The sequence below is a fragment of the Myxine glutinosa genome, chromosome 5 (genome assembly GCF_964187855.1).
Source record: "Myxine glutinosa chromosome 5, kmMyxGlut1.1, whole genome shotgun sequence".
NCBI classification, from domain to species: domain Eukaryota; kingdom Metazoa; phylum Chordata; class Myxini; order Myxiniformes; family Myxinidae; genus Myxine; species Myxine glutinosa.
In genome coordinates this window covers 95,210,743-95,345,721 of record NC_136265.1, presented here as the reverse complement: position 1 = coordinate 95,345,721, position 134,979 = coordinate 95,210,743, and the positions used below count along the sequence as shown (strand labels likewise).

At 41.6% G+C, this 134,979-nt stretch overlaps 1 protein-coding gene across 2 annotated transcripts; it reads right to left on the bottom strand.

The window, feature by feature from the left end:
• Positions 1-13,295: 13,295 nt before the first annotated feature.
• Positions 13,296-60,576, bottom strand: LOC137428453 (uncharacterized). 2 transcript variants are annotated; one of them, XM_078777130.1, is made up of 4 exons: positions 60,476-60,567; positions 48,329-48,523; positions 41,448-41,558; positions 13,296-15,348 (listed from the first exon to the last, which is right to left on the bottom strand). In XM_078777130.1, the coding sequence occupies exons 2-4, from the start codon at positions 48,510-48,512 to the stop codon at positions 13,799-13,801; spliced, it is 1,845 nt and encodes a 614-aa protein (XP_078633256.1). In that variant the 5' UTR covers positions 48,513-48,523; positions 60,476-60,567; the 3' UTR covers positions 13,296-13,798. The 2 variants fall into 2 exon arrangements, with proteins under 2 accessions (XP_078633256.1, XP_078633255.1); XM_078777129.1 differs by having other exon boundaries at positions 13,302-15,348; positions 60,463-60,576.
• Positions 60,577-134,979: the final 74,403 nt, after the last annotated feature.

The following is a 134,979-nucleotide window of genomic DNA, read 5'->3' as shown; positions in this document are numbered from 1 at the left end:
TTTGTTGGGAGGGGCCAAGGGCCTTGCTCACGGACCACGGTAACGTGGCACCTATGCCCAACAGGTGGACCACATTAGTCGGCCCCTGTTGGCCATAAATAACAAAACGGTCAGACAATTTTCAATTTACAAAACAACTGACAAAAGTTTTACATTTTGAACATGCGTAACGGTTAGCTGAGGAGCTTCTTGATGCTGGTCACAAATACCTTCTTACAGGTAGACTGACTCAAGACTGTTTGGAGAATCTGTTTTCAGTTGTTCGCCTGAGGAAGCCAGTCCCATCCCCCACTTGAATTCAAGATTGCCCTCAAGCTCATCAGCACTGCCCAGTTTCTCACTCTGCCACGTTCAGGGAGTTACAGCAAAGATGATGGGGGAATTCCTCGCCGATTTCCTACAACAGGACGTGCAGGTTCCAGAAGAGGTACAAGTCTCAGGCATCATCCTCTCAGACAATCCAAATGTAAATGGTCTTCCTCTAGCAGAACGTGCTAGCCTCTACAACCTTGCAGGCTACTGTGCCACAAGTGTGAAAAAGAATGAGAAGACTTGTGATACTTGTATGTGCGAGATGACAGCTAAAGACACAGAAGACACACATCCTGATGCACAGCTCACCATGCTGAAAGAGTTCAAAAGTGGATGCCTCCTTCATGTGTCAGACAAGACTTTTAAGATGATCTTGACTGTCGAAGCTATGTTCCGCGAGGCTGAAGAAAGGCTCATGAATGGAAAAAAAAGTCAAGAGTGTGCTTCTACAGCGAGCAGAGCAGCTAACTGAAGGTGTGAAACTTGCAGATTGCCATAACATCAAAAGGAAACTTCTTGCCAAGTTTATCACAACGCGGCTACATTTTTTCTGCAAGAAGCAAACCAGCAATCGTAAGAAAGAATCGGCAAAGAAGTTCAGTGAGCTGGGTAGTAAAAGCATGGCTATGAGGAAGTTAGCATCAAAAGTGAAGTGAAATAAATTAGTGACAGTAACGCCGTGACATCTGAAATTTGCATTAAAAATGGCTTTTTGATCAAGATATTTTCACATTATTTAATCATGCTTTTATATCTTACTATAAAGAAAAAGTTTCATAATTCTGAAAAACAATAACCTTGAAGTACAAGGGCCACAGTGGCCAAACAAGAATTTGGACATAGAGTCAATATCAATTTTACTAATAAATGATCCAGACAGGGCTATGTCAAGTCAAAATTTTCCAATTTTATATGTTGTGTCATTGTCAGTCGTATGCATGAGCAGACTGTGAATGCGTGCATATGTATGGGTGTGTTGATTTTAGATGTTGGGTGTGCATGAGCAAGCCATACATGTTGATTGCCCCCCCTCCCTCCCCCAAGGCCGTATGCACAGCATAACTTCTTGTAGCGGTGGTTTGGGTGGATGCCAGGTTAGCTTGAATATGGATATTTATCCCCCTCCCCCTTTTCCATATACGAAAAAATGAGTGAATGAATAAAATAAAAATATAGAATGAATACATGAATGAGAAAATATTGTCAGAAGACTGATAAAGGTCTGATACAATATTGCACTGTGAGAAGATGACAAACATCACTCTTGCATCAGTTTGGAACAAGAAATGATGCCACATTTTGAACTTTGGAACTTTGTTGATCACCATTCAAACCAAAGATTCATGAATAATGCACAAGTCTTTCCGATACAAAAACACACATACACACAAGCACACATATACACATGCACACAGAGAGAGAGAGAGAGGATAATGAGTTGCATAAGAGAGGGGGGGCGGGGTGGGGGGGGGGGGGGGGAAACGACTTTGCCATACAGCCAAGGTTTGGACCATGTAGATATTAGTTCACTGGCGGTGTGGCAAGCGCTCGCACCGCGCGCTGGCGAGTGAAACAAAATGGCGTCAATGCGGAAGTTGTTGCTACTCTCTTTATGTAGGTACTCTAGTCAAGGCGACCGGATGCCGGTGGGGGTAGAGTTAGAGGCTTTAGAAGCGACCCAGGACCCCAGGGAAATGTATATTGGGGAGAGAGAGGAGGAGAGCAATGAGGATGTGGTTGCGGGGGTATCAGGTGCACAAGATGGCGCCCTCGCGCACGAGGTTTCAGGCGCACAAAATGGCGGCTCGCACGTGGTTGCGGCAGCTTACCCCCCTGTGCAAATGAGTGCTGGAGAAATGCAGATGCTCATGACACAAATCCTAGCACAAGCGAAAAAAAATGAAGCTAACATGGACGCCATAATAGACGAAGCAAGGCGTCGTACAGAAAAAATGAAGAGGGAGGCTGACCGCAGGTGGGGCAAGGAGGGCACACGGGTGCACGACGAGGTAACGCGACTTGAGGAGCGCAGGTTGAGCGAAGTGGAGAAAAGCACAGGTAACTGGACCGGGGTAGACATCGCGACCCGGGGTATGGAAAAGCCGGCGACCGCTGAGGTAGAGGGAATTTTATTAAAGCCAACGGTCGTTGAGGTGAACAAAAAAATAATGGGTATAGTTGAAATTGAAAAGACGACGGAGGTAGCCCTGGAATTGGAGGAAGGAATGGATAATGTGCAAAGTCCCTGCTCACATCCCGATGCTGTGCTTAATAACCCCAATAAAGATTTGCAGGTGTTGGAGTGAGGAGGAAGAAGAATTCCCCAGGTGAGTCGGCCTGTATATTGTGCGGGGAGATTTTGTAGAAGGATGTTTGGCGCGAAGAGAATTGTCGCGCGATTGGGGTCGATATGGCACCCGGGTGTTTGTGGGAGGTCCGAGGGGCGTGGTGTGAGAGAAAATGGCACTCGTGTGAGGAAAAAGTGTGCGTCGGCGAGTGAGTGTGTTATAAAGTGTGGCAGTAAAACCGAGTGCGAGCGAGAATGCATGTCGGAGTGTACGGAGTGTGACACGGAGAGTGAGTTAGTGGTGGCGCGTGTGCGGGAGGGCGCACCGAAACGCGTGATCGGGTGTGCAAAAGAGTGCACACCCATGGTTGTCACAGACGATGTGACCGAGGAGCGGGTGCGAGGATGCACGCTTAGGATGGACGGTAAGAGTGTGCGAGAAAGCACACCTGAGTTGGTTGTGGCGCGGGTGTGGGAGAGCCCATTGAAGTGCGTGAGTGGGTGGATGCGAGAGTGCACGCCCATGGTGAGTGTTACGGAGGACGTAACGGAAGAGAGGTGTGGAACGAAGTGTGCGAACGACGAGTGTGCGCAAGAGGGTGCGTGAGAGGTGTGGTGTGTAACATGGAGTACGGTGGTGGAATTGACGAAGTGCATGGGATGTATGAGAAACAAACGGAACGAGTGGTGTGAGCATGTCTGGGCGGCATCGACGTTGACCGGGGCAGGGTTTATGGCGACGGATAGCCGATGCGAGCGGTGCGCTTGCGCGGTGTGCTTCGTTTGCAGCGAGGACCGGCCGGGACCGTAAGCGCGTCGCTCTTCGGAGCGTCGCGCACGATTCGGGCCGGGTCCCACACTGAATGGTCGGTACCACGTCAGAGCGGCGATCGGTGCGATTCCGGGGGAGGGGGGCCAGGTCGGACCTTCGCCCCCTGGCGGGGACGGGGTTCCGACCGGGCGAGATTGAGCCATCGGGCCGGAGACCGCAAGGATCCGCGCCGAGATGGTGCGTGGAACCTCTGCCCGACCAAACCGCCTCCCCTGAACCGAATGCTGGACGGACCCAACCTGCAGGCGACCAAACCACCCGAATTCATTGCTCGGCTTTGCGAAGCCGAGTTTTAATAATGTAACGACGCACCGAGGCTCAGTTATAGTGGACTGTGATGATGATAGTGTTTTGGATCCGAAATTGAGAGTAGTGAGTAGGATTGGCAGAAATGATTGGCAAATTGATGATTGGTAGAATGATTGGCAAATTTTTGATTGGCTGGAATTCCATGGGCAAAATTGATAGTGGGAGGTGCCCGATGTGCAAGAATGGTAAATCCACCATCCCTCACATATAGGGGCACATGAGCTATAGTTTTATGGGGTTTATCGCAGTGTGAGCTCGCCGAGGGAGGGTTTGGATAAAATGATAGGGACCTAGAGATAACCATAGGTAACGGTAGAGGTAAGTAGCGAAATTTGTACAGGTAGTCGGGGACATAGAGAGGTTAGAATGGTTGTTAATGACGTGGGATGTGCTTAGTTTAAAGGGAAGACGGGGAGCACCAAGTTAGAAGGAAACCAGGTAGATCAGATGATGCCGTGTGTTTGAGAATCGAAAGTGTATGGAGCAGTGTATGAGGAACCATTGTGGTTGTGCATTGTATTAAATGATTGAAGAAGCCTGGGAGGAAGGAGGGTGCAGGTGGCACCAGGTGTGATTGCACTGGTGTGCAAATGAACAGGTGTGTGGAATACATGGAGTATGGAATATATGGAGTATGGAATGGATGGTGTGGAGGGAGTATGCTGGAAACTGTGGAGTGGCGTGGATGGTGCGAAGGTGTGAATGGCGGAAAAGTGGACCCCTATCACGAATACCCGGGGAGGGTAGTTTAAGAGTTAGGTCGAGGGAGTAGGTAAATTGTGGTTGGATATTGGCATCTGTGGTGCGAATGGGAGAATGGTGTTTGGATGGGTGCATTAGTGTCGTGGAAATGGCTGGGCATGTGGCCTGTTAGTGTGTGTAGTTAAATGGGCACTCCGCCACTGTTAGGATGTCGGCCAGGTGAGGCCGCAGGTGGGCTCTGGGAGCCGGTAGAGTTGTGGATGGGGCCCGAGGATCCGGAGGACGGACCCGGGTAGCCCAGTGCCAGAGGGGGCACCGAGTGGGGAGAGCGCCAGAGGGCCTTCCCCAGTCAGATAGGTTAGGTAAGGAGCAGGTAAGCTCGGAGGCAACTGCAGTGGTGGAGGTGTGCAGGTGGGTAGACCTGCTGGGAGAGCCACACGACCCAGTCCTGAAATTGTGCAAAGGCACAGGGAGTTGAATTGGGGGAGTGAGACCCCAAATTGATGAAGCACCACAGTTTGGTCAATGGGAATTTGGTTCTTAAAACCGCATTGTGTAAGATGGCCAATGGATTGGCAGGGAAAGACCCCGGGTAGTGTAAAGTGTGTTAATGTCATTTAGAGGATAGTTAGGATTAAGAATCTCCTCGCACCATCTACATCCACTCACCTGAGGTGACGAAACTCCACACCATGCCATGTTCTGTTTTTGTTATTTTTGTGCAAATGTTTGGAATGTGAGACGCATCATAACGTGGGTGTGACATTGTGTTGTTGTTCCATCTCTCCCTCCTTATGAGGATTGATGATGAATTGGTGATGGAAAATTTAGACAATGGGATTGTGACGAATTTGGTATAGGGGAGATATGGGGAAGACGTGACGGTAGCGACGAATTTGTAAATGTGTACATTTTTTTTTGTGTACATATGGGGTAAGGGCATGGGTAGAGTAGGTAACAGGGGGGGGGGGGGGGGGTGACATACGGTAGGGACAAGCTTTTCTCCGCTCAGTCTCCAGACGCACCTCACTCTCCATTGCCTTCGTTGATGTGTACCCTTGTGACCTTACCCCTCACTCACCTGTCTTCTCTGTCTTCCTTCCCCAACCCGAGGATCGTGCTCCCTGGGCACTGAGGGGAGCGTGCGGGGGGGCCACGTCGGTGTGCCCGAATCCTCGCAACCAGCTGCCTGCATCCACGCGCAACTTATGGACCACATGTCTGTGGCTGAGCACCACTCATGGACCCCACGGGTTGGGGCATGGCCCCTCTGCTGGGACCGGCCACAATGGCCGAAGATCTTGCTTGCGGACCTCGGTGAGGTGGCACCAAGCCCAAAGGTGAACCACCCATAGTTGGCCCCTGTGGGCCATAAATAAAAACAGTGGACACGTTCTGTGCTTTTTATTATTATTGCAAATAGGCCGACAGCAAGAAGAACATGAAGAAAGACAACATCAGGAAGAACAATGGCCAGCAGAGGGAGCCGAAGAACAAGACCACCAACAGGGGTTTTTTTTTTTTTTGAACTGTGGTGACTGTGCACTCCGGTGCGTTTTGGTGAGTGGTGCTTTGGTGATTATTGGTGCTGGTGCGTCGATGCAGCGCAGGCTGTCTCCTCCCCTCCCACAGGATTTATTCTTTTTTTGTTCCCAAAAGGAAAAATCACAGGTCCTGGGTTGCGTTTTGTAAATAGTCCAAGTAACGTCACTTGTAAATAATGCTCCCCACCGTACATGTTTAGTTTGAGAACCATTCCGCAATTCGGTTATCCTGTGGGCGTGAATCTGTTAGGCAGGGTGCAATGCAGCAGAGGGACATACTTATTTGTGTTTTAAAACTGTCACACTCAGGGTCAGGTTAATTGTAGAGGGGACTACACCTACGTGTCACACTAAGTTAAAGTTTTATAAGCCCGGGAGGTGCCTGGAGGCTGAGGGTGCAGTGTAACGGATTTGAGAATCCTGTAATTGTTCGAAATATCACCCTCTGTAAATAGTGTCATGATTCTTGTAAATACCTCCATCAATTTGTGTAAAGATCAAAGGTCGTCCCCTTAGTTAATCCATCGCATGCACGTAGAAAATCATAAGCCCTTCTAAATAGTTATCTCTTTATTCTATGTTAGTTTAAGGCTCTGTTTCCCATTAGTTGACTGCATTGCACCAGATGAAATAAGATAGATCCCCTTTCAATTGCCCAAAACCTCCATTTCCAACTGCATCATTGCCAATCGCATTGCCAACTACATTTGCCGCCATTACGGCGAGGTCATCTCGGAAAAGAAGGTGGGAGGAGTCAGCCAAGCGCCAGGAACAAGGCGTGGCTTTGCCAATGCCTCATCAAGGGGGTGGGATCGGTGAGCCCTCACGACCAATCCAGGCCGAGGCGAGCTCACCGATGGGCGTTTCTAAAAGGCCGGCGGTTTGATCGCCACGCGCCTGATAAAAGGAAGTTGGGAGGGACTGCTTAAGAGATGAGTGAGTAGTCCACCGCAGCTGAGTCCACCGCAGCTGAGTCCACCGCAGCTGAGTTGAGTTGAGAAGGAGTTGAGCTTTAACGGCAGTTCGACCCGTGGCCGCGAAGCAACGCCGCCGTACGAACGAGATTGAGGAGGGTTGGTGGCTGCTCACCTCGAGCCTTGCCGTTGACACGAGCCGGACCCGCACCCTTCCAGCCCTGTGGTCCCACCTCCTCATCCGTCCAGCCATCCACCTCCTGCCATTCCTGTCATCATCCCCGTGTAAGTCTGACTGTCGTCTGTTTGTCCGTGTTGTCCCTGGGAATAAGTAAGACTGTATAGATTAGTAGAATTGCACTGTGTCTTCCTCTTCTGTAAATTATTTTCGTTTCTTTCCTCCTCCTTGGTCTCTTTGGTTTTGTACAATAGTTAGTAATAAATTCCTGTTCTTCCTACCTTTGCCTTCTTTCCTTCACATCCGTTCGTTTTAGAGTTTTCCATCATTGAACACCTATGGCACGATTTGGCCAACGTTCAGAATCGGGTTTAGTACTGCTAATGGTTCCAGCCACGGGCTGCTAATTCGCTCGGCAAAATAACATCTTGTCCGCGGTCTCGAACGAGGTTGCCCACCTGCCTCGTGGAGGGAGCGGGGCGGCTTCAGGAGCGGAGACGGCCAGTGCAAATAGAAGGGTGATTAACCCCCCCCCCCCCCTAAGGGGAGTGCCGTGCTCCGTTTCCGTAACAATATATTAGAGGGACATTTATTAATAAAATATCTTGTGAGGCATTCAACCTGGGGTTTTGGGCAAAACACATTCCTTTGAGTAATCAGCCTTGGGAAAGCCTTTTGATCTGACACCTGCAAGGGGATACCGATGTATGCCTACTCCACTCCCCAGTCATAAAACCTGTTCACCAACCACTCTTATTGGATGAATTGCAAGAACTTTTTACTCCATTTATTTCCCAAGCTCTCTGGATAACTACTCGAAGACATATTATATTGTTGCGGAACCAGGGGTCGGCGCTCCCCTTACCAAGGGGGGGGGGGGGGTAATCCCCTTGTCTTTTACACTGGCCAATCCTCTGTTCCTGGAAATTACACGCTCCTTTGCGGGGTGAGATTGGCCAGGGTGATTGGTCAAGGGGTTCCCAGATACCTTCGCCAATCTCTCCGCAAAGCAGGGATATAATTCCCTGCTTAGACCCGGACAAGATGGAGTTTGCCGAGTGGTTAGCAGTCCGAAATCCGAGCCGTTAACAAAAGACTAAACCCGATTACAACGGTCGGCCAAATCGTGCCACGTATATCAATGGAGAAATCACTAAAGTGACCGGATGAGAGGAAACCCAAAGAATAAGAAGGAAGAACACAGGTTTATTAATTATGTACAAAACCAAAACCAAGGAAGAAACGAAAGGGAATGTACAGTGAAGAAGAAGAAGCAGATACACAGGGCAAATCTTATACACTCTTATATTATCACTCCCAGGACAGAACAAACGGACTTACACGAAAGGATGGAATGGCAGGGCTAGTGGGAAGGAAGAGAAGGGTCCGGGCAGGTGGTAGGTAGGCGTCGATGGTAGGCGGTGAGGTCCGGCTCCGACCTCGCGCTCCGGTCCACGCTCCGGGTGTTCACTCGGACCGCGGCAACGAGCGGCCGGCAGCTTCGCGTGGCGTTTAACGTGAGCGGACAATTATATCACGGGGGAGGGGGGGGGGGGGGAGACTGGGATGCGGCGTATGTAATAAATTGACCCTTAGCCTTCGGCCAGTTGTGTGCCTCCAATGGTCCGTGACAACGGCAAGCAGGGACTCCTTCACCACTCTCGGGTCTTCCGCGTCTGCCGTCCTCTCCCGTATCACTCATCTCTCGAAGTAGTCCCACGCGCCCGCTTATATTGGCCGATCGCGTATTAAGCCACTTGCCTTTTTGGATACGCCCATCGGTGAGCAGCCTCGGCCCTGATTGGTCGTGAGGGCTCACCAGTCCACCCCTTGATGGTGCGTTGAGGGGCCACGCCTTATTCCTGGAGCTCCTCCCTTCTTCTCCAACTCTGCCACGTGGCTTATGGTGGCTTGCGGGATAGAAGACCACTCGCACTGATGTTGAAAGGAACTTTGGGGCCTACTCTTATTTAATTAATACAACGCAGATTCAACTATTGGAAACAGATCCTTAACTAGTACACATACTAATGAAATAACTAAAGAAGATCCTATGGTGTTCTACGTGTTGCAATATGACCTAACTAGGGTGCGACCTTTGATCTTTACACAAAAATGGGAATATTTACAGGGGATTATTTATAAGGGATTATTACAAATATTTACAAAGTGGAGGGTTCCAAAAACCACAACAATATGCTTATCTTTTTAATTTCCTGGATGTCCTCAGCAGTGTATGCCTGTCAAACATAAGCCTTTGAGCTTAGCCAGGCACTGCCTGTTCCTTTGCTCTCCTCTTTTATATAAAAACCATGTTATTTTGCCGAACCTTAGAGAAGTGAACAGCGGTTTTGTGTTGATTGGTACTCTGTGTATTGTGATTTATGATCTACTTCTCTCCGTGCACATATCAATAACTTGTGCACGTATCAATAAATATTTCAAATTCACCACGTGAGGAAAAGAAATTCGTCTTCTTCAGTAGGCAGAAGAGACAATCATCCTCCAGATAAATTGCTCAGGGGTTTAAGTCAGGATGATTGAGACTTTTTGGAAATTGGGCATCAGTGTGGACATTGTATAGTGTGACTTCTCAGGTAAATTTTCACCTGCTTTTTCAAGTGGAGTTTTTCAAACGATGAAAAAAAAAATTCTCCAAATTGTTCTGGGCCCGGTCCTATTCCCGATTCAAAAATTGTCTCCCTTGTGCATCCACCTTGTCCACCCTACGGATGCTCTGTGACTCTCATTCCTCTCCACATCCATTGTTTGTCCTCATCTGCGTCTATCTCTTCCTCAAAGGTAAAATAAAAAGTGTTTCTTGAGCTCACATGATTTAATGGAGGATTTTACACAAATTTCGCATGGACATTCTTTTTGTCGTTCATCTCCTTGTTCTCCATTGTGAATTTCCACATGTTTTTCAGGTGGCTTGACCGACTGAAAAGATTATCTTCAAACTGAGCATTTGAACAGTCATTCTCTGTTGTGAATTATCATGTGTGTTTTACGGTTGCCTGACCGATTAAAACATTTTCCACAACTTATGCATTTGTATGGGCGTTCATCATTGTGAATCATCATGTGTTGTTTAAGGTGGGATACAACAACAACAACATGCATTTTAAAGGCCATTTTCCCTGCGAGAGCGGGGGTTAGCCTTGCGGTCCCCATGACAATCTTCTCCATTTTGCCCTATTTTCTGCATCTCTCCTTGTTAACCCTCTTGCCCGCATTTCTTCTACCACCATCTTTCGCCAAGTCTTTCTCGGTCTTCCCCGTCCTCTATTTCCTTCTACATTCATTTCTATCACTCTTCTCAACCAGTCACTTTCATCCTTCTTCAACACATGACCAAACCATCTCAACCTGTTCCTCTTCACAGCATCCATCACAGGCTCTATTCCCATCATCTTTCGCAATTCATCATTTGTCTTCCTCTCTCTCAACGATACTCCGCACATCCACCGAACCATTCGCATTTCCACCCTTTCCAGCCTTCGTTGCTGCTCTACGTTCATTACCCATGTCTCGCTCCTATAAATCATAACACTTCTCACACATGCAGCATACACCTTTCCCTTCAGCTTCAACGACACTCCCCTCCTCATCAGCACGCGACTCAGTTCCCGAAACTTCTTCCAGGCACATCTCACTCCAGCAACCATTGCAGAGTCTGATCCACCTTCTCCATTCAGCATGTCTCCGAGGTAGCAAAATGTTTTCACATCTTCCAGCTTCATGCCGTCTCCAATATCCAACTCATCATTTCCTCCATCTGCAGCTCCCTCTGTGCACACTTCACATTTGAATGTAGCTGCCACACTGGTTAATGACCCTCTCAGACCACTAGATTTTTGATGAACCCACTCAGCGCACATTGTCCATTGAATGGAGTTCACTCCGACACCCTTCCTGCATACAGCACATGGCCACTTCTCAGTTCTTTCCACCTCACCACATGCTTTACCACTTCCCATCACCTTTGTCTTTCCTATATTCACCTTCAGACCTTTTGTCTCCATACATTCCTTCCACTTGTTCATCTTTTCCTTCAGTCCATCCATACTTTCCGCAATCAACACCAGATCATCTGCATACAACAACTCCCACGGTAAACCCTCCTTTACGTTCTGAGCCAGCACCTCCATCACAGCTACAAATAGTAGTGGACTTAGTACCGACACCCTGATGCACTCCCACCTTCACCTCAAACTCACCACTGTTCCCCTCCTTCGTCCTTACAGCTAAGCGCGCTCTTTTGTACATTGCCATCATGACTCTGATCAACCATTCTTCCCATGTCAATACTTCGTGTGGAACCCTATCGAATGCTTTCTCCAGATCAACAAACCCAAGAAACAACTTCTTCCCAACACCCTTTCCAATACCTTCATTCCACGCTCCAATACCTTTATCGCTCAGTACGAGCCACACTCCAGAGGGTCACCTTTCCCCTTGTTTAGAGGGATGAGGGCACTCAGTTCCCAATCCACTGGAATGCGGCATTCTTTCACCACCAGATTGCAGATCTCTGTCATTCTCTTCACACCCCAACTTCCTGCTGCCTTCAATATATCTCCCACAACTCCCGTCGGCCCTCCCGCTTTTCTACTCTTCATTGCTTTTATCGCTTCCTCAACTTCCTTCTCAGTTATCTTCTCTTCCGGTCCTAAAACTGGGTTACTCTCTATGTTGCCATCCCATTCATTCTCTATATTCAACAGCATTTCCATCTATTTTTTCCATCTTCCTTTAATTCCATCTGGGTCCACAACGATTTGTCCCACTTCATCCTTCAAGCAACTCACCCCCATCACATCACACCTCTCTTTCGCTATCTGCTTTGCAATCCTGAATACCGCTCTCTGACCCTCTTCCGAATCCAAGCGTTCTCCCAACATTTTCCTACATACCTCCTGTGCCTTTGCGACCTCTTTCTTTGCAGCCTTCTTGGCTGCCTTATAACTTTCATGCTCTGCTGTTTCTGCTCCAGTACCCTTCGCCTTCTGCGACTCCTTGAACTTCTTCCTCTTCTCATCAATCCTCTTTCCAACTTCATCATCCCACCACCATGTTTCCGAGTGCCTCTGTGGTCCTTTTGTCCATCCACATACCTCACCAATGGCTCCCAACAGACTATCTTTCATTGACGTCCAACCACGTTCAAGCTCAACCACATCATCCTCAACCCTACTCAGCCTCTCTTTTTTTGCCTCCCTTACCGTCACCTCTTTCAACCTCCACACCTTCATTCTCGGTTGGTACTTCACCCGCCGAGCTCTCCTCGCACCTTTCACCCTTATATCGCAGACAACCAAGTGGTGCTGTGAAACAGCCTCCTCCCCCGGGATAACCTTTGTGTCCCTGAGGTGCCCCCTATCTCGCCGACGCACCATCAGGTAGTCAATGGTTGTCGTCGACCCACCTGACATGTATGTAACAAGCTTATTATCCTTTTTCTGGAACTGAGTATTACAAATCAACAAATCAGCTCCATCAGCAAACTCCACAATCCTTTCACCTTCTCCATTTCTCACACCATATCCGTAACCCCCATGAACTCCCTCAAAACCGTCCATACTCCTTCCCACATGTCCATTTAGGTCTCCTCCTACCACAACAACTTCATCTTTCACGTTTTCCATCAGCTTCTCTGTCGCACACCAGAACTTGTCCTTCTCTTCATCGCTCTGACCAACCTGCGGAGCATATCCCGAGACGACGTTCACCAAGAGCTTTTCAATCATCATTTTCACCATCATCAACCTGTCAGTCACTCCAGTCACACTCACCACACTGTCTACAAACTCCTCAGAAAACAGGACACCAACACCATTCACGCCCTCCGGGAACCTTTGCCACACAAACTTGTATTTCTGTCCCTGCCTACCCTTCACCATTCTCACACCACTTCCCTTCCATCTCGTCTCTTGCACACAACATATGTCCACTCTTCTTCTGACCAATACTTCCACCACTTCTCCTGATCTCCCTGTCATTGTCCCTACATTCCATGTCCCAAACCTCAGAAACCGATCTCCACTTCGGGCTGTACCCTGCCCATATGTAGTTGTAATTGTCATGGTTCTCTTTTTGAGGCAATGTTTTTATGGCCGGATGCCCTTCCTGACGCCAACCCTCTTAGTCGCCTCTTACGACACGCAGGGATACGTTGTACCTATTCTAACCAGTGTACACACAGGGATAAAGCGTTGAATAAAACCAAACGGGTTTAATCCAGATCAAATAAACAGAGAATGAAATCAATAATAACGAAATACAATAAAGTAAAATAAATCCGATAAAAACTCAGGCGTCAAGTCACAAGCACAGATGGGGCGAGGGACACAATATGGCGACATATCTCTGGTGGCAGCGGTTGAGAGGATGTGCACAGAGCAGGCGATGAGAGGATGGGCACGGAGCAGGTGATGAGATGAGCAGGATGACGAAGAGATGATGAGGAGACGAACAGGACCATCAACAGGCAATGGTGGAGGATGATAACACCAAGGCCAAAGCAGGCAGGCAGGCAGGATGACCTCCTCAAAGCTCTCCTTCTCAGGAAGACCAATCTCCTCAGAATACCAGTTCTCACCAAAAACGTGAGCTCCTCTCCTCAGGCTCGCGGTACAGTTAATTCTCCTCAGGCTCGCGGTACAGTTAATTCTCCTCAGGCTCGCGGTACAGTTAATTCTCCTCAGGCTCGCGGTACAGTTAATTCTCCTCAGGCTCGCGGTACAGTTCATTCTCCTCAGGCTTGCGGTGCAGTTTAAAGTGGGATGATTGATTAAAAGATTTTCCACAACTTGTGCATTTGTGTGGGCGTTCACCGTTGTGAATTCTCATGTGTGTTTTAAGGTTGAATGATCGATTAAAAGATTTTCCACAACTGATGCATTTGTATGGGAGTTCACCATTGTGAATTATCATGTGCCTTGCAAGGTGGTATGTTCGATTAAAAGATTTTCCACAACTGATGCATTTGTATGGGAGTTCACCGTTGTGAATTCTCACGTGAATTTTAAGGGTGGATGATTGATTAAAAGATTTTCCACAACTGATGCATTTGTATGGGCGTTCACCATTGTGAATCATCATGTGCCTTTTAAGGGTGGATGAATGATTAAAAGATTTTCCACAACTGATGCATTTGTATGGGAGTTCACCGTTGTGAATTCTCACGTGTATTTTAAGGGTGGATGACAGATTAAAAGATTTTCCACAACTTGTGCATTTGTATGGGCGTTCATCATTGTGAATCATCATGTGCCTTGTAAGGGTGGATGATCGATTGAAAGATTTTCCACAACTTGTGCATTTGTATGGGCGTTCATCATTGTGAATCATCATGTGCATTTTAAGGGTGTATGACAGATTAAAAGATTTTCCACAACTTGTGCATTTGTATGGGCGTTCATCATTGTGAATCATCATGTGCCTTGTAAGGGTGGATGATCGATTGAAAGATTTTCCACAACTTGTGCATTTGTATGGGCGTTCATCATTGTGAATCACCATGTGCATTTTAAGGGTGGATGACAGATTAAAAGATTTTCCACAACTTGTGCATTTGTATGGGCGTTCATCATTGTGAATCATCATGTGCATTTTAAGGGTGGATGACAGATTGAAAGATTTTCCACAACTTGTGCATTTGTATGGGCGTTCATCATTGTGAATCATCATGTGCATTTTAAGGGTGGATGACCAATTAAAAGATTTTCCACAACTTGTGCATTTGTATGGGCGTTCCCCATTGTGAATTCTCATGTGCTTTTTAAGGTTGGATGAATGTTTAAAAGATTTTCCACAACTTGTGCATTTGTGTGAGCGTTCATCATTGTGAATTCTCATGTGCATTTTAAGATTGGATGAATGTTTAAAAGATTTTCCACAACTTGTGCATTTGTATGGGCGTTCATCATTGTGAATTATCATGTGCCTTTTAAGGTTGGATGACAGATTAAAAGATTTTCCACAACTGATGCATTTGTATGGGCGTTCCCCATTGTGAATTCTCATGTGTTGTTTAAGGTTGGATGACAGATTAAAAGATTTTCCACAACTTATGCATTTGTATGGGAGTTCATCTTTCTCTCCTTTGTGAGCCTGATGAAAATTATTACGTGCAAACAATTCATTCTTCCTTTTGTTGCGTTTGTAAAAAGTCCTCTTGTTTGTTTCAGTTGGCGGGTCCTGCGGTCCCACGTCTGCGCTGTTCATAAAAGTAGGTGCAGTCTCCTTTGTAGATTCAATGGATACACCTGTAAATACAACATCACATGTCTGATTCACAAAAATCTGATTTTGTTCAATACTCGCAATATAATTCTGACAAACGTACACAAACATGCACATGTGTATTTGTTCCACTGGAAAAAGGAAAACATTATTGTTGATGTAAATATACAGTGCTGTGTAAAACTTTGGGTTTATCCCAAGATATTCATACTGTTGCGGTTTTAGTAAACCGCTGAGAGAATGGCAACCACCATACAGTTCCATTAGTGTGATTCTTTCCATGATATAGAATAGCTCCTTCCCCTTTGTAGTGGGTTAGAGTGTCATAAAATGCGTTGGTGAAGGTTTCGAGAGGCATTTTCACTCGTTTTCCTTGGGGGTAATTGTTTCATGTGCGCCTCCTCCCATATGTGTGATCCACGTTTTAATCTGGGAAGATTGTTTCATGCACGTGAGCAGCGAGTGTATCCCTCATTGCGCCAAAACTTATTTGAAGTGACAAGCTAAATAAAACCAAACCGTCACCTCCTCAATTTCCCCCAGATCTTTCCTTTATACCCGACGCGAAAGTACATCCCAATCACCATTATTAAGGCAGAATTTTTTTCGATGCACTTTCTTTTCCAACATACACATTAAAAGCCATTGCAAAAGTATGATACACACGGCAGAGAGACTATGATTCCTCGACTAACTGGCTCATTCAGTCCGGACTGCATCAAGCTGTAAAGCTCGGCCGCCCTCATGAAATATCTAATTAAGATAAGATTGGTGCATATCCAGAAGATCATGTGGCATTCAGTTAAACGGCATTACACCATAGACATTGAAGCAAGTGGTTCACTGATTGGCACTCGTGGTTGATTATCAACCTGCTGTGGCATAAAGTTATTCATGTGCGGTAGCCTCAGGCCCTGAAAGTTTGAGGGGAACCGCTGTCGGACAACATGGACGTCGGACATTTACATTTCGCTGTCGGAAAACATGGACCAACTTCGATCAACTCACCCAAACTCTCTCTTCCTCATATGTGGCGACTTCAACTGTCATCATGCCAGTTGGCTGGGTGTGGGTACCTCTCTCACCAGCCATGGCTCCTCAGCAAAGGACTTCTGCGACTCACTGGGACTGACACAATCTGTCAATTTCCTGACACGGATCTCAGTCAAAGGAGTATCTTCTCTTCTCGACTTGGTTCTGACAAACTTCCCTGCAAATGTCTGCTGCTCTTCTTCTGCTCCAATCGGTTCTTCTGATCATGTCCTTGTTAAAGTGGACATCTCTCTGGCCATTCTCAGAGAGCCTCTTCAGCGCCGACGAGTCTGGCATTTCACTCAGGCTGACTGGCACGGTCTGCAAGCAGCCATTAATCATCTGGACTGGTCTCCCATCTCTACTGCCTCTGACATCAATTCTTCCTGGGAATTCTTCCAAAGCAAACTGCTCTCTCTCTCATGCACAGTTTATCCAATCTCGTCTTCAGTTGTCTTACCCTTCCACCCGTCCATGGTACACTGAATCTTTTGGTGAGGCAGTTGCCCTGAAACAACTTGCCTTTGCCTCTTGGAAGGCAAATCCAACTGAAGGCAATCTCAGTTCCTTCCACCAAGCTCGGAACAAGTGTGTGTCTACCCTCAGGAGTGCCAGGAAGCGCTATCTCTCCACACTCAAGATTGAACTCTTAAACCTGTCTCCTTCCTCCAAATCCTGGTGGCGTATGGTCAAATCCGTTTCTGGTGTTTGTTCCCCCTCCATCCCCTCCCTTACCTCAAATGGCTACACAGTTGACACCGCATGTGACAAAGCCGAATGCCTCAACTCTGTGCTTACCTCAAAATCTTGTGTCCCAAACCCATCTCTCTCTGTTCCCACCTTTCCCAGTCGAACCCAACTGCTCCTGGACTCTGTGTCCTTCTCTCCTGACAAGGTGGAGAAGTTTCTGTCAAACCTCGACTGATTCTGCAACTGGACCAGACGGCATCAGCCCATGGGTCCTAAAATCCTGCTCTGCCGCTCTATCTCACCCTCTCTCTGATCTTTTCACCCTCTCTTTTGCTCAAGGTCATCTGCCAGCATCTTGGAAATCAGCAAACATTACCGCTTTACACAAAAAAGGTGCAAAAACAGATCCTTGCAACGACAGACCAATCAGCCTGCTCCCAATTATCAGCAAAGTCATGGAATCCATCATTGCTTCGGATATCAAATCCTTCCTCTTCTCCAATGGCTTGATCTCTGATCATCAATTTGGATTCAGACCAGGTCATTCTACTCTGGACATGTTGCTTCTGCTGTCTCAGCAATGGATGGAGGTCCTCAATGCCAAACAGGAAATCAGAGCCATCTCCCTTGACATATCGCGTGCATTCGATACGGTCTGACATCCAGCTCTGCTCACCAAACTCTCCTCATGTGGTATCCATGGAAATCTCCACTCATGGCTTGCGGACTTCCACTCTGGTCGTAGGCAACATGTGGCCCTGAACGGATTTCTCTCATCTTCCCTTCCTGTTAAGGCTGGAGTTCCCCAAGGTAGTGTTCTGGGCCCTGTGCTATTTCTGGTCTTCATCAATGATCTCTCCGACTCTCTGGAAAATCCTCTCTATCTCTTTGCTGATGACTACACCATCTGCCGCTCCATTCCTCATCCCTCAGATCGGCAGTCTGCAGCCTCCTCACTCTCTGCAGACCTGGACAAAATCACAGACTGGTCAAACAAGTGGAACATGTCTTTCAATCCTGACAAATCTCACACTCTTACTATGTTTCTCCGAAAAGACCGACTGGACAAACCTCCCATCTACTATCTCAACAATCCTCTCCAAGAAGTTCTGTTGCTCAAGATTTTGGGTCTTACTATCTGCCATCTCACTATCACTATCTTTCTTGGGTAAACCACATTTCCAAGCTGGCCTCCAAAGCCAGTCGCCGACTGGGCATCCTCCGTCGTGCGAAGTCCTTCTTTGGCACACCTGAGCTCCTCACCACATACAAGGCTTTCATCCACAGCTCAATGGAATACTGTCCCCCCCTCTGGGCCGGTGCTCCTGCCTCACACCTAGCTCGGCTTCATGCTGTTGAAACCAAAGCTTTCAGAATCATTGGAATCTCCTGCGATGAAGCTAACTCCAAGGGCCTTTCACTCACTCACCGCAGGCAGGTTGGTGGTCTTTCTGTGTTCCCACCCGATTCCTCTCCGGCCTTACTCCCCCAGCTCTCTCTGTGCTGTCCCCCTGATATTCCTACAGGTCACACAAGATCTGTCAGCAACCCTCTTATGGTTAAACTGCCAAAATCTTGGCTCTCTGCTCACCTTCACTCTTTCATTCCTCTTTTCTCCCACCTCTGCAACAAACTCCCCCACTCCCTTCAATCCCACCCCTCCCTCCAGGTCTTAAAAAAAACAGCTGTTCACCACCATCTCTTATCTTCCCCCATCCAAAACCTTGATCTTTTCTACCCCCGCTAATTCACCCCAGATACACTTTTTTTGGAAATTGCAACTTCTTTCCTGGAAGTCCTTGCAGTGTTCATATGTTTTATACCTCTCCCACCTCCCCCCAAGCCCTCTCCCTCACACATTTCTCTCGATGTCCCTGCTCTCAAATGTTGTGTTTGTGTCCTTCCCCCTCTCTCCCCATCTTATCGACCGCGCCCCTTATTTTGTGTTTTTGTGTCGGTTTGACTTTTTGTGTGATTCATGTTAGCTCTTTCACAAGCCTCGATCTTGGATACAAAAAAAACAAAAAAAACCAAAAAAACCGAGGCTGCCCCCCTTTTAGTGGACACGAAACCCACGGCCACAACAATACATTAGGGTAAATTCAACCAATTATCAGTGATGTCATTTGTATCTATAACTGTAAATCGATTGCTTTTACAAATGCACATGTTCAACAATACACTTCATTTTCATAAAATAATGATTTCAAAAATCGTCAAAAAAAAAAATCCCAAGTTTTGCGCGATTGAAGCAGTCGTGTGCACCACCCAAATACATCAACCTATTTAACATGTCCAAGTACTCCAAAACTGGATGTTCTTGGAAGTATTAAGAAGGCAATCTGTGTTCCACATTGTTCAAGTATATCTATCTATAATTCCAGTAATCTCTGTGTCTGTGACCGCTGTTTCTCGACAACCACGGGTCCGATCTAATTGAAACTTGCCAGATATATTGCTGGGGACCTGAGGATGTGCCTTTTCAAGGTTTCATATTAATCGGAGAAGTAGTTACCGAGCTATGTCCAAAAAACGATTCAACCAATCAGAGAGCAGCGAGCTATCACGTGTGCCGAACGTGGCGAACAGACTCTGCCTCGGACGGCACATTTGAGAGCGTATTCATTTATTTCACGTTGGCAAACTATGTTGGCGCTATGTTGGCGTTAAACTATGTTTTAAAACTAATTAAAACTAATTTGCGATTCATCGTAACTGCGATATGCGACCTTCCGGACAGTCAAATGAGGACGTCACTTCCGGACTTACGGATAGTCATAGTGACGACGTACTGATGCTGAACGTGGCGAGCAGACGCTGCCTCGGACGGCACATTTGAGAGCGTATTCATTTATTTGACGTTGCAATCTGTGTTGATTGTTGTTAGGTACGATCGACTGTAGTACACGTTTATAATAACTCTGCCGATACAGGCCCGATTAACTGCAGCGCCATCCGAGCTGCGGCGTCGGGACGATACATTCATTGTACGGTCACATCACGCACTTACGGGCACGCCCTCGTAATTCAAATTACATAAAATAAAGATTGTAAAAGATGAATAAATGAATTCATTCCTGGTTTTTCCATCGTTTTAACCAGCACATCACCATATCTTACACATTACATGAGTTAATCATGCCTGTTGTTTGTATCCTTAATAAGGTCCTTCAAAACAGTAAGCTTCCTGTTCAAAGTGATTTTAAGTTTTGTTTGATTGCCAGACAGGTCGAGTAAAAATATTACTTAACTCCTCTCTGGACGTTGCACATGTACAATCGGATGATTTCAAAGCCGGAGTACGTTAAAACGAAAGACCTGTCTTCCTATTCATGTTCAAAATATAAAACATTAGATTTAAATAAGTTGTTCCTCGATCATAAACCGATGATCATAAATAGCCAAGATGACACAAACCAATTGCTCAACCCCGTTTTTTGCTTCACGTGCGCGGGGTAATAAATTGAAAGAGCAATCACTCTGCAGACCCTTGCCGGGATTTATTTTGTGGCAACTAAATGGAACGATTTTCGAAATGAAAGTTCATTGGTTGCAAAGGAAAGGTCTACATGGTCGAAAGTGCAAAGGTCTGGTTTGATGGTCAAAAGCTGTGAAGGTTGTAAAGTCTGAAAAGGTCAAAAGGGGTTCAAAGTGCATAAAGGGTGGTAAAAGATCTAGGGGGTCGAAAGGGTGTAATTTATGGTCTAAACTAAAGTCTGAATTGTCTGAAGAGGTCTAAAGCGTTTTCAAACGACTAAAAACGGTCTGAAGGTCAAAGGGGTCTCAAGAGTCAAATGGGTTTGAAAGGTCTGAAGGTCTGAGAAAAGTCGAAAGAATCTTAAAGGGTCTGAAATACCAAAGGGGGCGTAAAGGTCTGAAGGGTATTAAGGTGTCTAAAGGTCAAAAAGAAACGGTCCAACAGTAAATAATTAACAGACGTCGTCACGTTCAAATAGTATATTGTTGTGGATATGAGAATTGTGTTTTTTATTGTGTAGTACATTGTAAAATATCACCCTCCTTCCTCCAGTTGTGTATAAAGGTCAAAGTGCGTCCCGTAATTAGGTCATAAACAATCACGTTAGCCAATCATAGATTTCCTCCTTGTTGGTAGTTTATTTCCTTATTCTATGTAGGTTAAGGCTGTGTCTTCCATTAATTGACACTCCATTGCACCGAATTCAAATAGATAGATCCCCTTTTATTCCCAAAGCCTCGATTGCCAACTGCATTCGCCGCAGCTGCTGGGCGGTTTTCACCGCGACTCCATTAGCCACGAGGTGGGCTCGGAGAAGAAGGGGGAGGAGCCGCCGAATCCAGGGCGTGGCCCGTCCATAGTCATCAAAAGGGTGGAGCCAGCGAGCCCTGACCAGCCAACCAGGGCTGGGGAAATACCATCACGGGCGTGGCGCGGGTTGATCTAAAAGCGCGTTATAAAAGCGCGCGCGCAAGCATTTTGAGAGAGAGGCGGCGGATGTGGCAGATGCGTGACAAGAGCAGTCCACCAGCAGTTGGCTCCACCAGCAGTTTGACTCCACCAGTTTTGGCTCCACCAGCAGTTTGGCTCCACCAGTTTTGGCTCCACCAGCAGCTTTGGCTCGACAAGCAGCATTGACTCCACCAGGCAGCTTCGACCCGTTACCCCACGGGAACCAGCTTGCGGTGGCATCGGTGGCCGTCGAGGTCCAGCCCGACGTCCCGTGCGGGATCAAACCCGAACCATCGGCCCCAGCTGAACCTTCCCATTCCTCCCTCCAGCATTCATTCCTGCCATTCCATCCTTCTTGTGTACGTGAGTTTGTTTTGTTTGTCTTGTCCCTGGGTTATAATTAAGACTGTAGGTAAGCTAGCGTTGCACTGTGTCTCCTTGATTCCTTCTGTCTTTATTTTATTATCTTTCCTTCTTCCTTGGTTATTTTGGTCCTGTAAATAGTAATAATAAATAATAGTCGGATTTCAAACCTTTTTGCCTTCGTCATCCTCTACTTCACATCCGTGTCATCTTTGTGATTTCTCCATTGGGCACCTGTGGCACGATTTGCCCAACGTTTCAGGATCGGGTCCAGTCATTGTTAACGGTTCGGGCCGCGGCTGCCATCCGCTCGGCAATCCAGTAACATCTTATCCGCGGTCGTGAACGGGGCTGTGCACCGGCCTTTCTGGAGGCCGCGGTGCAGCTCAGAGACCACGTCGGTCAGCAATAATCGAGGGGACTAATCCCCCCTCAAAGGGGAACCATAGGCCGACGTTGGGTTCCGTAACAATATATTCAATAGACTCACAAGACTTGACACTCACTTGACGTAGTTATCACATTTATTTGGTACGTAATTAATAGATGTGCGTTCCAATTAATTGCAATTTATAGATGTACACACGTTCTAAAAGTACATACTTAATAGACATGCTGTACTGGTGTTCCAATAGTACACAATTAAGATGTTGTACTCATTTACTGAGCACTAGCTGAAGTACCCAGCATTTCCCGGGGTAGAGGAGTGGAGGGGAGAAGGAAGAGGGGAGGAGGAGGAGAGGGAAGGGAAGAGGGATGGGAAGGGTGGAGGGGAAGAGGAAAGGGGAAGTGAGGGGAAGGGGGAGCAGAGGAGAGTGGGGAAGAGGAAAGAGGAGAAAGGGAAGGAGGAAAAAGGAAGGGAAGCAGGAGGTGAAGGGGGTAGGAGAAGGGGAGTAGAGGGGGGAAGGAGGAGGGAAATGGTATGGGGAAGAAGGAGCGGGGTGAGGGGGAAGTGGGCGTGGCAGGGTGAGGGAAGGGAGGTGAACAGGAAGATGGAGGGGAGAGATATACTGTATTTATCTTTTAGAGGGGCTTTGACAGGCCCCTCCATTTTTACAGCCCCCGTTGACAGACCATTATTATATCTTTCTGCAGGGTCTTGATCCATATTTCATTGTCATCATTCATATTATAATTATTATCATAGTTATCATTATCATTATCAACATCACCATTGTTATTATCATTTTCAATACTAGGGCATGCCCGTACTATATATACTAGGGCATTGCCCGTACTATATCTATATCTAAAATTATATCCCCCCCCCTCTATTTACATGAAATGGTTTGGTCCAAAGCGAACGGCTTGCGAGTCCGGTGACAATCCCCCCCCTCTATTTACATGCAATGGTTTGGTCCAAAGCGAACGGCTTCCGGAGTTTGGTAAAGAAATCGCCATCGCGTGCACAAACGCGCAGGAAAGCGAATGAATCGCAAATTCGTTTTTATTAGTTTTAAAACATAGTTTAACGCCAACATAGTTTGCAAACGTGAAATAAATGAATACGCTCTCAAATGTGCCATCCGAGGCAGAGTGTGTCCGCCACGTTCGGCACACGCGATAGTTCGCTACTCTCTGATTGGTTGAATCGTTTTTTGGACATAGCTCGGTAAGTAATTGTCCGATTAATATGAAACCTTGAAAAGGCACATCCTCGGGTCCCCAGCAATATACCTGGCAAGTTAAAAGTATATCGGACCCGTGGTTGTCGAGAAACAGCGGTCACAGACAAACGTACAAACAGAGATTACTGGAATTATAGATAGATATCTAAAATTATATCCCCCCCCTCTATTTACATGAAATGGTTTGGTCCATGAAATGTTTTGGTCCATTCACAACGCCAAAGCGAACGGCGAACGCTTTACATGAAATGGTTTGGTCCATGAAATGTTTTGGTCCATTCGCAACGCCAAAGCGAACGGCGAACGGCTTGCGAGTACAGTGACAATCCCCCCCCCCCCCTCTATTTACATGAAATGGTTTTAATTAGTTTTAAAACATAGTTTAACGCCAACATAGCGGCAACATAGTTTGCCAACGTGAAATAAATGAATACGCTCTCAAATGTGCCGTCCGAGGCAGAGTGTGTTCGCCACGTTCGGCACACGCGATAGCTCGCTGCTCTCTGATTGGTTGAATCGTTTTTTGGACATAGCTCGGTAAGTAATTGTCCGATTAATATGAAACCTTGAAAAGGCACATCCTCGGGTCCCCAGCAATATACCTGGCAAGTTTAAAGTATATCGGACCCGTGGTTGTCGAGAAACAGCGGTCACAGACAAACAAACAAACAAACACACATACAGAGATTACTGGAATTATAGATAGATTGTCATTTTAATCTCTACCACCGAAGGTGGATGGAGCTTAAGTTTTCACCCCTATCTGTTTGTTTGTCTGTTTGTCAACAGGATATCTCAAAAAGTTGTGGACAGATTCGGACGAAATTTGGTGGAGAGGTAGGGAATGCGACAAGGACGAAACGGTTAGATTTTGGTGAAGATCCGGATCTGATAATGTTTAAAGTGATTCTTCACCATTGAGATAGGGCTAAATCCGATACATAGCATGATATCTCAAAAACTTAGGTACAGATTCAGGCGAAACCTGGTGGACAGGTTGGGTGTGTGACGAGGACAATCGATTCAATTTTTGTGATTATCCAAATCAGTGATGATACGATAATTTTTTTATTTGTCAAAGGATTCTTCACAATTGAGTGATATGGCCAAAACGATGTAAAGCATGATGTTTCAAAAAGTTGTGGACTACTCATGACATGGCAGAGGTATGCTCTCAACCGAATGCTGTACTTGTAAACATAGTTATCATTATTAGGTTTCCTCTGCATTTCATGCAGAGGAATACCTCTTGTTTTTCCTCGGGTTTATTATTATTGGTCTTCCGTCAGATGTTCACTTTCGAAAACGTAAAAATTGATGTTCTCAGCAACTGTTGGTCCGATTGACATGAAATTTTCACCTCGTGATTGGCTGGACATGAAGAATTTTTACCAACTTGGTGCCAACTTTTACCAACAACATGTCGGTGCCAACTTGGAAAACACCTTCAATGTTGCCCCTCTATCTCCGAAACGCCTCAATGGAAAAAAATTGAGCCATGGCTCATTCGAAAGAACTCTGCAATTGGACCAAAAACACGTTTATTTAGGTTTTAGGATGTTAAACGTGCTGACGTTACAAAGTTAGATTTCGACAAATCGACCCCTTGATGCCACGAATGATTTTTTTTACATGACCTTGGTGAAAAAAAATTCAGAATACAAAAAAATTTATGCCATATGCCACATGGTTCGGCGGCCCAATTTGTTTTTCGTGAAAAACACTAAAACCCCGTTTTCTCCGCAATGGCTGAACAGATTGAGCCCAAACTTTGCATGCAGAATCGCATGCCCATGACAAACAAAACGTTCCCATATGATGACGTTGTATGTCGCATCGTTTTGGAGTTATGATGTTTTTAAGCATAAACTTTAAATCCTATCTCCTCCCTCATTTTTGAAGATATCGAGTGGAATCTTTACACAAATGTTCCAAATGTGGGGAAGTTAAAACGTTCCTTGGGAAGTTTTGAAAAATCACATGATTTGGCCACAATAAGTAATTGAACGAAAATCTTGAAAATATTCTATCTCTTGAACCGCTGCATTGATCGACTTGAAATTTCAATGTAATGTAGCTCTCGTTGTCTTTAGTTTGGTCTGGGGAATAAGTGTTCATAATTTCGATATGTTTGGTTGTATGGTCTGGAAGCTAGAAGTCGTTATTGTTGAAAGAAGAAGAAACACAACACTTTTTTTTCTCAGGCCATGCAACTGATTGGTTTCCTGCCATAATCGCTTTGCATACCCATAGTGATTTTGAGAGATAAGAACACGAGAAGAATAAGGTAAGTTGGAAGTTTGTGGAATTTGTCGTTTTAAAGTTATCGTCGAATAAAGAAATCGCGTCCTTGCCGAGGGCCGTGCCTCAATTTTAACTTTGCGTGATTCGTGCAGGCTAGCCATACAGGCTTGTTTCAGCTTTGATTTGAATTCAGTTTTCGGATTTGGTAGTGGCTTGGGGGTGTTAACATCTGACCACCACAACACTGTGCAAATCAGATAAATTTTGACTGAGTCCAAACTCAGGTGGCAAGTGGGTCTGTTTTTAATTTTCACTTGGTACGATCATGCAGGCTGGGTGTATGGGCTTGTTTCAACTCGGATTTGAATTCGCTTTTCAGATTTGGTAGTGGCTTGGGGGTGTTACCACCTGACCACCACAAATCCAGTCCAAATCGGATAAATTTTAACCGAGTTACCTCAGGTGGCGAGTGTGTCTGTTTTAATTTTCACTTGGCGCAATTCGTGCAGGCTGACCGAACAGGCTTGTTATCATTATAATTACCATTAATATCACGATCATATTATGTACAATCATCATTGTAATTATTGGTCATGATGATCATCATCATCATCAATATTAGCATTATCATTTTTATTGTCATTGTCATTATGTGCCATTAACATGATGCACCATTATCATGGCATCATTCAGGACAATCGTCATTATCATGATGACTGTGACTGTGTATCATTATTTTTATCTTTATCATGAGGTACCATCATCATCATGCACTATTATCGTTGTCATTATCACCATAATCATCATAATCATGATGTGTGTTACGTTTGTGGGGGAAGACATGGAATACCTCAGGAAAGTTCAGAATGTGTAGGTTTTAGTATGGACTGTGTGACGTGAAAATGAAGCCGCCATCTTGATGTACATAAGCAGAGTAAATGTTCAGGTTAAGAATGTTTGCATGTCGCCATAAGGGGTGTGGCTTTTGTGTTCACTCCTTCTTGGGTGTAAGATTAATAAACCCCAGTGTGTAATTGCCTCTGTGATTTTCCCCTTCGTTTTTATTCCAGAAAAAAGGGCCGCCATTACAACAGCCATTAAAGCCCTACAGAAACCCAACACATTTGCCAATTGGCAAATAAACCCAGACGTCATCTGAACATTCTGGAACAGAGATGAGACTCCCCCCCACCCCCCAACGACTCATGACCTTCATCATTGGGCATGAAGCAAGGCCATGAGGCCCCGTCCCGAAGACAACGATTGGTCGTTGCCATGGACTGTCGTGATGGGACGTTGGTGATTGGACAGAGTGTGACTTCAGCGGTGGAACATTAGAGAGCTCGGGGAGCAAAAAGAAGCCGTCTCGCCATATTGCTCTCTTCTGGTGCTGGCATGAGTCGAAGGCAGTCACATTCTCTTTGTGCTGGCGTTCGTTTGAAGCTGTCGCATTTTTTCTCGTTCTTGCTCTCGGCTCGAGTGGGCGCTGATGTCTCGGGTGCGCTGGTGAGGAGACGTGTCGGAGCTTTGGAAGTTTTGCAACGTTGGAGGAGGGGATGTTATTGACTGTAGTGCTTTCCGGGGGAGGAGAGAGCCGTGTCTCGCTTGGCGGTAGAAGCGAGGAAGGGCCGGTTGGCTGCTCGTTCACGCCTGGGCGTTTTCGGCGCCATTTGTTGGTGGGCTCCAAGCGCGGTGGTTTTGAGGCGACGAATGCCAACCGATGAACTTGTATTGTGGATTTTGCTTGTCCTGCATTTGTGTTTGTGGGTTCGGATTAACCCATAACCCAGTGTCGGCCGTCAGATCATATATGGCTTCGGGGCTTTCTCGCGCACGTCAAAGACAATCCCGCCAAGGTTTGATGAGCGCCTCAGAGTTAAAGCTCATTTCGGTCATCCATCACCCAGGGGTCTTCAGCCCGGGGAGGCGCCATGTGCTATTATCATTAACATTATTTACCATTACCACTGTCATTATGATTATCATTGTCATCATCATTGTTATTATGTACAATTATCATTATTATGATGCGTCATTGTCATTATGTGCCATTATCATTGTCAGTATGTACTTTTCTAATTATCATTGATATTATCATTTTGTGCCATTATCTTATGCACCATTATAAGCCTCGTGTTGGTTTAATGGTTAAGGTGGCTGGTTTAAGATCCTAGGGTCTGGAGTTGAGCTCCTGTCGTGCTATTAAATAACACCAGGTGGGGTCACTCACTGCCAAAGAATACCAGTTTGGCAAACTTAATAACAGACACCATGTTGTACCCAACATTACACTCGAGTGTACTGTTAATAATTACGTACTCTTGTCTATTGTAACATACCTATGAGACCTTTCAGATCCCTTAGCCATTTACAGACCTTGCACTTTAGCCCCTTAAAACACAGAACCCTCAGACACTTTAGAGTTAGACCTTCACAAGCCTTTGATTTTAGACCCTTCAGACCTTTGACTTGACCAGAAGACCAAAGACATTTTTGACACTTTGAGATCGAGAGAAAAGATTGAGATTTCTTACTCGAAAGGCATTTTCGAGAACAATTTGTCAAACGGGCTTTTCTGAAGGATTAGAATGTGCAGAATCCATTTCCGGAATATGACAAGCTGAATTTGGCCTTCGTTCTCCATGGCAACCAGAAAAAAACATTGACTCCATGAAGATGGGAAATCAAAGTTTTCTTCACAAAAGCTTGTATTTTAAGAAAAATCTAACTGTAAGAACTCAGGTGAACAAACTTTTTGACAAAAAAACAACATCAAAGCAATATAATAGTTAATATTTCGTCACTGTAGTTAGATAAAATGCAAAAATGTGATCCAAAGAACAACGAAATGCAACAGCCTGCATGCAATGGATCCTGTTTCAGGTGCTGTGATCTCTCCAAACTTTGTACCCAACAGATTCATACATTTCACATGTGACAACATTGATATCAATGACTCGAGCCTTGATGGAAAAATACAGCTTCCATGCCATGCAGGTGGCTGGCTGGCAAAGAGGTCCACATGGTGACATTGGGATAGGCACCAAAGCATCTTCATAGAACACTCGTCTTGAGGCTCCTGATGTCATGCAGCAGCTCTTACAGGCTGAAGAAATAGCAGGAAAAGCAGAGCCCACACTGACAAGACACACTCAGAAAGACTGGAAAGGCAAGTCAGCAAAATACATTCAGTCATCTGTGCACGCCATTGCACAACACATGGCGTTTCTTGTCAAGCGACACGGAACAAATGAAAGATGGACTTGCTTCAACCAGAAATATAGTAAAGCGACACCATAAAAGATGAGCATTGGCTAGATGCCCATCATACAGGCACCAGCCCATCAACTGGACACTCTGAACACATGCAGCGATGCAGACATGTGGCAAGACAACTAGGGCAATACCATGTAATGCTGCCCATGATACTGTGTTCTGCGAGCTGATGGAACTCAAATGGGCAAAGGCAGAGCACCAAGAATTTCCTATTGTCAGACTTCTGGCTCATTTCTGCAAGAAGTCATGCCCGAACGTCCAAATGAAAGCTGGGACAGCTAAGAACAGAAAATACATCCCAATCTGCACCTTTGACAATGATGACAACACCCAAATTGATGACAATGTCCTGAAGAACGTGCCTGCATTTCACTCCCTGACAGGCACTGACACAATATCTTTCGTGGCTGGCCACAGCAAGAAGACCTGCTGGACAGTCTTCAGGGACAATTACAACTTGCTGAAAAGTCTAGGTGATGGAGAACTCTGTGACCAAGCAACCAATGATGCAGATGCTTTTATCTGCAAAGTTTACCATGTTCAAACAACAACAAACAACAACTATACCAATTGGTCGTGCTTGGTCAAGCTTGCGCCCCAGAAACCCTTCCTCCAACAAGTGACTTTGTCTTTTCCACATAATACGACCACACTACCAGGCAGCAATCTGGGAACAAGCCCATGCATAGCCTCATCCTCCCCGCCCATGGCCTCCCCCCATGCTACCCCCTCCTGAGACCATGGGATGGAAACTGAATGGCAGGGCACTTGGCATTATCCTCTGGCACTGGGACACAAAGGTGATCCCGGGGGAGGAGACTGTTTCACAGCACCACTTGGTTGTCTGCGACATAAGGGTGAAAGGTGCGAGGAGAGTTCGGCGGGTGAAGTACCAATCGAGAATGAAGGTGTGGAGGTTGAAAGAGGTGACAGTAAGGGAGGCATTAAAAGAGAGGCTGAGTTGGGTAGAGGATGATGTGGTTGAGCTTGAACGTGGTTGGATTTCAATGAAAGATAGTCTGTTGGGAGCCGTTGGTGAGGTATGTGGATGGACAAAAGGACCACCGAGGCACTCAGAAACATGGTGGTGGGATGAGGAAGTTGGAAAGATGATTGACGAGAAGAGGAAGAAGTTCAAGGAGTGGCAGAAGGCGAAGGGTAAGGGAGCAGAAAAAGCAGAGCATGAAAGTTATAAGGCAGCCAAGGCTGCAAAGAAAGAGGTAGCAAAGGCGCAGGAGGCATGTAGGAAAATGTTCGGAGAACGCTTGGATTCGGAAGAGTGTCAGAGAGCGGTATTCAGGATTGCCAAGCAGACAGCGAAAGAGAGGTGTGATGTGATGGGGGTGAGTTGCTTGAAGGATGAAGTGGGACAAATCGTTGTGGACCCAGATGGAATTAAAGGAAGATGGAAAAGATATATGGAAATGCTGTTGAATACAGAGAATGAATGCGATGGCAACATAGAGAGTAACCCAGTTTTAGGACCGGCAGAGAAGATAACTGAGAAGGAAGTTGAGGAAGCGATAAAAGCAATGAAGAGTAGAAAAGCGGGAGGGCCGACGGGAGTTGTGGGAGATATGTTGAAGGCAGCAGAAAGTTGGGGTGTGAAGAGAATGACAGAGATCTGTAATTTGGTGGTGAAAGAAGGCCGCATTCCAGTGGATTGGGAACTGAGTACCCTCATCCCTCTATACAAGGGGAAAGGTGACCCTCTGGAGTGTGGCTCGTACCGAGCGATAAAGTTATTGGAGCATGGAATGAAGGTATTGGAAAGGGTGTTGGAGAGGAGGATAAGGAAGAAGGTGAAGATCGACGAAATGCAGTTTGGATTCATGCCAGGAAGAGGAACGACAGACGTGCTCTTTATTGTGAGGCAGTTGCAGGAGAAGTACATGGAGAAGAGGAAGAAGTTGTTTCTTCGGTTTGTTGATCTGGAGAAAGCATTCGATCGGGTTCCACGCGAAGTATTGACATGGGCATTGAGGAAGTTGGGAGTGGAGGAATGGTTGATCAGAGTAGTGATGGCAATGTACAAAAGAGCACGCACAGCTGTAAGGACGAAGGACGGGAACAGTGGTGAGTTTGAGGTGAAGGTGGGAGTGCATCAGGGGTCGGTACGAAGTCCACTACTATTTGGAGCTGTGATGGAGGTGCTGGCTCAGAATGTAAAGGAGGGTTTACCGTGGGAGTTGTTGTATGCAGATGATCTGGTGTTGATTGTGGAAAGTATGGATGGACTGAAGGAAAAGATGAACAAGTGGAAGGAATGTATGGAGACAAAAGGTCTGAAGGTGAATATAGGAAAGACGAAGGTGATGGCAAGTGGTAAAGCATGTGGTGAGGTGGAAAGAACTGGGAAGTGGCCATGTGCTGTGTGCAGGAAGGGTGTCGGAGTGAACTCCATTCAATGTACAATGTGCGCTGAGTGGGTTCATCAAAAATGTAGTGGTCTGAGAGGGTCATTAACCAGTGTGGCAGCTACATTCAAATGTAAGTTGTGCACAGAGGGAGCTGCAGATGGAGGAAATGTTGAGTTGGATCTTGGAGACGGCGTGAAGCTGGAAGGTGTGAAAACATTTTGCTACATCGGAGACATGCTGAATGGAGAAGGTGGATCAGACGCGGAAGCGGGTGCAAGAGCGAGATGTGCATGGAAGAAGTTTCGGGAACTGAGTGGCGTGCTGATGAGGAGGGGAGTGTCGTTGAAGCTGAAGGGAAAGGTGTATGCTGCATGTGTGAGAAGTGTTATGATTTATGGGAGCGAGACATGGGTAATGAACGTAGAGCAGCAACGAAGGCTGGAAAGGGTGGAAATGCGAATGGTTCGATGGATGTGCGGAGTATCGTTGAGAGAGGGGAAGACAAATGATGAATTGCGAAAGATGATGGGAGTAGAGCCTGTGATTGATGCTGTGAAGAGGAACAGGTTGAGATGGTTTGGTCATGTGTTGAGGAAGGATGAAAGTGACTGGTTGAGAAGAGTGATGGAAATGAATGTAGAAGGAAGTCGAGGACAGGGAAGACCGAGAAAGACTTGGCTGAAGATGGTGGAAGAAGAAATGCGGGCAAGGGGGTTAACAAGGAGAGATGCAGAAAATAGGGCAAAATGGCCTTAAAATGCATGTTGTTGTTGTTGTTGTACTGCAGGGCAACGGCATAAGTCCTGCATAGATTTCATCAGCTGCAGTGCATCAAACAATGCACAATGCCCACTGCAAATGCAAGAAAATGCAGCATGCAGATGCCGCGCAGCTGACGAGATCTGCAGAAACATTTGAAGGAGAGTGATATTGAGCGCAGGATATCAGTCATATTTGTTTACTTATTTGGCTTGTTTGTTCCCTTATCTGACATAATTCCTTTTTTTATTTGTTTTTAAAGGTGGCCTGAAGCATCATGTTTTCGGGTTGTCTGTCCATGCGGGCTAAACCTCGTTTTTCTCAGCAACCGCGTTTCTGATTGAGACTAAACTTCCAGGGTAGGAGTGACACCCATGCAGAATGTTTTTATGACAATTGTGAAGTCAAAGGTCACGTGGTATGGCAGGAATCTGGGATTAAACGCAAATAATGAAAAATATATATATTTCTCAGAAACAGCTGAATGGAAAAATTTGAAACTTGGCAAATTGTCAAGTACTCCCAAAGGGGAACAAAAGCATGATAATGATGACATCATTGGTGAAGTGGTATTCCAGGTATAAATGATTTAATCGAATGCCTTCTCCTAAAAATCTGAAATTGCATGCCATTGATCTCTAAACCATTTGTATTGAAACATTAAATTTTTGACATCTTCGGTCACATGGTTTGGCAGCCATATCGGATTTAAGGACAATATTAAATAATTATATCTCTGAAATCGCTTACCCTATCGATGCAAAATTTTGAAAATAGCATCCAACACCATTGTTGCATGTAGTTTGAGAATGATGATGTTGTAGGTCATGTGGTTTGGTAGCCATCTTGGATAGCAAAACGAACATTATCCGATCAACACGAATGTGATCCCATACTCTAAAATACGCAGAGTGTGCATTTTTGATGTCATATTTCACATGGTTTGGCAGCCATATTAGCTTGAAAGCTGATATTTTAAAAAATTCCTTCTCCGAAAACGCTTCACCGATCGATGTGAAACCTGTCCTGAGGTAAAATCCCCTTTTGCTTTTTTGCTTTCATGGTTTCATGGGTTTTTTTGTCCCCCGTCGCACTGCGGAGCGAAAGGGGGACTACGGTTTTTGCCTCCGTCCATGTGTGCGTCCGTGCGTGCGTGCGTTGAACCTTGTGAGCGGAACATCTTGAAAAATAAATGAACTACTAACTTCTAATCTCGTGTGTGGGTGTATCTACGCATACGGACGAACCCTATTTAAAATTAGGTCACCACGTCAAAATCCAAGATGGCCACCGCCATGTATGTCTGAACCTTGTGAGCGGAATGTCTTGAAAAATAAGCGAAGTACCAACTTCTAATCTGGTGTGTGGGTGTATCCACGCATAAGGAAGAACGCTATTGAAAATTGGGTCGCCACGTCAAAATCCAAGATGGCCGCCTTGCGTCTTCCACTTTGTCAACTCACATCACTTCACCGACCGGGGACCTAGGCGTAATGCTTGTTTTCATGGTTTTTCGCTTTTGCTTTTCTACCCCCGTTAATTCACCCCAGATCTACTCTTTTTTTAAAAAATACCAACTTCTTTCCTGGAAGTCCAAGCAGTGTCCATATGTTTTATACCCCTCCCACCCCCCTTCCCATGCTTCCTCCCCCCAAAGCCCTCTCCTTCCCACAGATCTCCTGATGTCCCTGTTCTCTGCTGGTGCACTTGTGTGCTTCCCTCTCTCCCCATCTTGTCTCCCGCTCCCTTGATCATATGTTTTATGTGTCAGTTTGTCTTTTTGTGATCAATGTTCGCTCTTACACGAGCCTTGATCTTGTAAACATATATATATTGTTGTGGATTTGAGAATTGTTGTAAATATCACCCTCCGTAGTGTAAAGGTCAAAGGTCGTCCTACTAGTTAATCCATATACATGCACGTAGCAAATCATATGTCCTTCTAAATAGTTATCTCCTTATTCTATGTAGTTTAAGGCTCTGTTCCCACTAGTTGACACTGCATTGCATCAGATGACATAAGATAGTTCCCTTCCATATCCCAAAGCCTCCATTGCCAACTGCATTGGGCGGTTTTCTGCATTTGCCGCCATTGCCATGTGCTGTACCTCGGAGAAGAAAGGCGTGTCTCCACCTCGTCATCGGAGGGTGGAGCCAGGAGAGCCCTTGCCGACCAACCAAGCACGAGGGGTTTGGCTTGAGAGGGCGGAGAGAGAACGATCGGGGAGGTTCGCGAAGGTTCGAGGGTGTGGCCTATATAACCCGCGGCGGGACGCCCCCATGGGAGATGAGTCCTTGGAGAGCACGCGACGCACCCCACCTGGGACGAGTTGAGGAAGGAGATGATTGAGGGAGAGAGAAGCACGCATGAGCTTTGAAACCATCGCAGCTTTGAACCACCGCAGCTTTAACCATCGCAGCTTTGGGCTTTGACGGCAGTTTCGACCGTGGTTGCGAAGCAACGCCGCCGGGCGAACACGATTGAGGAAGGGCGGCGGCTGCTCACTCCCGGCCTGGCCGCCCTCCCGTGTCCAGCCGAACCTTCCTCCCCTTCCAATCATCCGTGCCTGGCCTCATCCACCCATTCGTGTGAGTCTGATTGTCGTCTGTTTTGTGTGTCTTGTCCTGGGGTGTAAGTAAGTTTGTATAGGTAAGCTAATATTTGCACTGTGTCTCCTTACTCCTTCTGTCTTTATTTTCGGATTTTTCCTCCTTCCTTGGTTTCTTTTGACTTGTAAATAGTAGAAATAAATTATATTTGTATTTCCTACCTTCGTTCTTCTTCTTCATGCTCGTCCGGTCGTCTTTGTGATTTCCCCATTGAAAACCTGTGGCAGGATTTTGGCCAACGTTCAGGATTGGGTTAGTCTCTGCTCATGGTTCGTGCCGCGGTTGCTAAAACCGCTCGGCAATTAACATCTGTCCGCGGTCGCGAACGAGGTTGCGCATCTGCCTCTCCGGAGGGAGCTTGTGCAACTTCAGGACTCACGTCAGGTCAGTCATAGACGAGGGGATTAATCCCCGCTCGAAAAGGGGAAAAGAGGCCGACGTAGAGATCCGCAACAATATATATATATATATATACACAGTCACGTGAAAAAGTAAGTACACCCCATGTAAAGTTTTGACTTTTTCAACATATTTCAACATACAGCTATTTGATCTTCATTTCAACAATATTGATCGATAAAGGTGATATAATATAACAAATATCATGAAACATTTACATTTTGTCGTCCAGTGTATAATTTAAATAAACATAAATGCAAATTTCGCATGTGGAAAAAGTAAGTACACCCTTGGCTCGAATAGGTGGTATTGCCCCCTTTGGCAGAAACAACCTCAAGTAGGCATTTCTTATAACTGTCTACCAGTCTCTGACATCGATTGGGGTAAATTTTTGCCCACTCCTCCATGCAGAATTCTTTCAGCTGTGCGATGTTTGAGGGGTTTCTTGCATGCACAGCTCGTTTCAAATCCCCCCACAACATCTCGATGGGATTTAGATCCGGGCTTTGACTTGGCCATTCCAGAACCTGCCATTTCCTTATTTTCAGCCATTCCTTGGTGGATTTACTGGTATGTTTAGGGTCATTGTCATGTTGCAAGGTCCACCTTCGGTTGAGCTTCAACTTTCCGACAGATGGCCTCACATTATCCTCAAGCACCCTCTGGTACAATGAAGAATTCAGAGTGGATTCTATGATGGTGAGCTGCCCAGGCCCTGATGCAGCAAAGCTGCCCCAAACCATAATATTTCCACCACCATGCTTTACAGTTGGTATCAGGTTCTTGTGGTCAAATGCTGTCTTTGGTTTGGTGCTGTGGCCAAATAGCTCTACCTTTGACTCATCTGTCCAGAGCACATTGTCCCAGAAGTGCTTGTCTTTGCCTCGGTGTTCATTGGCAAACTTTAGTCTTGCCCTGATGTTCTTTCTGGACAGCAAAGGTTTCCTCCTGGCACACCTCCCATGTAGATCAAATTTGTGCAGCCTCTTTCTAATAGTAGACTCGTGCACTTTGACATCAACAGTGGCAAGAGCTACCTGTCGGTCCCGTGATGACATTCTGGGGTTCATAGAGACTTCTTTCGGCATCTTTCGGTCTGCTCTCGGGCTGAACTTGCTGGGCTGGGGCGGCCTGGCCTGAACAAGTTGACAGTTGTTTGGAATCTTCTCCACTTGTAGATGATCTTCCCGACAGTCGAATGATTGATTTCAAATTGTTTGGAGATCTTTTTAAATCCCTTCCCAGACTCGTAGGCATCAATAACCTTCTTTCTGAAGGCCTCAGAGAGCTCTTTTGATCTAGGCATTGTGACGTCGCACACTTCAACAACAAAGAGCAAACCAAACTAAATGTCTGAGGTTTAAATAAGACAGGTTCCTCCAAGATCCTCTCTAACGATGTTCTAATCATTTGCACCTGAGCTGGGGCACCTGATTTTAATTTTAGGTATTTGAAGTAGTGATAAATTTAGGGGTGTACTTACTTTTTCCACATGCGAAATTTGCATTTATGTTTATTTAAATGATACAATGGACAACAAAATGTAAACGTTTCATGATATTTGTTATATTACATCACCTTTATCTATCAATATTGTTGAAATGAAGATCAAATAGCTGTATGTTGAAATATGTTGAAAAAGTCAAAACTTTACATGGGGTGTACTTACTTTTTTCACGTGACTATATATATATATAATCAACGAACATAACAGCGTGACGAGCGCTGTCCCGATCTCCTGTGGACCGAAGTCCTAGACCAAAGCGTCACCTCCGACCCAAAGGGTCTTCTGGAGGCCTCAGCCCGGCCACTCTGTCAACAGACAGAGATTTATTCATTGGTCCCCATTGGCTAAACATCAAGCAGAGCCGCCAATCCAGATTTCGGGCTTATTGACCCTCGTCAGGACGGCATACTGCAAAAAACCGTGCGAGACATAATTTACCGTGTAATTAAACCATAATTTACCATAATTTACCGTGTGAGACATAATTCGTGGCTGGTGCTCACCATTAAAGCTAGGAGGTGCCTTGGTCATCTTAATAGACGATTTTGGTCCTCATTGGTTAGATTTTTCGCAGTGTGCCGCCCTGTGGCTATGCACAAGTACTGCATGGAAATCGGACCTGGCAGGAGTAATTCCCTGCCAGTGGATTAAGGGGTCTCACTCCTATTAAGAGGAGTGGTCCCACCTGTATGACCATGCATTGTGGCCCTTCGGGGGCATGATGCATGCGTTTGAATGACCATGTGCTTCCCCCTCGGGGTTGAGGCGCATGTGTATTGTTTTGGGGACAGCCTTGTTGACGATGTGCCTTGACCATGGGGTCAAGGTGCACGTCCAAGGCTGTTCAAATGTTTGACTTTTTACCTTTTTTCTTTGTAAAAAAGGCAGGCCCTGTCCGGGGCCCTAAAACGGGCGCAAAAAACTGCATGGAAATCGGACCTGGCAGGAGTAACTCCCTGCCGGTGGATTAAGGGGTCTCACTCCTATTAAGAGGAGTGGTCCCACCTGTATGACCATGCATTGTGGCCCTCCGGGGGCATGATGCATGCGTTTGAATGACCATGCGCTTCCCCCTCGGGGTTGAGGCGCATGTGTATTGTTATGGGGACAGCCTTGTTGACGATGTGCCTTGACCATGGGGTCAAGGTGCACGTCCAAGGCTGTTCAAATGTTTGAATTTTTACCTTTTTTTCTTTGTAAAAAAGGCAGGCCCTGTCCGGGGCCCTAAAACGGGGGTTGGTAGACCTGCATGCAAATCGGACCTGGCAGGAGTAATGCCCTGCTGGTGGATTAAGGGGTCTTACTCCTATTAAGAGGAGTGGTCCCGATTGTATGACCATGCATTGTGGCCCTTCGGGGGCATGATGCATGTGTTTGAATGACCATGTGCTTCCCCCTTGGGGTTGAGGCGCATGTGTATTGTTATGGGGACAGCCTTGTTGACGTTGTGCCTTGGCCATGGGGTCAAGGTGCACGTCCGAGGCTGTTCGAATGTTTGACTTTTTACCTTTTTTCACAAGCAAAAAAGGCAGGCCCTGACTGGGGCCCTAAAACAGTCAATAAGCCCGAAATCTGGATTGGCGGCTCTGCTTGATGTTTAGCCAATGGGGACCAATGAATAAATCTCTGTCTGTTGACAGAGTGGCCGGGCTGAGGCCTCCAGAAGACCCTTTAGGTCGGAGGTGACGCTTTGGTCTAGGACTTCGGTCCACAGGAGATCGGGACAGTGCTCGTCACGCTGTTATGTTCGTTGATTATTATCCCCGCCGATCGCACCGCACCCCCTGGTTTTGGTTGGCACTGGTGGGAACGATGGTCTGTGTGGCAGACAGGCTGTTGGTTCCTTGTGGGTTATGCGGTATTTACCGTGTGAGACATAATTCGTGGCTGGTGCTCACCATTAAAGCTAGGAGGTGCCTTGATCATATATATATATATATATATATATATATATATATATATATATATATATATATATACATATATATATATATATATACATATACATATATATATATACATATATACATATATATATATACATATATATATATATATATATACATATATATATATATATATACATATATATATATATATATACATATACATATATATATATATATATACTATATATATATATATATATATATATATATATATATATATATATATATATATATATATGTGTTCAAAACACACATTGTCACAAGTGTGCCACACTGACCGGGTCCTCAATCGAGGTCCTCAGCATCATCCCGTTTCGGCCCTTCAACCTCGATACGGTCAGCTAAGGTGGGCCAGCAGGGGCACAAACACATCCACATGCAGCAACTGCACCTGGATGCATGCATACATACCCCCACCCCCAGCCAGTGCGAACAACAACACCTCTACATCCAGAATCCACAGCACCAAACAAACATGGTGGAACACTCAAACACCCACCTTTATACCCTTCACCACTCACCAACAAAACACACCAGATCATTCATACACACACATACACACCCAGACACACCCAGACACACATATACACACACACATACACACACAACACTAACCAACCAACCACCTACCCTTACATCAAACACCACTCAACACACAAAAATTAATTCATGCAAAAACACACACCCTCACCCACTCACTCATATACACAAAATAAGAAATAATAATGGTAACAAAAAAATTTATATATATATATATATATATATATATATATATATATATATAGATTGTTGTGGTCTTTAGAACCCTCCACGTTGTAAATATTTGTAATATTCCCTTATAAATAATCCCCCTATAAATATTCCCATTTTTGGTGTAAAGGTCAAAGGTCGCACCCTAGTTAGGCCACCAGCAACACGTAGCACACCATAGGCTTCTTCTTTAGTTATTTCATTAGTTTGTGTTTCAGGTAAGGATTTGTTCCCAATAGTTGAATCTGCGTTGTATTAATTAAATAAGAGTAGGCCCCCTTGTCAATTCCTATTGCGGCGTAGCCTTCCTCCAAATTGTGTTCCTTTGCTTGCCAGTAGCGTTCGCTGCCTGGCTCAAGCCGCCATTACGCATGCACGCACGCGGTCAAGCTGGAGAGGAAGGGCGGAGCGCCAAGAACGAAGGCGTGGCCCCTCAACGCCCCATCAAGGGGCGGACCGGTGAGCGCGCGCGACCACTCAGAGCCGAGGCCAGCTCACTGGTAGGCGGATCCAACAGGCAAGTGGCTTGATACGCGAGTGGGCAATAAAAACGGCTGCGTGGGACTACTTCAAGAGATGCGGGGGGTGAGCCAGAGATGCGGGGGGTGAACCAGAGATGCGGGGGATGAGCCAGACGAGTGAGAGAAGAGAGGTGCCCGGGAGAACGATTTGAAAGGATTCCTTGCTTGCCGTTTATGAACTATTGGAGGCGCACAACTGGCAAAAGGCGTAAGGGACAATTTATTACGGACGCCGTAACCCAGTCTTCCCCCCCCCCACCCCTCCCCCCCCCGCGATATAATTAATTGTCCGCTCACGTTAAACGCCAGGTGAAGCTGCCGGCCGCTCGTGCCGCGGTACGAGTGAACACCTGGAACGTGGGCCGGAGCGGGACCTCGACGCCTGTGCCATCTGCCGGCCCTCGACGCCTATCACCTGCCCGGACCCTTCCCTTCCTTCTCACCACCACCACCCTTTTCGTGTAAGTGTGTTTGTACTGTCCTGGGCGTGTGATAAAATAAGAGCGTTTAAGGATTGCCCTGTGTATCTGCTTCTTCCTCTTCCTGTACAGTCTTACCTTTCGTTTCTTCCTTGGTTTTGGTTTTGTACATAATTAATAAACCTGTGTTCTTCCTTCTTATTCTTTGGGTTTCCTCACATCTGGTCGCTTTAGTGATTTCTCCATTGATATACGTGGCACGATTTGGCCAACGCTCAGGATCGGGTTCGTTTTATTGCTAACGGCTCGAGCTTCGGATTGCTAAACCACTCGGCAATCTTCCATCTTGTCCGTGGCTCAAGCAGAAGTATCGCCCTGCTTTGCGGAGAGGGGGGCAAAGGTATCTGGGAACCCGTTGACCAGTCACCCTGGTCAATCTCAACCCCGCAAAGGAGCGCAATATCTTTGAGGACTCGGACGGCCAGCTTAATAGACGAGGGGATTAAACCCCCCCTCGGTAAGGGGAGCACCGTAATCCGAGATCCGCAACAATATATATGCGGTTGGAGACACGTTTAAGCAACACAATGACCACCAATTGGCCATCTTGGGTCAAATCTCAAAAGAAAATGATGTGCATATGTCACACATCATTCATTTTGTGTGTGCCAAGTTTGAAAAAGATCGGTAAATGCATGTCCAATAAATGGTTGAGGACGTGTTTAATATCGGGTTTTTACACCTAAAATGGCCACTTGTCGGCCATCTTTGATCACAACGCAAAAAAAAATGATGTGCTTATGAACACCATGAAGTGTCGTCTTTGGCTAAGTTTGAACAAAATCGGTCCATACATCTGCAATATATGGTTGTGGACGGCCGGACGGGACCCAATCCACAAACCCCCATTTTTGGATGAAGTTCCACAGATGCCAATAAAAGGTATCTCATTAAAATCAGAATTGATGATTGTACAAATTAAGGATAATAGGATACAACAAGGTATATTATTGTTGGTTAAATTATTTTCTATAATAATTAAGGGGATAAATTGATGTTTGAGAAATGGATTTACCAAGTGGTTATTTCTTGAAGCAATTGAATCATAACATCGTGTTTTTTTTTCTTCACAACAGAGTTCATCATCAAACTGTTCGAATCAAAATGTATAGACATTGACAGAAACCTTCATGGGGATGGTTCTTGAGGAAAGACGCTTCGGCATCATTGGGTTTGGGTCGATCCAGGTGAATATCAATGTCGTGCTCAGTTTTCACTTCCACTTTCACAAATAAATCTGGAAAAAGTAACTTTAAATAAATGCAGGCATCTTGTGTTATATGCAGAGCTGTTTAACTCTTAAAATAGATAAATAAATATTACATCAAAATCAGGGAATTTTTTTTTTAATCATTAAAATCTCTATCAGAACATCAAAATCTTCCTTGAAGAGAGAAAATAAAACATTTCCCTCGGGATTGGTGTCATGTGAAAACATTACGATATCAAAGCATTACATTCTGAATAAACTGTCTCGATGTTACAAGATGCTTCCCACCAGACAACAACTTCAGTGGGAATTTCAGCACCACCAAAAATCACAACCAACAAAATAGAGAAGGCAAGAGACATGTGAAGGCAAAACCGAGGTTTTCTCCACCAAACTGCTTTTATTGTCAAATTACAAACAAGGTGATCCCCGACAACAACAACTCTCTGGTTGTTGTTGTTCTGGGTTGTTACCCAAACAACAACTCTCTGGGCTCTGTCTCCCAAATATTCCTACAGGTCACACAAGATCTGCCAGCAACCCTCTTTTGGTTAAACTGCCAAAATCAAAATTCTCTGCTCACCTTCACTCCTTCATTCCCCATTTCTCCCGCCTCTGGAACAAACTCCCTCACTCTCTTCAATCCCACTCCTCCCTCCAGGTCTTTAAAACAGCTGTTCACCACCGTCTCTTATCTTCCCCCATCCAAAACCTTGATCTTTTCTACCCCCGCTAATTTCTCCCGGATCCACTTTTTTGAAATACAGACTTCTTTCCTGGAAGTCCATGCAGTGTCCATGTGTTTTATACCTCTCTCACACCCCCCACCCCCTCCTTCACACGCCACCTCCCCCCAAGCCTCCTCCATCCCACAGATCTCCCGATGTCTCTGCTCTCAAATGTTGTGTTTGTGTGCTTCCCCTTCTCTCCCTATCTTGTCTCCCGCTCCCCTTATTATATACTTTGTGTGTCTGTTTTGATTTTTTTGCGTGATAAATGTTCGCTCTTTCATGAGCTTCGATCCTGTATGCAAAAAAAATAATAATAATAATTGCGATCCAACATGTGACTGGTTTATTTTTTGTCTCGAAAGAATCCTCATGTTTGGCAGAGTGTAAAACTAAATGGTAGAGTGGCAGGTTAACATATTGACAAATGCAGAGAATGGAATAAATCGGCCAAAGCCATGACATGTGAGTATATAAGGGGAGAGGAAAGGTTCAAAACGATTCAAAAGAGTCAGAAAGTGGAGAAACGCTCAGGAGTGGTTTGGAAAAATCATGCGTTGATGGCAAATTGTATCGAAGGACTGGACTGGCAAGGTACCGAGGAGTTATGGGCACACGTCTTGAACTATACCTTTAATCAATGTGTGCACCATGAATTCATCAATGTGTGCACCATTCCATGGATGAATATTATAAAACTAGACTGGAGCAAACGCATATGGTTATGTTTGTTTGCATATTTGTGACTGAAACGTCTTCTTCTTCTTCAAAATGAAATATCACCCAAAAACACAGTCCGTGAACTCTTTATTACGTACTGCTGGAATATACCTTTTGACCCTTTCGACTGCTGAGACCCCTCAGATCTTTGACGAACCTTTAAGTAAGTCCCCCAAGATCCTTAACACCACCAAGACCCTGGAAGACCCAAAATACTCTTAAAAACTCCAAAGACCCAAAAGACCAAAAAAATCCCAAAGACCCCAAAAATCCAAAAGACCCCAAAGACCAAAAATTCATAAAAAGCACCGCAGAGCGAAAGGGGGACGATGGTTTTTCCCTCCGTCTGTGTGTGCGTCCGTTCGTCCATGCATGCGTGCTTGCGGACGTGCGTGCGTAAGCAAAGGAACGAATTCTAATTTGGTGTGTGGGTGCAACAAGGCATATGGAAGAACCCTATTGACAAGCGTTACGCCTCGGTCCCCCGTCGGTGAAGTGATGCGAGTTGACGAAGTGGAAAACGCAAGGTGGCCATCTTGGATTTTGACGTCACGACCCAATTTTCAATAGCGTTCTTCTTTATGCGTCGCTACACCCACACACCAGATTAGAAGTTGGTACTTCGCTTATTTTTCAAGATATTTCGCTCACAAGGTTCAGACATATATATGGTGGCGGCCATCTTGGATTTTGACCTGGCGACCCAATTTTCAATAGCGTTCTTCCTTATGCGTAGATACACCCACACACCAGATTAGAAGTTGATACTTCGCTTATTTTTCAAGACATTCCGCTCAAAAGGTTCAGACATACTTGGCGTCAGACGTACATGGTGGTGGCCATCTTGGATTTTGATATGGTTGCACCCACACACCAAATTAGAATTCGGTCCTTCGCTTTCGCACGCACGCACTCACGTACACACGGACGGAGTGGAAAACCATAGTCCCTCTTTTGCTCCGCGGTGCGACGGGGGACAAAAATGAGCTCGCCACATCAAAATCCAAGATGGCCGCCGCCATGTCTGTCTGAACCTTGTGAGCGAAATATCTTGAAAAATAAATGAACTACTAACTTCTAATCTGGTGTGTGGGTGTATCCACGCATAAGGAAGAACGCTATTGAAAATTGGGTCGCCACGTCAAAATCCAAGACGGATGCCTTGGGTCTTCCACTTTGTCAACTCGCATCACTTCATGAACGGGGGACCGAGGCGTAATGCTTGTTGTCCCCCGTCGCACGGCGGAGCGAAAAGGGGACTATGGTTTTCCCCTCTGTCCGTGTGCGTCCGAGCATGTGTCCGTGTGTGCGGCCGTGCGTGCGTAAGCGAAGGACCGAATTCTAATTTGGTGTGTGGATGCAACCCACGTCAAAATCCAAGATGGCCACCGCCATGTATGTCTGAACCTTGTGAGCAGAATAACTTGAAAAATAAGCGAATGTACCAACTTCTAATCTGGTGTGTGGTTGTATCCAGGCATAAGGAAGAACGCTATGGAAAATTGGGTCGCCACGTCAAAATCCAAGATGGCCACCGCCATGTATGTCTGAACCTTGTGAGCAGAATATCTTGAAAAAACAAGCGAAGTACCAACTTCTAATCTGGTGTGTGGGTGTATCCAAGCATAAGGAAGAACACCATTGAAAATTGGGTCGCCATGTCAAAATCCAAGATGGCCGCCACCATATATATGTCTGAACCTTGTGAGCGAAATATTGTTGCGGATATGGGACTTGGCCTCCATATCCGCTTGTAAATATTCCCCTATTTCCCCAATACCCCCCAACTATCCCCAATCCCCCATTCCCTAGTCCCATTGCCTGTAAATAACACTCTGTAGAACCGACCTTCCCCTTCTTCCCCCATTAAATGTCGTGCCCAGGTCCACCGCATCTCACGTAGACAACTTTCGGACATCTTGCTAGTTATTCTTAGTCTATGTCAGTTAAGGACTCGTTTCCATTAATTCTGACTCTTCGTTGCACCAGAATGTGATTGTATGGCACCAGTAGTGAGTTTAGGACCTCCCCATACCTCCTCCCATCTTCCCCATGAAACAACAACTACAACAACGGCGTGCGGGGAGTGTGCGTCCTCACACCGGCTTGGTTAGCCGCCATTGCCATGTGCGCCCACGGGGTTACCACGAAGGGGCTGGCTGTCAGCTCCTCGTCAAGGGCGGAGCCCGGTAACCCCCGCACCCAATAAGAAGCAACGGGCCGATTCCATCTGGGGCGGAGCTAACGAGCCGAGGGCGTGTCACTCCCCGCCGGATATACGCAGCGACTTACCGGATGTGAGGTGAGATGCGCCTCAGCCACGAAAGAGAACCAGACGCCACCTCCGAGCGCTGTGAGACCTCCCGCATCTCTGGACCGGACCGGGTCGATTCTGTCCCTGAGCCAAGAGTGCACCTTCAGCCATCGACTACCCGCCTTTCCTTGCCATCAATCCCCGTGTGAGTCAGTCTTGTCCCGTTTATCTGTCGTTTGTCGGGGCTAAGATAAGACCGTGTTTAAGTGCCCACCTTTCTATGCTGTCTCTCTTGTCTTTGTAATCTAACCTTCCGCAATATTATAACCTCCTCCGGAGGTCTTGAGAACCGTACCCCTGGTGTCGTGTCATTTAATCCAGCCGTTGTGTCCTTTCCATCATTGATTTAGCATAGCGCGACTTAGTCAACGTTCGAGTATAATCGGGTAACTTGTGCGAACACGGCGGCCATTCCGCTCGGCCAAGCATAACATCTTAATAAGTCGTGTCCGTAACAATATCTTGAAAAATAAACGAACTACTAATTTCTAATCTGGTGTGTGGGTGTATCGACGCATCAGGGAGAATGCCATTGAAAATTGGGTCACCACATCAAAATTCAAGATGGCAGCCTTGCGTTTTCCACTTTCTCTACTCACATCACTTCAACGACTGGGGACCGAGGCGTAACGCTTGTTTTCATGGTTTTTCGCTTTCGCTTTTCTACCCCCGTTAATTCACCCCAAATCCACTTTTTTTTTAAAAATACCAACTTCTTTCCAGGAAGTCCGAGCAGTGTCCATATGTTTTATACCCTTCCCACCCCCCTTCCCATGCCGCCTCCCCCCAAGCCCTCTCCTTCCCACAGATCTACCGATGTCCCTATTCTCTGCTGTTGTGCTTGTGTGCTTCCCTCTCTCTCCCCATCTTGTCTCCCACTCCCTTGATCATATGTTTTATGTGTCCGTTTGTCTTTTTGTGATCAATGTTAGCTCTTACACGAGCCTCGATCTTGCAAACAAATATATATATGTATATATTGTTGCGGATCTCGAGCTCGTCGACGTATTGAGGATGGGTTAAGCCTGCTCCCCCTCGAGCTTCGAGTCCACGAGGCCACCCCCACGCCATACTCATGGAGGACGGATTGCTGGGCAATTCCAGCCACCGAGCCCGCAGCTAACGCGTGGAAGGGTTAACGGTCACGACCCGCGTACCACGACCCGAGCGGATCCCAAGTCAGCAAGGCAAAGCGCATGTGCAGGGAGTCCAGCTAGAGGGCATCAGGGCAGAGAGCGCGTTCAGAGTCCCGGGCCAGAGAGAGAATACGGGGGTCTGGGCCGGGTTTTATAGCCCCCGGAGCCCCACTAGAATGTTCCACGGGCCTCCACTGGCTGCCGGGGATCACATTTCATGACAGCCCCTTATTAGTCACTCCCTTTTAGCTCTCATTGGCCGCCGTTATTGGCCACTCCCTTTTGCTCCCATTGGCTATTTCCTGGCCACTCCCTTAAGCTCCCATTGGATGTTTGCTGCTTACCAGACATGCCCTCCAGCTCCTCCCTCGGGCCTGCTAGACTTGCCCGAGGCCCATGACATGGCATTCCAGGCTTCAATGAGGCCTACCCTTACTTACCTGCCTCAACGCATACTAACACTGGGAAGGAGACTGCACTTCACATTTAATAAAAAATAACTAACTGAGACTACATGTTGTGCTGCAACTAACTATAGGGGGGGTTGCCTTTATTTACAAAACCACAACACGACCCCCCTCTCTGACCGGACTTGTCCCGAGTCGACCTCAGCCGGAACGACCGGTAGAGTCTGGCATGCAATTTAATTTTACCATTAGTGTGACACATAGGTGTAATCTCCCTAACATTTACTCTAACCCATGTGTGCGACATTATTTACTCCAGATATGTCCCTCCTAATGTGTTGAGCAGCTAATCTACTATTCGCGCATTTCCGGAATTTTTGAACGGAACACATAGCCGGTGGGCAACATTCTCATATTTACAAGCACAAAACTTAACCTTTATTTACAATACTACAACCCAGGACCTGCACTTTGAGGAAAGAAATGGAGGAAGGTAATGAAGGCACTTGCTGCTTGTATCTTGCATCTTCTTGTCTTGTGTGTGCGGGCGAACAAAAACCGGCTGGCCCTGACCGGCATGCAGGCCATTTGAACATCAGGGCCATCTAAGTCTTCACAAATGGCACACAATTGCACACACTTTCTTTATTCACAAGCAGGGCCACTCGACACGTGGTCCAAATGCGTGGCGTCAGTGCCACTCAAGAGGTGGTCCGAAGCTTGGCCCGAATGCCACCCAACAGGTGGTCCATAGGTGCAAGATGGATAGGCAGCAAGATGCTGCACAGCAGAGGTGCGGGGCCACAAGGCTTGTGGTCCATAAGTGCAAGAGGAATTGGCAGAAAGATGCTGCACAGGTCGGCCTCCAAATGGTCCTGGGGAGGGTGGGGGGGGGGGGGGGGGGGAGACAAGGCGCAAAAAGCACACGGAAAAGCAGACAGTGGCACACGAAAAACAAGGTGACCAGGCACAACCAGACCAAAAACAAGCGTTACGCCTTGGTCCCCCGTCGGTGAAGTGATGCGAGTTGACAAAGTGGAGGATGCAAGGTGGCCATCTTGGATTTTGACGCTATTTCGCTCACAAGGTTCAGACATATATATATGGTGGTGGCCATCTTTCATTTTGACGTGGCGACCCAATTTTCAACAGCGTTCTTCTTTATGTCTAGATACACCCACACACCAGATTATAAGTTAGTAGTTCATTAATTTTTCCAAGATATGCCGCTCACAAGGTTCAGACATAAATGGCGGCAGCCAACTTGGCTTTTGCCGTGGCGACCTAATTTTCAATAGGGTTCTTCCACATGCCTAGTTGCACCCACACACCAAATTAGAATTCGGTCCTTCGCTTACGCACGCACCCACGCATGTCCGCACGCACGGGAAAGCCATAGTCCCCCCTTTCGCTCCGCGGTGCGATGGGGGACAAAAAAGCGCAGGAAACAAACACAGATGTCATCAGAAGTGATGTCAATCACACAACTCACCATTCGGCTGGTAACTTTGCTCCTCCTTCAGACCAAAGGAATTCACATCCTCTATTTTTATCTGCAGAATCTCGGGAAATCCCTCCGTCTCCTCAACCTTCATTCCACACACGAGCACAGTCTGCTGTTCCGATCCCGGCTGCACATGACAGGAATCCTTCTCACAGTCATCTTGAGTGTACATGGTGGGTGAACCTTCAGAGAGGAGGGAAATGTACCACTCTTCCTCATGTTTAATCCTCTCCGAGTACTTTCATCCCACACAGTACCGACATGTGAAGTACCTCTGTGCTTGAGGCCTTATATTCTGCTTAAATCAGTTGCAGTACTTTAAACTTTCACCACACGAACGCGCACCCTGTGACCCCCCAAAAAAGAAAATTGCATGTCTTAAGGCAATACTGCAATTGTATTACACGTTGATGTGAATGTTGATTTTGCCACGTATGAATCATTCAAAAGTATAGGTATTTATGTAAAATCTGGGCGTGTTCTGCAATTTTATGATGAAGACATTCAATGGTGAGAAGGCCTTACACACAAACACAGGGGATGTGTATGAAAGAGTATTTGTGCTCAGATGTAATCCATGCCACAGGTATGCTGATATGCAGACAGTTTCCCCACATCAAAAACTTTCAGGTAATAAATAAGAAACCACTTTTAAGAAAATCGGATGGAACAACATCATTCCTCTGGAACATGTCCGTGGGAATTCAGTTCATTCCACTGGCAAGTGGTACTGAATCACCTGTATTAGTGAGTTAAAGGAACACCATTTGTATCATTAGTGTTACGGCTTCAGCCCTAATTATTGTTGGTATTATCATTATTGTTGGTTCTCAGTAAGGGTTATTGTGGTTAAAAGGTTTAAAAGCGCTCCTGGTAAAATGTGGCCGGAAATCGGATCGTGACCCGGAAGAAAAGGGAGCGAAGAAGAAGAGGCGTGAGGAGATTGTGAAAAGACGTTTTTGTGGAAGCCCCGGACCGAGCGGTCGAGCGTACAGTGCGAGTGAACTTTGCGTCCTTGAAAGGAAGTTCGTGCGATAGGTGATATCGCTGGAGTACTGTGGAGCCTGGGTCGTCGGGTATCGGCATTGAGGTTCCGGAGTATCCTTGCCTCAAAGCACCGGCTCGAGTGAAAGCCGTCCGCCATTTCGCCACGTGCGCAACCTTCAGTGAAAAGGTTTTTGTCACGTCGGCCAGGCATTATTCCCCGGTGGGTTGCCGGGGACGGCTGTGCCAGAAAGTGGCTTTTGGAGGATTATAAGGAGACTCGCTGATTGAACCGCAAACGTGTACGTCGGAGCGCGTCTTTGGGAGGGTTTCCATTCCACCGCTATTTTGCGCGGTGTTGGACCACGAAAGGTGTTTCGATCGTCCACGCCTCAATTGATTTTGATTGGACATTGATCCAACGATCGCTGGAGAGAATCGACTTCGCCTTGGAGGGGTACAGAGACATGGGGGAAGTGCCGTGAGTGTGGGGAAAGGACTAGATAAGGTGGTACCATCTTCAGATAGGGATTGTAGGGTGAATTGCTATTATTATTTGTGTCGTGATTCCGGTGTGATTTATAATATACTAGCAGAAGTACCCGGCATTGCCGGGCGGGGGAGGGGAGGGGAGGGGGAAGTGGAGGGGAACTGGGAGGGGGGAGGGGTAGGAGGAGGGAGGAGGGGGAGGGGGGAGGGGGGAGGGGGAGAGGGCATGGGGGAGGGGAGGGGGAGAGGGGAGGATGGGAGGGGGGAGGTGGAGGGCGGAGGGGGAGGGGGAGGGGAGGGGGGAGAGGGGGATGGGGGAGAGGGAAGAGGGGAGGGGGGAGGGGGGAGGGGTGTAGGGGGGGAATGGGAGGGGGGAGGGGGAGGGGGTAGGGTGGAGGGGGTAGGGTGGAGGGGGTAGGGTGGAGGGGGAAGGGAGGGGGAGGGGAGGAGGAGGGGAGGACCAGAGGGGGGAGGGGGGAGGGGGAAGGGGGAAGGGGGAGGGAAGGGGAGGGCCAGTCAACAATGACGTTGCAGTTCTCATGGTCGGAGAGCAGCACAACAATCGCGACATCGTCCTGCATCTTCGCAACAGCACGAAGCGGGTTTTGGAGACTCACCGATCCTGTGACGCCCTCCAGTACCGGCGTTGCCGGGCGGGGGAAGGGAGACCCGTACATTCCCAACCCGTACATTCGCCCTCTCGACTCAAGCTCACTCGAACAAAAGCCTCGCACAAATTACACCGTGAAGGCCCAATGGCCATGTCTATGCCACAAATCAAGTACGTGAGCGAGTCGGGCGCACTGAATTGAAAATATATAGAACGCTCATACTCCATGAAAAGTGAAGCCGCCGTGTCGCCATCTTGGTTAGCACAACTCGACCAACTCGCTTCGCGGATCTCGTTTGTTTTGAACGTGTGAATTACGTGCGAACGCGTAACTGTGAGTTTATGGCGGCAAGGAACATCACGTGATCGCTCTGAGCGAATCAGCGCGCTGCTCTGCCACCGCCTCAGATTCCGTGCATAATATTCCTCGCTGAAATGCGCTGAGGTAAAAATATGGTAAAAAAATATAATGAAATAATTTTTTTTAGGTCGGCCATGTTCTTCCCAGGCTCAATGGCCATGTCTATGCCAAATATCAAGCACGTGAGCCTCTCCGTTTAGGAGTCTATCGGTAACATTACACACACACACACACACACAAACTGTGTTTTATATATACTAGGACGTGCCCGTACGTGGGTGCCCGTTCCTTGCCAAAAAAAAAAAAAAAAATGTCTTCGCCCATGCATGCATGGGCGTGCCCATGGGCCCATGGGCGTGCCCGTAAGTGCGTGATGTGACCGTACAATGAATGTATCGTCCCGACGCCGCAGCTCGGATGGCGCTGCAGTTAATCGGGCCTGTATCGGCAGAGTTATTATAAACGTGTACTACAATCGATCGTACCTTACAACAATCAACACAGATTGCAACGTCAAAGAAATGAATACGCTCTCAAATGTGCCGTCCGAGGCAGCGTCTGCTCGCCACGTTCAGCGTCACTATGACTATCCGTAAGTCCGGAAGTGACGTCCTCATTTGACTGTCCGGAAGGTCGCATATCGCAGTTACGATGAATCGCAAATTAGTTATAATTAGTTTTAAAACATAGTTTAACGCCAACATCGCGCCAACATAGTTTGCCAACGTGAAATAAATGAATACGCTCTCAAATGTGCCATCCGAGGCAGAGTCTGTTCGCCACGTTCGGCACACGTGATAGCTCGCTGCTCTCTGATTGGTTGAATCGTTTTTTGGACATAGCTCGGTAACTACTTCTCCGATTAATATGAAACCTTGAAAAGGCACATCCTCGGGTCCCCAGCAATATATCTGGCAGGTTTCAATTAGATCGGACCCGTGGTTGTCGAGAAACAGCGGTCACAGACAAACACACACACACACACACACACACACACACACACACACACACACACACACACACACACACACACACACACACACACACACACACACACACACACACACACACACACACACACACACACACACACACACACACACACACACACACAGAGATTACTGGAATTATAGATAGATATAGATTATTGTTTGTTCATAACCCTTGGTGTGGTTTCATTATTGATTTGATTGTTTCATTTGATGGTTTCATTGAGGGTTTCATTATTGATTAATTTCAACCAAGGATAACACGTCTTTCTGCCGGGAAGCCTCTCGGGGTTCGGAGGTTTACCGAGACCAGGGGATAGGGGAGGACCCCGCAACATTAGATAGTTTGAACACGGCTGGAAAGTGAAGTTTCTTTGGAAATTCAATGAGCGTATTTGCACAAGAAAGAGGAAGAAGAATCGCCAAATCCCAAAATTCAAAACGTTCAGCAACAGATAAATGGGCAGAATTGTGGGATTTTAATATTTGCCTGCATACCCAAATACCACTCAAACCCCAAAACCTCCTTCATACATCTGTATGACCAAGGTTTTGTTGTAGGACAAGCTGTCCGACAACAGGAGAACATACATTCGGAAGGTGACGATGTCACAAAAGTGCAGCTTGAAGGCGGCTCAATAGAAATAGTTTAGGCTTTCACATACTTTGGAAGCAACATCACAAATGGCGGTACGCTAAGAAAGTAAGTGTTGCACAGCATTGCTAAAATTGCAAGAGCCTTTGGAGTTTGAAAAAGCCCATTTTTCAGAAGAGCAATCTGTCCGCAGCAACCAAGCAAGCTGTGTGTCATGATGTGGTCTAAATAGTTCTGGTTTATGGTTACGAGGCATGGACCATCAAAGCAGAACATGTGAGGCGCCTGAAACCTTTCCATAATCGTTGCGTTTGGACCATCCACGGAGTGATCAAGTATCACCAGTTGAAGAAACACATCCACGTTGGCTTGGTCATTTTGGCCACTTGGGCTCAGCGGATGCCAAAACATGTGTTTGGAGAACTCGAGAAGAGGCTTAGCTATGGCACATTGAAGAGATGGCAAGATGGCATTGCATCTTCTGGCATTGGCATTGCATCAAGGCATTGCATCAAGCAGCCATCAATCATCTGGACTTGTCTCCCTTCTCTACCACCTCTCACATCAACTCATCCTGGGGATTCTTCCAAAGTAAATTGCTCTCTCTCATGCACAGATTTATCCCATCTCGTCTTCAGTTGTCATACCCTTCCTCCCGTCCATGGCACACGGAATCTTGTGGTGAGGCTGTTGCCTACAAACAACTTGCCTTTGTCTCATGGAAAGCAAATCCAACGGAAGGAAATCTCATTTCCTTTCACAAAGCCCGAAACAAGTGTGTCCACCCTCAGGAGAGCCAGGAAACAACATCTCTCCGTTCTCAAGACTGAACTCTCTTATCTGTCTCCCTCTTCCAAATCCTGGCGGCATCTGGTCAAATCTGTTTCTGGTGTTTATTCCCCTTCCATCCCCTCCCTCACCTCAAACGGCTAGACAGCTGACTCCGCACGTGAAAAAGCTGAATGCCTCAACTCTGTGTTTGCCTCTAAATCTTGTGTCCCAAACACATCCCTCTCTGTACCCACCGTACCCAGTCGCTCCTGGACTCTGTGTCCTTTACTCCTGACAAGGTGGAAAAGTTTCTGGCAACCCTCGACTCTGATTCTGCAACTGGACCGGACGGCATCAGCCCACGGGTCCTAAAATCCTGTTCTTCCGCTCTTTCACTCCCTCTCTCTGTTCTCTTCACCCTCTCTTTTGCTCAAGGTCATCTGCCATCTGCTTGGAAATCGGCCAACATCACCGCCTTGCACAAAAAAGGTGCAAAAACAGATCCTAGCAACTACAGACCAATCAGCCTTCTCCCAATTATCAGCAAAGTCATGGAATCCATCCATCATTGCTTCAGATATGAAATCTTTCCTCTTCTCCAATGGCTTGATCTCTGATCATCAATTTGGTTTCAGACCAGGTCACTCTACTCTAGACATGCTGTTTCTGCTGTCTCAACAATGGACGGAGGTCCTCAATGCCAAACAGGGAATTAGAGCCGTCTCCCTCGACATATCACGTGCCTTCGATACTGTCTGGCACCCCGCTCTGCTCACAAAACTCTCCTCCTTTGGTATCCATGGAAATCTCCACGCATGGCTGGCGGACTTCCTCTCTAGTCGTAGTCAACGTGTGGCCCTGAATAGGTTTCTCTCATCTCCTCTTCCTGTTCAGGCTGGAGTTCCCCAAGGCAGTGTTCTGAGCCCTGTGCTTTTTCTGGTCTTCATCAATGATCTCTCCGACTCTCTGCCGCTCCATTCCTCATCCCTCAGATCGGCAGTCTGCAGCCTCCTCACTCTCTGCAGACCTGGACAAAATCACAGACTGGGCAAACAAGTGGAACATGTCTTTCAATCCGGACAAATCTCACACTCTTACGATGTCTCTCCGAAAAGAACGACTGGACAACCCTCCCATCCACTTTCTGCATAATCCTCTCCAAGAAGTTCTGTCACTCAAGCTTTTGGGTCTCACTATCTGCCATGATCTTTCCTGGGAAAACCACATTTCCAAGCTGGCCTCCAAAGCCAGTCGCTGACTGGGCCTCCTCTGTCGTGCGAAGTCCTTCCTTGGCACACCTGAGCTCCTCACCACATACAAGGCTTTCATCCACAGCTCAATGGAATACTGCTCTCCCCTCTGGGCTGGTGCTCCTGCCTCCTGCCTCGCTCGTCTTCACGCTGTTGAAACCAAAGCGTTCAGAATCATTGGAATCTCCCGTGATGAAGCTACCTCCGAGAGCCTTTCACTTACTCACCGCAGGCAGGTAGGTGGTCTTTCTGTCTTCTACCGACTCCTCTCCGGCCTTGCTCCTCCAGCTCTCTCTGGGCTCTGTCCCCCAAATATTCCTTCAGGTCACACAAGATCTGCCTGCAACCCTCTTATGGTTAAACTGCCAAAATCAAGACTCTCTGCTCACCTTCACTCCTCTTTTCTCCTGCCTCTGGAACAAACTCCCTCACTCTCTTCAATCCCACTCCTCCCTCCAGGTCTTTAAAAACAGCTGTTCACCACCATCTCTTATCTTCCCCCATCCAAAACCTTGATCTTTTCTACCCCTGCTAATTTCACCCCAAATCCACTTTTTTGAAATACCAACGTCTTTCCTGGAAGTCCTTGGTGTCCTTGTGTTTATACTTCTCCCTCCCCCCGCCCCCCTTCCCACACCGCCTCCCCCCAAGTCCTCTCCCTCCCACACATTCCCAATGTCCCTTCTCTCAAATGTTGTTTTTATGGGGTTCCCCTTCTCTCCCCATCTTGTCTACCGCTCCCTTTTTTATATACTTTGTTTGTTTGTTCGATTTGTTTGTGTGATAAATGTTAGCTCTTTCACGAGCCTCGATTAGGTATACAAAAAAACAAAAAAAACAACAACTCATTTTCAGGTCATTGGGACCAAAGGTAGATTCAGTTACCTTTCACAACAATGTGATGTGGTTCCAGTCACGCACTGATGGAATTCGAACTGTGCAACAGCATCATCACAAAAATGAGTGCATAGCTAACCAAGCGACTGGAAACGTGAACTATCCCCAATCCTGTGGCATGTCTTTTCACTGCAAAGTCGACCTCTCAAGGCAAAGCTGAGGATGCCCAGTTGACCGCTTGCTTTGGAGGCCCACTTAGAAGTGTCATTTGCCCAAGAAAGATCATGGCTGAAGTTATACAAGAAACTGACACAGTTAGCAGTTTGCTGGAGTATCCTCTGTTTAAGGGAGCATCAGGCTGCAGATAATCTTCACTTTGTCACGTTTATTGAGCATCTTAAAGGTCTCCATGTCGATGCACTCAGGTGCACCTTGATAGACTCGAGTTGAAAGATTCAGTTTTCCAAAGTCTCATCATAAATTAGGCTTTTCAGGGATGTGGAAAAATCTTGTTGTTCTCCTTTGTATATTTCCTAAGGAAGCAACATATTTTAACTTCTCCAGACTCCACAGAGCGAGCATATTCCACACAAGGTCGACCAAAGGCTTTATGGAGTCCGACGAACATATCGTCATCGAGGTCCATAAAGGTGCTTCTGACTCTTTCTTCGGACATTTGTTTTGTTTCTTTCACTCCACATCTTCTTCACTTCCTTCACTCCATCTCATCTTCCTTTACTTTTCTTGGATTACCTGTCTTCAATGTCTTCCATGATCATTTAAACTGATCTTCACGAAACTTCATCAAATGGTAGAGTTGGTAGTCAGACAGATCCTATTTATTTTTGAGGTCAACATAGGCCAAAGGTCAACCACTTTTTTCAAATATCTAAAATCCTCAATTTTCATCCGATTGATTTGAAATTTGAATAGGATATTAATATCAGCTTACTGAATTCAACCACCAACTATTATGAGGTCAACATAGTATGCATTTAATATATATTAATCTTCATCACTCATATTCCAATAGTGTGTATTTCATAGACGTACTCAGTCAGGTTTCAATGGTATTAAATTAATAGACTTACTCAGTCTGGTTTCACTGGTATGTAATTAATCAACGTAGTCAGATTTCAATGATATCTTTTTTTTATTCAATGGAGCAAACGTATGTGGTTATGTATGTATATTTGTGACCAAAACGTCTTTGTCTTCTTCAAATTTTATTTTAAAATTCCATCATGTCATTTACATATGTGAAGCTTCCCCAAGAAACACATTCATCCCGTTTTCATCATGTCCCAAACCAATTTCTCTGTACCGACCTTACCCAGTCGAACCCAGCAGCACCTGGACTCTTTGTCCTTCTCTCCTGACAAGGTGGAGAAGTTTCTGTCAAACCTCGACTGATTCTGCAACTGGACCAGACGACATCAGCTCACGGGTACTAAAATCCTGCTCTGCCACTCTTGCACACCCTTTCTCAATTCCCTTCACCCTCTCTTTTGCTCAAGGTCATCGTCCATCTGCTTGGAAATTAGCCAACATTCCCGCTTTACACAAGAAAGGTGCAAAAATAGATCCTTGCAATGACAGACCAATCAGCCTGATCCCTCTCATCAGTAAAGTCAGAGAATCCATCATTGCTTTGGATATCAAATCCTTCCTCTTTCCAATGGCTTGATCTCCGATCATCAATTTGGATTCAGACCAGGTCATTCTACTCTCGACATGCTGCTTCTGCTGTCTCAACAATGGATGGAGGTCCTCAATGGCAAACACGAAATCAGAGCTGTCTCCCTTGACATATCTCGTGCCTTCGATACGGTCTGGCACCCCGCCCTGCTCACCAAACTCTCCTCGTATGGTATCCATGGAAACCTCCACGCATGGCTTGCGGACTTCCTCTCTGGTCATAGTCAACGTGTGGCCCTGAATGGATTTCTCTCATCTCCCCTTGCTGTTCTGGCTGGAGTTCCCTAAGGTAGTGTTCTGAGCCTTGTGCTTTTTCTGGTCTTCATCAGTGATCTGTCTGACTCTCTGGAAAATCCTCTCCATCTCTTTGCTGACGACTCCACACTCTGCCGCTCCATTCCTCATATCTCAGATCGGCCGTCAGCAGCCTCCTCACTCTCTGCAGACCTGGACAAAATCACAGACTGGTCAAACAAGTAGAACATGTCTTTCAATCCTGACAAATCTCATACTCTTACCATGTCTCTCCAACAAGACCATCTGGACAACTCTCCCATCCACTTTCTCAACAATCCTCTTCAAGAAGTTCTGTCACTCAATCTCTTGGGTCTCACAATCTGCCATGATCTTTCCTGGGAAAACCACATTTCCAAGCTGGCCTCCAAAGCCAGTCGCTGACTGGGCCTCCTCCGTCATGCGAAGTCCTTCCTTGGCACACCTGAGCTCCTCACCACATGCAAGGCTTTCATCCGCAACTCAATGGAATACTGGTCTCCCCTCTGGGCTGGTGCTCCTGCCTCACATCCAGCTCGGCGTCACGCAGTTGAAACCAAAGCATTCAGAAGCATTGGAATCCTCCATGATTAAGCTGTTTCTGAGGGCCTTTCCCTCTCTCACTACAGACAGGTAGGTGGTCTTTCTGTCTTCTTCCGACTCCAATCCGGCCTTGCGCCCGCTGTTCTGTCTGTGCTCTGTCCCTCCCCACACCCCACCTAAATATTCCTGCAGGACACACAAGATATTCCAGCAACCCTCTTCTGGTGAAACTACCAAAATCAAGACTGTCTGCTCACCTTCACTCTTTCATTCCTCTTTTCTCCCACCTCTGGAACAAACTCCCTCACTCTCTTCAATCCCACTCCTCCCTCCAGGTCTTTAAAACAGCTGTTCACCACCAACTCTTATCTTCCCCCATCCAAAACCTTGATCTGTTCTACCCGTTAATTCACCCCAGATCCGCCTCTTTCGATCCCCAACCTCTTTCCCGAAATTCCAAGAATTGTCCATTTGCTTTGTACCATCTGTAGTCCCTGTATAGAGAGAGAGAGTTACGACAACCCGGAATTAGAAGCCATTTTGTTTCCATTGTTTGTGCCACGCACTAGTGCACTGCCCGCCAGTGTGTATACATTGTGCGTAACCCAGTACAAAATTTGAGTGCCGACATTGTGTAATTTGTGATTTGCACCGTGCCCCTCGCCTTTGATATGATTTTCTCTTCGTCCAAGACAAGAATCAGATTTTCTTTGTTGCAATAATCTTTGTTCAGAAATGTAGTTTTATGTGGGGAGGAGAGGGAGGAGAGGGGGAAAAGGAATAAAAGGGAAAGAGGGGACAGGAAGTGCCTATCATTTTCTGGACGACCTTGCTCTCTTGCGTCTTACTTTCTTGACGAGCATGCATACACACAAAGCCGACAATGTGAACATTTTCAAATCTCTGTGAAAGACTCATTTATTTGAAAATGCCGACATCTGATTATATCTTAGGTTTTCTTCTTATATAATTTGTATTTGTATATTCATCTCGTTGGCTTTCTTCTCTTTTCTAAGCGCTTAGAGGCTCCTGCAATTTACGCCATATAAATTCCTATTATTACAACAAGATTGCTTTCAAACCATCTTGACAAATGACAGAAATGTTGATTTTAAATATGAAAATTAATAAAAAGTAATTTAACTTTTCATGTCGGCGCACCGGGAGAAATACATATGCACAATTAAATTGTTATTACATAAAAGGCCCAGAGATTGTAATCCAGACTTGCAATGGAAGAGTATGCATGTAAAACATACCCGTTTTTCATAGCAATGTACAATTAGTTGTATGGTGTACATCTAAACTATTCCAAATTACATACATGTACACAATAATAATAACAACAACAACAGTATTTATATAGCGCCTTAGCATGAAATGGAGAAAGCGCTTCACAACATATCTTGAAGACGACAACTTAGATTACACAATCTTTGAAGAATACGACTTAAAGCTACTTTTCAAAGAATACAATTAAGTTACTTTGGAAATAAATGTGTTTTGAGTTTTGATTTGAAAGTGTTTATGTTGTGTGAGGTCCGAATAGTTATAGGTAGTTTGTTCCAGAGGACAGGTACTGAGTTGCAAAAGGCTGTGTCCCTGTATGGCATATGAGTTCTATTGTGTGATCTTAAGTATTTGGCGTCATTGGAATGAGTGTGAGTATTAAAGACAATACTCACATTATTAAGTATTATTAAAGACAACAAACAAAGCCAAACAATAAAATAGAGCGTTCCTCGTATGTATTCAATGCAAGGCCAGGCCACGCAAAGATCGGACAGGAAACAACATGGCGTCCATAGACCACGTGGCCAATTTTTTTCGGACTCTTCATGTCGCAACTCTCTCTATACAGAGACTCTAGTACCATGTACCCCTCCCTCCTCCCCCAGCCCTCCCCCTTCCACAGATCTACCGACGTCCCTGTTCTCTTCTGTTGTTGTGCTTGAGTGCTTCCGTCTCTCTCCCTCTTGTCTGCAGCTCCCTTCATTGCATGTTTTATGTGTCTGTGCATGTTTTCATGTTCAATATGTTCGGTCTTACATGAGCCTCGATTCTCATTCTGAATACAAAAAAACCCCGAAATCTCCCCAACTCTTCCTCTACTCACAAAGAATATATTTTAAATCCCAAATCTCCCCAACTCTTCCTCTCCTCACGAATATATTTAAAATCCCAAATCTCCACAACTCTTCCTCTCCTCACGAATATATTTTAAATCCCAAATCTCCACAACTCTTCCTCTCCTCACGAATATATTTTAAATCCCAAATCTCCACAACTCTTCCTCTACTCACGAAGATGTTTAAAACCCCAAATCTCCACAACTCTTCCTCTCCACACGAATATATTTTATATCCCAAATCTCCACAACTCTTCCTCTCCTCACGAATATATTTTAAATCCCAAATCTCCACAATTCTTCCTCTTCTCACGAATAAATTTCAAATCACAAATCTCCACAACTCTTCCTCTCCTCACGAATATATTTCAAATCCCAAATCTCCACAACTCTTCCTCTCCTCACGAATATATTTCAAATCCCAAATCTCGACAATTCTTCCTCTTCTCACGAATAAATTTCAAATCACAAATCTCCACAACACAACTCTTCCTCTCCTCACGAATATATTTCAAATCACAAATCTCCACAACTCTTCCTCGACTCACGAAGATGTTTAAAACCCCAAATCTCCACAATTCTTCCTCTACTCACGGTCACGCCTCACTTTGTGTTTGTGAAAAGGTTTCCGTCACCACACATTCCCCGTGAACCGGATCCACGTCTGATCAGCGCCGACTCTTCTTCCTCTATATGCATGACTTCTTCTTCTTCTGTTTTCTATTCCATGTTACCTCTATCGAATCCCTCTCGATAGTTATCTCTCCCCCATCGTGTATTACCAGAACGTTACTTCCAGTTTTAAAGTTTTATTCACAAAAATATTCAATCCTGAATAAAAACGAGGAGGAAAAAAGGAGGTCCGACATGCCTAGCTGGAGGATGCACCTTTCACCAGATTTCTTGAAGACCTGGAGAGAAGATTTATTCCGATGCCAATTTTTCTGGAACGTCACTTGAGAGTCCAGAATCACCGATGGTTGTGGACATGTGGTTGTTGAGTGTTGACCTATTTGGCAAAAAAAAATTTGGACAAGTATAAGTGGAGGAAAAACTAATTTTAGGTGAGTAAAATTGGGGACAGAGAAGAAAATGGCTGAAATGACCTAAATACCCTATAAAAGCTTTGCAGAAAATTCCCCATAATTCCTGGGAGCGGAAGGTACCTAATTTGCATATTTCGAAGATGGCCGACACCGGCGAAGGTAAAATTTATAACTTTTGAACCGAAGAGGACAGAAGCATATTTAACATGTCTAGTTCCACTAATTTTGGGGTGGAGAACTCATTTCCGAGGTTTTTGGGTGGCTACAGGGTCATTGAGGGGGTCAAATTGGGCAAATTAGGCACCTGAATTTGTATGTGTTGAAGGTTGCCACCACTAAAAAGCTGTAATTGTGATACTTCTGATAATTGTGGAACCAATTGTTATAGAATAATAAATGACACTTCTGAATTCATACCAGATTTTAATATAAACAACAGGAAATTGGTTGTTGTTACGGATTAGTCACTTCCGTTGTTGTGGTTTTGCATCCACTGTAATTATTTCTGATTGCATGTACTATTATTGTGTTCAAAAGGTTTATGGTTCATGAACTGGTGTCAAAAGGTAAAAAGTTAATGTTAAAAGGAAACAGGAAACAGGAAACCGGATCGGGAACTGGAAGACAAAGCAGGAGGAGGGAAAAGAAGGCGGAGCAAAAGTCGGACAAAAAGCTGGTCGCTTCAAGCTCCAGGAGCGAGCGTTGTTGAACGAAAGTCGTGAGTGAACTTTGAGTTTCCTTGAAAGGAATTCCTGCGATAGGTGTTATCGCTGGGATTGATAAACCTGCGTGGTCAGGTTTGGCGTTGGGATTCTGAAGAATCATCACCGGGTCTTGCGACTCAAGTATGAGCCATCGGCCATTTTGACACTCGCGCTTTGCTCATTGCAAATGGTCTTTGCTTCGCGTCAGCCTTATTCACCATTCAGTCGTCTATCTGGAATGTGTGTGTGCAACGTGGAGTTTGAAGATTAATTTGCGGTTCGCCGACTGAACCGTGAACGTTTATACCTGGAGGGCACCTTTGGATTTCCCATTCCTCTGTGAGTTTGCCTTACGTGGTTTTGGATGACGTGCCTTTTTGCGCCGCTTCGGCCGCCTACTCCTTTTGGTGCTGTTTTGGCGGTGTGACTGAGCCCGTCCATCTGAACGGGGTTCGGGTTTCGATTCGATATCGCTCTGACGCTCGCTGGAGGGGATGTCCTTTGAGCTATAGAGACATTGGGTGGTGTTCTTTTTCACTCACTTGGAGCACAGTGAGTTATCTTATCCTAGCCGATGGTACCATCATAAGATGTGTTGATTGTATCGTTGATTGCTATTATTGTTGTATCGTTATTCTTGTGTGATTGTCAATACAATATTTGTTTGCTGATACCATTGGTGTGGTTTCAATATTACCTTTTGACTCAGAATAACACACTTTCCTGCCGTGGCTCCTCTCGGGGCTCGGAGGTACACCGTGACCAGGGGGTCGGGGAGGAGCATGTAACAGAAATTGGGGGCTCGTCCAATTGACTCGTGGGCTTGAAATTGGGTCTTCGTCCGGGATTAAATTCCCTGATAATTCGTCCGGGATAGAATTCCCTAACATTCCCAGAATTCCTAAATTTGGAATTTTTTCTAACATTCCCAAATTTTTCAAAAAAATTGGAAAATTTTTGTGTGAAGGTTAACAGGTGTTAACTGATAGTCACCATGGTGTTTGACGCAGGAAAGTTTGCGGCGTCCCCTAGTGAGGCACAGTTCCAAGCGTTAAAAAAATCAGAACTCTTGATATTGGCCAGACATTTTAACTTGGAGGTCCGAGTTAATATGAAGAAAGCAGAGATGCAGACATTGGTGATAGAATCTCTGGTGGGACAGGGCACATGGACAGAGGTAGCCTTGGATTGGTTTCCTGAGGAACAAGAAAATGTGGAGCTACGGAAAATGGAGATGCAACTGCAGAGCCAGCCAGGAAAGGTTAAAAGCAGAGGAAAGGAGAGCTGCAAGGGAACTCGAAGAAAGAAGAGAACAGGAAAGAACAGAGGAAAGGAGAGCTGCAAGAGAACTCAAGGAAAGAAGAATAGAACAGGAACGAGAACTCGTGGAAAGAAGCGTAGAACAGGAACGAGAACTCGAAGAAAGAAGAGAACAGGAAAGAGCAGAGGAAAGGAGAGCTGCAAGGGAACTCGAAGAAAGAAGAGGACAGGAAAGAGCAGAGGAAAGAAGAGCCGAAAGGGAGTTAAAGGAACGTGACATGGAGCTTCAGAAGGAAATCAAATTTAAAGAGCTGGAGTTAAGGAGAAAACGGGGAGAGGTAGCATCCATGCCGGCTAGTTCGACAACTAGTCAGAACACCTGGGATGTTGGTAGACATGTGAGGCTGGTTCCACCCTTCAATGAAAAGGAGGTAGCCAAGTTTTTTTTACACTTTGAGAAAGTGGCTCAAATGCTAAAATGGCCTGAGGAGTCCTGGACCATGTTAGTGCAAAGTGTTCTGGTGGGTAAAGCTCAGGATATATTTTCGGCTCTACCAATTGACCAATGTGCAGATTATGAGAAAGTGAAGAAAACCATTCTCAAAGCCTATAAATTGGTCCCTGAAGCTTACCGGCAAAAATTCCAGAATGCCAGGAAGAGGGAGAGTGAGAAAAATGATGATTTTGGAAGGTTGACCTTCAGTTGACCTTTGACCTTTTGACCTCAAAAATAGTTCGTTTCCCTATTTAGTGACTCAATGTGCAAATGCTGTTCAAATTTCACATCAATTCGATGAAAATTTAGGATTTTAGAAATGTGGCCTATGTTGACCTTTTGGCCGATGTTGCCCTCAAATATACTTCGTGGTTGAATTCAGTAACCAGATATGCAAGTCCTCTTCAAATTTGAAGTCAATTGGATGAAAATTGAGGATTTTAGAAATTTGGCCTATGTTGACCTTTTGGCCCATGTTGACCTTTTGGCCTATGTTGACATCAGAAATACTTGGTGGATGAATTCAGTGACCAATTATGCAAGTGGTCTTCAAATTTCAAGTCAATCGGATGAAAATTGAGGATTTTAGAAATTTGGCCTATGTTGACCTTTTGGCCTATGTTCACCTAAAATATAATTTGTGGTTGAATTCAGTGACCAGATATGCAAGTCCTCCTCAAATTTCAATTCAATTGGATGAAAATTGAGGATTTTAGAAATTTGGCCTATGTTGACCATTTGGCCTTTGTTGACCTCAAGAATACTTGGTGGTTGAATTCAGTGACCAGATATGCAAGTCCTCTTCAAATTTCAAGTCAATTGGATGAAAATTGAGGATTTTAGAAATTTGGCCTATGTTGACCATTTGGCCTATGTTGACCTCAAAAATGCTTGGTGGTTGAATTAAGTGACCAGATATGCAAGTGGTCTTCAAATTTCAAGTCAATCGGATGAAAATTGAGGATTTTAGAAATTTAGCAAAGTTGGTGACCTTTGGCCTATGTTGACCTTTTGACCTATTGGCCCCAAAAACAATAGGCTTCTGGCATTTGACCAACTCTACCACTTGGTGAAGTTTGGTGAAGATCGGTTGAAAATTGTGACCTGTAGGCCGGTGACAAACAAACAAACAAACAAACAAACAAACAAGAAAACGTCATGCGTTTCACGATACTTGCAAAATACGCCCTCCCCCAAAAGTTTTCAATGTGACATGATGGCCTATGGTGACCTCAAAAATACTTGGTGGTTGAATTCAGTGACCAGATATGCAAGTCCTCTTCAAATTTCAAGTCAATTGGATGAAAATTTAGGATTTTAGAAATTTGGCCTATGTTGACCTTTTGACCTATGTTCACCTAAAATATAATTTGTGGTTGAATTCAGTAACGAGATATGCAAGGCCTTTTCAAATTTCAAGTCAATTGGATGAAAATTGAGGATTTTAGAAATTTGGCCTATGTTGACCTCAAGAATACTTGGTGGTTGAATTCAGTGACCAGATATGCAAGTCCTCTTCAAATTTCATGTCAATTGGATGAAAATTGAGGATTTTAGAAATTTGGCCTATGTTGACCTTTTGGCCTATGTTGACCTCAAAGATACTTGGTGGTTGAATTCAATGACTTGATATGCAAGTCCTCTTCAAATTTCAAGTCAATTGGATGAAAATTTAGGATTTTAGAAATTTGGCCTATGTTGACCTTTTGACCTATGTTCACCTAAAATATAATTTGTGGTTGAATTCAGTAACGAGATATGCAAGGCCTTTTCAAATTTCAAGTCAATTGGATGAAAATTGAGGATTTTAGAAATTTGGCCTATGTTGACCTCAAGAATACTTGGTGGTTGAATTCAGTGACAAGATGTGCAAGTCCTCTCCAAATTTCAAGTCAATTGGATGAAAATTGAGGATTTTAGAAATTTGGCCTATGTTGACCTTTTGGCCTATGTTCACCTAAAATATAATTTGTGGTTGAATTCAGTGACCAGATATGCAAGTCCTCCTCAAATTTCAAGTCAATTGGATGAAAATTGAGGATTTTAGAAATTTGGCCTATGTTGACCATTTGGCCTATGTTGACCTCAAAAATGCTTGGTGGTTGAATTAAGTGACCAGATATGCAAGTGGTCTTCAAATTTCAAGTCAATCGGATGAAAATTGAGGATTTTAGAAATTTAGCAAAGTTGGTGACCTTTGGCCTATGTTGACCTCAAAGATACTTGGTGGTTGAATTCACAGACCAGATATGCAAGTCCTCTTCAAATTTCAATTCAATTGGATGAAAATTGAGGATTTTAGAAATTTGGCCTATGTTGACCATTTGGCCTTTGTTGACCTCAAGAATACTTGGTGGTTGAATTCAGTGACCAGATATGCAAGTCCTCTTCAAATTTCAAGTCAATTGGATGAAAATTGAGGATTTTAGAAATTTGGCCTATGTTGACCTCAAGAATACTTGGTGGTTGAATTCAGTGACAAGATGTGCAAGTCCTCTCCAAATTTCAAGTCAATTGGATGAAAATTGAGGATTTTAGAAATTTGGCCTATGTTGACCATTTGGCCTATGTTGACCTCAAAAATTCTTGGTGGTTGAATTCATTGACCAGATATGCAAGTCCTCTTCAAATTTCAAGTCAATTGGATGAAATTTGAGGATTTTAGAAATTTGGCCTATGTTGACCTCAAGAATACTTGGTGGTTGAATTCAGTGACAAGATGTGCAAGTCCTCTCCAAATTTCAAGTCAATTGGATGAAAATTGAGGATTTTAGAAATTTGGCCTATGTTGACCTTTTGGCCTATGTTCACCTAAAATATAATTTGTGGTTGAATTCAGTGACCAGATATGCAAGTCCTCCTCAAATTTCAATTCAATTGGATGAAAATTGAGGATTTTAGAAATTTGGCCTATGTTGACCATTTGGCCTTTGTTGACCTCAAGAATACTTGGTGGTTGAATTCAGTGACCAGATATGCAAGTCCTCTTCAAATTTCAAGTCAATTGGATGAAAATTGAGGATTTTAGAAATTTGGCCTATGTTGACCATTTGGCCTATGTTGACCTCAAAAATGCTTGGTGGTTGAATTAAGTGACCAGATATGCAAGTGGTCTTCAAATTTCAAGTCAATCGGATGAAAATTGAGGATTTTAGAAATTTAGCAAAGTTGGTGACCTTTGGCCTATGTTGACCTCAAAGATACTTGGTGGTTGAATTCAATGACTTGATATGCAAGTCCTCTTCAAATTTCAAGTCAATTGGATGAAAATTTAGGATTTTAGAAATTTGGCCTATGTTGACCTTTTGACCTATGTTCACCTAAAATATAATTTGTGGTTGAATTCAGTGACGAGATATGCAAGGCCTTTTCAAATTTCAAGTCAATTGGATGAAAATTGAGGATTTTAGAAATTTGGCCTATGTTGACCATTTGGCCTATGTTGACCTCAAGAATACTTGGTGGTTGAAATCAATGCAAGTCCTCTCCAAATTTCAAGTCAATTGGATGTAAATTGAGGATTTTAGAAATTTGGCCTATGTTGACCATTTGGCCTATGTTGACCTCAAAAATTCTTGGTGGTTGAATTCATTGACCAGATATGCAAGTGGTCTTCAAATTTCAAGTCAATCGGATGAAAATTGAGGATTTTAGAAATTTAGCAAAGTTGGTGACCTTTGGCCTATGTTGACCTTTTGACCTATTGACCCCATAAACAATAGGCTTCTGGCATTTGACCAACTCTACCACTTGGTGAAGTTTGGTGAAGATCGGTTGAAAATTGTGACCTGTAGGCCGGTGACAAACAAACAAACAAGCAAACAAACAAACAGACAGACAGAGTCACAAACACAACCGACCAATATACTTGTAAAATCTTCGATTTTGCAAGTAACAAGAAAACGTCATGCGTAGCACGATACTTGCAAAATACGCCCTCCCCCAAAAGTTTTCAATGTGACATGATGGCCTATGGTGACCTCAAAAATACTTGGTGGTTGAATTCAGTGACCAGATATGCAAGTCCTCTTCAAATTTCATGTCAATTGGAGGAAAATTGAGGATTTTAGAAATTTGGTCTAAGTTGACCTTTTGGCCGATGTTGACCTCAAAAATACTTGGTGGTTGAATTCAGTGACCAGATATGCAAGTCCTCTTCAAATTTCAAGTCAATTGGATGAAAATTGAGGATTTTAGAAATTTGGCCTATGTTGACCTTTTGACCTTTGTTCACCTAAAATATAATTTGTGGTTGAATTCAGTGACGAGATATGCAAGTCCTTTTCAAATTTCAAGTCAATTGGATGAAAATTGAGGATTTTAGAAATTTGGCCTATGTTGACCATTTGGCCTATGTTGACCTCAAGAATACTCGGTGGTTGAATTCAATGCAAGTCCTCTCCAAATTTCAAGTCAATTGGATGAAAATTGAGGATTTTAGAAATTTGGCCTATGTTGACCATTTGGCCGATGTTGACCTCAAAAATTCTTGGTGGTTGAATTCAATGACCAGATATGCAAGTGGTCTTCAAATTTCAAGTCAATCGGATGAAAATTGAGGATTTTAGAAATTTAGCAAAGTTGGTGACCTTTGGCCTATGTTGACCTTTTGACCTATTGACCCCAAAACAATAGGCTTCTGGCATTTGACCAACTCTACCACTTGGTGAAGTTTGGTGAAGATCGGTTGAAAATTGTGACCTGTAGGCCGGTGACAAACAAACAAACAAACAAGCAAACAAACAAACAGACAGACAGAGTCACAAACACAACCGACCAATATACTTGTAAAATCTTCGATTTTGCAAGTAACAAGCAAACAAACAAACAGACAGACAGTCACAAACACAACCGACCAATATACTTGTAAAATCTTTGATTTTGCAAGTAACAAGAAAACGTCATGCGTAGCACGATACTTGCAAAATACGCCCTCCCCCAAAAGTATTCAATGTGACATGATGGCTTATGGTGACCTCAAAAATACTTGGTGGTTGAATTCAGTGACCAGATATGCAAGTCCTCTTCAAATTTCATGTCAATTGGATGAAAATTGAGGATTTTAGAAATTTGGCCTATGTTGACCTTTTGGCCTATGTTGACCTCAAAGATACTTGGTGGTTGAATTCACTGACCAGATATGCAAGTCCTCTTCAAATTTCAAGTCAATTGGATGAAAATTGAGGATTTTAGAAATTTGGCCTATGTTGACCTTTTGACCTATGTTCACCTAAAATATAATTTGTGGTTGAATTCAGTGACGAGATATGCAAGTCCTTTTCAAATTTCAAGTCAATTGGATGAAAATTGAGGATTTTAGAAATTTGGCCTATGTTGACCATTTGGCCTATGTTGACCTCAAGAATACTTGGTGGTTGAATTCATTGCAAGTCCTCTCCAAATTTCAAGTCAATTGGATGAAAATTGAGGATTTTAGAAATTTGGCCTATGTTGACCATTTGGCCTATGTTGACCTCAAAAATTCTTGGTGGTTGAATTCAATGACCAGATATGCAAGTGGTCTTCAAATTTCAAGTCAATCGGATGAAAATTGAGGATTTTAGAAATTTAGCAAATTTGGTGACCTTTGGCCTATGTTGACCTTTTGACCTATTGACCCCAAAAACAATAGGCTTCTGGCATTTGACTAACTCTACCACTTGGTGAAGTTTGGTGAAGACCGGTTGAAAATTGTGACCTGTAGGCCGGTGACAAACAAACAAACAAACAAGAAAACGTCATGCGTAGCACGATACTTGCAAAATACGCCCTCCCCCAAAAGTTTTCAATGTGACATGATGGCCTATGGTGACCTCAAAAATACTTGGTGGTTGAATTCAGTGACCAGATATGCAAGTCCTCTTCAAATTTCATGTCAATTGGATGAAAATTGAGGATTTTAGAAATTTGGCCTATGTTGACCTTTTGGCCTATGTTGACCTCAAAGATACTTGGTGGTTGAATTCACAGACCAGATATGCAAGTCCTCTTCAAATTTCAAGTCAATTGGATGAAAATTGAGGATTTTAGAAATTTGGCCTATGTTGACCTTTTGACCTATGTTCACCTAAAATATAATTTGTGGTTGAATTCAGTGACGAGATATGCAAGTCCTTTTCTAATTTCAAGTCAATTGGATGAAAATTGAGGATTTTAGAAATTTGGCCTATGTCGACCATTTGGCCTATGTTGACCTCAAGAATACTTGGTGGTTGAATTCAATGCAAGTCCTCTCCAAATTTCAAGTCAATTGGATGAAAATTGAGGATTTTAGAAATTTGGCCTATGTTGACCATTTGGCCTATGTTGACCTCAAAAATTCTTGGTGGTTGAATTCAATGACCAGATATGCAAGTGGTCTTCAAATTTCAAGTCAATCGGATGAAAATTCAGGATTTTAGAAATTTAGCAAAGTTGGTGACCTTTGGCCTATGTTGACCTTTTGACCTATTGACCCCAAAAACAATAGGCTTCTGGCATTTGACCAACTCTAGCACTTGGTGAAGTTTGGTGAAGATCGGTTGAAAATTGTGACCTGTAGGCCGGTGACAAACAAACAAACAAACAAGAAAACGTCATGCGTAGCACGATACTTGCAAAATACGCCCTCCCCCAAAAGTTTACCATTGATACAGCAAATTGTCCATTTCATGAAGATTTAAATTTACAATCTTGATCAAAGCTCGGGTCAACAGGATGAAAAGTGACGATTTTAGAAATTTGGCCCATGTGGACCTTTTGGCCTATGTTGACCTCAAGAACACTTGGTGGTTGAAGTCAGTGACCAGATATGCAAGTCCTCTTCAAATTTCAAGTCAATTGGATGAAAATTGAGGATTTTAGAAATTTGGCCTATGTTGACCATTTGGCCTATGTTGACCTCAAAAATACTTGGTGGTTGAATTCAGTGACCAGATATGCAAGTGGTCTTCAAATTTCAAGTCAATTGGATGAAAATTGAGGATTTTAGAAATTTGGCCTATGTTGACCTTTTGGCCTAAGTTGACCAAGAATACTTGGTGGTTGAATTCAGTGACCAGATATGCAAGTCCTCTTCAAATTTCAAGTCAATTGGATGAAATTTGAGGATTTTAGAAATTTGGCCTATGTTGACCTCAAGAATACTTGGTGGTTGAATTCAGTGACAAGATGTGCAAGTCCTCTCCAAATTTCAAGTCAATTGGATGAAAATTGAGGATTTTAGAAATTTGGCCTACGTTGACCATTTGGCCTATGTTGACCTCAAAAATTCTTGGTGGTTGAATTCATTGACCAGATATGCAAGTGGTCTTCAAATTTCAAGTCAATCGGATGAAAATTGAGGATTTTAGAAATTTAGCAAAGTTGGTGACCTTTGGCCTATGTTGACCTTTTGACCTATTGACCCCAAAACAATAGGCTTCTGGCATTTGACCAACTCTACCACTTGGTGAAGTTTGGTGAAGATCGGTTGAAAATTGTGACCTGTAGGCCGGTGACAAACAAACAAACAAACAAGCAAACAAACAAACAGACAGACAGAGTCACAAACACAACCGACCAATATACTTGTAAAATCTTCGATTTTGCAAGTAACAAGCAAACAAACAGACAGACAGTCACAAACACAACCGACCAATATACTTGTAAAATCTTTGATTTTGCAAGTAACAAGAAAACGTCATGCGTAGCACGATACTTGCAAAATACGCCCTCCCCCAAAAGTATTCAATGTGACATGATGGCTTATGGTGACCTCAAAAATACTTGGTGGTTGAATTCAGTGACCAGATATGCAAGTCCTCTTCAAATTTCATGTCAATTGGATGAAAATTGAGGATTTTAGAAATTTGGCCTATGTTGACCTTTTGGCCTATGTTGACCTCAAAGATAGTTGGTGGTTGAATTCACTGACCAGATATGCAAGTCCTCTTCAAATTTCAAGTCAATTGGATGAAAATTGAGGATTTTAGAAATTTGGCCTATGTTGACCTTTTGACCTATGTTCACCTAAAATATAATTTGTGGTTGAATTCAGTGACGAGATATGCAAGTCCTTTTCAAATTTCAAGTCAATTGGATGAAAATTGAGGATTTTAGAAATTTGGCCTATGTTGACCATTTGGCCTATGTTGACCTCAAGAATACTTGGTGGTTGAATTCATTGCAAGTCCTCTCCAAATTTCAAGTCAATTGGATGAAAATTGAGGATTTTAGAAATTTGGCCTATGTTGACCATTTGGCCTATGTTGACCTCAAAAATTCTTGGTGGTTGAATTCAATGACCAGATATGCAAGTGGTCTTCAAATTTCAAGTCAATCGGATGAAAATTGAGGATTTTAGAAATTTAGCAAATTTGGTGACCTTTGGCCTATGTTGACCTTTTGACCTATTGACCCCAAAACAATAGGCTTCTGGCATTTGACTAACTCTACCACTTGGTGAAGTTTGGTGAAGACCGGTTGAAAATTGTGACCTGTAGGCCGGTGACAAACAAACAAACAAACAAGAAAACGTCATGCGTAGCACGATACTTGCAAAATACGCCCTCCCCCAAAAGTTTTCAATGTGACATGATGGCCTATGGTGACCTCAAAAATACTTGGTGGATGAATTCAGTGACCAGATATGCAAGTCCTCTTCAAATTTCATGTCAATTGGATGAAAATTGAGGATTTTAGAAATTTGGCCTATGTTGACCTTTTGGCCTATGTTGACCTCAAAGATACTTGGTGGTTGAATTCACAGACCAGATATGCAAGTCCTCTTCAAATTTCAAGTCAATTGGATGAAAATTGAGGATTTTAGAAATTTGGCCTATGTTGACCTTTTGACCTATGTTCACCTAAAATATAATTTGTGGTTGAATTCAGTGACGAGATATGCAAGTCCTTTTCTAATTTCAAGTCAATTGGATGAAAATTGAGGATTTTAGAAATTTGGCCTATGTCGACCATTTGGCCTATGTTGACCTCAAGAATACTTGGTGGTTGAATTCAATGCAAGTCCTCTCCAAATTTCAAGTCAATTGGATGAAAATTGAGGATTTTAGAAATTTGGCCTATGTTGACCATTTGGCCTATGTTGACCTCAAAAATTCTTGGTGGTTGAATTCAATGACCAGATATGCAAGTGGTCTTCAAATTTCAAGTCAATCGGATGAAAATTCAGGATTTTAGAAATTTAGCAAAGTTGGTGACCTTTGGCCTATGTTGACCTTTTGACCTATTGACCCCAAAAACAATAGGCTTCTGGCATTTGACCAACTCTAGCACTTGGTGAAGTTTGGTGAAGATCGGTTGAAAATTGTGACCTGTAGGCCGGTGACAAACAAACAAACAAACAAGAAAACGTCATGCGTAGCACAATACTTGCAAAATACGCCCTCCCCCAAAAGTTTACCATTGATACAGCAAATTGTCCATTTCATGAAGATTTAAATTTACAATCTTGATCAAAGCTCGGGTCAACAGGATGAAAAGTGACGATTTTAGAAATTTGGCCCATGTGGACCTTTTGGCCTATGTTGACCTCAAGAACACTTGGTGGTTGAAGTCAGTGACCAGATATGCAAGTCCTCTTCAAATTTCAAGTCAATTGGATGAAAATTGAGGATTTTAGAAATTTGGCCTATGTTGACCATTTGGCCTATGTTGACCTCAAAAATACTTGGTGGTTGAATTCAGTGACCAGATATGCAAGTGGTCTTCAAATTTCAAGTCAATTGGATGAAAATTGAGGATTTTAGAAATTTGGCCTATGTTGACCTTTTGGCCTAAGTTGACCAAGAATACTTGGTGGTTGAATTCAGTGACCAGATATGCAAGTCCTCTTCAAATTTCAAGTCAATTGGATGAAATTTGAGGATTTTAGAAATTTGGCCTATGTTGACCTCAAGAATACTTGGTGGTTGAATTCAGTGACAAGATGTGCAAGTCCTCTCCAAATTTCAAGTCAATTGGATGAAAATTGAGGATTTTAGAAATTTGGCCTATGTTGACCATTTGGCCTATGTTGACCTCAAAAATTCTTGGTGGTTGAATTCATTGACCAGATATGCAAGTGGTCTTCAAATTTCAAGTCAATCGGATGAAAATTGAGGATTTTAGAAATTTAGCAAAGTTGGTGACCTTTGGCCTATGTTGACCTTTTGACCTATTGACCCCAAAACAATAGGCTTCTGGCATTTGACCAACTCTACCACTTGGTGAAGTTTGGTGAAGATCGGTTGAAAATTGTGACCTGTAGGCCGGTGACAAACAAACAAACAAGCAAACAAACAAACAGACAGCCAGTCACAAACACAACCGACCAATATACTTGAAAAATCTTCGATTTTGCAAGTAACAAGAAAACGTCATGCGTAGCACGATACTTGCAAAATACGCCCTCCCCCAAAAGTTTACCATTGATACAGCAAATTGTCCATTTCATGAAGATTTAAATTTACAATCTTGATCAAAGCTCGGGTCAACAGGATGAAAAGTGACGATTTTAGAAATTTGGCCCATGTTGACCTTTTGGCCTATGTTGACCTCAAGAACACTTGGTGGTTGAAGTCAGTGACCAGATATGCAAGTCCTCTTCAAATTTCAAGTCAATTGGATGAAAATTGAGGATTTTAGAAATTTGGCCTATGTTGACCATTTGGCCTATGTTGACCTCAAAAATACTTGGTGGTTGAATTCAGTGACCAGATATGCAAGTGGTCTTCAAATTTCAAGTCAATTGGATGAAAATTGAGGATTTTAGAAATTTGGCCTATGTTGACCTTTTGGCCTAAGTTGACCAAGAATACTTGGTGGTTGAATTCAGTGACGAGATATGCAAGTCCTCTTCAAATTTCAAGTCAATTGGATGAAAATTGAGGATTTAAGAAATTTGGCCTATGTTGACCTTTTGGCCTATGTTCACCTAAAATATAATTAGTGGTTGAATTCAGTGACGAGATATGCAAGTCCTCTTCAAATTTCAAGTCAATTGGATGAAATTTGAGGATTTTAGAAATTTGGCCTATGTTGACCATTTGGCCTATGTTGACCTCAAGAATACTTGGTGGTTGAATTCAGTGACCAGATGTGCAAGTCCTTTTCAAATTTCAAGTCAATTGGATGAAAATTGAGGATTTTAGAAATTTGGCCTATGTTGACCATTTGGCCTATGTTGACGTCAAGAATACTTGGTGGTTGAATTCAATGCAAGTCCTCTCCAAATTTCAAGTCAATTGGATGAAAATTGAGCATTTTAGAAATTTGGCCTATGTTGACCATTTGGCCTATGTTGACCTCAAAAATTATTGGTGGTTGAATTCAATGACCAGATATGCAAGTGGTCTTCAAATTTCAAGTCAATCGGATGAAAATTGAGGATTTTAGAAATTTAGCAAAGTTGGTGACCTTTGGCCTATGTTGACCTTTTGACCTATTGACCCCAAAACAATAGGTTTCTGGCATTTGACCAACTCTACCACTTGGTGAAGTTTGGTGAAGATCGGTTGAAAATTGTGACCTGTAGGCCGGTGACAAACAAACAAACAAACAAACAAGAATACGTCATGCGTAGCACGATACTTGCAAAATACGCCCTCCCCCAAAAGTTTTCAATGTGACATGATGGCCTATGGTGACCTCAAAAATACTTGGTGGTTGAATTCAGTGACCAGATATGCAAGTCCTCTTCAAATTTCATGTCAATTGGATGAAAATTGAGGATTTTAGAAATTTGGTCTATGGTGACCTTTTGGCCTATGTTGACCTCAAAAATACTTGGTGGTTGAATTCAGTGACCAGATATGCAAGTCCTCTTCAAATTTCAAGTCAATTGGATGAAAATTGAGGATTTTAGAAATTTGGCCTATGTTGACCTTTTGACCTATGTTCACCTAAAATATAATTTGTGGTTGAATTCAGTGATGAGATATGCAAGTCCTTTTCAAATTTCAAGTCAATTGGATGAAAATTGAGGATTTTAGAAATTTGGCCTATGTTGACCATTTGGCCTATGTTGACCTCAAGAATACTTGGTGATTGAATTCAATGCAAGTCCTCTCCAAATTTCAAGTCAATTGGATGAAAATTGAGCATTTTAGAAATTTGGCCTATGTTGACCATTTGGCCTATGTTGACCTCAAAAATTATTGGTGGTTGAATTCAATGACCAGATATGCAAGTGGTCTTCAAATTTCAAGTCAATCGGATGAAAATTGAGGATTTTAGAAATTTAGCAAATTTGGTGACCTTTGGCCTATGTTGACCTTTTGACCTATTGACCCCAAAAACAATAGGCTTCTGGCATTTGACTAACTCTACCACTTGGTGAAGTTTGGTGAAGATCGGTTGAAAATTGTGGCCTGTAGGCCGGTGACAAACAAACAAACAAACAAGAAAACGTCATGCGTAGCACGATACTTGCAAAATACGCCCTCCCCCAAAAGTTTTCAATGTGACATGATGGCCTATGGTGACCTCAAAAATACTTGGTGGTTGAATTCAGTGACCAGATCTGCAAGTCCTCTTCAAATTCCATGTCAATTGGATGAAAATTGAGGATTTTAGAAATTTGGCCTATGTTGACCTTTTGGCCTATGTTGACCTCAAAGATACTTGGTGGTTGAATTCACTGACCAGATATGCAAGTCCTCTTCAAATTTCAAGTCAATTCGATGAAAATTGAGGATTTTAGAAATTTGGCCTATGTTGACCTTTTGACCTATGTTCACCTAAAATATAATTTGTGGTTGAATTCAGTGACGAGATATGCAAGTCCTTTTCTAATTTCAAGTCAATTGGATGAAAATTGAGGATTTTATAAATTTGGCCTATGTCGACCATTTGGCCTATGTTGATCTCAAGAATACTTGGTGGTTGAGTTCAATGCAAGTCCTCTCCAAATTTCAAGTCAATTGGATGAAAATTGAGGATTTTAGAAATTTGGCCTATGTTGACCATTTGGCCTATGTTGACCTCAAAAATTCTTGGTGGTTGAATTCAATGACCAGATATGCAAGTGGTCTTCAAATTTCAAGTCAATCGGATGAAAATTGAGGATTTTAGAAATTTAGCAAAGTTGGTGACCTTTGGCCTATGTTGACCTTTTGACCTATTGACCCCAAAACAATAGGCTTCTGGCATTTGACCAACTCTACCACTTGGTGAAGTTTGGTGAAGATCGGTTGAAAATTGTGACCTGTAGGCCGGTGACAAACAAACAAACAAACAAGAAAACGTCATGCGTAGCACGATACTTGCAAAATACGCCCTCCCCCAAAAGTTTACCATTGATACAGCAAATTGTCCATTTCATGAAGATTTTAATTTACAATCTTGATCAAAGCTCGGGTCAACAGGATGAAAAGTGACGATTTTAGAAATTTGGCCCATGTGGAACTTTTGGCCTATGTTGACCTCAAGAACACTTGGTGGTTGAAGTCAGTGACCAGATATGCAAGTCCTCTTCAAATTTCAAGTCAATTGGATGAAAATTGAGGATTTTAGAAAATTGGCCTATGTTGACCATTTGGCCTATGTTGACCTCAAAAATACTTGGTGGTTGAATTCAGTGACCAGATATGCAAGTGGTCTTCAAATTTCAAGTCAATTGGATGAAAATTGAGGATTTTAGAAATTTGGCCTATGTTGACCTTTTGGCCTAAGTTGACCAAGAATACTTGGTGGTTGAATTCAGTGACCAGATATGCAAGTCCTCTTCAAATTTCAAGTCAATTGGATGAAAATTGAGGATTTTAGAAATTTGGCCTATGTTGACCTTTTGGCCTATGTTCACCTAAAATATAATTAGTGGTTGAATTCAGTGACGAGATATGCAAGTCCTTTTCAATTGCAAGTCAATTGGATGAAATTGAGAGGATTTTAGAAATTTGGCCCATGTTGACCTTTTGGCCTATGTTGACCTCAAGAACACTTGGTGGTTGAAGTCAGTGACCAGATATGCAAGTCCTCTTCAAATTTCAAGTCAATTGGATGAAAATTGAGGATTTTAGAAATTTGGCCTATGTTGACCATTTGGCCTATGTTGACCTCAAAAATACTTGGTGGTTGAATTCAGTGACCAGATATGCAAGTGGTCTTCAAATTTCAAATCAATCGGATGAAAATTGAGGATTTTAGAAATTTAGCAAAGTTGGTGACCTTTGGCCTATGTTGACCTTTTGACCTATTGACCCCAAAAACAATAGGCTTCTGGCATTTGACCAACTCTACCACTTGGTGAAGTTTGGTGAAGATCGGTTGAAAATTGTGACCTGTAGGCCGGTGACAAACAAACAAACAAGCAAACAAACAAACAGACAGACAGTCACAAACACAACCGACCAATATACTTGAAAAATCTTCGATTTTGCAAGTAAGAAGAAAACGTCATGCGTAGCACGATACTTGCAAAATACGCCCTCCCCCAAAAGTTTACCATTGATACAGCAAATTGTCCATTTCATGAAGATTTAAATTTACAATCTTGATCAAAGCTTGGGTCAACAGGATGAAAAGTGACGATTTTAGAAATTTGGCCCATGTTGACCTTTTGGCCTATGTTGACCTCAAGAACACTTGGTGGTTGAAGTCAGTGACCAGATATGCAAGTCCTCTTCAAATTTCAAGTCAATTGGATGAAAATTGAGGATTTTAGAAATTTGGCCTATGTTGACCATTTGGCCTATGTTGACCTCAAAAATACTTGGTGGTTGAATTCAGTGACCAGATATGCAAGTGGTCTTCAAATTTCAAGTCAATTGGATGAAAATTGAGGATTTTAGAAATTTGGCCTATGTTGACCTTTTGGCCTAAGTTGACCAAGAATACTTGGTGGTTGAATTCAGTGACGAGATATGCAAGTCCTCTTCAAATTTCAAGTCAATTGGATGAAAATTGAGGATTTTAGAAATTTGGCCTATGTTGACCTTTTGTCCTATGTTCACCTAAAATATAATTAGTGGTTGAATTCAGTGACGAGATATGCAAGTCCTTTTCAAATTTCAAGTCAATTGGATGAAATTTGAGGATTTTAGAAAGTTGGCCTATGTTGACCATTTGGCCTATGTTGACCTCAAGAATACTTGGTGGTTGAATTCAGTGACCAGATGTGCAAGTCCTTTTCAAATTTCAAGTCAATTGGATGAAAATTGAGGATTTTAGAAATTTGGCCTATGTTGACCATTTGGCCTATGTTGACGTCAAGAATACTTGGTGGTTGAATTCAATGCAAGTCCTCTCCAAATTTCAAGTCAATTGGATGAAAATTGAGCATTTTAGAAATTTGGCCTATGTTGACCATTTGGCCTATGTTGACCTCAAAAATTCTTGGTGGTTGAATTCAATGACCAGATATGCAAGTGGTCTTCAAATTTCAAGTCAATCGGATGAAAATTGAGGATTTTAGAAATTTAGCAAATTTGGTGACCTTTGGCCTATGTTGACCTTTTGACCTATTGACCCCAAAAACAATAGGCTTCTGGCATTTGACTAACTCTACCACTTGGTGAAGTTTGGTGAAGATCGGTTGAAAATTGTGACCTGTAGGCCGGTGACAAACAAACAAAAAATAAAAAAATATGTCACCCACAGGGTGAACCGTATCTTGCCAAAATGTGAAAATTCCGTTTTTTCGTCATGACGTCATCAAATGACGTCATAGCGTCAAACTGTTTACAGATCTGGGAAGCACTCATCAAGGGCATTCATATGAGGTATTACTCGATATGGTACCTACGATTTCAAAATTTGACCTTGGGGTCAATAATTTTCGACCTCCAGCGCTAACCATGAAGGTCAAGGCCGATCGCCACCAAAAACTAATCAGCTGAGCGCCGGACCATATACTAGATTCCCATGAAGTTTGGAGACGATCCGATCAAAGTTACTCAAAAAATTAGTGTTTCGTCGACCTCCATGATTGACCACAAAGTGACCTTGACCTTTGACCTTGACCTTCATAATTTTGTGTGCTAAAGGGTATCTCTAAAAGACTCTGATATGCGAACTTACAAGAGTTTCCAAAGGGAACTGTGCTCTACAGAGTGACCTAAACAATGCGAACTAAAGCAATACAATATACATGAAAAGTGCAGTTTTTTCGTCATAACGCCGTCAAATGACGTCACATTGTCAAACTAGTTATATGTTTGGAAAGCACTCAACAAGGGCTTCAATTTGAGGTACTACTCGATATGGTAACTGAAACTTGAAAATTTTACCTTTTGGTCAAAATTGAATGACCTTCAAAATGACCTTGAAGGTCAAGGCCGATCGACACCAAAAACTAATCAACTGAGCGCCATACCACACCCTATATACCCACCAAGTTTGGAGATCATAAGATCAAAGTTACTCAAAAAATAAGGGTTTCGTTGACCTCCATGATTGACCGCAAAGTGACCTTGACCTTTGACCTTGACCTTCAAAATGTTGTGTGCTGAAGGGTATCTCTATAGGACTCTGATATGCGAAGTTACAGGAGTTTCCAATAATAACTGTGGTCTACAGAGTGATCTAAACGTGAAAAAAAAATGATTAACCACAAACAAAAAAACAAAAAAAACAAACAAACAAACATACAAGCTGACTAATACATCTTGCAAAAACTTCGTTTTGGCAAGATAACAAACAAGAAAACGTCATGCGTAGCACGATACTTGCAAAATACGCCCTCCCCCAAAAGTTTTCAATGTGACATGATGGCCTATGGTGACCTCAAAAATACTTGGTGGTTGAATTCAGTGACCAGATATGCAAGTCCTCTTCAAATTTCAAGTCAATTGGATGAAAATTGAGGATTTTAGAAATTTGGCCTATGTTGACCTTTTGACCGATGTTCACCTAAAATATAATTTGTGGTTGAATTCAGTGACGAGATATGCAAGTCCTTTTCTAATTTCAAGTCAATTGGATGAAAATTGAGGATTTTAGAAATTTGGCCGATGTCGACCATTTGGCCTATGTTGACCTCAAGAATACTTGGTGGTTGAATTCAATGCAAGTCCTCTCCAAATTTCAAGTCAATTGGATGAAAATTGAGGATTTTAGAAATTTGGCCTATGTTGACCATTTGGCCTATGTTGACCTCAAAAATTCTTGGTGGTTGAATTCAATGACCAGATATGCAAGTGGTCTTCAAATTTCAAGTCAATCGGATGAAAATTGAGGATTTTAGAAATTTAGCAAAGTTGGTGACCTTTGGCCTATGTTGACCTTTTGACCTATTGACCCCAAAAACAATAGGCTTCTGGCATTTGACCAACTCTACCACTTGGTGATGTTTGGTGAAGATCGGTTGAAAATTGTGACCTGTAGGCCGGTGACAAACAAACAAACAAACAAGAAAACGTCATGCGTAGCACGATACTTGCAAAATACGCCCTCCCCCAAAAGTTTACCATTGATACAGCAAATTGTCCATTTCATGAAGATTTAAATTTACAATCTTGATCAAAGCTCGGGTCAACAGGATGAAAAGTGACGATTTTAGAAATTTGGCCCATGTGGACCTTTTGGCCTATGTTGACCTCAAGAACACTTGGTGGTTGAAGTCAGTGACCAGATATGCAAGTCCTCTTCAAATTTCAAGTCAATTGGATGAAAATTGAGGATTTTAGAAATTTGGCCTATGTTGACCATTTGGCCTATGTTGACCTCAAAAATACTTGGTGGTTGAATTCAGTGACCAGATATGCAAGTGGTCTTCAAATTTCAAGTCAATTGGATGAAAATTGAGGATTTTAGAAATTTGGCCTATGTTGAACTTTTGGCCTAAGTTGACCAAGAATACTTGGTGGTTGAATTCAGTGACGAGATATGCAAGTCCTCTTCAAATTTCAAGTCAATTGGATGAAAATTGGGGATTTTAGAAATTTGGCCTATGTTGACCTTTTGGCCTATGTTCACCTAAAATATAATTAGTGGTTGAATTCAGTGACGAGATATGCAAGTCCTTTTCAAATTTCAAGTCAATTGGATGAAATTTGAGGATTTTAGAAATTTGGCCTATGTTGACCATTTGGCCTATGTTGACCTCAAGAATACTTGGTGGTTGAATTCAGTGACCAGATGTGCAAGTCCTTTTCAAATTTCAAGTCAATTGGATGAAAATTGAGGATTTTAGAAATTTGGCCTATGTTGACCATTTGGCCTATGTTGACATCAAGAATACTTGGTGGTTGAATTAAATGCAAGTCCTCTCCAAATTTCAAGTCAATTGGATGAAAATTGAGCATTTTAGAAATTTGGCCTATGTTGACCTCAAAAATTCTTGGTGGTTGAATTCAATGACCAGATATGCAAGTGGTCTTCAAATTTCAAGTCAATCGGATGAAAATTGAGGATTTTAGAAATTTAGCAAAGTTGGTGACCTTTGGCCTATGTTGACCTTTTGACCTATTGACCCCAAAACAATAGGCTTCTGGCATTTGACCAACTCTACCACTTGGTGAAGTTTGGTGAAGATCGGTTGAAAATTGTGACCTGTAGGCCGGTGACAAACAAACAAACAAACAAGAAACGTCATGCGTAGCACGATACTTGCAAAATACGCCCTCCCCCAAAAGTTTACCATTGATACAGCAAATTGTCCATTTCATGAAGATTTAAATTTACAATCTTGATCAAAGCTCGGGTCAACAGGATGAAAAGTGACGATTTTAGAAATTTGGCCCATGTGGACCTTTTGGCCTATGTTGACCTCAAGAACACTTGGTGGTTGAAGTCAGTGACCAGATATGCAAGTCCTCTTCAAATTTCAAGTCAATTGGATGAAAATTGAGGATTTTAGAAATTTGGCCTATGTTGACCATTTGGCCTATGTTGACCTCAAAAATACTTGGTGGTTGAATTCAGTGACCAGATATGCAAGTGGTCTTCAAATTTCAAGTCAATTGGATGAAAATTGAGGATTTTAGAAATTTGGCCTATGTTGACCTTTTGGCCTAAGTTGACCAAGAATACTTGGTGGTTGAATTCAGTGACCAGATATGCAAGTCCTCTTCAAATTTCAAGTCAATTGGATGAAATTTGAGGATTTTAGAAATTTGGCCTATGTTGACCATTTGGCCTATGTTGACCTCAAGAATACTTGGTGGTTGAATTCAGTGACAAGATGTGCAAGTCCTCTCCAAATTTCAAGTCAATTGGATGAAAATTGAGGATTTTAGAAATTTCGCCTATGTTGACCATTTGGCCTATGTTGACCTCAAAAATTCTTGGTGGTTGAATTCATTGACCAGATATGCAAGTGGTCTTCAAATTTCAAGTCAATCGGATGAAAATTGAGGATTTTAGAAATTTAGCAAAGTTGGTGACCTTTGGCCTATGTTGACCTTTTGACCTATTGACCCCAAAACAATAGGCTTCTGACATTTGACCAACTCTACCACTTGGTGAAGTTTGGTGAAGATCGGTTGAAAATTGTGACCTGTAGGCCGGTGACAAACAAACAAACAAGCAAACAAACAAACAGACAGCCAGTCACAAACACAACCGACCAATATACTTGAAAAATCTTCGATTTTGCAAGTAACAAGAAAACGTCATGCGTAGCACGATACTTGCAAAATACGCCCTCCCCCAAAAGTTTACCATTGATACAGCAAATTGTCCATTTCATGAAGATTTAAATTTACAATCTTGATCAAAGCTCGGGTCAACAGGATGAAAAGTGACGATTTTAGAAATTTGGCCCATGTTGACCTTTTGGCCTATGTTGACCTCAAGAACACTTGGTGGTTGAAGTCAGTGACCAGATATGCAAGTGGTCTTCAAATTTCAAGTCAATTAGATGAAAATTGAGGATTTTAGAAATTTGGCCTATGTTGACCTTTTGGCCTAAGTTGACCAAGAATACTTGGTGGTTGAATTCAGTGACGAGATATGCAAGTCCTCTTCAAATTTCAAGTCAATTGGATGAAAATTGAGGATTTAAGAAATTTGGCCTATGTTGACCTTTTGGCCTATGTTCACCTAAAATATAATTAGTGGTTGAATTCAGTGACGAGATATGCAAGTCCTTTTCAAATTTCAAGTCAATTGGATGAAAATTGAGGATTTTAGAAATTTGGCCTATGTTGACCATTTGGCCTATGTTGACGTCAAGAATACTTGGTGGTTGAATTCAATGCAAGTCCTCTCCAAATTTCAAGTCAATTGGATGAAAATTGAGCATTTTAGAAATTTGGCCTATGTTGACCATTTGGCCTATGTTGACCTCAAAAATTATTGGTGGTTGAATTCAATGACCAGATATGCAAGTGGTCTTCAAATTTCAAGTCAATCGGATGAAAATTGAGGATTTTAGAAATTTAGCAAAGTTGGTGACCTTTGGCCTATGTTGACCTTTTGACCTATTGACCCCAAAACAATAGGTTTCTGGCATTTGACCAACTCTACCACTTGGTGAAGTTTGGTGAAGATCGGTTGAAAATTGTGACCTGTAGGCCGGTGACAAACAAACAAACAAACAAACAAGAATACGTCATGCGTAGCACGATACTTGCAAAATACGCCCTCCCCCAAAAGTTTTCAATGTGACATGATGGCCTATGGTGACCTCAAAAATACTTGGTGGTTGAATTCAGTGACCAGATATGCAAGTCCTCTTCAAATTTCATGTCAATTGGATGAAAATTGAGGATTTTAGAAATTTGGTCTATGGTGACCTTTTGGCCTATGTTGACCTCAAAAATACTTGGTGGTTGAATTCAGTGACCAGATATGCAAGTCCTCTTCAAATTTCAAGTCAATTGGATGAAAATTGAGGATTTTAGAAATTTGGCCTATGTTGACCTTTTGACCTATGTTCACCTAAAATATAATTTGTGGTTGAATTCAGTGATGAGATATGCAAGTCCTTTTCAAATTTCAAGTCAATTGGATGAAAATTGAGGATTTTAGAAATTTGGCCTATGTTGACCATTTGGCCTATGTTGACCTCAAGAATACTTGGTGATTGAATTCAATGCAAGTCCTCTCCAAATTTCAAGTCAATTGGATGAAAATTGAGCATTTTAGAAATTTGGCCTATGTTGACCATTTGGCCTATGTTGACCTCAAAAATTATTGGTGGTTGAATTCAATGACCAGATATGCAAGTGGTCTTCAAATTTCAAGTCAATCGGATGAAAATTGAGGATTTTAGAAATTTAGCAAATTTGGTGACCTTTGGCCTATGTTGACCTTTTGACCTATTGACCCCAAAAACAATAGGCTTCTGGCATTTGACTAACTCTACCACTTGGTGAAGTTTGGTGAAGATCGGTTGAAAATTGTGGCCTGTAGGCCGGTGACAAACAAACAAACAAACAAGAAAACGTCATGCGTAGCACGATACTTGCAAAATACGCCCTCCCCCAAAAGTTTTCAATGTGACATGATGGCCTATGGTGACCTCAAAAATACTTGGTGGTTGAATTCAGTGACCAGATCTGCAAGTCCTCTTCAAATTCCATGTCAATTGGATGAAAATTGAGGATTTTAGAAATTTGGCCTATGTTGACCTTTTGGCCTATGTTGACCTCAAAGATACTTGGTGGTTGAATTCACTGACCAGATATGCAAGTCCTCTTCAAATTTCAAGTCAATTCGATGAAAATTGAGGATTTTAGAAATTTGGCCTATGTTGACCTTTTGACCTATGTTCACCTAAAATATAATTTGTGGTTGAATTCAGTGACGAGATATGCAAGTCCTTTTCTAATTTCAAGTCAATTGGATGAAAATTGAGGATTTTATAAATTTGGCCTATGTCGACCATTTGGCCTATGTTGATCTCAAGAATACTTGGTGGTTGAGTTCAATGCAAGTCCTCTCCAAATTTCAAGTCAATTGGATGAAAATTGAGGATTTTAGAAATTTGGCCTATGTTGACCATTTGGCCTATGTTGACCTCAAAAATTCTTGGTGGTTGAATTCAATGACCAGATATGCAAGTGGTCTTCAAATTTCAAGTCAATCGGATGAAAATTGAGGATTTTAGAAATTTAGCAAAGTTGGTGACCTTTGGCCTATGTTGACCTTTTGACCTATTGACCCCAAAACAATAGGCTTCTGGCATTTGACCAACTCTACCACTTGGTGAAGTTTGGTGAAGATCGGTTGAAAATTGTGACCTGTAGGCCGGTGACAAACAAACAAACAAACAAGAAAACGTCATGCGTAGCACGATACTTGCAAAATACGCCCTCCCCCAAAAGTTTACCATTGATACAGCAAATTGTCCATTTCATGAAGATTTTAATTTACAATCTTGATCAAAGCTCGGGTCAACAGGATGAAAAGTGACGATTTTAGAAATTTGGCCCATGTGGAACTTTTGGCCTATGTTGACCTCAAGAACACTTGGTGGTTGAAGTCAGTGACCAGATATGCAAGTCCTCTTCAAATTTCAAGTCAATTGGATGAAAATTGAGGATTTTAGAAAATTGGCCTATGTTGACCATTTGGCCTATGTTGACCTCAAAAATACTTGGTGGTTGAATTCAGTGACCAGATATGCAAGTGGTCTTCAAATTTCAAGTCAATTGGATGAAAATTGAGGATTTTAGAAATTTGGCCTATGTTGACCTTTTGGCCTAAGTTGACCAAGAATACTTGGTGGTTGAATTCAGTGACCAGATATGCAAGTCCTCTTCAAATTTCAAGTCAATTGGATGAAAATTGAGGATTTTAGAAATTTGGCCTATGTTGACCTTTTGGCCTATGTTCACCTAAAATATAATTAGTGGTTGAATTCAGTGACGAGATATGCAAGTCCTTTTCAATTGCAAGTCAATTGGATGAAATTGAGAGGATTTTAGAAATTTGGCCCATGTTGACCTTTTGGCCTATGTTGACCTCAAGAACACTTGGTGGTTGAAGTCAGTGACCAGATATGCAAGTCCTCTTCAAATTTCAAGTCAATTGGATGAAAATTGAGGATTTTAGAAATTTGGCCTATGTTGACCATTTGGCCTATGTTGACCTCAAAAATACTTGGTGGTTGAATTCAGTGACCAGATATGCAAGTGGTCTTCAAATTTCAAATCAATCGGATGAAAATTGAGGATTTTAGAAATTTAGCAAAGTTGGTGACCTTTGGCCTATGTTGACCTTTTGACCTATTGACCCCAAAAACAATAGGCTTCTGGCATTTGACCAACTCTACCACTTGGTGAAGTTTGGTGAAGATCGGTTGAAAATTGTGACCTGTAGGCCGGTGACAAACAAACAAACAAGCAAACAAACAAACAGACAGACAGTCACAAACACAACCGACCAATATACTTGAAAAATCTTCGATTTTGCAAGTAAGAAGAAAACGTCATGCGTAGCACGATACTTGCAAAATACGCCCTCCCCCAAAAGTTTACCATTGATACAGCAAATTGTCCATTTCATGAAGATTTAAATTTACAATCTTGATCAAAGCTTGGGTCAACAGGATGAAAAGTGACGATTTTAGAAATTTGGCCCATGTTGACCTTTTGGCCTATGTTGACCTCAAGAACACTTGGTGGTTGAAGTCAGTGACCAGATATGCAAGTCCTCTTCAAATTTCAAGTCAATTGGATGAAAATTGAGGATTTTAGAAATTTGGCCTATGTTGACCATTTGGCCTATGTTGACCTCAAAAATACTTGGTGGTTGAATTCAGTGACCAGATATGCAAGTGGTCTTCAAATTTCAAGTCAATTGGATGAAAATTGAGGATTTTAGAAATTTGGCCTATGTTGACCTTTTGGCCTAAGTTGACCAAGAATACTTGGTGGTTGAATTCAGTGACGAGATATGCAAGTCCTCTTCAAATTTCAAGTCAATTGGATGAAAATTGAGGATTTTAGAAATTTGGCCTATGTTGACCTTTTGTCCTATGTTCACCTAAAATATAATTAGTGGTTGAATTCAGTGACGAGATATGCAAGTCCTTTTCAAATTTCAAGTCAATTGGATGAAATTTGAGGATTTTAGAAAGTTGGCCTATGTTGACCATTTGGCCTATGTTGACCTCAAGAATACTTGGTGGTTGAATTCAGTGACCAGATGTGCAAGTCCTTTTCAAATTTCAAGTCAATTGGATGAAAATTGAGGATTTTAGAAATTTGGCCTATGTTGACCATTTGGCCTATGTTGACGTCAAGAATACTTGGTGGTTGAATTCAATGCAAGTCCTCTCCAAATTTCAAGTCAATTGGATGAAAATTGAGCATTTTAGAAATTTGGCCTATGTTGACCATTTGGCCTATGTTGACCTCAAAAATTCTTGGTGGTTGAATTCAATGACCAGATATGCAAGTGGTCTTCAAATTTCAAGTCAATCGGATGAAAATTGAGGATTTTAGAAATTTAGCAAATTTGGTGACCTTTGGCCTATGTTGACCTTTTGACCTATTGACCCCAAAAACAATAGGCTTCTGGCATTTGACTAACTCTACCACTTGGTGAAGTTTGGTGAAGATCGGTTGAAAATTGTGACCTGTAGGCCGGTGACAAACAAACAAAAAATAAAAAAATATGTCACCCACAGGGTGAACCGTATCTTGCCAAAATGTGAAAATTCCGTTTTTTCGTCATGACGTCATCAAATGACGTCATAGCGTCAAACTGTTTACAGATCTGGGAAGCACTCATCAAGGGCATTCATATGAGGTATTACTCGATATGGTACCTACGATTTCAAAATTTGACCTTGGGGTCAATAATTTTCGACCTCCAGCGCTAACCATGAAGGTCAAGGCCGATCGCCACCAAAAACTAATCAGCTGAGCGCCGGACCATATACTAGATTCCCATGAAGTTTGGAGACGATCCGATCAAAGTTACTCAAAAAATTAGTGTTTCGTCGACCTCCATGATTGACCACAAAGTGACCTTGACCTTTGACCTTGACCTTCATAATTTTGTGTGCTAAAGGGTATCTCTAAAAGACTCTGATATGCGAACTTACAAGAGTTTCCAAAGGGAACTGTGCTCTACAGAGTGACCTAAACAATGCGAACTAAAGCAATACAATATACATGAAAAGTGCAGTTTTTTCGTCATAACGCCGTCAAATGACGTCACATTGTCAAACTAGTTATATGTTTGGAAAGCACTCAACAAGGGCTTCAATTTGAGGTACTACTCGATATGGTAACTGAAACTTGAAAATTTTACCTTTTGGTCAAAATTGAATGACCTTCAAAATGACCTTGAAGGTCAAGGCCGATCGACACCAAAAACTAATCAACTGAGCGCCATACCACACCCTATATACCCACCAAGTTTGGAGATCATAAGATCAAAGTTACTCAAAAAATAAGGGTTTCGTTGACCTCCATGATTGACCGCAAAGTGACCTTGACCTTTGACCTTGACCTTCAAAATGTTGTGTGCTGAAGGGTATCTCTATAGGACTCTGATATGCGAAGTTACAGGAGTTTCCAATAATAACTGTGGTCTACAGAGTGATCTAAACGTGAAAAAAAAATGATTAACCACAAACAAAAAAACAAAAAAAACAAACAAACAAACATACAAGCTGACTAATACATCTTGCAAAAACTTCGTTTTGGCAAGATAACAAACAAGAAAACGTCATGCGTAGCACGATACTTGCAAAATACGCCCTCCCCCAAAAGTTTTCAATGTGACATGATGGCCTATGGTGACCTCAAAAATACTTGGTGGTTGAATTCAGTGACCAGATATGCAAGTCCTCTTCAAATTTCAAGTCAATTGGATGAAAATTGAGGATTTTAGAAATTTGGCCTATGTTGACCTTTTGACCGATGTTCACCTAAAATATAATTTGTGGTTGAATTCAGTGACGAGATATGCAAGTCCTTTTCTAATTTCAAGTCAATTGGATGAAAATTGAGGATTTTAGAAATTTGGCCGATGTCGACCATTTGGCCTATGTTGACCTCAAGAATACTTGGTGGTTGAATTCAATGCAAGTCCTCTCCAAATTTCAAGTCAATTGGATGAAAATTGAGGATTTTAGAAATTTGGCCTATGTTGACCATTTGGCCTATGTTGACCTCAAAAATTCTTGGTGGTTGAATTCAATGACCAGATATGCAAGTGGTCTTCAAATTTCAAGTCAATCGGATGAAAATTGAGGATTTTAGAAATTTAGCAAAGTTGGTGACCTTTGGCCTATGTTGACCTTTTGACCTATTGACCCCAAAAACAATAGGCTTCTGGCATTTGACCAACTCTACCACTTGGTGATGTTTGGTGAAGATCGGTTGAAAATTGTGACCTGTAGGCCGGTGACAAACAAACAAACAAACAAGAAAACGTCATGCGTAGCACGATACTTGCAAAATACGCCCTCCCCCAAAAGTTTACCATTGATACAGCAAATTGTCCATTTCATGAAGATTTAAATTTACAATCTTGATCAAAGCTCGGGTCAACAGGATGAAAAGTGACGATTTTAGAAATTTGGCCCATGTGGACCTTTTGGCCTATGTTGACCTCAAGAACACTTGGTGGTTGAAGTCAGTGACCAGATATGCAAGTCCTCTTCAAATTTCAAGTCAATTGGATGAAAATTGAGGATTTTAGAAATTTGGCCTATGTTGACCATTTGGCCTATGTTGACCTCAAAAATACTTGGTGGTTGAATTCAGTGACCAGATATGCAAGTGGTCTTCAAATTTCAAGTCAATTGGATGAAAATTGAGGATTTTAGAAATTTGGCCTATGTTGAACTTTTGGCCTAAGTTGACCAAGAATACTTGGTGGTTGAATTCAGTGACGAGATATGCAAGTCCTCTTCAAATTTCAAGTCAATTGGATGAAAATTGGGGATTTTAGAAATTTGGCCTATGTTGACCTTTTGGCCTATGTTCACCTAAAATATAATTAGTGGTTGAATTCAGTGACGAGATATGCAAGTCCTTTTCAAATTTCAAGTCAATTGGATGAAATTTGAGGATTTTAGAAATTTGGCCTATGTTGACCATTTGGCCTATGTTGACCTCAAGAATACTTGGTGGTTGAATTCAGTGACCAGATGTGCAAGTCCTTTTCAAATTTCAAGTCAATTGGATGAAAATTGAGGATTTTAGAAATTTGGCCTATGTTGACCATTTGGCCTATGTTGACATCAAGAATACTTGGTGGTTGAATTAAATGCAAGTCCTCTCCAAATTTCAAGTCAATTGGATGAAAATTGAGCATTTTAGAAATTTGGCCTATGTTGACCTCAAAAATTCTTGGTGGTTGAATTCAATGACCAGATATGCAAGTGGTCTTCAAATTTCAAGTCAATCGGATGAAAATTGAGGATTTTAGAAATTTAGCAAAGTTGGTGACCTTTGGCCTATGTTGACCTTTTGACCTATTGACCCCAAAACAATAGGCTTCTGGCATTTGACCAACTCTACCACTTGGTGAAGTTTGGTGAAGATCGGTTGAAAATTGTGACCTGTAGGCCGGTGACAAACAAACAAACAAACAAGAAACGTCATGCGTAGCACGATACTTGCAAAATACGCCCTCCCCCAAAAGTTTACCATTGATACAGCAAATTGTCCATTTCATGAAGATTTAAATTTACAATCTTGATCAAAGCTCGGGTCAACAGGATGAAAAGTGACGATTTTAGAAATTTGGCCCATGTGGACCTTTTGGCCTATGTTGACCTCAAGAACACTTGGTGGTTGAAGTCAGTGACCAGATATGCAAGTCCTCTTCAAATTTCAAGTCAATTGGATGAAAATTGAGGATTTTAGAAATTTGGCCTATGTTGACCATTTGGCCTATGTTGACCTCAAAAATACTTGGTGGTTGAATTCAGTGACCAGATATGCAAGTGGTCTTCAAATTTCAAGTCAATTGGATGAAAATTGAGGATTTTAGAAATTTGGCCTATGTTGACCTTTTGGCCTAAGTTGACCAAGAATACTTGGTGGTTGAATTCAGTGACCAGATATGCAAGTCCTCTTCAAATTTCAAGTCAATTGGATGAAATTTGAGGATTTTAGAAATTTGGCCTATGTTGACCATTTGGCCTATGTTGACCTCAAGAATACTTGGTGGTTGAATTCAGTGACAAGATGTGCAAGTCCTCTCCAAATTTCAAGTCAATTGGATGAAAATTGAGGATTTTAGAAATTTCGCCTATGTTGACCATTTGGCCTATGTTGACCTCAAAAATTCTTGGTGGTTGAATTCATTGACCAGATATGCAAGTGGTCTTCAAATTTCAAGTCAATCGGATGAAAATTGAGGATTTTAGAAATTTAGCAAAGTTGGTGACCTTTGGCCTATGTTGACCTTTTGACCTATTGACCCCAAAACAATAGGCTTCTGACATTTGACCAACTCTACCACTTGGTGAAGTTTGGTGAAGATCGGTTGAAAATTGTGACCTGTAGGCCGGTGACAAACAAACAAACAAGCAAACAAACAAACAGACAGCCAGTCACAAACACAACCGACCAATATACTTGAAAAATCTTCGATTTTGCAAGTAACAAGAAAACGTCATGCGTAGCACGATACTTGCAAAATACGCCCTCCCCCAAAAGTTTACCATTGATACAGCAAATTGTCCATTTCATGAAGATTTAAATTTACAATCTTGATCAAAGCTCGGGTCAACAGGATGAAAAGTGACGATTTTAGAAATTTGGCCCATGTTGACCTTTTGGCCTATGTTGACCTCAAGAACACTTGGTGGTTGAAGTCAGTGACCAGATATGCAAGTGGTCTTCAAATTTCAAGTCAATTAGATGAAAATTGAGGATTTTAGAAATTTGGCCTATGTTGACCTTTTGGCCTAAGTTGACCAAGAATACTTGGTGGTTGAATTCAGTGACGAGATATGCAAGTCCTCTTCAAATTTCAAGTCAATTGGATGAAAATTGAGGATTTAAGAAATTTGGCCTATGTTGACCTTTTGGCCTATGTTCACCTAAAATATAATTAGTGGTTGAATTCAGTGACGAGATATGCAAGTCCTCTTCAAATTTCAAGTCAATTGGATGAAATTTGAGGATTTTAGAAATTTGGCCTATGTTGACCATTTGGCCTATGTTGACCTCAAGAATACTTGGTGGTTGAATTCAGTGACCAGATGTGCAAGTCCTTTTCAAATTTCAAGTCAATTGGATGAAAATTGAGGATTTTAGAAATTTGGCCTATGTTGACCATTTGGCCTATGTTGACGTCAAGAATACTTGGTGGTTGAATTCAATGCAAGTCCTCTCCAAATTTCAAGTCAATTGGATGAAAATTGAGCATTTTAGAAATTTGGCCTATGTTGACCATTTGGCCTATGTTGACCTCAAAAATTATTGGTGGTTGAATTCAATGACCAGATATGCAAGTGGTCTTCAAATTTCAAGTCAATCGGATGAAAATTGAGGATTTTAGAAATTTAGCAAAGTTGGTGACCTTTGGCCTATGTTGACCTTTTGACCTATTGACCCCAAAACAATAGGTTTCTGGCATTTGACCAACTCTACCACTTGGTGAAGTTTGGTGAAGATCGGTTGAAAATTGTGACCTGTAGGCCGGTGACAAACAAACAAGCAAGAATACGTCATGCGTAGCACGATACTTGCAAAATACGCCCTCCCCCAAAAGTTTTCAATGTGACATGATGGCCTATGGTGACCTCAAAAATACTTGGTGGTTGAATTCAGTGACCAGATATGCAAGTCCTCTTCAAATTTCAAGTCAATTGGATGAAAATTGAGGATTTTAGAAATTTGGCCTATGTTGACCTTTTGACCTATGTTCACCTAAAATATAATTTGTGGTTGAATTCAGTGATGAGATATGCAAGTCCTTTTCAAATTTCAAGTCAATTGGATGAAAATTGAGGATTTTAGAAATTTGGCCTATGTTGACCATTTGGCCTATGTTGACCTCAAGAATACTTGGTGATTGAATTCAATGCAAGTCCTCTCCAAATTTCAAGTCAATTGGATGAAAATTGAGGATTTTAGAAATTTGGCCTATGTTGACCATTTGGCCTATGTTGACCTCAAAAATTCTTGGTGGTTGAATTCAATGACCAGATATGCAAGTGGTCTTCAAATTTCAAGTCAATCGGATGAAAATTGAGGATTTTAGAAATTTAGCAAATTTGGTGACCTTTGGCCTATGTTGACCTTTTGACCTATTGACCCCAAAAACAATAGGCTTCTGGCATTTGACTAACTCTACCACTTGGTGAAGTTTGGTGAAGATCGGTTGAAAATTGTGACCTGTAGGCCGGTGACAAACAAACAAACAAGCAAACAAACAAACAGACAGCCAGTCACAAACACAACCGACCAATATACTTGAAAAATCTTCGATTTTGCAAGTAACAAGAAAACGTCATGCGTAGCACGATACTTGCAAAATACGCCCTCCCCCAAAAGTTTACCATTGATACAGCAAATTGTCCATTTCATGAAGATTTAAATTTACAATCTTGATCAAAGCTCGGGTCAACAGGATGAAAAGTGACGATTTTAGAAATTTGGCCCATGTTGACCTTTTGGCCTATGTTGACCTCAAGAACACTTGGTGGTTGAAGTCAGTGACCAGATATGCAAGTCCTCTTCAAATTTCAAGTCAATTGGATGAAAATTGAGGATTTTAGAAATTTGGCCTATGTTGACCATTTGGCCTATGTTGACCTCAAAAATACTTGGTGGTTGAATTCAGTGACCAGATATGCAAGTGGTCTTCAAATTTCAAGTCAATTGGATGAAAATTGAGGATTTTAGAAATTTGGCCTATGTTGACCTTTTGGCCTAAGTTGACCAAGAATACTTGGTGGTTGAATTCAGTGACGAGATATGCAAGTCCTCTTCAAATTTCAAGTCAATTGGATGAAAATTGAGGATTTAAGAAATTTGGCCTATGTTGACCTTTTGGCCTATGTTCACCTAAAATATAATTAGTGGTTGAATTCAGTGACGAGATATGCAAGTCCTCTTCAAATTTCAAGTCAATTGGATGAAATTTGAGGATTTTAGAAATTTGGCCTATGTTGACCATTTGGCCTATGTTGACCTCAAGAATACTTGGTGGTTGAATTCAGTGACCAGATGTGCAAGTCCTTTTCAAATTTCAAGTCAATTGGATGAAAATTGAGGATTTTAGAAATTTGGCCTATGTTGACCATTTGGCCTATGTTGACGTCAAGAATACTTGGTGGTTGAATTCAATGCAAGTCCTCTCCAAATTTCAAGTCAATTGGATGAAAATTGAGCATTTTAGAAATTTGGCCTATGTTGACCATTTGGCCTATGTTGACCTCAAAAATTATTGGTGGTTGAATTCATTGACCAGATATGCAAGTGGTCTTCAAATTTCAAGTCAATCGGATGAAAATTGAGGATTTTAGAAATTTAGCAAAGTTGGTGACCTTTGGCCTATGTTGACCTTTTGACCTATTGACCCCAAAACAATAGGTTTCTGGCATTTGACCAACTCTACCACTTGGTGAAGTTTGGTGAAGATCGGTTGAAAATTGTGACCTGTAGGCCGGTGACAAACAAACAAACAAACAAGAATACGTCATGCGTAGCACGATACTTGCAAAATACGCCCTCCCCCAAAAGTTTTCAATGTGACATGATGGCCTATGGTGACCTCAAAAATACTTGGTGGTTGAATTCAGTGACCAGATATGCAAGTCCTCTTCAAATTTCATGTCAATTGGATGAAAATTGAGGATTTTAGAAATTTGGTCTATGGTGACCTTTTGGCCTATGTTGACCTCAAAAATACTTGGTGGTTGAATTCAGTGACCAGATATGCAAGTCCTCTTCAAATTTCAAGTCAATTGGATGAAAATTGAGGATTTTAGAAATTTGGCCTATGTTGACCTTTTGACCTATGTTCACCTAAAATATAATTTGTGGTTGAATTCAGTGATGAGATATGCAAGTCCTTTTCAAATTTCAAGTCAATTGGATGAAAATTGAGGATTTTAGAAATTTGGCCTATGTTGACCATTTGGCCTATGTTGACCTCAAGAATACTTGGTGATTGAATTCAATGCAAGTCCTCTCCAAATTTCAAGTCAATTGGATGAAAATTGAGGATTTTAGAAATTTGGCCTATGTTGACCATTTGGCCTATGTTGACCTCAAAAATTCTTGGTGGTTGAATTCAATGACCAGATATGCAAGTGGTCTTCAAATTTCAAGTCAATCGGATGAAAATTGAGGATTTTAGAAATTTAGCAAATTTGGTGACCTTTGGCCTATGTTGACCTTTTGACCTATTGACCCCAAAACAATAGGCCTCTGGCATTTGACTAACTCTACCACTTGGTGAAGTTTGGTGAAGATCGGTTGAAAATTGTGGCCTGTAGGCCGGTGACAAACAAACAAACAAACAAGAAAACGTCATGCGTAGCACGATACTTGCAAAATACGCCCTCCCCCAAAAGTTTTCAATGTGACATGATGGCCTATGGTGACCTCAAAAATACTTGGTGGTTGAATTCAGTGACCAGATCTGCAAGTCCTCTTCAAATTCCATGTCAATTGGATGAAAATTGAGGATTTTAGAAATTTGGCCTATGTTGACCTTTTGGCCTATGTTGACCTCAAAGATACTTGGTGGTTGAATTCACTGACCAGATATGCAAGTCCTCTTCAAATTTCAAGTCAATTCGATGAAAATTGAGGATTTTAGAAATTTGGCCTATGTTGACCTTTTGACCTATGTTCACCTAAAATATAATTTGTGGTTGAATTCAGTGACGAGATATGCAAGTCCTTTTCTAATTTCAAGTCAATTGGATGAAAATTGAGGATTTTATAAATTTGGCCTATGTCGACCATTTGGCCTATGTTGATCTCAAGAATACTTGGTGGTTGAGTTCAATGCAAGTCCTCTCCAAATTTCAAGTCAATTGGATGAAAATTGAGGATTTTAGAAATTTGGCCTATGTTGACCATTTGGCCTATGTTGACCTCAAAAATTCTTGGTGGTTGAATTCAATGACCAGATATGCAAGTGGTCTTCAAATTTCAAGTCAATCGGATGAAAATTGAGGATTTTAGAAATTTAGCAAAGTTGGTGACCTTTGGCCTATGTTGACCTTTTGACCTATTGACCCCAAAACAATAGGCTTCTGGCATTTGACCAACTCTACCACTTGGTGAAGTTTGGTGAAGATCGGTTGAAAATTGTGACCTGTAGGCCGGTGACAAACAAACAAACAAACAAGAAAACGTCATGCGTAGCACGATACTTGCAAAATACGCCCTCCCACAAAAGTTTACCATTGATACAGCAAATTGTCCATTTCATGAAGATTTTAATTTACAATCTTGATCAAAGCTCGGGTCAACAGGATGAAAAGTGACGATTTTAGAAATTTGGCTCATGTGGACCTTTTGGCCTATGTTGACCTCAAGAACACTTGGTGGTTGAAGTCAGTGACCAGATATGCAAGTCCTCTTCAAATTTCAAGTCAATTGGATGAAAATTGAGGATTTTAGAAATTTGGCCTATGTTGACCATTTGGCCTATGTTGACCTCAAAAATACTTGGTGGTTGAATTCAGTGACCAGATATGCAAGTGGTCTTCAAATTTCAAGTCAATTGGATGAAAATTGAGGATTTTAGAAATTTGGCCTATGTTGACCTTTTGGCCTAAGTTGACCAAGAATACTTGGTGGTTGAATTCAGTGACCAGATATGCAAGTCCTCTTCAAATTTCAAGTCAATTGGATGAAAATTGAGGATTTTAGAAATTTGGCCTATGTTGACCTTTTGGCCTATGTTCACCTAAAATATAATTAGTGGTTGAATTCAGTGACGAGATATGCAAGTCCTTTTCAATTGCAAGTCAGTTGGATGAAATTTGAGGATTTTAGAAATTTGGCCCATGTTGACCTTTTGGCCTATGTTGACCTCAAGAACACTTGGTGGTTGAAGTCAGTGACCAGATATGCAAGTCCTCTTCAAATTTCAAGTCAATTGGATGAAAATTGAGGATTTTAGAAATTTGGCCTATGTTGACCATTTGGCCTATGTTGACCTCAAAAATACTTGGTGGTTGAATTCAGTGACCAGATATGCAAGTGGTCTTCAAATTTCAAATCAATCGGATGAAAATTGAGGATTTTAGAAATTTAGCAAAGTTGGTGACCTTTGGCCTATGTTGACCTTTTGACCTATTGACCCCAAAAACAATAGGCTTCTGGCATTTGACCAACTCTACCACTTGGTGAAGTTTGGTGAAGATCGGTTGAAAATTGTGACCTGTAGGCCGGTGACAAACAAACAAACAAGCAAACAAACAAACAGACAGACAGTCACAAACACAACCGACCAATATACTTGAAAAATCTTCGATTTTGCAAGTAACAAGAAAACGTCATGCGTAGCACGATACTTGCAAAATACGCCCTCCCCCAAAAGTTTACCATTGATACAGCAAATTGTCCATTTCATGAAGATTTAAATTTACAATCTTGATCAAAGCTTGGGTCAACAGGATGAAAAGTGACGATTTTAGAAATTTGGCCCATGTTGACCTTTTGGCCTATGTTGACCTCAAGAACACTTGGTGGTTGAAGTCAGTGACCAGATATGCAAGTCCTCTTCAAATTTCAAGTCAATTGGATGAAAATTGAGGATTTTAGAAATTTGGCCCATGTTGACCTTTTGGCCTATGTTGACCTCAAGAACACTTGGTGGTTGAAGTCAGTGACCAGATATGCAAGTCCTCTTCAAATTTCAAGTCAATTGGATGAAAATTGAGGATTTTAGAAATTTGGCCTATGTTGACCATTTGGCCTATGTTGACCTCAAAAATACTTGGTGGTTGAATTCAGTGACCAGATATGCAAGTGGTCTTCAAATTTCAAATCAATCGGATGAAAATTGAGGATTTTAGAAATTTAGCAAAGTTGGTGACCTTTGGCCTATGTTGACCTTTTGACCTATTGACCCCAAAAACAATAGGCTTCTGGCATTTGACCAACTCTACCACTTTGTGAAGTTTGGTGAAGATCGGTTGAAAATTGTGACCTGTAGGCCGGTGACAAACAAACAAACAAGCAAACAAACAAACAGACAGACAGTCACAAACACAACCGACCAATATACATACTTGAAAAATCTTCGATTTTGCAAGTAACAAGAAAACGTCATGCGTAGCACGATACTTGCAAAATACGCCCTCCCCCAAAAGTTTACCATTGATACAGCAAATTGTCCATTTCATGAAGATTTAAATTTACAATCTTGATCAAAGCTTGGGTCAACAGGATGAAAAGTGACGATTTTAGAAATTTGGCCCATGTTGACCTTTTGGCCTATGTTGACCTCAAGAACACTTGGTGGTTGAAGTCAGTGACCAGATATGCAAGTCCTCTTCAAATTTCAAGTCAATTGGATGAAAATTGAGGATTTTAGAAATTTGGCCTATGTTGACCATTTGGCCTATGTTGACCTCAAAAATACTTGGTGGTTGAATTCAGTGACCAGATATGCAAGTGGTCTTCAAATTTCAAGTCAATTGGATGAAAATTGAGGATTTTAGAAATTTGGCCTATGTTGACCTTTTGGCCTAAGTTGACCAAGAATACTTGGTGGTTGAATTCAGTGACGAGATATGCAAGTCCTCTTCAAATTTCAAGTCAATTGGATGAAAATTGAGGATTTTAGAAATTTGGCCTATGTTGACCTTTTGTCCTATGTTCACCTAAAATATAATTAGTGGTTGAATTCAGTGACGAGATATGCAAGTCCTTTTCAAATTTCAAGTCAATTGGATGAAATTTGAGGATTTTAGAAATTTGGCCTATGTTGACCATTTGGCCTATGTTGACCTCAAGAATACTTGGTGGTTGAATTCAGTGACCAGATGTGCAAGTCCTTTTCAAATTTCAAGTCAATTGGATGAAAATTGAGGATTTTAGAAATTTGGCCTATGTTGACCATTTGGCCTATGTTGACGTCAAGAATACTTGGTGGTTGAATTCAATGCAAGTCCTCTCCAAATTTCAAGTCAATTGGATGAAAATTGAGCATTTTAGAAATTTGGCCTATGTTGACCATTTGGCCTATGTTGACCTCAAAAATTCTTGGTGGTTGAATTCAATGACCAGATATGCAAGTGGTCTTCAAATTTCAAGTCAATCGGATGAAAATTGAGGATTTTAGAAATTTAGCAAATTTGGTGACCTTTGGCCTATGTTGACCTTTTGACCTATTGACCCCAAAAACAATAGGCTTCTGGCATTTGACTAACTCTACCACTTGGTGAAGTTTGGTGAAGATCGGTTGAAAATTGTGACCTGTAGGCCGGTGACAAACAAACAAAAAATAAAAAAATATGTCACCCACAGGGTGAACCGTATCTTGCCAAAATGTGAAAATTCCGTTTTTTCGTCATGACGTCATCAAATGACGTCATAGCGTCAAACTGTTTACAGATCTGGGAAGCACTCATCAAGGGCATTCATATGAGGTATTACTCGATATGGTACCTACGATTTCAAAATTTGACCTTGGGGTCAATAATTTTCGACCTCCAGCGCTAACCATGAAGGTCAAGGCCGATCGCCACCAAAAACTAATCAGCTGAGCGCCGGACCATATACTAGATTCCCATGAAGTTTGGAGACGATCCGATCAAAGTTACTCAAAAAATTAGTGTTTCGTCGACCTCCATGATTGACCACAAAGTGACCTTGACCTTTGACCTTGACCTTCATAATTTTGTGTGCTAAAGGGTATCTCTAAAAGACTCTGATATGCGAACTTACAAGAGTTTCCAAAGGGAACTGTGCTCTACAGAGTGACCTAAACAATGCGAACTAAAGCAATACAATATACATGAAAAGTGCAGTTTTTTCGTCATAACGCCGTCAAATGACGTCACATTGTCAAACTAGTTATATGTTTGGAAAGCACTCAACAAGGGCTTCAATTTGAGGTACTACTCGATATGGTAACTGAAACTTGAAAATTTTACCTTTTGGTCAAAATTGAATGACCTTCAAAATGACCTTGAAGGTCAAGGCCGATCGACACCAAAAACTAATCAACTGAGCGCCATACCACACCCTATATACCCACCAAGTTTGGAGATCATAAGATCAAAGTTACTCAAAAAATAAGGGTTTCGTTGACCTCCATGATTGACCGCAAAGTGACCTTGACCTTTGACCTTGACCTTCAAAATGTTGTGTGCTGAAGGGTATCTCTATAGGACTCTGATATGCGAAGTTACAGGAGTTTCCAATAATAACTGTGGTCTACAGAGTGATCTAAACGTGAAAAAAAAATGATTAACCACAAACAAAAAAACAAAAAAAACAAACAAACAAACATACAAGCTGACTAATTCATCTTGCAAAAACTTCGTTTTGGCAAGATAACAAACAAGAAAACGTCATGCGTAGCACGATACTTGCAAAATACGCCCTCCCCCAAAAGTTTTCAATGTGACATGATGGCCTATGGTGACCTCAAAAATACTTGGTGGTTGAATTCAGTGACCAGATATGCAAGTCCTCTTCAAATTTCAAGTCAATTGGATGAAAATTGAGGATTTTAGAAATTTGGCCTATGTTGACCTTTTGACCGATGTTCACCTAAAATATAATTTGTGGTTGAATTCAGTGACGAGATATGCAAGTCCTTTTCTAATTTCAAGTCAATTGGATGAAAATTGAGGATTTTAGAAATTTGGTCGATGTCGACCATTTGGCCTATGTTGACCTCAAGAATACTTGGTGGTTGAATTCAATGCAAGTCCTCTCCAAATTTCAAGTCAATTGGATGAAAATTGAGGATTTTAGAAATTTGGCCTATGTTGACCATTTGGCCTATGTTGACCTCAAAAATTCTTGGTGGTTGAATTCAATGACCAGATATGCAAGTGGTCTTCAAATTTCAAGTCAATCGGATGAAAATTGAGGATTTTAGAAATTTAGCAAAGTTGGTGACCTTTGGCCTATGTTGACCTTTTGACCTATTGACCCCAAAAACAATAGGCTTCTGGCATTTGACCAACTCTACCACTTGGTGATGTTTGGTGAAGATCGGTTGAAAATTGTGACCTGTAGGCCGGTGACAAACAAACAAACAAACAAGAAAACGTCATGCGTAGCACGATACTTGCAAAATACGCCCTCCCCCAAAAGTTTACCATTGATACAGCAAATTGTCCATTTCATGAAGATTTAAATTTACAATCTTGATCAAAGCTCGGGTCAACAGGATGAAAAGTGACGATTTTAGAAATTTGGCCCATGTGGACCTTTTGGCCTATGTTGACCTCAAGAACACTTGGTGGTTGAAGTCAGTGACCAGATATGCAAGTCCTCTTCAAATTTCAAGTCAATTGGATGAAAATTGAGGATTTTAGAAATTTGGCCTATGTTGACCATTTGGCCTATGTTGACCTCAAAAATACTTGGTGGTTGAATTCAGTGACCAGATATGCAAGTGGTCTTCAAATTTCAAGTCAATTGGATGAAAATTGAGGATTTTAGAAATTTGGCCTATGTTGAACTTTTGGCCTAAGTTGACCAAGAATACTTGGTGGTTGAATTCAGTGACGAGATATGCAAGTCCTCTTCAAATTTCAAGTCAATTGGATGAAAATTGGGGATTTTAGAAATTTGGCCTATGTTGACCTTTTGGCCTATGTTCACCTAAAATATAATTAGTGGTTGAATTCAGTGACGAGATATGCAAGTCCTTTTCAAATTTCAAGTCAATTGGATGAAATTTGAGGATTTTAGAAATTTGGCCTATGTTGACCATTTGGCCTATGTTGACCTCAAGAATACTTGGTGGTTGAATTCAGTGACCAGATGTGCAAGTCCTTTTCAAATTTCAAGTCAATTGGATGAAAATTGAGGATTTTAGAAATTTGGCCTATGTTGACCATTTGGCCTATGTTGACATCAAGAATACTTGGTGGTTGAATTCAATGCAAGTCCTCTCCAAATTTCAAGTCAATTGGATGAAAATTGAGCATTTTAGAAATTTGGCCTATGTTGACCTCAAAAATTCTTGGTGGTTGAATTCAATGACCAGATATGCAAGTGGTCTTCAAATTTCAAGTCAATCGGATGAAAATTGAGGATTTTAGAAATTTAGCAAAGTTGGTGACCTTTGGCCTATGTTGACCTTTTGACCTATTGACCCCAAAACAATAGGCTTCTGGCATTTGACCAACTCTACCACTTGGTGAAGTTTGGTGAAGATCGGTTGAAAATTGTGACCTGTAGGCCGGTGACAAACAAACAAACAAACAAGAAACGTCATGCGTAGCACGATACTTGCAAAATACGCCCTCCCCCAAAAGTTTACCATTGATACAGCAAATTGTCCATTTCATGAAGATTTAAATTTACAATCTTGATCAAAGCTCGGGTCAACAGGATGAAAAGTGACGATTTTAGAAATTTGGCCCATGTGGACCTTTTGGCCTATGTTGACCTCAAGAACACTTGGTGGTTGAAGTCAGTGACCAGATATGCAAGTCCTCTTCAAATTTCAAGTCAATTGGATGAAAATTGAGGATTTTAGAAATTTGGCCTATGTTGACCATTTGGCCTATGTTGACCTCAAAAATACTTGGTGGTTGAATTCAGTGACCAGATATGCAAGTGGTCTTCAAATTTCAAGTCAATTGGATGAAAATTGAGGATTTTAGAAATTTGGCCTATGTTGACCTTTTGGCCTAAGTTGACCAAGAATACTTGGTGGTTGAATTCAGTGACCAGATATGCAAGTCCTCTTCAAATTTCAAGTCAATTGGATGAAATTTGAGGATTTTAGAAATTTGGCCTATGTTGACCATTTGGCCTATGTTGACCTCAAGAATACTTGGTGGTTGAATTCAGTGACAAGATGTGCAAGTCCTCTCCAAATTTCAAGTCAATTGGATGAAAATTGAGGATTTTAGAAATTTGGCCTATGTTGACCATTTGGCCTATGTTGACCTCAAAAATTCTTGGTGGTTGAATTCATTGACCAGATATGCAAGTGGTCTTCAAATTTCAAGTCAATCGGATGAAAATTGAGGATTTTAGAAATTTAGCAAAGTTGGTGACCTTTGGCCTATGTTGACCTTTTGACCTATTGACCCCAAAACAATAGGCTTCTGACATTTGACCAACTCTACCACTTGGTGAAGTTTGGTGAAGATCGGTTGAAAATTGTGACCTGTAGGCCGGTGACAAACAAACAAACAAGCAAACAAACAAACAGACAGCCAGTCACAAACACAACCGACCAATATACTTGAAAAATCTTCGATTTTGCAAGTAACAAGAAAACGTCATGCGTAGCACGATACTTGCAAAATACGCCCTCCCCCAAAAGTTTACCATTGATACAGCAAATTGTCCATTTCATGAAGATTTAAATTTACAATCTTGATCAAAGCTCGGGTCAACAGGATGAAAAGTGACGATTTTAGAAATTTGGCCCATGTTGACCTTTTGGCCTATGTTGACCTCAAGAACACTTGGTGGTTGAAGTCAGTGACCAGATATGCAAGTGGTCTTCAAATTTCAAGTCAATTAGATGAAAATTGAGGATTTTAGAAATTTGGCCTATGTTGACCTTTTGGCCTAAGTTGACCAAGAATACTTGGTGGTTGAATTCAGTGACGAGATATGCAAGTCCTCTTCAAATTTCAAGTCAATTGGATGAAAATTGAGGATTTAAGAAATTTGGCCTATGTTGACCTTTTGGCCTATGTTCACCTAAAATATAATTAGTGGTTGAATTCAGTGACGAGATATGCAAGTCCTCTTCAAATTTCAAGTCAATTGGATGAAATTTGAGGATTTTAGAAATTTGGCCTATGTTGACCATTTGGCCTATGTTGACCTCAAGAATACTTGGTGGTTGAATTCAGTGACCAGATGTGCAAGTCCTTTTCAAATTTCAAGTCAATTGGATGAAAATTGAGGATTTTAGAAATTTGGCCTATGTTGACCATTTGGCCTATGTTGACGTCAAGAATACTTGGTGGTTGAATTCAATGCAAGTCCTCTCCAAATTTCAAGTCAATTGGATGAAAATTGAGCATTTTAGAAATTTGGCCTATGTTGACCATTTGGCCTATGTTGACCTCAAAAATTATTGGTGGTTGAATTCAATGACCAGATATGCAAGTGGTCTTCAAATTTCAAGTCAATCGGATGAAAATTGAGGATTTTAGAAATTTAGCAAAGTTGGTGACCTTTGGCCTATGTTGACCTTTTGACCTATTGACCCCAAAACAATAGGTTTCTGGCATTTGACCAACTCTACCACTTGGTGAAGTTTGGTGAAGATCGGTTGAAAATTGTGACCTGTAGGCCGGTGACAAACAAACAAACAAACAAGAATACGTCATGCGTAGCACGATACTTGCAAAATACGCCCTCCCCCAAAAGTTTTCAATGTGACATGATGGCCTATGGTGACCTCAAAAATACTTGGTGGTTGAATTCAGTGACCAGATATGCAAGTCCTCTTCAAATTTCAAGTCAATTGGATGAAAATTGAGGATTTTAGAAATTTGGCCTATGTTGACCTTTTGACCTATGTTCACCTAAAATATAATTTGTGGTTGAATTCAGTGATGAGATATGCAAGTCCTTTTCAAATTTCAAGTCAATTGGATGAAAATTGAGGATTTTAGAAATTTGGCCTATGTTGACCATTTGGCCTATGTTGACCTCAAGAATACTTGGTGATTGAATTCAATGCAAGTCCTCTCCAAATTTCAAGTCAATTGGATGAAAATTGAGGATTTTAGAAATTTGGCCTATGTTGACCATTTGGCCTATGTTGACCTCAAAAATTCTTGGTGGTTGAATTCAATGACCAGATATGCAAGTGGTCTTCAAATTTCAAGTCAATCGGATGAAAATTGAGGATTTTAGAAATTTAGCAAATTTGGTGACCTTTGGCCTATGTTGACCTTTTGACCTATTGACCCCCAAAACAATAGGCTTCTGGCATTTGACTAACTCTACCACTTGGTGAAGTTTGGTGAAGATCGGTTGAAAATTGTGACCTGTAGGCCGGTGACAAACAAACAAACAAGCAAACAAACAAACAGACAGCCAGTCACAAACACAACCGACCAATATACTTGAAAAATCTTCGATTTTGCAAGTAACAAGAAAACGTCATGCGTAGCACGATACTTGCAAAATACGCCCTCCCCCAAAAGTTTACCATTGATACAGCAAATTGTCCATTTCATGAAGATTTAAATTTACAATCTTGATCAAAGCTCGGGTCAACAGGATGAAAAGTGACGATTTTAGAAATTTGGCCCATGTTGACCTTTTGGCCTATGTTGACCTCAAGAACACTTGGTGGTTGAAGTCAGTGACCAGATATGCAAGTACTCTTCAAATTTCAAGTCAATTGGATGAAAATTGAGGATTTTAGAAATTTGGCCTATGTTGACCATTTGGCCTATGTTGACCTCAAAAATACTTGGTGGTTGAATTCAGTGACCAGATATGCAAGTGGTCTTCAAATTTCAAGTCAATTGGATGAAAATTGAGGATTTTAGAAATTTGGCCTATGTTGACCTTTTGGCCTAAGTTGACCAAGAATACTTGGTGGTTGAATTCAGTGACGAGATATGCAAGTCCTCTTCAAATTTCAAGTCAATTGGATGAAAATTGAGGATTTAAGAAATTTGGCCTATGTTGACCTTTTGGCCTATGTTCACCTAAAATATAATTAGTGGTTGAATTCAGTGACGAGATATGCAAGTCCTCTTCAAATTTCAAGTCAATTGGATGAAATTTGAGGATTTTAGAAATTTGGCCTATGTTGACCATTTGGCCTATGTTGACCTCAAGAATACTTGGTGGTTGAATTCAGTGACCAGATGTGCAAGTCCTTTTCAAATTTCAAGTCAATTGGATGAAAATTGAGGATTTTAGAAATTTGGCCTATGTTGACCATTTGGCCTATGTTGACGTCAAGAATACTTGGTGGTTGAATTCAATGCAAGTCCTCTCCAAATTTCAAGTCAATTGGATGAAAATTGAGCATTTTAGAAATTTGGCCTATGTTGACCATTTGGCCTATGTTGACCTCAAAAATTATTGGTGGTTGAATTCATTGACCAGATATGCAAGTGGTCTTCAAATTTCAAGTCAATCGAATGAAAATTGAGGATTTTAGAAATTTAGCAAAGTTGGTGACCTTTGGCCTATGTTGACCTTTTGACCTATTGACCCCAAAACAATAGGTTTCTGGCATTTGACCAACTCTACCACTTGGTGAAGTTTGGTGAAGATCGGTTGAAAATTGTGACCTGTAGGCCGGTGACAAACAAACAAACAAACAAGAATACGTCATGCGTAGCACGATACTTGCAAAATACGCCCTCCCCCAAAAGTTTTCAATGTGACATGATGGCCTATGGTGACCTCAAAAATACTTGGTGGTTGAATTCAGTGACCAGATATGCAAGTCCTCTTCAAATTTCATGTCAATTGGATGAAAATTGAGGATTTTAGAAATTTGGTCTATGGTGACCTTTTGGCCTATGTTGACCTCAAAAATACTTGGTGGTTGAATTCAGTGACCAGATATGCAAGTCCTCTTCAAATTTCAAGTCAATTGGATGAAAATTGAGGATTTTAGAAATTTGGCCTATGTTGACCTTTTGACCTATGTTCACCTAAAATATAATTTGTGGTTGAATTCAGTGATGAGATATGCAAGTCCTTTTCAAATTTCAAGTCAATTGGATGAAAATTGAGGATTTTAGAAATTTGGCCTATGTTGACCATTTGGCCTATGTTGACCTCAAGAATACTTGGTGATTGAATTCAATGCAAGTCCTCTCCAAATTTCAAGTCAATTGGATGAAAATTGAGGATTTTAGAAATTTGGCCTATGTTGACCATTTGGCCTATGTTGACCTCAAAAATTCTTGGTGGTTGAATTCAATGACCAGATATGCAAGTTATCTTCAAATTTCAAGTCAATCGGATGAAAATTGAGGATTTTAGAAATTTAGCAAATTTGGTGACCTTTGGCCTATGTTGACCTTTTGACCTATTGACCCCAAAACAATAGGCTTCTGGCATTTGACTAACTCTACCACTTGGTGAAGTTTGGTGAAGATCGGTTGAAAATTGTGGCCTGTAGGCCGGTGACAAACAAACAAACAAACAAGAAAACGTCATGCGTAGCACGATACTTGCAAAATACGCCCTCCCCCAAAAGTTTTCAATGTGACATGATGGCCTATGGTGACCTCAAAAATACTTGGTGGTTGAATTCAGTGACCAGATCTGCAAGTCCTCTTCAAATTCCATGTCAATTGGATGAAAATTGAGGATTTTAGAAATTTGGCCTATGTTGACCTTTTGGCCTATGGTGACCTCAAAAATACTTGGTGGTTGAATTCAGTGACCAGATATGCAAGTCCTCTTCAAATTTCAAGTCAATTGGATGAAAATTGAGGATTTTAGAAATTTGGCCTATGTTGACCTTTTGACCGATGTTCACCTAAAATATAATTTGTGGTTGAATTCAGTGACGAGATATGCAAGTCCTTTTCTAATTTCAAGTCAATTGGATGAAAATTGAGGATTTTAGAAATTTGGTCGATGTCGACCATTTGGCCTATGTTGACCTCAAGAATACTTGGTGGTTGAATTCAATGCAAGTCCTCTCCAAATTTCAAGTCAATTGGATGAAAATTGAGGATTTTAGAAATTTGGCCTATGTTGACCATTTGGCCTATGTTGACCTCAAAAATTCTTGGTGGTTGAATTCAATGACCAGATATGCAAGTGGTCTTCAAATTTCAAGTCAATCGGATGAAAATTGAGGATTTTAGAAATTTAGCAAAGTTGGTGACCTTTGGCCTATGTTGACCTTTTGACCTATTGACCCCAAAAACAATAGGCTTCTGGCATTTGACCAACTCTACCACTTGGTGATGTTTGGTGAAGATCGGTTGAAAATTGTGACCTGTAGGCCGGTGACAAACAAACAAACAAACAAGAAAACGTCATGCGTAGCACGATACTTGCAAAATACGCCCTCCCCCAAAAGTTTACCATTGATACAGCAAATTGTCCATTTCATGAAGATTTAAATTTACAATCTTGATCAAAGCTCGGGTCAACAGGATGAAAAGTGACGATTTTAGAAATTTGGCCCATGTGGACCTTTTGGCCTATGTTGACCTCAAGAACACTTGGTGGTTGAAGTCAGTGACCAGATATGCAAGTCCTCTTCAAATTTCAAGTCAATTGGATGAAAATTGAGGATTTTAGAAATTTGGCCTATGTTGACCATTTGGCCTATGTTGACCTCAAAAATACTTGGTGGTTGAATTCAGTGACCAGATATGCAAGTGGTCTTCAAATTTCAAGTCAATTGGATGAAAATTGAGGATTTTAGAAATTTGGCCTATGTTGAACTTTTGGCCTAAGTTGACCAAGAATACTTGGTGGTTGAATTCAGTGACGAGATATGCAAGTCCTCTTCAAATTTCAAGTCAATTGGATGAAAATTGGGGATTTTAGAAATTTGGCCTATGTTGACCTTTTGGCCTATGTTCACCTAAAATATAATTAGTGGTTGAATTCAGTGACGAGATATGCAAGTCCTTTTCAAATTTCAAGTCAATTGGATGAAATTTGAGGATTTTAGAAATTTGGCCTATGTTGACCATTTGGCCTATGTTGACCTCAAGAATACTTGGTGGTTGAATTCAGTGACCAGATGTGCAAGTCCTTTTCAAATTTCAAGTCAATTGGATGAAAATTGAGGATTTTAGAAATTTGGCCTATGTTGACCATTTGGCCTATGTTGACATCAAGAATACTTGGTGGTTGAATTCAATGCAAGTCCTCTCCAAATTTCAAGTCAATTGGATGAAAATTGAGCATTTTAGAAATTTGGCCTATGTTGACCTCAAAAATTCTTGGTGGTTGAATTCAATGACCAGATATGCAAGTGGTCTTCAAATTTCAAGTCAATCGGATGAAAATTGAGGATTTTAGAAATTTAGCAAAGTTGGTGACCTTTGGCCTATGTTGACCTTTTGACCTATTGACCCCAAAACAATAGGCTTCTGGCATTTGACCAACTCTACCACTTGGTGAAGTTTGGTGAAGATCGGTTGAAAATTGTGACCTGTAGGCCGGTGACAAACAAACAAACAAACAAGAAACGTCATGCGTAGCACGATACTTGCAAAATACGCCCTCCCCCAAAAGTTTACCATTGATACAGCAAATTGTCCATTTCATGAAGATTTAAATTTACAATCTTGATCAAAGCTCGGGTCAACAGGATGAAAAGTGACGATTTTAGAAATTTGGCCCATGTGGACCTTTTGGCCTATGTTGACCTCAAGAACACTTGGTGGTTGAAGTCAGTGACCAGATATGCAAGTCCTCTTCAAATTTCAAGTCAATTGGATGAAAATTGAGGATTTTAGAAATTTGGCCTATGTTGACCATTTGGCCTATGTTGACCTCAAAAATACTTGGTGGTTGAATTCAGTGACCAGATATGCAAGTGGTCTTCAAATTTCAAGTCAATTGGATGAAAATTGAGGATTTTAGAAATTTGGCCTATGTTGACCTTTTGGCCTAAGTTGACCAAGAATACTTGGTGGTTGAATTCAGTGACCAGATATGCAAGTCCTCTTCAAATTTCAAGTCAATTGGATGAAATTTGAGGATTTTAGAAATTTGGCCTATGTTGACCATTTGGCCTATGTTGACCTCAAGAATACTTGGTGGTTGAATTCAGTGACAAGATGTGCAAGTCCTCTCCAAATTTCAAGTCAATTGGATGAAAATTGAGGATTTTAGAAATTTGGCCTATGTTGACCATTTGGCCTATGTTGACCTCAAAAATTCTTGGTGGTTGAATTCATTGACCAGATATGCAAGTGGTCTTCAAATTTCAAGTCAATCGGATGAAAATTGAGGATTTTAGAAATTTAGCAAAGTTGGTGACCTTTGGCCTATGTTGACCTTTTGACCTATTGACCCCAAAACAATAGGCTTCTGACATTTGACCAACTCTACCACTTGGTGAAGTTTGGTGAAGATCGGTTGAAAATTGTGACCTGTAGGCCGGTGACAAACAAACAAACAAGCAAACAAACAAACAGACAGCCAGTCACAAACACAACCGACCAATATACTTGAAAAATCTTCGATTTTGCAAGTAACAAGAAAACGTCATGCGTAGCACGATACTTGCAAAATACGCCCTCCCCCAAAAGTTTACCATTGATACAGCAAATTGTCCATTTCATGAAGATTTAAATTTACAATCTTGATCAAAGCTCGGGTCAACAGGATGAAAAGTGACGATTTTAGAAATTTGGCCCATGTTGACCTTTTGGCCTATGTTGACCTCAAGAACACTTGGTGGTTGAAGTCAGTGACCAGATATGCAAGTGGTCTTCAAATTTCAAGTCAATTAGATGAAAATTGAGGATTTTAGAAATTTGGCCTATGTTGACCTTTTGGCCTAAGTTGACCAAGAATACTTGGTGGTTGAATTCAGTGACGAGATATGCAAGTCCTCTTCAAATTTCAAGTCAATTGGATGAAAATTGAGGATTTAAGAAATTTGGCCTATGTTGACCTTTTGGCCTATGTTCACCTAAAATATAATTAGTGGTTGAATTCAGTGACGAGATATGCAAGTCCTCTTCAAATTTCAAGTCAATTGGATGAAATTTGAGGATTTTAGAAATTTGGCCTATGTTGACCATTTGGCCTATGTTGACCTCAAGAATACTTGGTGGTTGAATTCAGTGACCAGATGTGCAAGTCCTTTTCAAATTTCAAGTCAATTGGATGAAAATTGAGGATTTTAGAAATTTGGCCTATGTTGACCATTTGGCCTATGTTGACGTCAAGAATACTTGGTGGTTGAATTCAATGCAAGTCCTCTCCAAATTTCAAGTCAATTGGATGAAAATTGAGCATTTTAGAAATTTGGCCTATGTTGACCATTTGGCCTATGTTGACCTCAAAAATTATTGGTGGTTGAATTCAATGACCAGATATGCAAGTGGTCTTCAAATTTCAAGTCAATCGGATGAAAATTGAGGATTTTAGAAATTTAGCAAAGTTGGTGACCTTTGGCCTATGTTGACCTTTTGACCTATTGACCCCAAAACAATAGGTTTCTGGCATTTGACCAACTCTACCACTTGGTGAAGTTTGGTGAAGATCGGTTGAAAATTGTGACCTGTAGGCCGGTGACAAACAAACAAACAAACAAGAATACGTCATGCGTAGCACGATACTTGCAAAATACGCCCTCCCCCAAAAGTTTTCAATGTGACATGATGGCCTATGGTGACCTCAAAAATACTTGGTGGTTGAATTCAGTGACCAGATATGCAAGTCCTCTTCAAATTTCAAGTCAATTGGATGAAAATTGAGGATTTTAGAAATTTGGCCTATGTTGACCTTTTGACCTATGTTCACCTAAAATATAATTTGTGGTTGAATTCAGTGATGAGATATGCAAGTCCTTTTCAAATTTCAAGTCAATTGGATGAAAATTGAGGATTTTAGAAATTTGGCCTATGTTGACCATTTGGCCTATGTTGACCTCAAGAATACTTGGTGATTGAATTCAATGCAAGTCCTCTCCAAATTTCAAGTCAATTGGATGAAAATTGAGGATTTTAGAAATTTGGCCTATGTTGACCATTTGGCCTATGTTGACCTCAAAAATTCTTGGTGGTTGAATTCAATGACCAGATATGCAAGTGGTCTTCAAATTTCAAGTCAATCGGATGAAAATTGAGGATTTTAGAAATTTAGCAAATTTGGTGACCTTTGGCCTATGTTGACCTTTTGACCTATTGACCCCCAAAACAATAGGCTTCTGGCATTTGACTAACTCTACCACTTGGTGAAGTTTGGTGAAGATCGGTTGAAAATTGTGACCTGTAGGCCGGTGACAAACAAACAAACAAGCAAACAAACAAACAGACAGCCAGTCACAAACACAACCGACCAATATACTTGAAAAATCTTCGATTTTGCAAGTAACAAGAAAACGTCATGCGTAGCACGATACTTGCAAAATACGCCCTCCCCCAAAAGTTTACCATTGATACAGCAAATTGTCCATTTCATGAAGATTTAAATTTACAATCTTGATCAAAGCTCGGGTCAACAGGATGAAAAGTGACGATTTTAGAAATTTGGCCCATGTTGACCTTTTGGCCTATGTTGACCTCAAGAACACTTGGTGGTTGAAGTCAGTGACCAGATATGCAAGTACTCTTCAAATTTCAAGTCAATTGGATGAAAATTGAGGATTTTAGAAATTTGGCCTATGTTGACCATTTGGCCTATGTTGACCTCAAAAATACTTGGTGGTTGAATTCAGTGACCAGATATGCAAGTGGTCTTCAAATTTCAAGTCAATTGGATGAAAATTGAGGATTTTAGAAATTTGGCCTATGTTGACCTTTTGGCCTAAGTTGACCAAGAATACTTGGTGGTTGAATTCAGTGACGAGATATGCAAGTCCTCTTCAAATTTCAAGTCAATTGGATGAAAATTGAGGATTTAAGAAATTTGGCCTATGTTGACCTTTTGGCCTATGTTCACCTAAAATATAATTAGTGGTTGAATTCAGTGACGAGATATGCAAGTCCTCTTCAAATTTCAAGTCAATTGGATGAAATTTGAGGATTTTAGAAATTTGGCCTATGTTGACCATTTGGCCTATGTTGACCTCAAGAATACTTGGTGGTTGAATTCAGTGACCAGATGTGCAAGTCCTTTTCAAATTTCAAGTCAATTGGATGAAAATTGAGGATTTTAGAAATTTGGCCTATGTTGACCATTTGGCCTATGTTGACGTCAAGAATACTTGGTGGTTGAATTCAATGCAAGTCCTCTCCAAATTTCAAGTCAATTGGATGAAAATTGAGCATTTTAGAAATTTGGCCTATGTTGACCATTTGGCCTATGTTGACCTCAAAAATTATTGGTGGTTGAATTCATTGACCAGATATGCAAGTGGTCTTCAAATTTCAAGTCAATCGAATGAAAATTGAGGATTTTAGAAATTTAGCAAAGTTGGTGACCTTTGGCCTATGTTGACCTTTTGACCTATTGACCCCAAAACAATAGGTTTCTGGCATTTGACCAACTCTACCACTTGGTGAAGTTTGGTGAAGATCGGTTGAAAATTGTGACCTGTAGGCCGGTGACAAACAAACAAACAAACAAGAATACGTCATGCGTAGCACGATACTTGCAAAATACGCCCTCCCCCAAAAGTTTTCAATGTGACATGATGGCCTATGGTGACCTCAAAAATACTTGGTGGTTGAATTCAGTGACCAGATATGCAAGTCCTCTTCAAATTTCATGTCAATTGGATGAAAATTGAGGATTTTAGAAATTTGGTCTATGGTGACCTTTTGGCCTATGTTGACCTCAAAAATACTTGGTGGTTGAATTCAGTGACCAGATATGCAAGTCCTCTTCAAATTTCAAGTCAATTGGATGAAAATTGAGGATTTTAGAAATTTGGCCTATGTTGACCTTTTGACCTATGTTCACCTAAAATATAATTTGTGGTTGAATTCAGTGATGAGATATGCAAGTCCTTTTCAAATTTCAAGTCAATTGGATGAAAATTGAGGATTTTAGAAATTTGGCCTATGTTGACCATTTGGCCTATGTTGACCTCAAGAATACTTGGTGATTGAATTCAATGCAAGTCCTCTCCAAATTTCAAGTCAATTGGATGAAAATTGAGGATTTTAGAAATTTGGCCTATGTTGACCATTTGGCCTATGTTGACCTCAAAAATTCTTGGTGGTTGAATTCAATGACCAGATATGCAAGTTATCTTCAAATTTCAAGTCAATCGGATGAAAATTGAGGATTTTAGAAATTTAGCAAATTTGGTGACCTTTGGCCTATGTTGACCTTTTGACCTATTGACCCCAAAACAATAGGCTTCTGGCATTTGACTAACTCTACCACTTGGTGAAGTTTGGTGAAGATCGGTTGAAAATTGTGGCCTGTAGGCCGGTGACAAACAAACAAACAAACAAGAAAACGTCATGCGTAGCACGATACTTGCAAAATACGCCCTCCCCCAAAAGTTTTCAATGTGACATGATGGCCTATGGTGACCTCAAAAATACTTGGTGGTTGAATTCAGTGACCAGATCTGCAAGTCCTCTTCAAATTCCATGTCAATTGGATGAAAATTGAGGATTTTAGAAATTTGGCCTATGTTGACCTTTTGGCCTATGTTGACCTCAAAGATACTTGGTGGTTGAATTCACTGACCAGATATGCAAGTCCTCTTCAAATTTCAAGTCAATTCGATGAAAATTGAGGATTTTAGAAATTTGGCCTATGTTGACCTTTTGACCTATGTTCACCTAAAATATAATTTGTGGTTGAATTCATTGACGAGATATGCAAGTCCTTTTCTAATTTCAAGTCAATTGGATGAAAATTGAGGATTTTATAAATTTGGCCTATGTTGACCATTTGGCCTATGTTGATCTCAAGAATACTTGGTGGTTGAGTTCAATGCAAGTCCTCTCCAAATTTCAAGTCAATTGGATGAAAATTGAGGATTTTAGAAATTTGGCCTACGTTGACCATTTGGCCTATGTTGACCTCAAAAATTCTTGGTGGTTGAATTCAATGACCAGATATGCAAGTGGTCTTCAAATTTCAAGTCAATCGGATGAAAATTGAGGATTTTAGAAATTTAGCAAAGTTGGTGACCTTTGGCCTATGTTGACCTTTTGACCTATTGACCCCAAAACAATAGGCTTCTGGCATTTGACCAACTCTACCACTTGGTGACGTTTCGTGAAGATCGGTTGAAAATTGTGACCTGTAGGCCGGTGACAAACAAACAAACAAACAAGAAAACGTCATGCGTAGCACGATACTTGCAAAATACGCCCTCCCCCAAAAGTTTACCATTGATACAGCAAATTGTCCATTTCATGAAGATTTTAATTTACAATCTTGATCAAAGCTCGGGTCAACAGGATGAAAAGTGACGATTTTAGAAATTTGGCCCATGTGGACCTTTTGGCCTATGTTGACCTCAAGAACACTTGGTGGTTGAAGTCAGTGACCAGATATGCAAGTCCTCTTCAAATTTCAAGTCAATTGGATGAAAATTGAGGATTTTAGAAATTTGGCCTATGTTGACCATTTGGCCTATGTTGACCTCAAAAATACTTGGTGGTTGAATTCAGTGACCAGATATGCAAGTGGTCTTCAAATTTCAAGTCAATTGGATGAAAATTGAGGATTTTAGAAATTTGGCCTATGTTGACCTTTTGGCCTAAGTTGACCAAGAATACTTGGTGGTTGAATTCAGTGACCAGATATGCAAGTCCTCTTCAAATTTCAAGTCAATTGGATGAAAATTGAGGATTTTAGAAATTTGGCCTATGTTGACCTTTTGGCCTATGTTCACCTAAAATATAATTAGTGGTTGAATTCAGTGACGAGATATGCAAGTCCTTTTCAATTGCAAGTCAATTGGATGAAATTTGAGGATTTTAGAAATTTGGCCCATGTTGACCTTTTGGCCTATGTTGACCTCAAGAACACTTGGTGGTTGAAGTCAGTGACCAGATATGCAAGTCCTCTTCAAATTTCAAGTCAATTGGATGAAAATTGAGGATTTTAGAAATTTGGCCTATGTTGACCATTTGGCCTATGTTGACCTCAAAAATACTTGGTGGTTGAATTCAGTGACCAGATATGCAAGTGGTCTTCAAATTTCAAATCAATCGGATGAAAATTGAGGATTTTAGAAATTTAGCAAAGTTGGTGACCTTTGGCCTATGTTGACCTTTTGACCTATTGACCCCAAAAACAATAGGCTTCTGGCATTTGACCAACTCTACCACTTGGTGAAGTTTGGTGAAGATCGGTTGAAAATTGTGACCTGTAGGCCGGTGACAAACAAACAAACAAGCAAACAAACAAACAGACAGACAGTCACAAACACAACCGACCAATATACTTGAAAAATATTCGATTTTGCAAGTAACAAGAAAACGTCATGCGTAGCACGATACTTGCAAAATACGCCCTCCCCCAAAAGTTTACCATTGATACAGCAAATTGTCCATTTCATGAAGATTTAAATTTACAATCTTGATCAAAGCTTGGGTCAACAGGATGAAAAGTGACGATTTTAGAAATTTGGCCCATGTTGACCTTTTGGCCTATGTTGACCTCAAGAACACTTGGTGGTTGAAGTCAGTGACCAGATATGCAAGTCCTCTTCAAATTTCAAGTCAATTGGATGAAAATTGAGGATTTTAGAAATTTGGCCTATGTTGACCATTTGGCCTATGTTGACCTCAAAAATACTTGGTGGTTGAAGTCAGTGACCAGATGTGCAAGTCCTTTTCAAATTTCAAGTCAATTGGATGAAAATTGAGGATTTTAGAAATTTGGCCTATGTTGACCATTTGGCCTATGTTGACGTCAAGAATACTTGGTGGTTGAATTCAATGCAAGTCCTCTCCAAATTTCAAGTCAATTGGATGAAAATTGAGCATTTTAGAAATTTGGCCTATGTTGACCATTTGGCCTATGTTGACCTCAAAAATTATTGGTGGTTGAATTCAATGACCAGATATGCAAGTGGTCTTCAAATTTCAAGTCAATCGGATGAAAATTGAGGATTTTAGAAATTTAGCAAAGTTGGTGACCTTTGGCCTATGTTGACCTTTTGACCTATTGACCCCAAAACAATAGGTTTCTGGCATTTGACCAACTCTACCACTTGGTGAAGTTTGGTGAAGATCGGTTGAAAATTGTGACCTGTAGGCCGGTGACAATCAAACAAACAAGCAAGAATACGTCATGCGTAGCACGATACTTGCAAAATACGCCCTCCCCCAAAAGTTTTCAATGTGACATGATGGCCTATGGTGACCTCAAAAATACTTGGTGGTTGAATTCAGTGACCAGATATGCAAGTCCTCTTCAAATTTCAAGTCAATTGGATGAAAATTGAGGATTTTAGAAATTTGGTATATGGTGACCTTTTGGCCTATGTTGACCTCAAAAATACTTGGTGGTTGAATTCAGTGACCAGATATGCAAGTCCTCTTCAAATTTCAAGTCAATTGGATGAAAATTGAGGATTTTAGAAATTTGGCCTATGTTGACCTTTTGACCTATGTTCACCTAAAATATAATTTGTGGTTCAATTCAGTGATGAGATATGCAAGTCCTTTTCAAATTTCAAGTCAATTGGATGAAAATTGAGGATTTTAGAAATTTGGCCTATGTTGACCATTTGGCCTATGTTGACCTCAAGAATACTTGGTGATTGAATTCAATGCAAGTCCTCTCCAAATTTCAAGTCAATTGGATGAAAATTGAGGATTTTAGAAATTTGGCCTACGTTGACCATTTGGCCTATGTTGACCTCAAAGATACTTGGTGGTTTAATTCACTGACCAGATATGCAAGTCCTCTTCAAATTTCAAGTCAATTCGATGAAAATTGAGGATTTTAGAAATTTGGCCTATGTTGACCTTTTGACCTATGTTCACCTAAAATATAATTTGTGGTTGAATTCAGTGACGAGATATGCAAGTCCTTTTCTAATTTCAAGTCAATTGGATGAAAATTGAGGATTTTATAAATTTGGCCTATGTCGACCATTTGGCCTATGTTGATCTCAAGAATACTTGGTGGTTGAGTTCAATGCAAGTCCTCTCCAAATTTCAAGTCAATTGGATGAAAATTGAGGATTTTAGAAATTTGGCCTATGTTGACCATTTGGCCTATGTTGACCTCAAAAATTCTTGGTGGTTGAATTCAATGACCAGATATGCAAGTGGTCTTCAAATTTCAAGTCAATCGGATGAAAATTGAGGATTTTAGAAATTTAGCAAAGTTGGTGACCTTTGGCCTATGTTGACCTCTTGACCTATTGACCCCAAAACAATAGGCTTCTGGCATTTGACCAACTCTACCACTTGGTGAAGTTTGGTGAAGATCGGTTGAAAATTGTGACCTGTAGGCCGGTGACAAACAAACAAACAAACAAGAAAACGTCATGCGTAGCACGATACTTGCAAAATACGCCCTCCCCCAAAAGTTTACCATTGATACAGCAAATTGTCCATTTCATGAAGATTTTAATTTACAATCTTGATCAAAGCTCGGGTCAACAGGATGAAAAGTGACGATTTTAGAAATTTGGCCCATGTGGACCTTTTGGCCTATGTTGACCTCAAGAACACTTGGTGGTTGAAGTCAGTGACCAGATATGCAAGTCCTCTTCAAATTTCAAGTCAATTGGATGAAAATTGAGGATTTTAGAAATTTGGCCTATGTTGACCATTTGGCCTATGTTGACCTCAAAAATACTTGGTGGTTGAATTCAGTGACCAGATATGCAAGTGGTCTTCAAATTTCAAGTCAATTGGATGAAAATTGAGGATTTTAGAAATTTGGCCTATGTTGACCTTTTGGCCTAAGTTGACCAAGAATACTTGGTGGTTGAATTCAGTGACCAGATATGCAAGTCCTCTTCAAATTTCAAGTCAATTGGATGAAAATTGAGGATTTTAGAAATTTGGCCTATGTTGACCTTTTGGCCTATGTTCACCTAAAATATAATTAGTGGTTGAATTCAGTGACGAGATATGCAAGTCCTTTTCAATTGCAAGTCAATTGGATGAAATTTGAGGATTTTAGAAATTTGGCCCATGTTGACCTTTTGGCCTATGTTGACCTCAAGAACACTTGGTGGTTGAAGTCAGTGACCAGATATGCAAGTCCTCTTCAAATTTCAAGTCAATTGGATGAAAATTGAGGATTTTAGAAATTTGGCCTATGTTGACCATTTGGCCTATGTTGACCTCAAAAATACTTGGTGGTTGAATTCAGTGACCAGATATGCAAGTGGTCTTCAAATTTCAAATCAATCGGATGAAAATTGAGGATTTTAGAAATTTAGCAAAGTTGGTGACCTTTGGCCTATGTTGACCTTTTGACCTATTGACCCCAAAAACAATAGGCTTCTGGCATTTGACCAACTCTACCACTTGGTGAAGTTTGGTGAAGATCGGTTGAAAATTGTGACCTGTAGGCCGGTGACAAACAAACAAACAAGCAAACAAACAAACAGACAGACAGTCACAAACACAACCGACCAATATACTTGAAAAATCTTCGATTTTGCAAGTAAGAAGAAAACGTCATGCGTAGCACGATACTTGCAAAATACGCCCTCCCCCAAAAGTTTACCATTGATACAGCAAATTGTCCATTTCATGAAGATTTAAATTTACAATCTTGATCAAAGCTTGGGTCAACAGGATGAAAAGTGACGATTTTAGAAATTTGGCCCATGTTGACCTTTTGGCCTATGTTGACCTCAAGAACACTTGGTGGTTGAAGTCAGTGACCAGATATGCAAGTCCTCTTCAAATTTCAAGTCAATTGGATGAAAATTGAGGATTTTAGAAATTTGGCCTATGTTGACCATTTGGCCTATGTTGACCTCAAAAATACTTGGTGGTTGAATTCAGTGACCAGATATGCAAGTGGTCTTCAAATTTCAAGTCAATTGGATGAAAATTGAGGATTTTAGAAATTTGGCCTATGTTGACCTTTTGGCCTAAGTTGACCAAGAATACTTGGTGGTTGAATTCAGTGACGAGATATGCAAGTCCTCTTCAAATTTCAAGTCAATTGGATGAAAATTGAGGATTTTAGAAATTTGGCCTATGTTGACCTTTTGTCCTATGTTCACCTAAAATATAATTAGTGGTTGAATTCAGTGACGAGATATGCAAGTCCTTTTCAAATTTCAAGTCAATTGGATGAAATTTGAGGATTTTAGAAATTTGGCCTATGTTGACCATTTGGCCTATGTTGACCTCAAGAATACTTGGTGGTTGAATTCAGTGACCAGATGTGCAAGTCCTTTTCAAATTTCAAGTCAATTGGATGAAAATTGAGGATTTTAGAAATTTGGCCTATGTTGACCATTTGGCCTATGTTGACGTCAAGAATACTTGGTGGTTGAATTCAATGCAAGTCCTCTCCAAATTTCAAGTCAATTGGATGAAAATTGAGCATTTTAGAAATTTGGCCTATGTTGACCATTTGGCCTATGTTGACCTCAAAAATTCTTGGTGGTTGAATTCAATGACCAGATATGCAAGTGGTCTTCAAATTTCAAGTCAATCGGATGAAAATTGAGGATTTTAGAAATTTAGCAAATTTGGTGACCTTTGGCCTATGTTGACCTTTTGACCTATTGACCCCAAAAACAATAGGCTTCTGGCATTTGACTAACTCTACCACTTGGTGAAGTTTGGTGAAGATCGGTTGAAAATTGTGACCTGTAGGCCGGTGACAAACAAACAAAAAATAAAATAAACATATGTCACCCACAGGGTGAACCGTATTTTGCCAATTATATGTTTGGAAAGCACTCAACAAGGGCTTCAATTTGAGGTACTACTCGATATGGTAACTGAAACTTGAAAATTTTACCTTTTGGTCAAAATTGAATGACCTTCAAAATGACCTTGAAGGTCAAGGCCGATCGACACCAAAAACTAATCAACTGAGCGCCATACCACACCCTATATACCCACCAAGTTTGGAGATCATAAGATCAAAGTTACTCAAAAAATAAGGGTTTCGTAATTTGACCTTGGGGTCAATAATTTTCGACCTCCAGCGCTAACCATGAAGGTCAAGGCCGATCACCACCAAAAACTAATCAGCTGAGCGCCGGACCATATACTAGATTCCCATGAAGTTTGGAGACGATCCGATCAAAGTTACTCAAAAAATAAGGGTTTCGTCGACCTCCATGATTGACCACAAAGTGACCTTGACCTTTGACCTTGACCTTCAAAATTTTGTGTGCTGAAGGGTATCTCTATAGGACTCTGATATGCGAAGTTACATGCGAAGATATGCGAAGATATGGTACCTACGATTTCAACATTTGACCTTGGGGTCAATAATTTTCGACCTCCAGCGCTAACCATGAAGGTCAAGGCCGATCGCCACCAAAAACTAATCAGCTGAGCGCCGGACCATATACTAGATTCCCATGAAGTTTGGAGACGATCCGATCAAAGTTACTCAAAAAATAAGGGTTTCAACATTTGACCTTGGGGTCAATAATTTTCGACCTCCAGCGCTAACCATGAAGGTCAAGGCCGATCGCCACCAAAAACTAATCAGCTGAGCGCCGGACCATATACTAGATTCCCATGAAGTTTGGAGACGATCCGATCAAAGTTACTCAAAAAATAAGGGTTTCGTCGACCTCCATGATTGACCACAAAGTGACCTTGACCTTTGACCTTGACTTTCAAAATTTTGTGTGCTGAAGGGTATCTCTATAGGACTCTGATATGCGAAGTTACAGGAGTTTCCAATAATAACTGTGGTCTACAGAGTGATCTAAACGTGGAAAAAAAATGATTAACCACAAACAAAAAAACAAAAAAACAAAAAAACAAAAAAACAAACAAAAAAACAAACATACAAGCTGACTAATACATCTTGCAAAAACTTCGTTTTGGCAAGATAAAAATATGTCACCCACAGGGTGAACCGTATCTTGCCAAAATGTGAAAATTCCGTTTTTTCGTCATGACGTCATCAAATGACGTCATAGCGTCAAACTGTTTACAGATCTGGGAAGCACTCATCAAGGGCATTCATATGAGGTATTACTCGATATGGTACCTACGATTTCAAAATTTGACCTTGGGGTCAATAATTTTCGACCTCCAGCGCTAACCATGAAGGTCAAGGCCGATCGCCACCAAAAACTAATCAGCTGAGCGCCGGACCATATACTAGATTCCCATGAAGTTTGGAGACGATCCGATCAAAGTTACTCAAAAAATTAGTGTTTCGTCGACCTCCATGATTGACCACAAAGTGACCTTGACCTTTGACCTTGACCTTCATAATTTTGTGTGCTAAAGGGTATCTCTAAAAGACTCTGATATGCGAACTTACAAGAGTTTCCAAAGGGAACTGTGCTCTACAGAGTGACCTAAACAATGCGAACTAAAGCAATACAATATACATGAAAAGTGCAGTTTTTTCGTCATAACGCCGTCAAATGACGTCACATTGTCAAACTAGTTATATGTTTGGAAAGCACTCAACAAGGGCTTCAATTTGAGGTACTACTCGATATGGTAACTGAAACTTGAAAATTTTACCTTTTGGTCAAAATTGAATGACCTTCAAAATGACCTTGAAGGTCAAGGCCGATCGACACCAAAAACTAATCAACTGAGCGCCATACCACACCCTATATACCCACCAAGTTTGGAGATCATAAGATCAAAGTTACTCAAAAAATAAGGGTTTCGTTGACCTCCATGATTGACCGCAAAGTGACCTTGACCTTTGACCTTGACCTTCAAAATGTTGTGTGCTGAAGGGTATCTCTATAGGACTCTGATATGCGAAGTTACAGGAGTTTACAATAATAACTGTGGTCTACAGAGTGATCTAAACGTGAAAAAAAAATGATTAACCACAAACAAAAAAACAAAAAAAACAAACAAACAAACATACAAGCTGACTAATACATCTTGCAAAAACTTCGTTTTGGCAAGATAACAAACAAGAAAACGTCATGCGTAGCACGATACTTGCAAAATACGCCCTCCCCCAAAAGTTTTCAATGTGACATGATGGCCTATGGTGACCTCAAAAATACTTGGTGGTTGAATTCAGTGACCAGATATGCAAGTCCTCTTCAAATTTCAAGTCAATTGGATGAAAATTGAGGATTTTAGAAATTTGGCCTATGTTGACCTTTTGACCGATGTTCACCTAAAATATAATTTGTGGTTGAATTCAGTGACGAGATATGCAAGTCCTTTTCTAATTTCAAGTCAATTGGATGAAAATTGAGGATTTTAGAAATTTGGCCGATGTCGACCATTTGGCCTATGTTGACCTCAAGAATACTTGGTGGTTGAATTCAATGCAAGTCCTCTCCAAATTTCAAGTCAATTGGATGAAAATTGAGGATTTTAGAAATTTGGCCTATGTTGACCTCAAAAATTCTTGGTGGTTGAATTCAATGACCAGATATGCAAGTGGTCTTCAAATTTCAAGTCAATCGGATGAAAATTGAGGATTTTAGAAATTTAGCAAAGTTGGTGACCTTTGGCCTATGTTGACCTTTTGACCTATTGACCCCAAAAACAATAGGCTTCTGGCATTTGACCAACTCTACCACTTGGTGATGTTTGGTGAAGATCGGTTGAAAATTGTGACCTGTAGGCCGGTGACAAACAAACAAACAAACAAGAAAACGTCATGCGTAGCACGATACTTGCAAAATACGCCCTCCCCCAAAAGTTTACCATTGATACAGCAAATTGTCCATTTCATGAAGATTTAAATTTACAATCTTGATCAAAGCTCGGGTCAACAGGATGAAAAGTGACGATTTTAGAAATTTGGCCCATGTGGACCTTTTGGCCTATGTTGACCTCAAGAACACTTGGTGGTTGAAGTCAGTGACCAGATATGCAAGTCCTCTTCAAATTTCAAGTCAATTGGATGAAAATTGAGGATTTTAGAAATTTGGCCTATGTTGACCATTTGGCCTATGTTGACCTCAAAAATACTTGGTGGTTGAATTCAGTGACCAGATATGCAAGTGGTCTTCAAATTTCAAGTCAATTGGATGAAAATTGAGGATTTTAGAAATTTGGCCTATGTTGAACTTTTGGCCTAAGTTGACCAAGAATACTTGGTGGTTGAATTCAGTGACGAGATATGCAAGTCCTCTTCAAATTTCAAGTCAATTGGATGAAAATTGGGGATTTTAGAAATTTGGCCTATGTTGACCTTTTGGCCTATGTTCACCTAAAATATAATTAGTGGTTGAATTCAGTGACGAGATATGCAAGTCCTTTTCAAATTTCAAGTCAATTGGATGAAATTTGAGGATTTTAGAAATTTGGCCTATGTTGACCATTTGGCCTATGTTGACCTCAAGAATACTTGGTGGTTGAATTCAGTGACCAGATGTGCAAGTACTTTTCAAATTTCAAGTCAATTGGATGAAAATTGAGGATTTTAGAAATTTGGCCTATGTTGACCATTTGGCCTATGTTGACATCAAGAATACTTGGTGGTTGAATTCAATGCAAGTCCTCTCCAAATTTCAAGTCAATTGGATGAAAATTGAGCATTTTAGAAATTTGGCCTATGTTGACCTCAAAAATTCTTGGTGGTTGAATTCAATGACCAGATATGCAAGTGGTCTTCAAATTTCAAGTCAATCGGATGAAAATTGAGGATTTTAGAAATTTAGCAAAGTTGGTGACCTTTGGCCTATGTTGACCTTTTGACCTATTGACCCCAAAACAATAGGCTTCTGGCATTTGACCAACTCTACCACTTGGTGAAGTTTGGTGAAGATCGGTTGAAAATTGTGACCTGTAGGCCGGTGACAAACAAACAAACAAACAAGAAACGTCATGCGTAGCACGATACTTGCAAAATACGCCCTCCCCCAAAAGTTTACCATTGATACAGCAAATTGTCCATTTCATGAAGATTTAAATTTACAATCTTGATCAAAGCTCGGGTCAACAGGATGAAAAGTGACGATTTTAGAAATTTGGCCCATGTGGACCTTTTGGCCTATGTTGACCTCAAGAACACTTGGTGGTTGAAGTCAGTGACCAGATATGCAAGTCCTCTTCAAATTTCAAGTCAATTGGATGAAAATTGAGGATTTTAGAAATTTGGCCTATGTTGACCATTTGGCCTATGTTGACCTCAAAAATACTTGGTGGTTGAATTCAGTGACCAGATATGCAAGTGGTCTTCAAATTTCAAGTCAATTGGATGAAAATTGAGGATTTTAGAAATTTGGCCTATGTTGACCTTTTGGCCTAAGTTGAACAAGAATACTTGGTGGTTGAATTCAGTGACCAGATATGCAAGTCCTCTTCAAATTTCAAGTCAATTGGATGAAATTTGAGGATTTTAGAAATTTGGCCTATGTTGACCATTTGGCCTATGTTGACCTCAAGAATACTTGGTGGTTGAATTCAGTGACAAGATGTGCAAGTCCTCTCCAAATTTCAAGTCAATTGGATGAAAATTGAGGATTTTAGAAATTTGGCCTATGTTGACCATTTGGCCTATGTTGACCTCAAAAATTCTTGGTGGTTGAATTCATTGACCAGATATGCAAGTGGTCTTCAAATTTCAAGTCAATCGGATGAAAATTGAGGATTTTAGAAATTTAGCAAAGTTGGTGACCTTTGGCCTATGTTGACCTTTTGACCTATTGACCCCAAAACAATAGGCTTCTGACATTTGACCAACTCTACCACTTGGTGAAGTTTGGTGAAGATCGGTTGAAAATTGTGACCTGTAGGCCGGTGACAAACAAACAAACAAGCAAACAAACAAACAGACAGCCAGTCACAAACACAACCGACCAATATACTTGAAAAATCTTCGATTTTGCAAGTAACAAGAAAACGTCATGCGTAGCACGATACTTGCAAAATACGCCCTCCCCCAAAAGTTTAACATTGATACAGCAAATTGTCCATTTCATGAAGATTTAAATTTACAATCTTGATCAAAGCTCGGGTCAACAGGATGAAAAGTGACGATTTTAGAAATTTGGCCCATGTTGACCTTTTGGCCTATGTTGACCTCAAGAACACTTGGTGGTTGAAGTCAGTGACCAGATATGCAAGTGGTCTTCAAATTTCAAGTCAATTAGATGAAAATTGAGGATTTTAGAAATTTGGCCTATGTTGACCTTTTGGCCTAAGTTGACCAAGAATACTTGGTGGTTGAATTCAGTGACGAGATATGCAAGTCCTCTTCAAATTTCAAGTCAATTGGATGAAAATTGAGGATTTAAGAAATTTGGCCTATGTTGACCTTTTGGCCTATGTTCACCTAAAATATAATTAGTGGTTGAATTCAGTGACGAGATATGCAAGTCCTCTTCAAATTTCAAGTCAATTGGATGAAATTTGAGGATTTTAGAAATTTGGCCTATGTTGACCATTTGGCCTATGTTGACCTCAAGAACACTTGGTGGTTGAAGTCAGTGACCAGATATGCAAGTCCTCTTCAAATTTCAAGTCAATTGGATGAAAATTGAGGATTTTAGAAATTTGGCCTATGTTGACCATTTGGCCTATGTTGACCTCAAAAATACTTGGTGGTTGAATTCAGTGACCAGATATGCAAGTGGTCTTCAAATTTCAAGTCAATTGGATGAAAATTGAGGATTTTAGAAATTTGGCCTATGTTGAACTTTTGGCCTAAGTTGACCAAGAATACTTGGTGGTTGAATTCAGTGACGAGATATGCAAGTCCTCTTCAAATTTCAAGTCAATTGGATGAAAATTGGGGATTTTAGAAATTTGGCCTATGTTGACCTTTTGGCCTATGTTCACCTAAAATATAATTAGTGGTTGAATTCAGTGACGAGATATGCAAGTCCTTTTCAAATTTCAAGTCAATTGGATGAAATTTGAGGATTTTAGAAATTTGGCCTATGTTGACCATTTGGCCTATGTTGACCTCAAGAATACTTGGTGGTTGAATTCAGTGACCAGATGTGCAAGTACTTTTCAAATTTCAAGTCAATTGGATGAAAATTGAGGATTTTAGAAATTTGGCCTATGTTGACCATTTGGCCTATGTTGACATCAAGAATACTTGGTGGTTGAATTCAATGCAAGTCCTCTCCAAATTTCAAGTCAATTGGATGAAAATTGAGCATTTTAGAAATTTGGCCTATGTTGACCTCAAAAATTCTTGGTGGTTGAATTCAATGACCAGATATGCAAGTGGTCTTCAAATTTCAAGTCAATCGGATGAAAATTGAGGATTTTAGAAATTTAGCAAAGTTGGTGACCTTTGGCCTATGTTGACCTTTTGACCTATTGACCCCAAAACAATAGGCTTCTGGCATTTGACCAACTCTACCACTTGGTGAAGTTTGGTGAAGATCGGTTGAAAATTGTGACCTGTAGGCCGGTGACAAACAAACAAACAAACAAGAAACGTCATGCGTAGCACGATACTTGCAAAATACGCCCTCCCCCAAAAGTTTACCATTGATACAGCAAATTGTCCATTTCATGAAGATTTAAATTTACAATCTTGATCAAAGCTCGGGTCAACAGGATGAAAAGTGACGATTTTAGAAATTTGGCCCATGTGGACCTTTTGGCCTATGTTGACCTCAAGAACACTTGGTGGTTGAAGTCAGTGACCAGATATGCAAGTCCTCTTCAAATTTCAAGTCAATTGGATGAAAATTGAGGATTTTAGAAATTTGGCCTATGTTGACCATTTGGCCTATGTTGACCTCAAAAATACTTGGTGGTTGAATTCAGTGACCAGATATGCAAGTGGTCTTCAAATTTCAAGTCAATTGGATGAAAATTGAGGATTTTAGAAATTTGGCCTATGTTGACCTTTTGGCCTAAGTTGACCAAGAATACTTGGTGGTTGAATTCAGTGACCAGATATGCAAGTCCTCTTCAAATTTCAAGTCAATTGGATGAAATTTGAGGATTTTAGAAATTTGGCCTATGTTGACCATTTGGCCTATGTTGACCTCAAGAATACTTGGTGGTTGAATTCAGTGACAAGATGTGCAAGTCCTCTCCAAATTTCAAGTCAATTGGATGAAAATTGAGGATTTTAGAAATTTGGCCTATGTTGACCATTTGGCCTATGTTGACCTCAAAAATTCTTGGTGGTTGAATTCATTGACCAGATATGCAAGTGGTCTTCAAATTTCAAGTCAATCGGATGAAAATTGAGGATTTTAGAAATTTAGCAAAGTTGGTGACCTTTGGCCTATGTTGACCTTTTGACCTATTGACCCCAAAACAATAGGCTTCTGACATTTGACCAACTCTACCACTTGGTGAAGTTTGGTGAAGATCGGTTGAAAATTGTGACCTGTAGGCCGGTGACAAACAAACAAACAAGCAAACAAACAAACAGACAGCCAGTCACAAACACAACCGACCAATATACTTGAAAAATCTTCGATTTTGCAAGTAACAAGAAAACGTCATGCGTAGCACGATACTTGCAAAATACGCCCTCCCCCAAAAGTTTAACATTGATACAGCAAATTGTCCATTTCATGAAGATTTAAATTTACAATCTTGATCAAAGCTCGGGTCAACAGGATGAAAAGTGACGATTTTAGAAATTTGGCCCATGTTGACCTTTTGGCCTATGTTGACCTCAAGAACACTTGGTGGTTGAAGTCAGTGACCAGATATGCAAGTGGTCTTCAAATTTCAAGTCAATGAGATGAAAATTGAGGATTTTAGAAATTTGGCCTATGTTGACCTTTTGGCCTAAGTTGACCAAGAATACTTGGTGGTTGAATTCAGTGACGAGATATGCAAGTCCTCTTCAAATTTCAAGTCAATTGGATGAAAATTGAGGATTTAAGAAATTTGGCCTATGTTGACCTTTTGGCCTATGTTCACCTAAAATATAATTAGTGGTTGAATTCAGTGACGAGATATGCAAGTCCTCTTCAAATTTCAAGTCAATTGGATGAAATTTGAGGATTTTAGAAATTTGGCCTATGTTGACCATTTGGCCTATGTTGACCTCAAGAATACTTGGTGGTTGAATTCAGTGACCAGATGTGCAAGTCCTTTTCAAATTTCAAGTCAATTGGATGAAAATTGAGGATTTTAGAAATTTGGCCTATGTTGACCATTTGGCCTATGTTGACGTCAAGAATACTTGGTGGTTGAATTCAATGCAAGTCCTCTCCAAATTTCAAGTCAATTGGATGAAAATTGAGCATTTTAGAAATTTGGCCTATGTTGACCATTTGGCCTATGTTGACCTCAAAAATTATTGGTGGTTGAATTCAATGACCAGATATGCAAGTGGTCTTCAAATTTCAAGTCAATCGGATGAAAATTGAGGATTTTAGAAATTTAGCAAAGTTGGTGACCTTTGGCCTATGTTGACCTTTTGACCTATTGACCCCAAAACAATGGGTTTCTGGCATTTGACCAACTCTACCACTTGGTGAAGTTTGGTGAAGATCGGTTGAAAATTGTGACCTGTAGGCCGGTGACAAACAAACAAACAAACAAGAATACGTCATGCGTAGCACGATACTTGCAAAATACGCCCTCCCCCAAAAGTTTTCAATGTGACATGATGGCCTATGGTGACCTCAAAAATACTTGGTGGTTGAATTCAGTGACCAGATATGCAAGTCCTCTTCAAATTTCAAGTCAATTGGATGAAAATTGAGGATTTTAGAAATTTGGCCTATGTTGACCTTTTGACCTATGTTCACCTAAAATATAATTTGTGGTTGAATTCAGTGATGAGATATGCAAGTCCTTTTCAAATTTCAAGTCAATTGGATGAAAATTGAGGATTTTAGAAATTTGGCCTATGTTGACCATTTGGCCTATGTTGACCTCAAGAATACTTGGTGATTGAATTCAATGCAAGTCCTCTCCAAATTTCAAGTCAATTGGATGAAAATTGAGGATTTTAGAAATTTGGCCTATGTTGACCATTTGGCCTATGTTGACCTCAAAAATTCTTGGTGGTTGAATTCAATGACCAGATATGCAAGTGGTCTTCAAATTTCAAGTCAATCGGATGAAAATTGAGGATTTTAGAAATTTAGCAAATTTGGTGACCTTTGGCCTATGTTGACCTTTTGACCTATTGACCCCAAAAACAATAGGCTTCTGGCATTTGACTAACTCTACCACTTGGTGAAGTTTGGTGAAGATCGGTTGAAAATTGTGACCTGTAGGCCGGTGACAAACAAACAAACAAGCAAACAAACAAACAGACAACCAGTCACAAACACAACCGACCAATATACTTGAAAAATCTTCGATTTTGCAAGTAACAAGAAAACGTCATGCGTAGCACGATACTTGCAAAATACGCCCTCCCCCAAAAGTTTACCATTGATACAGCAAATTGTCCATTTCATGAAGATTTAAATTTACAATCTTGATCAAAGCTCGGGTCAACAGGATGAAAAGTGACGATTTTAGAAATTTGGCCCATGTTGACCTTTTGGCCTATGTTGACCTCAAGAACACTTGGTGGTTGAAGTCAGTGACCAGATATGCAAGTCCTCTTCAAATTTCAAGTCAATTGGATGAAAATTGAGGATTTTAGAAATTTGGCCTATGTTGACCATTTGGCCTATGTTGACCTCAAAAATACTTGGTGGTTGAATTCAGTGACCAGATATGCAAGTGGTCTTCAAATTTCAAGTCAATTGGATGAAAATTGAGGATTTTAGAAATTTGGCCTATGTTGACCTTTTGGCCTAAGTTGACCAAGAATACTTGGTGGTTGAATTCAGTGACGAGATATGCAAGTCCTCTTCAAATTTCAAGTCAATTGGATGAAAATTGAGGATTTAAGAAATTTGGCCTATGTTGACCTTTTGGCCTATGTTCACCTAAAATATAATTAGTGGTTGAATTCAGTGACGAGATATGCAAGTCCTCTTCAAATTTCAAGTCAATTGGATGAAATTTGAGGATTTTAGAAATTTGGCCTATGTTGACCATTTGGCCTATGTTGACCTCAAGAATACTTGGTGGTTGAATTCAGTGACCAGATGTGCAAGTCCTTTTCAAATTTCAAGTCAATTGGATGAAAATTGAGGATTTTAGAAATTTGGCCTATGTTGACCATTTGGCCTATGTTGACGTCAAGAATACTTGGTGGTTGAATTCAATGCAAGTCCTCTCCAAATTTCAAGTCAATTGGATGAAAATTGAGCATTTTAGAAATTTGGCCTATGTTGACCATTTGGCCTATGTTGACCTCAAAAATTATTGGTGGTTGAATTCATTGACCAGATATGCAAGTGGTCTTCAAATTTCAAGTCAATCGGATGAAAATTGAGGATTTTAGAAATTTAGCAAAGTTGGTGACCTTTGGCCTATGTTGACCTTTTGACCTATTGACCCCAAAACAATAGGTTTCTGGCATTTGACCAACTCTACCACTTGGTGAAGTTTGGTGAAGATCGGTTGAAAATTGTGACCTGTAGGCCGGTGACAAACAAACAAACAAACAAGAATACGTCATGCGTAGCACGATACTTGCAAAATACGCCCTCCCCCAAAAGTTTTCAATGTGACATGATGGCCTATGGTGACCTCAAAAATACTTGGTGGTTGAATTCAGTGACCAGATATGCAAGTCCTCTTCAAATTTCATGTCAATTGGATGAAAATTGAGGATTTTAGAAATTTGGTCTATGGTGACCTTTTGGCCTATGTTGACCTCAAAAATACTTGGTGGTTGAATTCAGTGACCAGATATGCAAGTCCTCTTCAAATTTCAAGTCAATTGGATGAAAATTGAGGATTTTAGAAATTTGGCCTATGTTGACCTTTTGACCTATGTTCACCTAAAATATAATTTGTGGTTGAATTCAGTGATGAGATATGCAAGTCCTTTTCAAATTTCAAGTCAATTGGATGAAAATTGAGGATTTTAGAAATTTGGCCTATGTTGACCATTTGGCCTATGTTGACCTCAAGAATACTTGGTGATTGAATTCAATGCAAGTCCTCTCCAAATTTCAAGTCAATTGGATGAAAATTGAGGATTTTAGAAATTTGGCCTATGTTGACCATTTGGCCTATGTTGACCTCAAAAATTCTTGGTGGTTGAATTCAATGACCAAATATGCAAGTTATCTTCAAATTTCAAGTCAATCGGATGAAAATTGAGGATTTTAGAAATTTAGCAAATTTGGTGACCTTTGGCCTATGTTGACCTTTTGACCTATTGACCCCAAAACAATAGGCTTCTGGCATTTGACTAACTCTACCACTTGGTGAAGTTTGGTGAAGATCGGTTGAAAATTGTGGCCTGTAGGCCGGTGACAAACAAACAAACAAACAAGAAAACGTCATGCGTAGCACGATACTTGCAAAATACGCCCTCCCCCAAAAGTTTTCAATGTGACATGATGGCCTATGGTGACCTCAAAAATACTTGGTGGTTGAATTCAGTGACCAGGTCTGCAAGTCCTCTTCAAATTCCATGTCAATTGGATGAAAATTGAGGATTTTAGAAATTTGGCCTATGTTGACCTTTTGGCCTATGTTGACCTCAAAGATACTTGGTGGTTGAATTCACTGACCAGATATGCAAGTCCTCTTCAAATTTCAAGTCAATTCGATGAAAATTGAGGATTTTAGAAATTTGGCCTATGTTGACCTTTTGACCTATGTTCACCTAAAATATAATTTGTGGTTGAATTCAGTGACGAGATATGCAAGTCCTTTTCTAATTTCAAGTCAATTGGATGAAAATTGAGGATTTTATAAATTTGGCCTATGTCGACCATTTGGCCTATGTTGATCTCAAGAATACTTGGTGGTTGAGTTCAATGCAAGTCCTCTCCAAATTTCAAGTCAATTGGATGAAAATTGAGGATTTTAGAAATTTGGCCTATGTTGACCATTTGGCCTATGTTGACCTCAAAAATTCTTGGTGGTTGAATTCAATGACCAGATATGCAAGTGGTCTTCAAATTTCAAGTCAATCGGATGAAAATTGAGGATTTTAGAAATTTAGCAAAGTTGGTGACCTTTGGCCTATGTTGACCTTTTGACCTATTGACCCCAAAACAATAGGCTTCTGGCATTTGACCAACTCTACCACTTGGTGAAGTTTGGTGAAGATCGGTTGAAAATTGTGACCTGTAGGCCGGTGACAAACAAACAAACAAACAAGAAAACGTCATGCGTAGCACGATACTTGCAAAATACGCCCTCCCCCAAAAGTTTACCATTGATACAGCAAATTGTCCATTTCATGAAGATTTTAATTTACAATCTTGATCAAAGCTCGGGTCAACAGGATGAAAAGTGACGATTTTAGAAATTTGGCCCATGTGGACCTTTTGGCCTATGTTGACCTCAAGAACACTTGGTGGTTGAAGTCAGTGACCAGATATGCAAGTCCTCTTCAAATTTCAAGTCAATTGGATGAAAATTGAGGATTTTAGAAATTTGGCCTATGTTGACCATTTGGCCTATGTTGACCTCAAAAATACTTGGTGGTTGAATTCAGTGACCAGATATGCAAGTGGTCTTCAAATTTCAAGTCAATTGGATGAAAATTGAGGATTTTAGAAATTTGGCCTATGTTGACCTTTTGGCCTAAGTTGACCAAGAATACTTGGTGGTTGAATTCAGTGACCAGATATGCAAGTCCTCTTCAAATTTCAAGTCAATTGGATGAAAATTGAGGATTTTAGAAATTTGGCCTATGTTGACCTTTTGGCCTATGTTCACCTAAAATATAATTAGTGGTTGAATTCAGTGACGAGATATGCAAGTCCTTTTCAATTGCAAGTCAATTGGATGAAATTTGAGGATTTTAGAAATTTGGCCCATGTTGACCTTTTGGCCTATGTTGACCTCAAGAACACTTGGTGGTTGAAGTCAGTGACCAGATATGCAAGTCCTCTTCAAATTTCAAGTCAATTGGATGAAAATTGAGGATTTTAGAAATTTGGCCTATGTTGACCATTTGGCCTATGTTGACCTCAAAAATACTTGGTGGTTGAAGTCAGTGACCAGATGTGCAAGTCCTTTTCAAATTTCAAGTCAATTGGATGAAAATTGAGGATTTTAGAAATTTGGCCTATGTTGACCATTTGGCCTATGTTGACGTCAAGAATACTTGGTGGTTGAATTCAATGCAAGTCCTCTCCAAATTTCAAGTCAATTGGATGAAAATTGAGCATTTTAGAAATTTGGCCTATGTTGACCATTTGGCCTATGTTGACCTCAAAAATTATTGGTGGTTGAATTCAATGACCAGATATGCAAGTGGTCTTCAAATTTCAAGTCAATCGGATGAAAATTGAGGATTTTAGAAATTTAGCAATGTTGGTGACCTTTGGCCTATGTTGACCTTTTGACCTATTGACCCCAAAACAATAGGTTTCTGGCATTTGACCAACTCTACCACTTGGTGAAGTTTGGTGAAGATCGGTTGAAAATTGTGACCTGTAGGCCGGTGACAAACAAACAAACAAACAAGAATACGTCATGCGTAGCACGATACTTGCAAAATACGCCCTCCCCCAAAAGTTTTCAAAGTGACATGATGGCCTATGGTGACCTCAAAAATACTTGGTGGTTGAATTCAGTGACCAGATATGCAAGTCCTCTTCAAATTTCAAGTCAATTGGATGAAAATTGAGGATTTTAGAAATTTGGCCTATGTTGACCTTTTGACCGATGTTCACCTAAAATATAATTTGTGGTTGAATTCAGTGACGAGATATGCAAGTCCTTTTCTAATTTCAAGTCAATTGGATGAAAATTGAGGATTTTAGAAATTTGGCCGATGTCGACCATTTGGCCTATGTTGACCTCAAGAATACTTGGTGGTTGAATTCAATGCAAGTCCTCTCCAAATTTCAAGTCAATTGGATGAAAATTGAGGATTTTAGAAATTTGGCCTATGTTGACCTCAAAAATTCTTGGTGGTTGAATTCAATGACCAGATATGCAAGTGGTCTTCAAATTTCAAGTCAATCGGATGAAAATTGAGGATTTTAGAAATTTAGCAAAGTT

Coding starts and splice junctions, on each gene's coding strand:
- LOC137428453 (XM_078777129.1), bottom strand. CDS start 48,512: ATGTACACTCAAGATGACTGTGAGAAGGATTCCTGTCATGTGCAGCCG. Junction 41,559..48,328: donor GCAAAGTTACCAGCCGAATG/GTGAGTTGTGTG, acceptor TACTTTTTCCAG/ATTTATTTGTGAAAGTGGAA. Junction 15,349..41,447: donor CAAGAACCATCCCCATGAAG/GTTTCTGTCAAT, acceptor TTGTATTTACAG/GTGTATCCATTGAATCTACA.